Source organism: Loxodonta africana, chromosome 25 (genome assembly GCF_030014295.1).
Source record: "Loxodonta africana isolate mLoxAfr1 chromosome 25, mLoxAfr1.hap2, whole genome shotgun sequence".
Classification (NCBI taxonomy): Eukaryota; Metazoa; Chordata; class Mammalia; order Proboscidea; family Elephantidae; genus Loxodonta; species Loxodonta africana.
Window position 1 is genome coordinate 65,383,567 of NC_087366.1, and position 144,179 is coordinate 65,527,745.

Sequence of the window (144,179 nt, forward strand, 5' to 3'; positions counted from 1 at the left end):
TCAACTGTGTGGATCATAATAAATTATAGATAACTTTCCAAAGAATAGGAATTCCAGAACACTTAATTGTGCTCATGAAGAACCTGTACATAGATCAAGAGGCAGTTGTTCAGACACAACAAGGGATACTGCATGGTTAAAAGTCAGGAAAGGTGTGTGTCAGGGTTGTATCCTTTCACCATACCTATTCAATCTGTATGCTGAGCAAATAATTAGAGAAGCTGGACTATATGAGGAAACCCTGGTGCCGTAGTGGTTAAGTGCTACAACTGCTAACCAAGAGTTTGGCAATTTGAATCCACCAGGCGCTGCTTGGAAACTCTGTGGGGCAGTTCTACTTCATCCTATAGGGTTGCTGTGAGTTGGAATGTACTCGAGGACAGTGAGTTTGGCGAGGGGGGGGGGGTGGACTATATGAAGAAGAATGGGGCATCAGGACTGGAGAAGGACTCATTAACAACCTGTGTTATGCAGATGACACAGCTTTGCTTGTTGAAAGTGAAGAGAACTTGAAGCATTTGCTGATGAGGACCAAAGACCACAGCCTTCAGTATGGATTACACCTCAACATAAAGAAAGCATCTTCACAACTGGGTCAATAAGCAACATCATGATAAGCGGAGAAAAGATTGAAGTTGTCAAAGATTTCATTTTACTTGGATCCACAATCAACAACCATGGAAGCAGCAGTCAAGAAATCAAAAGACGCGTCGCATTGGGCAAATCTGCTGCAAAGGACCTCTGTAAAGTTTTGAAAATCAGAGATGTCTCCTTGAAGACTAAGGTGTGCCTGACCCATGCCATGGTATTTTCAATCACGTTGCATGCATGCGAAAGCTGGACAACGAATAAGCAAGGCCAAAGAAGAACTGACGCCTTTGAATTGTGGTGTTGGTGAAAAATATTGAATATACCATGGACTGCCAAAAGAAGGAACAAATCTGTCTTGGGAGAAGTACAATCGGAATCCCCCTTATAAGCGAGGATGGTGAAACTGCATCTTACATACTTTGGACACGTCGAGTCCCTGGAGAAGGACATCATCCTTGGTAAAGTAGAGGATCAGGGAAAAAGAGGAAGGCCCTCAAAGAGATGGATTGACACGGTGGCTGCAACAATGGGCTCAAGCATAACAATGATGGTGAGCATGGCGCAGGACCAGGCAGTGTTTTGTTCTGTGGTGCATGGGGTCACTATGAGATCGGAGCCAACTCGATGGCACCTAAACAACAATGATTAGTATTATTAATCAGCAATAACATGCCATTAGTTTGGTTCTTATGTTAGGAACAGACTTTACAATTTTATATCTGAACTTGTCTGATTCATTGGTGTACTATGACTTTGTAGGTTTTGTGAGCGGAGGAGCACTACAGTACAGTACCTGAAAATTTACTAACAGAAATGCAGTAAGGCTGTGGGCCTTTAGGACTTCCTTTATAAAATGCTTATACTCTGGGAGGAGGAAATTTTTAGCCATAAGCACCTGGACATGGATTAGTTTACTACTCTAGGCAGGGAGGGTAGACCTGAGTGCAGGAAATGCAGTGTTGGACTGGTGAGAAAAGAATGTTCTGGCCTAGGGTGTTGTCTGTTGGGGTTCTTAGGTGGAGTCTTCAGGGCCCTTGGGAAACTAGGGATCATTTTAACCTTAAGAGGGGAAAGGGGAAATTAGTGAAAGAGGAATGGAGCACAGAAAAAAAGGCAGGATTGTTTACTTCAGAATATTGTTTAGGCCAATCCTGTTAATAAAGAGTTGCTAAAATGGTTTAAATAAAGGTGCAGTCGAGCCTTGATGATTCAACCTACCTTGTCTAAAAAATTTTAAGGTTATAAGTCTTAATACATTTTATATAAAATGATTAGATACAGAAGAAAACATCTCTATGCATAATTTCCTTTTTTGCTTGAAGTCAGAGCTGACCACGAGTCAGAACGTATGACTCTCTTGGGGTGCTAATTTCTAGGCTGTGACTGTTTCTTAGGGATGTGGTGGGCCTGTGCCAAGTCATTGCACATCCACAAAACTACCGGCAGGGTTTCCCCTTGAGAGGAAATACCGTGTTCACTGGCACTTTAGTGCAGAAACCTGTACAGGTAGGTGAAACGTTTTTATAATTGCCACTAAGAAAAAGAGAGGACTCAGGGGGATCTTTCTGCCCAAGGGAGTCCCTCCGTGGTTATAAACTAATCTGTTGTGTGCATGTGGACCAGATGGGTGGAATGAAACTTTCTAAGGTGTTTGTGGTTAGATTGTTTTCAAATGTCTGGAGACTCAAGGAAACGTGAGAAGTCCTATTTCTCTTTCAAAGAACCATTCTCTCATATGTGGGCTTTTGAAATGGAACCTACAAGGCCTGTGGCTATAGGGTGGGGTCTGTTTGTTTTCCTTTTTCCTCCACTGGGGTGTATATGAAAACTTTGAATTATTTTTTTTTCCAATGAAGGAATTAAATTAATTATTAATTTTTATTGTGCTTTAGATGAAGGGTTAAAGAACAAACTAGTTTCTCATCAGTTAGTACACACATTGTTCTATGACATTGGTTAACAACCCCATGATATGTCAACACTCTCCCTTCTCAACCCTGGGTTCCATATTACCAGCTTTCCTGTTTCCTCCTGCCTTCCAGTCCCTGCCCCAGGGCTAGTGTGCCCCTTTAGTCTTGTTTTGTTCCATGGGTGAAGGCTCTGAATTCTTGATTTAATGTTTGTGTTTTTATAAACATGGCTCTGAAGTAGGAGGACAGGGGACTAAAAGCTAATTAGAAGATAATTAGGAGAAGATCCTTGTTTTCGAAAGATCTGTGTCCACCTCGAAGAACTGGCTGTGCCAGCCTTCCTGTTAAGTCATTCAAAGCATTTACACACCTGTGAAGATAAGCTACAGATAAATCTCATAGAGTTGCCAAAGTGGGTTGAAAGGTAGCAGGGGGGAGAAGTTTTCATAGAGGCAAAGGAAGGTATTACATGTAAGGCAAAAGAATGCAAAATATGTATCTAAGACGAACTCTGAAATACAAGGAATAAATATAAGCATTATCTGAAATTGTTCCCTGAAGAAATCAGTGCAGTTTCTTACCTATTGTAGCTGCTGAATTGTCTTAAAATTGAATGGGCCACTGTGGTCAAGAAAGTTAAGACAACCTCTCTCCTCCATGCTGGGCGTAAGACCAGGACCTACCTACACCTCGAACATCGAGTCATGCCATTTGTCGAGCTTCAAGAAAAGTCTAATGAATTTGGAGCCAGTCAAGAGGAGGACAGCTAAAATGACCAGAGAGATTAGGGTTTCCATATGATGAGCTACTAACATGGCAGATTAATGCTTTGTCGAAAAGTAGAAGGATGAGAACAGATATGATCAAATGATTTGACATCATGAAGGGTCTAGAAAAGGTGAAAAGGATTTTCAGATCTCAGGATACCTGTAAGTCAGTGTCTTAGTTACCTAGTGCTGTTATAACAGAACTACCACGAGTCGAAAGCTTTTACAAAGAGAAATTTATTCCCTCACAGCCTAGGAGGCTAGAAGTCCGAATTCAGGGTGCCAGATCCAGGGGATGGCTTTCTCTCTCTGTTGGCTCTGTGGGAAGGTACTTGTCTTCAGTCTCTCCTGGTTTAGGAGATTCTCCTGACAGGGACCCCGAGTCCAAAGGACTCGCTATTCTCCCTGGCTTTTATTTCTTAGTGGTATAATGTCCCCATGTCTCTCTCCTCACTTCTCTCTTTTATATCTCAAAGAGATTGGTTTAAGACACAACCTAATCTTGTAGATTGAGTCCTGCCTCATTAACATAACTGCCTCTAATCCTACGTCATTAACATCATAAAGGTGAGGCTTTACAACACATAGGAAAATCACTTCAGATCACAAAATGGTGGACAATCACATAATACTTCGAATTGTGGCCTAGCCAAGTTGACACACATTTTGGGGGGACACAGTTCAATCCATAACAGTCAGGATTTCGTAAAGCAACGTCTGCACGCTTCCTGCATAGGAATCACTTATGACATGATTTTAAAAAGCAGGTGCCCAGGCCCTTCTGGACCTACAGTATTAAAATTTTCTGGAATGAGGCACAAGAATCTGTGTTTCAGTAGACATCCCAAGTGATGTTTTTGTACAGTGTTTGAGATCTGTTGGAGGTCCTGCCTGACCTCTCGTCTTTTTCTGGGCCTGGCTGGCTGGTACTGATTACATCTTATCAGGTGCCGGTGTGCCTTGTGTCTGACTCATAGTGACCCGATAGGACAGAGCAGAACTGCCCCATAGTTTTGTGACCCAGGAACCAGGTGTAAATTCCACGGTAGGCTGTCTCTGTCTAAGTGTTAGCCAGTATTTACCCAGCATGGGGGGAATGCTGAATGGGATAGACTGTGAATGAAACAGAATGAAATCCTTAAGGGAGTTTACTCTTGCTTCTCCAAGTGCCTCGCCTATGTTACTTAAGACTATAATCATGCGTCTCTAACAATAATCTATAGTACATATATTATTTTTTTCATAAGATTTATTTAAAGATCTTCTTACCTTGGAAGCTAAATTTTCAGACAGAATACTAGGAGCAGAAGTGACGTATCTAACTTTCTATTACTATTATACATCAGTTAAATTTATGTACAAAGTTCCCTCGGACATAAAAAGTGCCTTTTCTGTGCCTTGTACACTTAAAATACAGTATTACTAAAATATACAGATAACATGTATAAATAAAAAACTAATAATAAATGGACAAGACTCTGACAAATACTTCCAGTCAGGTTCTGTGCTTTCCTTTATTACCACACAGTCAGAAGAAATGGAAATGGGAAATATTCTTTCATACGGTATAAGGTGAATTTCCTTTCCTTCATCTTATAACATCCTGTGGACCAAAGAGGAACTAAGGTTAAAAAAGTGATAAAGTGTTGGTGGCCCAAAGCGAACACCGTGATGAGTTTTTTCACAGTAGGCAGAACAGATGGCATGCTAACTAAAACATGGCAGTTCACTGGAGGCCTGTAAAAATTGCATCCTCCCTCCCTCCGTTTACAAACATGATTAAAGAAAGAAAACCAAGTTTATATATGTTTAGCTGAAATTTGGGCAGGCCATTTGAGAATGTTCAGGTGTGTAAGTCATTGGGCTGTTTATTTTCCTTCCTGCGATCCAACCTTTGAAACAGAAATGCAGCTACAGAACCTCAGGAGTGAAGAGGCCTGTGGGCGCGTTTGGGGGCACTTAATGCCAGGCACCTGGCCGACCGATGGACCACCTTGACTCACCGAGTTTCAATCTCTCTGCACAGACCACTCGTTCCCACTGGGCTCCTTTTTTTGGGTGGAGTGGGAGGTGGGAAGAGGGATGGATGGGGATTGAAGCGTCATGAACGTTCCAGGTGTTTTCCGGACAGGAGTCCTGGTGCTTGAGATGAGCCGACGTTAAACCCTAGCCTTTACACCCTGAGAGGTGCAGAAGAAAAGCCACGAGGCGACCGGGTTTCATCACGAAAGGGCAGATTCAGTCTTCGGGGAGCCGGCTCGCAGCCTGAGCAGCGGCCGGTCGGTCGGACAAGGGAGCCCCGACAACGAAGAGCGGCAGTGCCGGCTTTTCAGGGGTCTCCATGGGGCCAGAGCTCTCCCCGTGTGGTGGGAGGGTTCCTACTCGTCCCTCGGCCTTCCCGAGCCGCCCCTTCCTGGGTCCCGGGCTTGGCGAGGTCTGGGCCTAGCGGCGAGGCGGCCCCGAGGGCCTGGACCGGCGGGAGCGGGGTCGCGGGCGGCGGCGGGGCGAGCGGGCGGGCCGGGCGGCGGCGGCCGCGCCTTCGTTAGGGGGCGCTCTGGGGGCGGCTCCGCCGCAGGACCAGCGCCCGCCGCTTCCTTCCCGCCGCCCTCCCGCCAGCCCCAGCGAGCGCGGCGGGCCCCCGGGGACCGAGCCTCGGCGCCGCCGGAGACGGAGCGCGGGCGCGCCTCAGCCGCAGCCTCGCCGCCTCCTTCCGCCGGCCCCGCCGCCGGCCATGCATTCTTCCGGCGGCCCCGGCTCCCGCAGCCCCGGCCGGGGCCCGGCCAGCCCCAGGTAACCCCAGCTCGGCGCGTGCAGGCCTCGAGGCGGCGGCGGCGGCGGAGCGGGGCCCGGGGAGGCGCCGGGGTGGGGAAGGGGCGTCGGCGCGCGGCCGGGGAGGCGGCGGCGGCCTGAGGGACGAGGGCGCGCGAGGCCCGGGGAGGAGGCGGGGGCGTGAGGCGTCCGCCCGCCTCCGCAGGACCCGCCCCGGTGACAGGCCGGCCCCCGAGTCCCCGCCGTCCGTCCATCCGCAGGCAGCGGCCCGGGGAGTAGGGCGCCCGCTCGCGCCGCCTCGGCCGCCGCCGCCGCATCCATGACCGCGACCCCGCGGCCGGGGACACCGCCGCCGCCGCCGCCGCGCCCCGCCGCGCCCCGGGCCGCTCGTCCCCGGCCCCGCCGCCCCGGCCGCCGAGGTGAGCGCGCGGCCGCCCCGACCCCTCCAGGCCCGCGTAGGGCGCCGCGGCCCCGGCCGCCCTCCGCCCTCCGCCGTCCTCCGCGGCCGCCCTCCACGGCCCCCCGGCGCCCTCCGCCGTTCTCCGCGGCTCCCCGGCCGCCCTCCGCCGTTCTCCGCGGCCCCGGCCGCCCTTCGTCCTCCCCGGCTCCCCGGCCGTCCTCCCCGGCTCTCCGGCCGCCCTCTCCGGCTCCCCGGCCGCCCTCCGTCCGCCCCGGCTCCCCGGCCGAGACCCTGCGCTGCGCATCCCCGCCGCGGTCCTCTCCCCTCCCCCGCCCTGTCCTTCCTCTTTCGCCGTTACCCCCACTTTTCCCTCTCTTTACGTTCTGTCTTTTCTAGGCCCCTCTCCTTTTTTCCTAAAAAGGAAAACAAAAACCCTTTAGCCGCAAATGAAATTTTTCAGCGTAACTCTTTTTGCTAATGCGAGGGACCCTGGTAAGAATGAATCGATGAGCGGGAAGGGCTGGTCAGGCGCTGGTCGCCAGCGTGGAGGTACTGGGGTGCTGAAGCCGGGGGCCTGCCCCCTAAAGTCCCCCTAAGGCCTGCAGGGAGCCGCTGCCGGCAGCGGGCAGCTAGTGGGAACTGTGTTCGTCTCCTAAACGCACGGCGACCCGCCCTGGCCTCAGCCGACGCTCCCTTGACCTTCTGCGGCGCCGCCTCCCTCGCTCTGTCCCGCTCCGGGATTTCCCAGGGGGTCACCGGGGTGCGACACCCGGAAGGCTCTTTTTTTTATTTCGATGCTGGAGGCGATTTCTGCGCTGGTGACTATTTACATGTGCTTAAGCCGCTTTCCGTTTTAAATGAATTTTGCTTCCGCCCCAGGAGGACAGGACGGAGTCCGGTGTGAGAATGGCTGTGACTTTGGAGGACGCTCCGTGGCTGGGCTGGGTCCTGGTGAGAGCCCTGCTGAGGTTTGCCCTGATGGTCGCCAACAACGTGTGTGCTCTGCCGTCCTACGTCTTCTATGTGATCGTGCTGCAGCCCCTGCGAGTGCTGGACAGGCAGCTCTTCTGGTACATTGAAGGACTCATGTATAAATGGCTTATAGGAATTGTGGCTTCTTGGGGATGGTATGCTGGATATACAGGTAAGAATGAGAGCACTTTTGTTTGATGCATATGAGAAAATGTGTAATGCTAGGCTTCAGTCAGTCAGGAGGCACGATTACCGATTACATAAATACGCCTTGTACTTGGATCGAAGATGCTTTAGGCTTTGGTTCTTGAAAAAATAAATGGAAAATAATCCTACTGAGTTACTCTTCACAGTTCCAACTTATTAGTAGGCACGATATTTTCCGAAGTGTAATTTCATAATTATATGTTGGTAAATTCCATAAGTAATTTTTTTTAACGTGATCGACATTTGTTTATTAAAACTGTTCTGCAGAAGCTCTTCTTGAGCAGTACAAATGAGAACTTGAGGCCTCATAAAAATGAAAAGATAAAATATTTAGCCCATAAATATTAGGAATTTAGAAAAGCAACTGAGCTGTATTTGTGCTAAGATAGTAAGTTTTTTTCATTTAATACAGTGTTGTAATGTTTTAACGACATAAACCAAGCAAAACAGGGCCTTTTCTGTTATGTATGTTTCTTGAATCTGTTATATCTGATCAATCTGTCTTAGAATATTAAATATAAAAAATTAAGTTTAGATTAAGCTAATTTACCTTTGGAGTGCATTTAAGTAGGTCCTTATTTCTGCTTTTAAATTGGATTTTGGAAAACGGGTAATGCTGTTTTGAATTGGATTTCCGTAAAACTAACTGAGAAGTAGTGTTTATTTTCTGTTGCTAAACATCATGCGCTTTGAGAACTTGTACCTTTGCTGTGAAAACTCTGTATTGCATTTACCTGACTTTTTCCGCTAGTAATTAAGGTAATGAAAAAAGCATTGAGGTTTCTACCACTTATCTTAGATGTGGAGGCTTTTGTCATAGAATTTTGTAACTGGTAGGCTCCTTAGAGATCATGCTGCAGATACAGCAGCCAGTAGGGTCTGTAGTTCATGGCCTGGAAGGGTGAGGAGGGTACTTTCTGGGGTGAACAGCAGGGCAGCTCCGCATTTAAAATTCTGAGTCTTCCTCTTTCCTGCGGAGGGTCCATCTGCAGATTTTATCCACACACACGAGAAGAGGACTGGCAGCACACAGCTTTCATGGAGTGTGACAGACTCTTGCTTCGTCACAATGCTTTCAGTTGCTCCAGATGAGTGAGGCCTTTTCTCCTTCCAGCAGTACCGTTTCTTGCTCTGCAAGAGCTGAAGCCCCTGGGATAGTATATGTATTGCTTCCTCGTCATGCGTCTTGTCAAAAATCCCAGTGCTCGTTGGGCACAGTAGGTGAGCCTCGGCAACAGGAGCAATGGTGGAGCAAAAAATGAAGTTCTGGTCTGTGGTGCTGAATTCTTACCTGAATTGCACTGCTGTCTTAGAGTTGCTTTGCTCGGTGTAGTTTGAGCTTCCCCAGATATGTTCCGTGGCACTAGCAGCTTTATGTTTTTTACAGTACATTTAGGTTTGCTTGTTTTAAATGGGGTTATAGTATTTATGTATATATATTTAGGCTTTAGAAGTTCATTCTACGTAAACAGTGAAATTACCAAAATGTTGTGCTTGTGTATGTGGTATAAGTGTTCACCTGATGAGAAGCTGAAAAATAATTCCTCCTTGACCTTGACACTCAAGAGTTGAATGGTGCTCCTTGAGCCGCAGATGGTGCATTGCATTTTCAGGCGTATTTTCTTGGGGTGTCTCTTCCTTGCTGACTCTAGAATTGTGCAGTTTCTTCAGCCACCTGTTCGGAAGTGGTCTTGGTGTGATCGGCATATTTTAGTCTTTCTGAAGTATCTGCCCGTCCTCAGGCTATTGCGCTTTGACAATTTGATCAGTCTGTCTCATTTAACTATAGAATTCTTGAGTGTATATGTTTTAAATGTTTTTTCCATAGGTAGAATACTTGATTCTCGAGTGTGTGGTCATGGCCTGATCATAGTAGAGGTCAGACAGATGTAGAAATGAAATTCGTTGAAAGCCACGGCTGGGTTTAAAGAAGCAAACAGAAACGGGTTGGACAGTATGTACCATAAAGAATCTAGGGGTTATATGAGCCTTTTGTGGATTATCCATTTCATTTCTTCCCTTTGTGTTGAGGAGAATGGGCTAGTTTTCTTTTGGTTTTTCCCTTTCTGTGTGCTTAGTTTCACAGATGGAAAATTGAATGTTGCCAAAGGAACTGTGTTCAGTAGACCTAGTGTTTTCATGTTTTAGAATAAAAATTGTCTAAACTTTGTTGAAAAACTACTTCTGGCAAACTCTTACTAACCTTAGAAATTAATTAGTAAGCTGAATATTGATTGGAGCCCCGGCTCACAGTGGTTAAGAGCTCGGCTGCTAACCAAAAGGTTGGCAGTTCGAATCCGCCAGGCGCTCCTTGGAAACCCTGCGGGCAGTTCTACTCTGCCGTATAGGGTCGCTATGAGTCGGAACCTATTCTACAGCAGTGGGTAAGCTGAATAGTAAATATTAGTATAAAATGTGAGTCTTTCAAATTGTGGCATTCAGTCTAAGGTAATTACTCAGCTTTGCTGCTAAGGAATTCAGGTGCTTGTCTAACCTACCCTGTCTCTTGGTAGCCTCTAGCTAAATGTGGCTTAATGAGATGAAATAAAATGGAAAATTCAGTGGATTTGTACCAGCCACATTTCAAGTGCTCACTGGCCACTTGTGGCCATGGCTACTGTATTGGACAGCTGAGATGTAGAGCATTTCGATCTTAACAAGGTTCTGTTGAACAAAGCCAATACATAAATACTAAGAATGGCTTTCTCTCTTTTTTAGAAAAAAATGCAGTTTATTTTTATACAAAGAACACCTTTCTTTAGTTCCAAGCAGTTTTTTTTTTTTTTTGGAGGAAATAAGAAGATTAAAGTTTTATTAATTTGTCTATTAATTTGAGGAAAACTTAACAAAAATGAGTTCCTTAAAGATTTAATAATACTCACATAACCCAAACTCTCATGTGCTCTGTGGATGGGGAATGGTGAGGCTAGGGAGCCCCCAGCTTGGGTGGGCGTTCTGTACTTGGTTTTCACTCTGAGAGCTGGAGTACTGCCTGTGAGCACAGTAGATGGAAAAGGAAGTTTCTGGTCTTTCTGCTATTTCTGTCCTTAAGTCTGGTCAGGGGAACACAGTTCTTCAAAGAACTTTGAGGACATTGGGGTTTGTTTTCATTCACTTATTTTAATAAAGTCGTTTTCCATCCAAACATATATAATTAAAATCTCTGTACACAAAATAGTTTAAAATACTAATTGTAAGTGGCAGCTCCAGAGTGAAGGTCTTATTTATGGACCACAGGCTGCTTGGAAGGGGGCTGGGTGTGAGAGGACTGCTTATTTAGCAAACCCTGCTTTCCTTAGATCAGGTATTTACTTGGGGTGGCTTTAGGGAAAGCTGGTGGAGATAAGGGTTAGCTTCCTCCCACACCCCAGGAAATAGCAGCCATGACTGTACCAACGTCTGGTTTTTTGATTATTTGATAGTGTCTTACTTTTTTGGGTGGGATACAAATTCAGTGTGGGAGAAAGATTAATTATTGGGAATTATATCTGACCCTTGGAATCCCAGAGAAAAATATTTTCTACAGCTTTATTTTCCAACTTTTGGGTCATAAAATCAGTGAAATGTGTTAAGACAAACATCTTTTCAAAAGTGAAATAGAGTAGAATTAAAAAGGAAAGATCAGAAGTGTGGGTATCTGTATGCTGGGTAGTGCTCCAGGATGTGTTTTTTATTGTGAGCACTGTCAACATCATTTGAAAGGCATTGTTTGAGTGGAAGAGCGCTGTCTCTGCGTGTCAGCCGTCTTGAACTTGCTTTACTGTCTCTGCTCACTAACAGGAGTAAGATCCTCACCTGCTCAGTGTGCACCAGGCCGGGAGCACTGTATAGACAGGAATGTGGTCTATGTAACCGTAGAGCACAGCGCGCTGCCTGATGCTTACAGAGTGCTCAGTAAGTGTCTAAGTGTTGCTTGAACTATCCCCTCATTCTTTCCTGGTCCCAGCTGAGGTGTCTTAGCTACCAGGCTTCCTGGAAAGTCTGATATCAAGGTCACTGCAATCCACAGGGTTTTCTTGTCTGTAATCTTCATGGAAGCAGGTCGCTAGCCCTTTTCTTCCGTGGCGCTGCTGAGCGAGTTCAAACCACCAACCTGTGGTTAGTAGTCCAGTGCAAATCTTTTGCGCCATGCAGGGACTAGAGAAGGAGAGGTTTCAATTTTTTTTTTTCCTTCTTTTAGGGAAATATTTCTTTGTGGATTTTTTGTCTAGCTCTATTATCAGTAATTATAATACATTTGAAAGTCTTGAATAAAACTGTGTGTCAGTTTGAAATTTGTATCTTTGTGATGAGAATATTAAGTAACATTTTAAAAAATATAAATCAAGCTCTGTTTGAAGTGCCTCATTCATCCTCACAACCATCTTACCAGGTTGTTGTTGTTGTTAGGCATCATCGAATCGGTTCCGACTCATAGCAACCCTGTGTAGAGCAGAACGAAACACTGTCCAGTCCTGCACCATCCTCACAGTCGTTGTTATGTTTGAGCCCGTTGTTGCAGCCACTGTGTCCGTCTGTTTCTTTGAGGTTCTTCCTCTTTTTTGCTGACCCTCTACTTTACCGAGCATGTTGTCCTTCTCCGGAGATTGGTCCCTCTGATAACACGTCCAAAGTATGTGAGACAAAGTCTCACCATCCTTACTTCTAAGGAGCATTGTGGCTGTACTTCTTCCAGGACAGACTTTTTCTTCTTCTGGCAGTCCATGGTATATTCAATATTCTTCTCCAACACCGAGATTCAAAGGCATCAATTCTTTTTGTGTCTTCCTTATTCATTGTCCAGCTTTCGCATGCATATGAGGTGATTGAAAACACCATGGTTTGGGTCAGGTGCACCTTAGTCTTCAGAGTGACATCTTTGCTTTTTAAAGAAGTCTTTTGTAGCAGATTTTCCCGATGGAACCCATCATTTGATTTCTTGACTGCTGCTTCCATGGTTATTATGCCCGCCTCCCTTTTGTTCGTTGATGTTGAAACTGAAGCCCAGAGGTCTGACAGTTAGTTCCCCTTAAGCCTTGACTAAATTGTTGTTGCCACAAGTTTATTTTTTGTATTTAAAGAGCCAATATTGATCTGTATGTGGTGTTCATATAGTGTTCCTTAATTTTTGCCACCCACGTCCTTTTGTTTCTGAGGCATGAAATTTCTGTCTGAAGCTACAACTCTTTAACACCTGAAAGCAATACCAGAGCTATGGATTTCTGCAAGAGGTTAGAAAAAAACAATGTTGCTTCAACTGAAATATTCATAGTATACTGTATATTTGATAAAATCCCACCTCCTTAAGTCTGCCCTTATGGAGAAAAACTCCAACTGAGATTTTAGTTTTTGAGTGCTGGGCAGTAGATGGTTATCAGAGTGAGGACTTACTGCATGATGTTAGGTGGATAACTGGTTTTGACATAAATCCGAGGGAGGAGTTTTAAGTACGGTGTTTTGATTTTTATATGGAATATATACCCCTAAAAGTAAATGTTACTAAATATTGTAAACTCAGCAGTCTGGTGGTACTGCACATTTGATATCTGATTTTATTTAAAAGATATTTTAGCTAGTTATTTTTTAAATATATAAAATATATTCACCCCCACATGTCCGTCAGTTTGCTGTACTGTGGGGGCTTGCGTGTTGCTGTGATGCTGGAAGCTGTGCCACAGGTATTCAAATATTAGCAGGGTCACTCATGGAGGACAGGTTTCGGCTGAGCTTGTAGCCTAAGACAGGTTAGGAAGAAGGACCCGAGAGCCTACTTCTGAGAAGAATTAGCCAGTGAAAACTTTATGAATAGCAGCGGAACATTGTCTGATACAGTGCCAGAAAATGAGCCCCCCAGGTTGGAAGGCACTTAAAATACGACTGGGGAAGAGCTGCTTCCTCAAAGTAGAATTGACCTTAATGACAAGGATGGAGCCAAGCTTTCAGGACCTTCATTTGCTGATGTGGCACGACTCAAAATGAGAAGAAACAGCTGCAAACATCCATTAACAATCAGAATGTGGAACATATGAAGTATGAATCTAGGAAAATTGAAAGTCGTCAAAAATGAAGTGGAACACGTAAGCATCAATATTTATCCCAAAGAAAGCTGATCCAACTGAATGCGGAAATTACTGAACAATAACTAGTTTTTTTTTTTTTTTTTATCATTAATATCACACACAAGTAAAACGTTGCTGAAGGTCATTCAGAAGTGGCTGCAACAGGACATCGGCAGGAAACGGCCAGAAAATCAAGCTGGGTTCAGAAGCGGATATGGAACCAGCGATATCACTGCTGATGTCAGATGGACCCTGGCTACAAGTAGAGAATACCAGAAAGATGTTTTCCTGTGTTTTATTGACTACCCAAAGGCATTTGACTGTGTGATGATAGCAAATTATGGATAACATTGTGAAGGATGGGAATGCCAGAACACTTAATTGTGCTCATGTAAAAATGGCTTGGGGGCAGTGTGTGACCTCCTCCAGCCCCACAAGGGGGAATGAGAACCAAGATCAACTGTGCAAGGATGACTCCCATGAGGTAGAGGCCAGACAAGCCTCCTATCTCTGCCATCTCTATCAATTCCGATACCAGTCGTCCCTCCCACAGCACTGGCCACACGGAACTCAGAGACCATACTCACAATTATGGCGTTTGTTAGGGACATAACAGTTACAATTCAGGCTCAGGGACACTCAGGATACAGTTCTCCCATCAGGACAGCCTCTCCCTGGCCCTCAGTCTCTGCCCAAAGGCACTCAGCTTTCTCTCTTTGTGGACGGGGAAGCCCACCACGCTGTCTCCTGTTGCCAGGTCCCTGCTGCTGGGTCTCTCCTGTTAGTCTCTCCTTCCTTGCTCATGGTGGGCTCCTCCTCTTTGCCCTGGAATTAGCTCTTTTAAGGCAAAACTGACCAATCCGCTCCGTGGGCCACAATTATCACACAATTACCTGAGTGAGAGTTACAAGACCATGGCTAGAAAGGCCTCACACACAAGTAATTAATCTCACCGCAGTTCATGAGGAGCCTGTACACAGACCAAGAGGCAGTCATTCAAACAGAACAAGGGGATAGATACTGCGTGGTTTAAAGTCAGGAAAGGTGTGTGTCAGAGTTGTATCCTTTCACCATACTTAGTTCTGTATGCTGAGCAAATAACTCTAGAAGCAGGACGATATGAAGAAGAACGGGGCATCAGGACTGGAAGGAGACCCATTAACAACCTGTGTTATGCAGATGACACAACCTTGCTTGCTGAAAATGAAGAGGACTGATGAAGATCAAAGATCACAGCCTTCAGTATGGATTATACCTCAACATAAAGAAAATAAAAATGCTCACAACTGGACCAGTAAGCTGAAGATCATGATAAACAGAGAAAAGATTGAAGTTATCAAGGATTTCATTTTACTTGTGTCTACAATCAACACCCATGGAAGCAGTAGTCAGGAAATCAAAAGACATATTGCAACGGGGAAATCTGCAAAAGACCTCTTTAAAGTGTTAAAAAGCAAAGGTGTGACTGTAAGGACTATGGTGTGCCTGACCCAAACCATGGAGTTTTCAGTCGCCTCATATGTATGCATGCAAAAGCTGGACTGCGGATAAGGAAGACTGAAGAATTGACACCTTTGAGTTGTGGTATTGGGGAAGAATATTTAATATACCATGGACTGCCAAAAGGGCAAACAAATCTGTCTTGGAAGAAGTACAGCCAGAATAATTCTCCTTAGAAGGCAAAGATGGTGGGACTACGTCTCACATACTTTGGACATGTTATCAGGAGGGACTAGTCCCTGGAGAAGGACATCGTGGTTGTTAAAGTAGAGGGTCAGTGCAAAAGAGGAAGACCCTCTAGGAGATGGATTGACACAGCGGCAGCAATAATGGGCTTAAGCGTAGCACAGGACTGAGAAGTATTTTGTTCTGTTTTGCTTAGGGTCTCTATGAGTCAGAACCGACTTGACAGCACCTAATAACAACAGGCTCTGTGTCAGACATCGTGCTAGTGGCTGGGGTACAGTGGCAAACAAAACAACGTAGCTCCTGTTCTTACGGAGTTTGCACTTTAGTGTATGAGGCAGGTATTCAACAAGTCACATAGATAACCATGTAATTACAACTGTGAAAAGTGCTGTGAAGAGCAACTGTATAGGGGCTGTCTTTGTTGTTAGTTATCATTGAGTCGATGCTGACTCACAGCGACCTTGTATATAACAACGCAGTGTTGCCAGGTCCTGTGCCATCTCCATGATCTTTGATATGTTTGAGCCCATTTTTGAGGCTGTTGTGTAAATCCATCTCACTGAGGGTTTTCCTCCTCTTGGCTGACCTGCTGCTTTACCAAACATAATGTACTTTTCTAGCAATTGTTCTTTACTAATGATACATCCAAAGTAAATGAGCTGTAGTCTCCATCCTGGCTTCTAAGGAGCATTCTGGTTGCATTTCTTCTGAATATGGAATAAAGGACTTAATTTGGAGACTGGTGTTATCGCGAGGAATGGCCTTCTTGAGGAAGGACCGTTGAGACTGAGCTGCAGAATAAGGAGTTGGCCAGGTGAAACGGGAGAGAGGCAGCATGCACGAGGCAGAAGAGAACTTGGCATGTTGAGGGGTAAAGGGCAGGCCAGGTTGGCTGCAGCATGAAATGAACGAGGGGGAGAGGAGGAGGGCTAGGTAGGGGAAGCTGGTGAGACCAAATCCTTTGAGGCCTTATAGTGCATGTGGCGGATTTTGAAATTCACCCTAAGAGAAACTATTAAAAAATTTTAAGTAAAGGAATGATGAGATCAGATTTCTGTTTATGTTCTACACTCTGCCCACTTTGTGGAAATGAAATTGAGAGAAGTAAGAGTGTGTGGGAGGGAGACCCCCTGAAAGATTCTCACCTTATCCAGGTGAAGGCACGGGTTGCTTAGTCTAGGGCTGATGGCAATGGAGATGGCCAGAAGTGAATGGGTTGGAGAGTTACTTAGGAGGTAGATTGTCAGGATTCACTGAGGGATTGGGTGTGGAGGGCGCAGTAGAGCGGCAGCTGGCAGGTGACCGTGAGGTTTCTAGTGTGAGCAGTGTGGTGGATGGGGGAAGCCTGGAGAAGGAGCAAAGCTGAGAGGAAAGTTTAAAAATTAGCATACGGGGTATGAAACATCCAAGCGGAACTGTGAAATGGAAATATGGATATGCAGTCTGGACCTCAGAACTAGAAAGATAATTGGGAAATTATCAGTGGTATTTAAAGCCTTGGAGATGAATGTGGTCACCTAGGGAGACAGTACAGAGAGAAGAGGGTCCAGCAGCAAACCCGGAGGGAGTGCCAGCATTTGACGGTTGGGGAGAGGAGGATGGAGCAGACTGCGCAGGAGCGGCTAGAGAAGTGGAAGGAAGGCTTGCCTGAGACTGTGGTGTACAGAAGTCAGCGTGTTTCAGGGCGGGGCCTGTTGAGTGTTTCAGTATTGTAAAGAGCTGATGATGAGAGCCGAGTTATCTGGTGTTGCTTTTGGAAAGAGCGGTTTTGTTGGGGTGGTAGAAGTGGAAATGAGACTGGAGTGGGTTTGGAGATGAATGATGAATGGGAGGCGTGGAATGGAGACATAGATACATGACTTCCTACAGGTTTGACTGTGAAGACTGGAGGGTGATAGCCACAGGACAGCTATGAGGTCAAGGGAAGGCTTTTTTTTTCTTTTAATTTTTAAGATGGCAAAATCTAGATCTCAACACAGTGTTGTGCTTGATGAAATCAGGGCCACTTACTTATTAGGTAAGTATTTTTAGTGAGGTTCGAATGAGAGAATGCATATCAGGACTTCATGTGGGAGGCACTTAGGTGTCAGCTCTGGTGGTAGGAACAGGCAAGGAGGTCCAGAGCCTACAGTCTAGTCCTGGTCCAAACTCTTATTTGGTAATGCTCTCCCTCCTCACCTCTACATTTTCTCATTTGTATGCTTCCTTTTTTTTTTTTTTTCCTCCCTAAAGTCTGTTCTTCGGTTTCTGTGAGAATCCCTACCTACCTGCCTAACACCGTGACAACCTTCCTACTAGTGCAGTTTCCGTTGTTTTCTTCTTTCTGAACCTCTTTGGCATTTACTCTGTAATTGTGGTTCCTAACCATTGGGTGAGGAGCCCTGGTGTCATAGTGGTTAAGTGCTTGGCTGCTAACGGAAGGCCACCAGCCACTCCTGGGGAGAAAGATGTGGCAGCCTTGGAACCCCTATGGGGCAGGTCCCCTCTGTCTTATTGAGTCATTATAAGTCGGAATTGACTCCATGGCAACAGATTTGGTTTTGGTTTTTGGTTAACCTTTGGGCTGAGATTTCCTGCAGTGCTTCAGCTTTATCTCAGGGGATCAGGAATCCATATGCAAGTTAAGTACCATCTGTGGGTGAATGAATAATGTGTCTTGTAAATACGTGCTAATGCCTTTCAAATACATGGATCTGCTGTTTTGATTTGTAAGAAATCCATTAAAATCGTTACAGAATTTATGGTTGTTTTTGTTATGGACATTTGCTCCTCCCCTCTCTCCCAATGCCATCCAGTCTATTCCAGTTGGTGCTAAAAGAACTACTATCTTAGAAGGCTGCCCCAGATTTTTACATTAAAAAAGAATGTTCCTCCTTGAAAAGGTTAGGAGTTGCCTGCTGGGCAGCCTGTGACATTCAGAATACTTCTTCCTGGTCTTCGCTGTTGTTTTCCTTTGCTGTTCCCAGTTTCTTTAACTGACTTGTAAACTGCTTTAGGGTAGGAGCGGTGGCTCTTTTTGTTGCTCCATACCTTTTTTTTTTTTTTTTACCTTACAGCTGAGGTGGGTAAACTACAACGCATGGGCCAAATCCTTTACAAAAGTCTTTTCAGCTAAAAAGATCTTCATAGATGAACATTTGTAATTGATTTGATGATAGGAAAACCTAACTTTGAACCCCAGTTAAGCAAAATGTTATTCCCCCCAAAGAGAATTCAGTTTTTTTTTATTAATAGATCTGTTTATGGGAGTCCCTGAGTGTTGCAAATAGTTGAGTGTTTTTTTTTTTTTTTTTGACTACCAGCCGAAAGGTTGGCAGTTCAGACCCACCAAGAGATGCTTCGGAAGTCAGGCCTAGTGGTCTTCTGAAAGGTCAGAGCCTTGAAAACCCTACAGAGCTAGCAGCTCTGCTCTGGACACATGGGGATGACATGAGTTGGAATCAACTCCAGGGCTACTAACAACATTACAAAAAATTATATTCAATTATTATTTTTATATTTTGCATTTTGTCATAAAAGTTTGTAGAAATTTGTTAGAAAATAAATTTGTTACTTAAATACCTACTTAATATTCTCAATTTTGCCTTTTGGCGTACATAGTCTAGAATATTTCCTCTGGTCCTTTACAGGAAAAGTTTGCCAACCTTGACCCCTGCCTTTTGGTAGTAGTTCCTAAACTTGTCTGTACACCCAGATTTTCAGAGGAGCTGAGTGTGTGTATAAACACACACACACACAGATACAGTCGTGCGCCACATCACGTTCATTCAGGCAGCGTCTGACTACATACGTGTCTGTGGTCCCATAAGGCTGTGCTCTTTATTCCCTACAGAGCAATGAATAATAAGAGGCCTGGGATTCTAATCTTTGTTGTGTCTTGAGTGTGTTGTGTGACAGAGTACCTCCCTGGGTCTTTTTCATCTGTCTGTACAAGGAAGAGGTTGGGCTTAACGCTTTCCAACATCCTTTAAGGTGCCGAAGTCAGAACCAGAGCTCGTGCGTGATGAGGCCTGCTTACCCCAGGTCAGTGGGCTCCCTGGTATGGGTATGGTTCATGAGGAAGCGAGGGTGGCAGGGCCACAGGTGGAATAACCCCCAGTCCCGCTGCCTGGAGCCTGGACACACCCCTCCTACCCGCCCCAAAGCACACAGACCAGCTGAGGGCACAGGAATTCAGGGCTTCAGTGCCGAGAGGAGGAGCTGTAGCCGCAGAGCATGTTTGTTCACACAACGTCCGTCACATGAGGTCCTACTTCACAGACGGTATCATGGATGTTAAGCAATGCGAGACTGTATATATAATACTTCCGGTGTGTGTCTAGTGTATGTGTGTGTGTATATAAAGCGTTAAGAAGAAAAGATGTCACTTTGAGGACTAAGGCACGTCTGACCCAAGCCATGGGTGTTTTCAGTTGCCTCTCACGCATGCGAAAGGTGGACAACGAGTAAGCAAGACAGGAGAAGAATCAATGCCTTTGAGTTGTGGTGTGGGCGAATAATATTGGATACACCGCGGACTGCCCAAAGAATGAACAAGTCTGGGAAGAAATACAGCCAGATTGCTCCTTGGAAGTGAGGATGGTGAGACTTCAACCGGAGGAAATAATTAATTGTGCTAATTAATTCTAAGTGGGATATACTGAAGGTCATACTTTGGCTCTCGTGGGCTTGTTCTAATTTTCTTCAGCTTCAACAATTAATTGTACTGGTATGTAGGACAATTAATTATTTCTCATTTGATTGTATTCTTAGTACCTTCTCCTTTTACTTTCCTAGATTTGAAAGTTTGGGGATGTGGCCAAACCTCAAAGCAGAGACTGTACTATCTCCAATTATGAATTTCTTGAAGACCTTCCAGGCACATGACTGGTGCGAATGCTTACTTTCTTTAATTTTACGGGGCATCCCTGCTGTTGTCTAGCCCAGCTCCCCTTCGGATATTTACGTTCATTGTACCTTTCCGAGCAGCACTTTTTGTTAGATCAGTTTTTCATTCCTCTCATTACTCTCTGTTGTGGGTTTGGTTGATCCGCTGGGACTGTGCTCTGCAGACTCTTCCTGTCTTCTCTCCTCTTCCCACTCCCAGTTTATTCGCACCTTCATTCGTCTGTAGGTAGCTTCTGACCCAGGTCTGATAGCCCATCTCTCTTGTTTCATGTCACGAATTACCGTCTCCTTCTATTTTTGCTCTTATCTTTAAGGGTATAAAGATATTAAAGACATTGTTATCTTATAAAAAAAACTTAACAAACTACCTTCCCTCATCCCCACAGCCTTTCATCCTTTCCCTCCCATATATTGCCAGTTATTTTTATCTGCTGGCTTTCTGTTGTTGATAGAATAATACTCAGAATTCTGATGCTCTAATAGCCTGTCTGTACAAGACCCAGGGTGGTGCAGATGGCTTACACTCGACTACCAACCAAAAGAGGTTGGTGGTTTGAACTCACCCAGAGGTGCCTTGGAAGAAGGGCCTGGCGACCTGCTTCCATAAAGATTACAGCCAAGAAAACTCCGTGGAGCTTGGTTCTACTCTGTGACACCCGGGGTTGCTATGAGTTGGAATCAGCTTAGTGGCACGGCACGGGGTTTGGTTTTTTTTGTTGGTTTGTTTAATAGCCAGGCCCAAGCCTGCTTCTTTAGCTGGACCTTTTGTTACTCCTTTCCTTCATTCTTCCTGTTACAAAGTAGAAGTGTTGCTCTTGGTTGCTCAGGAATCTTGTTCCATTGTTTATCTCCTCTTTCTTGAACTTTGGTAAAAACACGTAAAGAATTGGAAGGCATGGTAACCTGGGTCCATACTCCCAGGAGAGACTGGAGCTGAGTAGTGACTGCCTGACTGCCCTCTCTGGATGGGGCATGTGCTCTCCATTTAAACACAGGCCCCCCGACTCCCTCCTGTCATATGGGAAGCCCACTTCCCTCTCCTTTGTTAACTATCCCCTGGCCTACATTCTAGTGTATGATTTTTAAAAGTATTTCTATAATCTGATCTCCTGTTGCAGATATGTTGTTTCCCATTCTTTACCCCCTTATCCCCCGGCCTTTCTATCTCGTCCCTTCACGTTTTAGCGCACAGCAGTTTTTTTCCCTAGCTCCTGTGGTACATATTTTCATGTGTGCTGTATTATTCCCCAGTTTGAATTTTATTCCCAATAAGTGAGCACACTTCTTGAGGGCAGGGATTGTAGCACAGCAATTAAAAAGCTGGCTTTAGTTTTGTATGAAGGAAAACCAGAAAAACCATTGCTGCCAAGTAGATTCCGACTCATAGTGACCCTACAAGATAGGGTAGAACTGCCCCACAGAGTTTCCAAGGAAGGCCTGGTGGATGCAAACTGCAGACCTTTTGGTTAGCAGCCATAGCACTTAACCACTACGCCACCAGGGTTTCGTGAAAGAAAATGGATCTTTAAAAACTAAAGCCCTGCGGCTCAGTGAGACGTGGGCACCTAGGCACGTGAGAGCGGAACTGAGAGCAGCAGACTCGAGGCGGGCCTTAGGCTCAGCCCAGCTCACAGCTGTTGTGGGGAGGCCGGCATGACTGCTGTGCTATTTAAAACGTTCTCTGTGTTTCTGTTTCTCTCCTTCCCTCCCGCCCACTCTCTTCCCTTGTCTACTTTTTCTTTCTGCTGAGCTCATGTGGTTGAATTTCTTAAGTGCTTCCTGACAGAATTCCAGTGCACTTTTGTGTCCCCCACAGTGGCAGAACCCTCCCTGTGTCTCTGTGAAGATAATAAAACCAGTCGAATGAATGAATAAATAAACAATGCTTTGGGGATAGCAAGCAGGAGGTGACGTAAATTAATTATACTTATCATCTGTACTTTTTTCTTTGCAACTAACCAGTCAGACAAGGAGCAGGCATAGAATTCTGGTTCTCATATTTGATTTAAAATATTGGCAAAGTGAGGGCTTTGGATTCAAATATCTCTCACTTCCTTTCTAGTTCTAAATTTCTTTAAAATCAAAACCCCCACCATGTAGAATGGTCTGAATCTAGAGCTATTTCCAATAGCAAAGCAGAGAAGTACCCACAATGCACACTTTTTTTCCTGGCAGTTTGATGTAATCTTTTACCTTTAGAAGAAGTGAGAATTTCCCTTCTTCCAGTTACTCATTTTAAGAACCTGAGGCAGATACTACTTACTTCCATTATTTACTTGAACTTTGCTCGGTGGAATCATATTAAAGTATCTTTGATTTAAGTTCTGATCTCTGAATTTAGTATAGTGTTCTGTGGTTGACCAACTTAATAGGTAAATGCAGGAAGCTCTTTGAAAGTCTGAGAAAACGAAACTGAGCAAGGTAAGGATTTTGCATCAGGCTAAGTGCTTTTCTTGGGACACAATAGAAAGAAAGCTAAGCTGTAAAGTCTTCAGCTCTCAGTGGTTAACAAAATAAATTTGAACAAAGCTATTTTGGGAGAAGAGGTTGTTAGTGAATGTGAGAAAAAGAACATTTAAGAAATGAGTAAGAAAAATTAAGCCCATTTAGTAGTATTTTCCATTCTTAATTTCATTTGGGGAAAAAAAAAATTCCCTGAATTATACAAGTAATAAGTTAAATGCTGGAAATTTGGAGAAAACAGAAAAGTGTAAGGAAAACTTAAAAAAAGAGCAAGAATCACTGCAGTTCCACCATACTGCCGTAACCACTATTAAGATTTTGGAGTATATCCTTCCAGCCATTTATATGTATTTTTTTTTTTAATCCAAAATGTATGTTTGTATTCTAAAATATAATGACTTTTTTAAAAAAATTAACATAGAATAAAATAGACCTTTTTTGAGGTTGTACATTTCTTTGAATTTAAACACATATATAGATTTGTGCAAACATCACTACAATTAAGTTAAAGAACAGTTTCGTCACCTCAAAAAATTTCCTGCAGGAGAATAGACCCGGCGATCTGCTCCTGCAAAGATTTACAGCCTCGGAAACTATGGGGCAGTTTTAGTCTGTCCCGTAGGGTCACTGTGAGTCGGAATCGACGGCACATAGCAACAACTTATTGCTGCCATCCACCAACCTTGTTTGTTGAGGAAGTTGGACCTTGGTTTGTCCCACTCCACTTTCTGCCATAGTCATGGGCAGCTTCAGGGACTCTGAGCAGTTGTCCAGGTCCCTGTCCTCATGGTTATTTGGCCGTGCCAGCAGTGACAGGATGATAGAGGGGTTTTGAATCCCAATTCCCACACTTTCTTACAGTACACCTTTGAAAAAATCGTTTAAGCTTTTTGTGTCTCTTTCTCCTTATTTGTGAAATAGGGATTATAGTATCTGTACCTGTAGGATTTTATGAAGACTAAATAAGAAAATAATGTAAATTATTTTATATTACTTACTACTAATTTCTGGTACATAGTAAGCATTCCATAAGTGTTAGCTATTGAGATTATTTAACTATATATCTATTTAATAATATATGCTGCTAATATTATTTTTATTTTATGGAAATGCTGATGGCATAGTGGTTAAGTGCTAAGGCTGCTAACCAAGAGGTCAGCAGTTTGAATCCGCCAGGAGCTTCTTGGAAACTCTATGGGGCAGTTCTACTCTGTCTTACAGGGTTACTATGGAGTCGGAATCGACTCGACAGCAGTGGGTTTATTATTTTATAATTAAGCATTCCCTCCAAAAGCTACACCTTGAACACTCTCCCCTGAAACTTTAACCTTTTAAGTATATTAAGTGCCAAAAAAAAAAAAACTACCAATCGTGATTTCCTGGCTTGTTCAGTATACTTGCTTTAAAAAAATAAAACAGTACTTCCTTTCCAGTGGCTCTCACTTAGGAGTATACACCAGCTTCACCCAGGGAGCTTTTTCAAAACGTCTGGACACTACTTCTGGAATTTTGAATCGAGTGGGTGAAGGTGGGGCTAGGAGATAGCACCAAGTATCTCCGTCCTTATCGCCCTCCCTCCCTTTTCGTTCAGTTAATTGCCCTCTTGCTCACGGCCGGCCCATTCCTCACCTGTCTCTCCTCTGTTAATCAGTACCTTAGCCCCTTTGTCACAGCCACCCTTAATTAATGTCCTCACTCCCTTTCTGCCTTGCCCCATTTGCTCTGCTAACCCCTAACCTTGGGTAAGTCCAGTCTAGTCTACCTTCAATCTGGGCTTCTAAAAGCCACAGTTCTTGTGCTGTGTGGAATTCTTCAAGGTGTTTTTTTCAAGTCTTTAATCTTTACTATTCGTATTTGAGTGGTTAAGCGCTTGGCTGATAACTGAAAGGTTGGCAACTTGAACCCCCGAGCTGTTCAAGGGGAGAAAGAAAGATGTACCAGTCTGCGTCCGCAATGATACCAGCCTTGCAAATCCTATGGGCAGTTCTGCTCTGTCGTATAGGGTTGCTATGAGTCTGAATCAACTCAGTGCCAATGGGTTATTCATATTAGAATACCTGACCTTACGTTGCATTGTAGGCATATTGCTCTTTCAATTAATACTGACTCTAAAAGTGACTTCACTGTCACGTAATTGCAATTACCCAGCATTTCTATGGTTTTCAGTCGCCTCATATGCATGCAAAAGCTGGACAATGAATAAGGAAGACCGAAGAAAAATCGATGCCTTTGAATTACGGTGTTGGCAAAGAATATTAAATATACCATGGACTGCCAGAAGAAGGTACAAGTCTGTCTTGGAAGAAGTACAGCCAGAATGCTCCTTAGAAACAAGGATGGCGAGACTGCGTCTCACTTAACTTTGGACATGTTATCAGGAGGGACCAATCCCTGAAGAAGGATGTCAGCGAAAGAGAGGAAGACAAGATGGATTGACACAGTGGCTACAATGACAGGCTCAAGCATAGCAACAGTTGTGAGGATGGCTCAGGACCAGACTGTGTCTCGTTCTCTTTTGACTTGACAGAATCTAACAGTGCCAGTGCAACGCTACATCAGTTATATCTCGTTCATTTTCACTACATGTTTCATATCTGAGAAGGCTGAGGCTCAGAATGGGAAAATAATTTCTGACATCAACTTGCAGGCATAAATTCTTTTTGAACTTTGCAAGACAAGCTATTATGGTTGTGCATTAAGCTGCCTTTCTTTTCTACGTTAATTCTCTTTTGTAGGTGAGTATAATGGCTTTAGGAGCCCTGGTGGCACAGTGGTTAAATGCTTGGCTGCTAACCGAAAGGTTGATGGTTAGAACCCACCAGTCACTCCACGGGAGAAAAGACCTGGCAATCTGCTCCCGTAAAGATCCCCCCCCTCACCAGTGCTGTCGAGTCGATTCTGATTACCTCCTCGAAAACCCTTTGGGACAGTTCTACTCTGTCCTCTAGGATTGATATGAGTCAGTGTTAGACTTCACGGCCCACAGTAACAACAACAACATGATGGCTTTGGCATCACTATTTTTAAGGAATTTATTGTAACAGGTTATTGTTTTTATTTTCGTTTTGAAATGAGAACTGTCCTGGTAAATACTAATCTATATCTTTATCGATATGTTAGAATGTTTATGTGTGTGTGTGTTCAGTAAGTGATAATCTTGACTTTGGTTTTTAATAAGAATTTTTAAAATAGAATTGCAACTAGACTATTTTTCTTCTAGTTTTTATTCAGTTGTCCTTCATTCCCTTTGGGAATAGTGAACCTGACCCAATTCTTTTTTGAGAATTCGTTTCAGAGAACAGTGTGTTAAAATAGTTTTGTTCTTCTAATTAAGTGCAGTATAAGGACTGGCAGGCATCCATAGCTTCTGTTCCTCAGTAGGTAATAATCCTGTTCTTTGGTTAAGGTGGAAGCCCTGGTGGTGTAGTGATTAAGTGCTACGGCTGCTAACCAAAGGGTCGGCAGTTTGAATCCGCCAGGCGCTCCTTGGAGACTCTATGGGGCAGTTCTGCTCTGTCCTATAGGGTCGTTATGAGTCGGAATCGACTTGATGGCACTGGGTTTGGTTTTGGTTTTGTTTTTGGTTAAGGTATTGGCCAAATTATCGTATTTACTGGTCCTGGGATAGCAGAATTTGATCTGAAGAACATAGGTACTTCACAAGTGAAATATATAGCTCTTTCCCTAGAAACATTTTTTATCTTGATTTTTTAGTCATTTAGATTTCCAACAGTGATCTTTAGAGTAATTTATAAAAGAATCTCATAGATATTGGAAACTAAATTTATTGTTCAATAAAATTTGGATTATTACAAAATCCAACACGGCCTTGGGGTAATTTCTTGATAAAAGCTTGATCCCGCTACCTTCACTTCTTGATTTAGTGTGACATGTAATGCCTTGTGATCCTGCTACCGTCACCTCTTGATTTAGTGTGACATGTAGTGCCTTGTGATCCTGCTACCTTCACTTCTTGATATAGTGTGACATGTAATGCCTTGGGATCCCGCTACCTTCACTTCTTGATTTAGTGTGACATGTAATGCCTTGGGATCCCGCTACCTTCACTTCTTGATTTAGTGTGACATGTAATGCCTTGGGATCCCGCTACCTTCACTCCTTGATTTAGTGTGACATGTAATGCCTTGTGATCCCGCTACCTTCGCTCCTCGATTTAGTGTGACATGTAATGCCTTGGGATCCCGCTACCTTCGCTCCTTGATTTAGTGTGACATGTAATGCCTTGGGATCCCGCTACCTTCGCTCCTTGATTTAGTGTGACATGTAATGCCTTGGGATCCCGCTACCTTCACTTCTTGATTTAGTGTGACATGTAGTGCCTTGGGATCCCGCTACCTTCACTCCTTGATTTAGTGTGACATGTAGTGCCTTGTGATCCCGCTACCTTCACTTCTTGATTTAGTGTGACATGTAATGCCTTGGGATCCCGCTACCTTCACTTCCTGATTTAGTGTGACATGTAACGCCTTGTCATCCCGCCACCTTCACTTCTTGATTTAGTGTGACATGTAATGCCTTGTGATCCCGCTACCTTCACTCCTTGATTTAGTGTGACATGTAATGCCTTGGGATCCCGCTACCTTCACTCCTTGATTTAGTGTGACATGTAATGCTTTGGGATCCCACTACCTTCACTTCTTGATTTAGTGTGACATGTAACGCCTTGTGATCCCACCACCTTCACTTCTTGATTTAGTGTGACATGTAATGCCTTGTGATCCCGCTACCTTCACTCCTTGATTTAGTGTGACATGTAATGCCTTGGGATCCCGCTACCTTCACTCCTTGATTTAGTGTGACATGTAATGCCTTGTGATCCCGCTACCTTCTCGCCTTGATTTAGTGTGACATGTAATGCCTTGGGATCCCGCTACCTTCACTTCTTGATTTAGTGTGACATGTAACGCCTTGTCATCCCGCCACCTTCACTCCTTGATTTAGTGTGACATGTAATGCCTTGTGATCCCGCTACCTTCACTTCCTGATTTAGTGTGACATGTAACGCCTTGTGATCCCACCACCTTCACTTCTTGATTTAGTGTGACATGTAATGCCTTGGGATCCCGCTACCTTCACTCCTTGATTTAGTGTGACATGTAATGCCTTGTGATCCCGCTACCTTCTCTCCTTGATTTAGTGTGACATGTAATGCCTTGGGATCCCGCTACCTTCACTTCTTGATTTAGTGTGACATGTAATGCCTTGGGATCCCGCTACCTTCACTCCTTGATTTAGTGTGACATGTAATGCCTTGGGATCCCGCTACCTTCACTCCTTGATTTAGTGTGACATGTAATGCCTTGGGATCCCGCTACCTTCACTTCTTGATTTAGTGTGACATGTAATGCCTTGGGATCCCGCTACCTTCACTTCCTGATTTAGTGTGACATGTAATGCCTTGGGATCCCGCTACCTTCACTTCCTGATTTAGTGTGACATGTAATGCCTTGGGATCCCGCTACCTTCACTTCTTGATTTAGTGTGACATGTAATGCCTTGGGATCCCGCTACCTTCACTTCTTGATTTAGTGTGACATGTAATGCCTTGGGATCCCGCTACCTTCACTTCCTGATTTAGTGTGACATGTAATGCCTTGGGATCCCGCTACCTTCACTTCTTGATTTAGTGTGACATGTAATGCCTTGGGATCCCGCTACCTTCACTTCTTGATTTAGTGTGACATGTAATGCCTTGGGATCCCGCTACCTTCACTTCTTGATTTAGTGTGACATGTAATGCCTTGGGATCCCGCTACCTTCTCTCCTTGATTTAGTGTGACATGTAATGCCTTGGGATCCCGCTACCTTCACTTCTTGATTTAGTGTGACATGTAATGCCTTGGGATCCCGCTACCTTCACTTCTTGATTTAGTGTGACATGTAATGCCTTGTGATCCCGCTACCTTCTCGCCTTGATTTAGTGTGACATGTAATGCCTTGGGATCCCGCTACCTTCACTTCTTGATTTAGTGTGACATGTAACGCCTTGTCATCCCGCCACCTTCACTCCTTGATTTAGTGTGACATGTAATGCCTTGTGATCCCGCTACCTTCACTTCCTGATTTAGTGTGACATGTAACGCCTTGTGATCCCACCACCTTCACTTCTTGATTTAGTGTGACATGTAATGCCTTGGGATCCCGCTACCTTCACTCCTTGATTTAGTGTGACATGTAATGCCTTGTGATCCCGCTACCTTCTCTCCTTGATTTAGTGTGACATGTAATGCCTTGGGATCCCGCTACCTTCACTTCTTGATTTAGTGTGACATGTAATGCCTTGGGGTCCCGCTACCTTCACTTCTTGATTTAGTGTGACATGTAATGCCTTGGGATCCCGCTACCTTCACTCCTTGATTTAGTGTGACATGTAATACCTTGGGATCCCGCTACCTTCACTTCTTGATTTAGTGTGACATGTAATGCCTTGGGATCCCGCTACCTTCACTTCCTGATTTAGTGTGACATGTAATGCCTTGGGATCCCGCTACCTTCACTTCCTGATTTAGTGTGACATGTAATGCCTTGGGATCCCGCTACCTTCACTTCTTGATTTAGTGTGACATGTAATGCCTTGGGATCCCGCTACCTTCACTTCTTGATTTAGTGTGACATGTAATGCCTTGGGATCCCGCTACCTTCACTTCCTAATTTAGTGTGACATGTAATGCCTTGGGATCCCGCTACCTTCACTTCTTGATTTAGTGTGACATGTAATGCCTTGGGATCCCGCTACCTTCACTTCTTGATTTAGTGTGACATGTAATGCCTTGGGATCCCGCTACCTTCACTTCTTGATTTAGTGTGACATGTAATGCCTTGGGATCCCGCTACCTTCTCTCCTTGATTTAGTGTGACATGTAATGCCTTGGGATCCCGCTACCTTCACTTCTTGATTTAGTGTGACATGTAATGCCTTGGGATCCCGCTACCTTCACTTCCTGATTTAGTGTGACATGTAATGCCTTGGGATCCCGCTACCTTCACTTCTTGATTTAGTGTGACATGTAATGCCTTGGGATCCCGCTACCTTCACTTCTTGATTTAGTGTGACATGTAATGCCTTGGGATCCCGCTACCTTCACTCCTTGATTTAGTGTGACATGTAATGCCTTGGGATCCCGCTACCTTCACTCCTTGATTTAGTGTGACATGTAATGCCTTGGGATCCCGCTACCTTCACTTCCTGATTTAGTGTGACATGTAACGCCTTGTGATCCCACCACCTTCACTTCTTGATTTAGTGTGACATGTAATGCCTTGGGATCCCGCTACCTTCACTTCTTGATTTAGTGTGACATGTAATGCCTTGGGATCCCGCTACCTTCACTTTTTGATTTAGTGTGACATGTAATGCTTTGGGATCCCGCTACCTTCACTTCTTGATTTAGTGTGACATGTAATGCCTTGGGATCCCGCTACCTTCACTTTTTGATTTAGTGTGACATGTAATGCCTTGGGATCCCGCTACCTTCACTTCTTGATTTAGTGTGACATGTAACGCCTTGTGATCCCACCACCTTCACTTCTTGATTTAGTGTGACATGTAATGCCTTGGGATCCCGCTACCTTCACGCCTTGGTAGACTGACGTTTAGTTTGAAAATAAACTTTGGCCAAGTTCTGACTGAGAGATAATACATGTTCAAGATTAACTCTCAGTGGTTGTACCTTGAAGTATTTAGAAATGGACATTTGGAATTTTAATGTTATATAAATTATCAAAATGTAAGTTGAATCCAGAAACCCCCCAACTTTCTCCTTCCATTTTCTCCCCTTTCCATCCTACCCTCCCCAAATTGTAGTTTTTTTCCTTATCAAGTATTAGAAAAGCACAAAAGTACTGTACTTTAAACATCTGGAACATTTTACTAGAGCTATGACATTATCATACATTTTACCCATACCGTACTCATTGCTTTCGAGTCAATTCCGACTCATAGCGACCCTATGGGACAGAGTAGAACTGCCCCATAGAGTTGCCAAGGAGCGCCTGGTGGATTTGAACCAGGTCAGCCATGGGTATGGTATGGGTGAAACATATCATCAGTATTAATAGTTTGGAATTCATTCTTCCAGATTTTTTTAATGTATGAACTCGTCTAAAAGATGACTCGTACTGTATATGCTGTTCTGTGATTGTTCACTTTATAGCTTGTCTTTCTGGGTTCGCATATACAGTAGGTTCCCTCCATTCCTTTAACGGGTTTATACGATTCCATTCTGTCATAATTTTTTTTGTCTGTTGGCGAATATTGAAATTGCAGTAAACTTACCTTATACATGTATCTTTGCTTATTGGACAAATGTTTCTCTAGGATAAAGTCCCTGTAGAATTTCTAGGTCAAAATGTATAATAGTTCTACATTTTAATGAATATTTGGAGGCTTGATGAAATGATATATCAATGTTCTGGTCTTTGTAGGAAATAAGCTTAGTTCTAAACCATCCAGAAGTTTTGGTAGGATGATGCACCGTCATTAATATAGACTATTTTTTCTAACGTAAGTTTTCTAGTAACATAGAAGTCTTTAAAATGACAGCTTTGAAACTTTCTTTTCTTACAGTGATGGAATGGGGGGAAGATGTTAAAGCGATCTCCAGAGATGAAGCAGTGATGCTGGTGAACCACCAGGCCACGGGCGATGTGTGCACTCTGATGATGTGTCTGCAGGACAAAGGACTGGTAAGCCCGCTGGAGGCGGCAGTTGCACACTGGGAGGGAAGGGGAGCCTTCTCCCGTCTTACCTTCTCCCGTGTTGCCTACCGGTGGTAGACTTATTTGGTTCCTTGGCTTTTTTTTTTTCTGTAAGAATCATTTCAAATATCTTAGTACAGTTTGGATTATATGCTTAGGTTTTAATATGTATACTTTTCCTGAAAATTTAAGTGGAGGAATTTAGACCCTTAAAAAAAATTAAGTGGGATGAAAGCAAAGCTAATGTGATCCAAATTTGGGGTTGTCTTGGGGTAAAGCGATAGATTGCCAGTTTTAGAAATACAAACACCGAAAGCATTGCTGCTGAGGGTAGGAGAGAGAAATTAGTGAATTAGGTGATTCTGGGAATCTTCAGCCGGAAGAAAATAAGGTAAATTGAAAGGGAAGGTATTAGGCTCAGTTTAGCCAGTGTGACAAAGACGGTGTTTGAACTGTTGATTTTATGTTACTTATATTGATAACTAAAATATATCTATAAATCGAATAAATTTAAAATAAATTCAGTGTTTAGCATTATTGCCTTAGGAGAAGTTAAATAGGTTATGATCACAGACAGTGAAATAGACAGTGAAATAGGAAGTATAGGAAATTAATGGAGTTAATTTGGATCTATTAGTAAAGATACAAATCAGTAGCTGTTTACTAAGTGCTTAACATGCATGGCTAGTGAACGTAACAAATATAAGACACCATTGTTCTCTAAGGGGCTCCTAGGCCAGTAGCAGGTGGCGGGAGAGTGTCACAAATCATGCTTAATTGCAAAGTGAGATATGGTCAGTAGACAGTCAGCTTACCATGGACTTGATCACTTTGCGGAAGGGGCAGGAACATCAACTTCACCTTGAAGGATGATTAGACTTGAGTTAGGCAAAGTGGTGAAGCAAGGGCCTTCTTCCGTAGTGAAACAATCTTTGCAGAATCCCAGAGACTGGGATAAACCTGCTGTGTTTAGGCCCCAGAGATTTCCGTTCAGTAGGTCAGGGTGGGGTCAGAAAATGAAGTGAGATTAAAGGAAAATAGGTTTACTTTGATCATTGAGAAATCTGTTTTCTCGTTTATCTTAACAGCAGAGGCATGATCTTGCTGGAATATGGAATACATTCAATCCTTTCTTATGTTCAGAATCTTGAATTGTTAGAAGAATATCACTGTGTAGATATATTTGCATTTATAATAGTATTTATTGCCTAAATTCATGATGTTAAAATTTTATAAAAACTGGTCTGTTTAACTTTGTGTCAATGAGAACCCCAATTAGCCAACATTTTATTGTCGATATAATTAAATTTATGGTGATTATCCTAAAGACCTACGGTGTAGTTAAGTGTTTTTCAAATTTAAAAAAAGATTAAATTGTCAATATAAATATGTCTAACTGTATTCTAACTCCATTTGGGCATAGTTGGTAAGTATTAACGAGAATATCAGGTTATTTGAAATTCACCAATCACATGGACAAAAGAAAGATTGGTTTGTTTGTTTACTTTTGTGAAATGATTTGAGTTACTTTGTATAAATTCATTTTTCTGTCCAGAAAATTTTTTTTATTTTCAGATTAGTTAATGCTAAGCATCTTTTATAATGCTCTGATACTACTGGATAATCTAAAATCTCAAGGATTTACTGTCTTCTGTCATAAAGGAATAATTGAGAAATAGAGGGGGTGCATTGTAATCTCTACAGGGCAATATTAATTCGTATCGACAAGAAGGAACGTTTATTTGATTTATCGTCTACACCACAAGTAAATTCAAAGAAGGAAGACTAATGCTGAATTTTGAGTTAGTTAAAAAGAATTAGTTTGTCGGCAATGTGATTGTAACACAGCTTACTGACTTCAGGAGACTTCTTGGAGCACCTGTCGGTGTTACTCCCTGGGAGCATTGTTGGCGTTTTGGTGGGACAGCACCATTGCTCTGAACATCCCAGCCTTTGCTGGAGGTGTTGCGCTCCCAGCTGAAACCCACTGACTGCTGGTATCACTCTCAATCACTGTAAGAATCAGGAATGTCCTTAGAAGCTTCCAGACTTACCCAACGGAGAACCGCTGACCTTACTATACTTTCAAAAGGACATAAAAGTGGAGCCCTTGTGGCACAGTGGTTAAGAACTTGGCTGCTCCACTCTGTCCTGTAGGGTTGCTGTGAGTCAGAATTGACTTGATGGCAGTGGGTTTGGCTTTTGGAGCCCTGGTGGAGCACTGGTTAAGTACTCTGGCTGCTAACCATAAGGTCGCAGTTTGAATCCACCGGCAGCTCCTTGGAAACCCTATGGGGCAATTCTACTCTGTCCTATAAGGTAGCAATGAGTTGGAATTGACTTAATGGGTTAAGGTAAAACGAAGACGTTTTATTTTTGTCAAGAGAGCTTTGTTAGATGTTTAATAAACATTTATTAACTTGTATACATTTCCTTTGAAATAAGTTGAAGAAGGCACAAGTATCCATATAAATTTCAGATGTAAGAATTACCCATATAAATCTCAGTCAGGTAGATTGGCTGTGGCTGCTTGTTTTAGATGCCTCTTCTCGTTGAAGAGATAGATCCATGCGAGTTAAGGTTAAACATAAAAGCCAGTTATTTCAGTGTTGGTGTTTGAAACAGAGTCCAATCAATGGCAGCTAAACTTCATGCTGTATGAAGCTCTAAAATGTCCTACAGGTTGGAATTCACTTGCTTTTCATTTGTTTCGTAGGACACTTTACAGCAGATCCCATCAAGTTCAAATCTCATTTTATTTAAACTAAGTGGTCATGATTGCAAAGCAAGATTGAAAGATGAGATGGTTGTTTTATCCTGTGTAAACTGACCTGAGAAATCAGTTCTTCACTGGGCACGCATCTTCATTTTTTAGACTAATTTAAAATAGTAAAGCTGATGACATAGGAGTTGTGTAGTGGAACTATTAAAAATTAAGGCAGAAGCTTTAATATTACCTCTGGGCTTTTATAATACTTTTGTAAAAGCAGCCCATGGGTGTCAACAATGAGCTTTTTCCTTGTGTGTAAGTTCACATATTTTAATTCTTAGAGATGATGTTTACATTTACTGTTGCCATGGGAAACCAAAGTAGACTTCTGTTCATTCTTGACTGAGGTTATAGCTTTCTCTTTATTTAAGGCTTAGAACAAGGAATGCTATTTCCCCAGCAGGGAAGAACAATTAACCAGCCCATTAATTACACTCCAGTTTATACTTAACTCTGAAATTTGCTTGAAATAACGTCTGCTCTCATTATGGGTATTAACACTTACTTATCAGCAACAGGTAGGTAATATGTTTGCATTTAAGAACTGAGGCTCTATAAGTATTTTTATACTGGCAACGAATATGGCCTTACATAAACTAACAAATAGTCTTTATAATATAATAAAACCGAAAAAACCAAACCCAGGGCCGTCGAGTTGATTCTGACTCATAGTGACCCTGTAGTACAGAGTAGAACTGCCCCATAGAGTTTCAAAGGAGTGCCTGGTGGATTCGAACTGCTGACCCTTTGGTTCGCTTAATAAATCGTTTATAAATCTAATAATAATATAATAGGATTTATAAATGATTTATTAAGTGAATAGCTAAAATGTTGTTTTGTTTCAGACATTAACTTTTGCTATCTTAACCATTGAGGTTAAATATTACATTGTAAATATAAAGTTCTTTGTTGTTGTTGTGTGCCAGAGTCAATTCTGACTTAAAGCGACCCTACAGGACAGGGTAGAACTGGTCACACAGGGTTTCCAAGGGGTGGCTGGTGGATTCTAACTGCCGACCTTTTGGTTAGCAGCCAAGCGCTTAACCACTACTCCACTGGGCTCCAAATGTAAAGTTTTAGTAGTTATTAAGTAAACATATGGTTTCTTTTAATAATTTTAACCATTTTATTGTATCATTTCAGAATAATTTTACAAGTTACATTAGAATTGAAATCATTAAGTCTAAATCTAAGAAGTTAATTCCATTTCATAAATACAGTGGTGCACCTGGGACTTAGGGTTCTGAGACTTGGAATCAAAACCGTAATTTTTCAGGTAGACTCTACCAGTAACTGTGTTTTGTTTGTAGAAATAACATCAGGTTTAAAATATTTAGATTAATTAAGAATATGCTTCTGTGATTATATTTAAAATATGGGGCCTTGGCTAGACTATAGTCAGGTTTCTTACAGCCAATATTTAATTATTTTTTGCTTTTAACTATTTTAGGTTATTGTTCAAATGATGTGGTTGATGGATCATATTTTTAAGTACACAAACTTTGGAATTGTTTCACTAATTCATGGAGACTTCTTTATAAGACAGGTAAGTACTGAGCATATTTTGGGGGGGTGCCGGGGGCTTGCCTTGTTAAACTGATTGTTGACTGTAAAAGAAGGCATAACAAAACCAAATATAATAGGAAGAGCGAGTTCTTGTTTCTCAGGGTGCTCGTCCTCTGAACCTTTGTTCCCCCAAAATATTTTTTTCAATCTGAATTTGAGCATGTGTAAGCACTAAAAGGCTGGTAATGCGAACATCCTAACCTTCCACTCTCCTCCTCCATCTGGAGGATATAACTCAGTTTAGTAAACATTTAGCAAGCACCTGTCGCATATCCCAGCTGATCTGCTTCTTAGCTACGTGAATGGGGCAAGTTAATTACACTGTTTTCTTATTTTCCAAATGAGACTGATAGTACCCTCCGCTCTTAGGTTATCGTGGGGATTAAATGAAGTAATACATAAAGTACCTAAACAGTGCCTACTGCCTTCTTCATCGTTTGTATCTTGATCATCATGACATCATCATCTGTATTATCACTATTATTTTTGTATATTAACCATACGAGGCTGCTAACCAAAAGGTCGGCAGTTTGAATCCACCGGCTGCTCCTTGAAAACCCCGTAGGTGGTTCTACTCTGCCCTGTAGGGTTACTATGAGTTGGAATCGGCTCAAAAGTAGTGGATTTGTTTTTTTTTTGTTGTTGTTGTTTATATGATTCAGAGGATATCTAAATTAGCAGGCTGTTCTCCTTTCTCGGGAGTCTGTATTCTAGAAGAACAGGCAATAACTTTAAAGAATGGGTATAGGTTTGATAGAGGAAGGTGGGCTGGGAAGGGGTCCCACGCAGTAGGAATAGTTTGGTGTAAGAAACAGAATCATCGTCTCTGTCAGGTTGGTGCTACATTATAGTATTTCCCTGATAGGCTACTAGTGTCACAGACTCTTTTCTCAGAAGAGGATGACTGAAATATGATATGCCAGGCTCTTTAATGTATGGCAGTGCCACAGTTGTTTGGTTCTATGTGTTTAGCAGCTTCAACCTGAATTGTACAGTGCCTTGTATATAATAAACACTTAACGCATACCTGGTGAATTGAATTAAGCCTCTTGGTGAGAACCACAAATTCAGAAATAAGCAGAAAAAGTTTTGAACTCTGAAAATAGCTTCCATAAAACACATACTTTAGTTTTATGTACAGAACATACTGACCTAATTTTTTAACATGCCATATAGTTGTCTGGTGTCATCTGGAAACACTCCTGGTTATGCCCAAGATACAGTCTGAACAAGAAGTGAATAAATAATGGTGGTAGAAGGAGATGCTCAGACCTCAGGAAGGAGTGGCAGGAGCGCGAGGGCATTGGCTGTGAGGTTAGGACACAGTAGACAGTAGTCGGAACGACTTAGCAGACAGCCTGGCCTGATATCTCAGCATCACCGTCCAGTAAGACAGCAGAGCCACCAGTTGGAAAGCCCGTGAAGATTGCAGCCTTGGAAACCCTGTGGGGCAATTCTGTTCTGTCCTGTAGGGTTGCTATGAGTTGGAATCAACTCGATGGCACACACAACGGTAGTCTAGGGGTATTCAGTGGAAAAACTAGCTGAGCCCTTACATCCTGAGAGTCTGAGGAAATGACTGAATTTATTGTGTAGTACAGGGAAATCTGTACTATAGGCCAGAACTCTACGGGACTGCCTCGTTTTTCCAGGTCTCGAAGATTCTCCACCTTTGACTCTCTATTAGTGGAAAATATTTGAATTTTCCTTCTCGACACAGTTCCGCCTTACACAGGTTCTGGCTTTCACAGGTTTTACCACATAACAATTGACCCTAGTGGTGATCCTCAGGCATCAAAGAAGAGGCTAAATTACACGAAATTATCAGTGTGCTTTGAGGATATACTTTTTATTGCAAAGTAAAGTTTCACATACTTAAAGACTGCATTTGAAAGTTTCTGGGAGAGTTGCAAATTCATTTCTAAAAAATGACACTTCTTCCCTTGATAGGTTAATAATAAAAATCTGTGCCAATTGGGGGGCATGGTAAAAAATGATTAATGTAAAAAAAAAAAAATCTTTTGGGACTTTGCATCTGCTAGACCATTTTGACAAGTTATTTCTAAGAATAGTAAAAATATTTGCCATGTAGTCTTGGGAACTTAATAGCTAACTTAACCATAATCAGTTCAGTTCAGTAAACCAGTTAAGAAAATACCTGACTTGCTTTGCCTTTGGAACATATTCAATCAGAAGACGGAAAGCGGACTGATTATTTTCGGGTGCTTCTGTACTTATGTCGGCTGGAAAATTGTTAGCAAGTTGATCATACTGAGAGAAGAACCTCTGTGAAAACACAGCTGTGGGTTTGGGCTCTGCCTGCAGATCCTTCCTGGATTCCTCTTTTCAGTCTCCAAGTCAGCTTCTTTCTTCTCTCCCTCACAACTAGGATCCAGCCCATGACAGTGCTCTCTTAGCTTCACCTCAGAGTTTTTCTGAATGTAGCACTTTACGCCAGTACCTCACAGTTGAATCTCATCACACTGGCTTGTCTGGACTACTGTGATAGTCTCCTCACTTTAAGTTAAATAAGATCGTGACATTTCCTCATTCAAAACTGTCTCATGACTGCCCATCCCAAACTCCTTATCATGCAAAAGGCTGTTCTTATTTGACCCTGCCTTCCTCTCCAAGTTCATCTTTCTATCGCTGTCTTCCTCACTCACCATGTTGCAGTGGCCTTTGAACACATGAACCTCGTTGCCACCTTAGGCTGTTGGCCATTTTTGTTCTCACTACTTTGCCTCTCATCTTCACAGGGCTTGTTCCCTCGTGTGATTAGCTCCTTGCTCTAATGTCACCTGCTCAGAGGAACCCCCTGACCTTCTTGACCCTGTTTATTCTCTTACCCCTTCCTCCCTAACACATATCACTAATTGAGTTTTCGCTCCTTATCTACTGTCTTGGTCACTAGAATATAAGCTTCAAGAAGGTCTCTTATTTATTCCTGTATCTCCAGTGCCTGGCAGTTAGTAGGCACTCAGTACGTAGTTAAACCCTGGTGGTGTAGTGGTTAAGAGCTAGCTATGGCTGCTAACCAAAAGGTTGGCAGTTTGAATCCACCAGGAGCTCCTTGGAAACCCTGTGGGGTAGTTCTACTCTGTCCTGTAGTGTTGCTATGAGTCAGAATTGACTCGGTGGCAGTCGGTTTGGTTTTTGGTTTTCAGTATGTAGTTGCTGAGTTGATGAATGAATGAATTTTGAGGGGCAATCAGAGCAATTTGCTTTTCCTTCAGAAAAGGAAGGGTTCATGTGAAGGCTAGGAGCTTCTTCTCTATTTTTACTACTGTGGTCAAAGGGGAACCAAGTGGGGGAAAAAATCAGTATTCTGTGATTGGATCTTAATTTAGAAGCTGCTATTTCTGTTTAATTTTATGGTATTTTAATTTCAGATATGCTTATTACATGTGTGTGTACCTTCTAGGGAAAATCTCATCGTGACCAACAGCTGCTGCTTCTCAAGAAGCACCTAGAAAACAATTATAGGAGCAGAGATCGAAAATGGATTGTATTGTTCCCAGAAGGGGGCTTCCTCAGGAAGAGGCGAGAAACAAGTCAGGCATTTGCCAAGAAAAATAACTTGCCATTTCTTACACATGTCACCCTGCCAAGGATTGGGGCAACAAAAATTATTTTGGGTACGCTCGTAGCACGACAGGAAAACGGAGCTCCAGCAGAAGGAGGTGCTAAAGAACTAGGTATGGTGGTTTTTAGCATTTTTTTCCTTTGTGGTAGTGAAAAGATTTTCTGAAGCTCCATAAGGTGACATAGTTGTTATTTTTTATAGTTACAGTTTTTGTCCAATAGAAATAATACTCAAGGAGAAGCTAAAAATATAAGTAATTTTTTATTTTTACATTTACAGAAGTAATCTATGCTTACCATAATTTATCCACATAAACCAGAAGTGTATGAAATAGGGCTATCTTTCCCCTACCCTGCCTACTCGTTTACTCCTGGCTGTTCCATTGCGGTAGTGAACATGCCTGTAAATAAGTCTTTATGTACTCGTGGACCTATTGCTGTGGTATAGATTCCTAGAAGTGAAATTGCTAGGTTAAAAGGTAGAGGTATAGAAGTGACTAATAAGTTTTTTTAAATTAGCCGTAGACACGCCAGTAGAAATAATGATGTTTTTCACTTAGTCAAATTAAGGAATTGTTTTTCATATGGAGAATCAATTCAGTGCAGTTGGGTAGTGTTTACTAAAAACCTTAAGAATGTTGATGAATCACTCAGTTGTGTAACTACTAATAATACTTGTCAGAAGAACATAATCTAAAAATCAAGTAAAAAAGTTGACGACAGCATTATTTGTAATAGCAAAGAATTAGAAATAGCTTTGATAGCTGGTAGGGAGAACGGATAAGTAATTATCAAATATCCTCATAATGGAATGCAATACAGCCATTAAAATGGTGGTTATGGATAGTTTGGGGCTTGGAAAAATGCTTGTGCTATAACTGTTAATAGGAGTCCTGGTGGTACGGTGGTTAAGCACTTGACTGCTAACCGAAAGGTTGGCTGTTTGAACCTACTAGCTGCTGTGCAGGAGAAAGACGTGGCAGTTTGCTTCCATGAAGATCACAGTTCTAAAAAAAACCCTATGGGCAGTTCTCCTCTGCCCTGTAGGGTAGCTTTGAGCCTGAACCAGCTCGACAGCAAGGGATTTTTATAATGTTGACGGAGCGGGGAAGCATCCAGCTGTTGTGGCAGCTGGCTGAGCGCAGATGTGTAAGCAGTAAGACAGTGGGGAACGAGTGAAAGGCACCAACATACAGTGATTGCTTCTCTGGGGTGATTTTTCCCCGTTGCCTAATACTCTTCTGAATTTTTCCCTTTTTTTTTTAAGTAAAGAGCATATATTGCTTTTACGATCAGAAAAAAGTAAACCACACTCAAAGAAGCAAGTATCTTGGAACATAACCTGGGATGTTTTAGAGAAAATATTCGTACCAGTAGCTTAAAGGCAGTTCGAACAAGTTTATCTAAGATACCACTATGATACTTTGGTGATAAATTGTAAAGAAACTCACTAGCCATGTTTCCTTAGTAGCATTTTGCCGTTTCTTCTAATATTCTTTAGGGAAAAAAATTGAAGTGTTCCACCCTCAGAAATATGTTTTTGAATGACAATGAGGACCAGACATAGATATAATGCCCGTGAGATTGCACTGACCTTCCCTTGCTTTTTTTCCAAGGAGTTGCTTGGCAGTGAGCTCTCTTAATCTTTCATCATCTATTAAAAAGACAAATTCAAAGAGTCTTTTAATAGTAAAAATGAAAGTTCAGAATAGCTTCACTGCTGGAGAGACACTGTGGCATGTGAGTCAAGCCAAAACTTGAAGCTGCACGTCTTCCAAGTAGGATTAGCTGCGGTATGCTGTGTTTGACTAGTTCACCCAGCGCGTGCCCTGTGGGCCTAAATCTCAGAGATGGGGCGTTTGTACTGATAGTACAACAGTGAAGAAAATGTGTTTTTCCTTTGGAGAGAAAACATTTCTGTTCATAACCAAAGCAAAGTGGTGTATTTATTCTACTTAAGCATTTTTATTGTAGCTGCTTAGGAAAATCATAAGAATTTCCATAGAAATTCTACCAAGTTGGAAACTAGTTTTACCTGTATTTTGCTATTTTCTTCTTTACAATTTGGTGTTTTGCATTTTATTTTCTTTAGTGTGTATTCACTTTTTTTAGTACTTTATTCCATGTATTTTAATATTTGATCCATAGACACATACCAAAATTAACTTGTATCTAATTAACTTTAAAAGGGTTACATAGGATTTTTTATTATATTATTTAACATATTTTAGACTGAACTCTGGAGATTTTTCCCCATCATTTTATTATAAGAAATTTCAAACATCTGTAAAAGTTATAAGAATTTTAAGTGAACATCCATGAACTGACTGACAGCATTTTTAACATTTTACTGTGTTTGCTTTATCATATCTCTCTCCATCCATCTTTCTATCCGTTAATACATGTTGGCTTTTTTTTTTTTTTTTATACGCCTCATGATAAGTTAGAGACATCAGTATACTTAACCCCACAAATTTCAGCATGTATACACTGATCATCTTTTAAAATGTTTATATAAACTCTGTTCCTTTAGCAATATTTTTGTTGTTTTATATTTGTATATATATATATATTTTTTTTACTTTTTTCTTTTATGGTTTTTTTCTTTTTTCCTCTTCAGGATGTGGATCTAAAACCTTTAAAAAAAAATTAAAGTCAATTTTCAATTATTTGACAAACAAAAGTAATGTATCATTGACTCCTAGTGTATATTTGGGCCTTTTGTTTAAAAATAAGTTTCTTTTTTAGGGATTTCTTAGGAACTTCACACACACAATAGATAATTGCACTTTAAAGTCTGGCTGTTGGCATTCTCTGTGAGGATTCCCCTCTACACTTTTGTTCACCTTTGTGCTCCCTGCTGGAATGGAGACGGTATGCAGAGGAGCTAATAGAACTTCCCTGCCTGCTCTCCCCAGCTGTAGTTGCCTCTTGTACCTTCCAAAGGGTAGGGAGGTTAACGCTGTATTGTAGGTAACTTTCGTGAAAACTGGGGGAGTGTTTTGTTTTGTTTTGTTTTAAACAAGAACAACAACTAACAATTATGTATGTCAATAAAATGCTTAATTTTGTTGCCTTATTCTAGAATTTATTTATGTTTCCCAAGTATTACAAATCTTGGTCTCTGTATTATTATATTTAGTGAATGGATTTGTTTTGTTTTTAAGGCTGTTTTCTACTTTTGTGATGTGATACTTTAGCTTCTGACTTTTTTCCATAGGCCATTTTTTATGAGTGATAAAATATGAATTAGACCTTAACAGTACGTAGTTGTATTGACTACTTGAATGTGCAAGTCCAGCAAGTAATAGTGCTGATATTTGTTAGTTTGTTTGAGATTTGTCCATTCTATAATAGAATAGGAAATGCTCAATTCCATCCTAAATGTGTTATGTAGAATAGTAGCACCAAAGTCCACGCTGTTTTCTTAAAGCAGAAGGCATATCGATATGTTTTGCACCTGCCCAGTCAACCTATACCATGTTATTTGTTGTAAATAATACAAAAATTGACCCAGTTTTAAGTCTTTTTTTTCTTTGTTCTTAGACAGCAAATCAAAAGGCCTCCAGTGGGTGATAGATACTACCATAGCTTATCCCAAAGCTGAACCCTTAGATATTCAAACCTGGATCCTTGGCTACCGGAAACCAACAGTCACACATGTACATTACAGGTAGGAGATCTATGCTAGAATGCAGCATGTATCTTATATAAAGTACCGCCTCAGGCAAGTGTGCGTATTTTAACATTTAATTTTTAATCGGACGGTGGAAATAATTGGCTCAAAAGTAATTCTAATGCCGAATTTGTAATACAAAAATTTCATTTAAAGTTGTTATTTTTACCGATTGATAAAGGCCTCCAAGAATGGCATTCTAGAGCCACTATGATTATTCGATTGCCTGACATTCTTGAGTAAAAGTAACTTAAAGGTCAGACATCAAGGATAAATTTATACTCATTTGGGTTGAGTAAAAAAAAATCTTTAAGCCACATAAGATGGTAATTTAGATATAACTTATACTTTAAGATTTTTAATATTTTAATATGCCCTAAGTTCAGAACTGACACGGTGGCAGTGGGTTTGGTTTGGTTTTGGTTTTAAGTCATTTTTGCATAAACAATCACAAAAGCATCTATTGAATATCTACTCTGTGCTAGGTTCTTGAGATCTTTTTATGTAAATTTCTTTTTTTAAAAGAACTTTGTATCAATGTGTGTACGTATTTATATGCAAGCATGGTGCTGATAAAACCTGAATAAATTTGATCACTTTATGGGACATTTAACTTTACTGTATTTCCTGCTCAAAGCCTCAACCCATGCCAAATAACTGAACCAATATGAGGAATTGGTCCCAAGGAAGATCGCAATTGCTGTAAAAGCCCTCAATTCAGACGGAAAGCTTCTCAAATTATATACCCATTGATAGTAGAAAAGTAGCATATTTCTATATGTGAAACCATCAGAGTTTTACAAATGTAAGAACAGAGTTGGAAGAATTTTAAACTTAAATGTTATAGTTTGGGTTTCATATATATAAGGGATGACTACAAAATGACAGTTGATTCTAGCATGTGATTCACGTTGCTGAATCAGGAAGTTCACGTGTAAGATAAGAAAGTAATTCTTGACGACTGTTACCTGACGCCATTCCGTGTATTTTGGCCATTTTATTTTATCTACTGAGCACTTACTATGTACAAGGCCATGTGCTAGGCTCTGGAAGGGTTTCTCTTAGGACAGTTATATTTTCTTATATTTTAAACATAGCTAGCCTTCAGTAAGTCTTAAAATTGTAATCTATAAATGAAGCTCAGTTCTAATGCCCAAGCCAGGAATACATGACTGTTGGATTTATGTAGATCTGCCTAGGAGATCATACCCAAAGAGAACTGAGAAAAGGAAGACAACATTCTATTGTATAGACATTCTATTATAATTGACCCTGCTTTTCTTTTTTAATCAATCAGTAGAGGAAATTTTAGTTTATAGATACTCAGGGGAAAAAAAGAATACAATCATAAGGGGTCTTAAATATTGAAGACATTTTTCATTTTCAGCAAAATTACAGTAACAGGTGCAAATACAAGGCCCTTTAATTCAGTTGAAGCAGAATTTGTAACCTGGGTCTTATGGATCTTACTCAGAGTGTTTGAAGTAAATCTCTATGCAAAATTTTATGTATGTTTGCAGTTTTCTGCAGAGAAAATTCATAGCCTTCACTCTATTCTCATAGGGATATGTGACCTAAAAAAAGATTCAGGACTCCTAACGTAAAGATCAAAACCAAATAATAGTAGATGAGGAATGATTAATTTGATACAGGAAAATACTTTCATTAAGAAGCTTCTCAAATACATTTCTTTATAGAAACTATTACCAGACACAGACATAATAAATAAAATTCCAATGTGTTAGATTAGCAGAGATTAAGTTATGATGTAGAATTATACCCCAAAATATTAAAGTACAATTCATACCTGATTATTTATAAATGCATACATATGCATGCATACACACATACATACATGTATACACATACCTACATATATACACACACATATACACACACATGCGCACATACATGTACACATACATACGCGTGTACACGTACATACACACATATACATACATACACACATACATACCCTAAGGGTCTTAGGACAGGTATGGAGACATACTTTCCTTTTCTTCCCAGAAATGTCATAGAGAGATTTGTCTCACCAATGTTAGGAAAGGAGAAGGACCTGTGTCAGATAGGAAAAGCAGGACAAGTAGAGCGGGCAACGGCGAACAGAGGTGTCCTGGTGTACCTGTCTTACATCAGGATGGTTTTGAGGTTTTGTGAGAAGCTCATGAGAACGGACATGGGCTATGTCTTTAGCAGCTTCCAGGAATAAGTGTTTATGAGTCATAGCTTGACCAAGTCTCCTCATGCTTTGTTCTAGGCCATCAGGACACCGTGGGGAATAGGGAGAAAGAGATTGGTTTGAGTGTCAGACTCTCCAGTGGTTTATAATATTTAAAAATTTTTAAACAATAATCAGATCTTTCCAATTGTCCTGTCCTAATACCAGTTTCTCTTGAGTCCATTCTGACTCATGGGAACCCCAGGCGTGTCAGAGCTCCACAGGGTGTTCACGCCTGTGACCTTTCAGAAGCAGATCTCTAGGCCTTTCTTCCAAGGCACCTTTGGGTGGGTTCAAACCCCTAACTTTCAGTTAGTAGCCCATCACACAGCTGTTTGCACCATCCAGGGACTCCCAGTCACCTATATTTCCTGTAAATTGGTAGATAGATATATCAACGCTTCGTCAGATTGAGGTTTGAATTTGTTTTTGAAAGCTTTCTGTTTGAAGTAGTTCTTGAATGCTGTTATTAGTCTAAAATTTTAATGTAAATATATCCAATGTTTTGAGGGAAAAAAAAGTACCTCCTCATACTCTGCTTTTTATACCATCCAAACGGGGGAACAGAATAAGACATTAATCTGAACATACAAAAAACTAAAACTATTTTTTTTTTAAACTCCAAACAATGTTGTAAGGAATTTCAATTTAGTATCGAGGCCACTTTTGGCCTGTAACATATAAAGAAGATTGATAAAGAGGATTGATTTTGCTTGGGTAGTCTCATAGCGATGGTATAAGAAGGTCCATAGTTTTATATTGTTTGGTAAACTATTAAAGCAGCTCTCCCCCAACCCCCGCCACCGCTGGTGTCCCAAGCTATAGAATTGGGACTAATTAAGCTTCACTAAAAAATGAACTGTAAATAACCCATTGGGATGATTGATTGTCTACATAGAAAACTCAAGAAACTGAGTTGACCATCCATTTACAGAGTTCAACAATCTTGATATAAAATCATTATAGAAAACCAATGATGTCCCTTTATCCTGGCAATCTCATCTATGCCAAGAAATATGGAAGATAGCTTCCTGGCCAACTGACTGGAAGAGATCCTTATTTATGCCTATTCCCAAGAAAGGTGATCTAACCGAATGTAGAAATTATAGAACAATATCATACACAAGTAAAATTTTGCTGAAGATCATTCAAAAACAGCTGCAGCAGTATATCAACAGAGAGCTGCCAGAAATTCAGGCTGGTTTCAGAAGAGGACATGGAACCAGAAATATCATTGCTGATGTCAGATGGATCCTGGCTGAAAGCAGAGAATACCAGAAGGATGTTTACCTCTGTTTTATCGACTATGCAAAGGCATTTGACTGTGTGGATCATAACAAATTATGGATAACATTGCGAAGAATGGGAATTCCAGAACACTTAATTGTGCTCATGAGGAACCTTTACATAGATCAAGAGGCAGTTGTTTGGACAGAACAAGGGGATGCTGATTGGTTTAAAGTCAGGAAAGGTGTGTGTCAGGGTTGTATTCTTTGACCATGCATATTCAATCTGTATGCTGAGCAAATAATACGAGAAGCTGGACTGTATGAAGAAGAACGGGGCATCAGGATTGGAGGAAGACTCGTTAACAACCTGCGTTATGCAGATGACACAGCCTTGCTTGCTGAAAGTGAAGAGGACTTGAAGCACTTACTAATGAAGATCAAAGACCACACCCTTCAGTATGGATTGCACCTCAACATAAAGAAAACAACAATTCTCACAGCCGGACCAATGAGGAACATCATGATAAACAGAGAAAAGATTGAAGTTGTCAAGGATTTCATTTTACTTGGATCCACAATCAACAGCCATGGAAGCAGCAGTCAAGAATTCAAAAGACTCATTGCATTGAGCAAATCTGCTGCAAAGGACCTCTTCAAAGTGTTGAAGAGCAAAGATGTCACCCTGAAGACTAAGGTGCGCCTGACCCAAGCCATGGTATTTTCAATCGCATCATATGCCTGTGAAAGCTGGACAATGAATAAGGAAGACTGAAAAAGAATTGACGCCTTTGAATTGTGGTGTTGGTGAAGAATATTGAATAGACCATGGACTGCCAGAAGAACGAATTAATCTGTCTTAGAAGAAGTACAACCAGAATGCTCCTTAGAAGCAAGGATGGCGAGACTGTGTCTTACAAACTTTGGACGTGTTGTCAGGAGGGATCAGTCTCTGGAGAAGGACATCATGCTTGGCAAAGTACAGGGTCAGCGAAGAGAAGAAAACCCTCAACGAGGTGGATTGACACAGTGGCTGCAACAGTGAGCTCAAGCATAACAACTATTGTAAGGATGGCGCAGGACTGGGCAGTGTTCCGTCCTATTGTGCGTAGGGTTGCTATGAGTCGGAGCCGACTCGACGGCACCTAACAACAACAATGACAACATTCCCAGAAGCAGCAAAACTGTAAAATACCTGAGAATATAACTTAACAAAAAAAATGTTGAGGACTTTCATGAAGAAAAATACAAAACTTCATTGAAGAGCATAGAAAATTGGAATAAATGGAAGGAGGTACTGTGTTCATGGAGAAGACTTAGAATTATAAAGATGACAGTTCTCCCAAGTTAATCTATAAATTTAATGTAAGTCTAATCAGTTTTTTCAGGAAATTTGACAAAGTAATTCTAAAATTCACTTGAGAGAGTAAAGATAAGTGAATAGCTAAGATAATTTTGAAGAAAGATGAATAAAACAGGTACATTCTTACTGGTAGATACCAAGGCTAAGTATAATTAAAATGGTGTAGTATAGAGGCAGGGCCAGATCAATGGAAGTATTAGAAAATGTAGATTTATTTGGGAACTTTGTATGGTTGAGTAAGCATCATGTATGAGCAGAAAAATGATGAAGTCTTCAATAAGTGAGACCAGTAAATTGAGACCATTGGCTTTACAAATGAGTAAAATAAAATTAGAATTTTACCCCGTACCATACCAAAAAAATAAATTCCAGATGGATTTTAACTCAGCATCAATAACAAGATTCTAAAGTATTGGAAGAAAATACAGGGGACTCTTAGTGTCCTCACAATAGGGTAGGCTTTCCTTACAAGACACAAAAATTAAAAATCACAAAGGAAAAAGATAAGTATGACTATATCAAAATTAACAACTAGAGTTTGCAAAAGAAAGGCATAAACAAAGTTGAGGTGTTTGAAATGCATATAACAAGAGTTACTGTTAAGAGCTTGGCTGTTAACCAAAAGGTCAACAGTTCAAATCCACCAGCTGCTCCTTGGAAACCCTATGGGGCAGTTCCACTCTGGTCTGTAGGGTCACTATGAATTGAAATCAAGTCAACAGCAATGGGTTTGGTTTTTTTGTTTGTTTGTTTGTTTTATATATGTAAAAGTTTCTAGAGATCAATAATAATTTTTAAAAAACAGAAAAGAGAACAAAGGATATGAAAAGACTTTATAGAAACAAAAATATATGAAAAGATCAGGGAACTGCAAAATAAGACAAAATACTTCTTCACTCATCAATATCAAATATTGGCTAGAGAGAAACTGCTGCAGGGAAAATGACACATAAATTGGTGCCCCCAGTTTGAAGAGCAGCATGGCAGTGTCTCAGGCCTCAGTGACATAACAGTTCTACTTGGGTCTACATATCCTAGAGAAAGACTGGGATATTAGGGCAGCGTTTTTGTAAGAGACAATACTGGAAGTGACCTAAAATATCCATTGGTAGAAGAATGGCTAAAAAAAATGTGTATTCTTCCAAGGAATACAGTAAATGGGATTTTATATTTGATGGTCTACTTGACTTCTTCACTACGATATCATAATCATCTCTAAACTTGAATTATGAATTTTCCTAAAATGTGTGTACTCCTCCAATAGCCTTCCCCTCTCACTTGATAGCAGCTCCCATGCTTCGCAGCCTTGCCGCCATCCTTATCTTCCCTCTCCCATTCCACATCCACTCGTTCAGGAGATCCTTTTCACCCTGGTCCAAGCCACCACCCACTTTACCCTGCTCTTAATTACTGCATCGCCTCCCGATTGGTCCCCTGATCTTACCTCTGTCCCCCTAGAGTGTATTCCCAACATAGTATTCAGAGTGATGCTTTTAAAATCTTAGTCAGATCATGTCAGTCTTAGGGTCAGAATCCCATCCGAAAAGCCAGAGAGAGACCTTCTAGTGGTGTCTAAGGCCTGTTTGACCTGCTTCCTCCTCTTCACCTCTTTGAACCCTTTCCTGTTACACCCCTGCTTCACTCTGCGTCAGTTGTACTGACTTCCTTGATGTTGAACATGCCAGCACAATCCTGCATTAGAGTCTCTGTACTCCTTCCCTCGTACATCTGCGTGGTTGATTCCCTCGCTTCCTTCAGGTTGTTGCTCGTAGTCACCTTTTCACCCTCCTTCAAATTGCAGCGGTCCTCCTAGCCCAGTATGATGGCAGTGGTCTGAGATGATCTCCTAATTGTGTTTCTTATATTTGAGAATTATAAAGGTGCTTTTGAAGCCCATGCCATAGAGATAACATAACATGACTTCTTAGTTACCAGAATTACATCCTAAAAACCGCACAAGGAGCCAGAAATCGTGTACCACGTGTCATAAATTAAGATGCGCCTTTTTTTCATATCTCTGAAATCGGGAGGCATCTTAAACTCAGTATGAGAAAGCGTTGGTCGTAATTTAATTGGCTGCTTGCTTAGGTGCTAATGATATCTGCTTTGGGCTTTACCATCCTCAGCTCCAGCCCCAGAATCACTCCTGGGAGTGAGGCCTGTGAGGGCTCTTGAGCTGAAAGTGGATTTTTTTTTTCCTAGCAGAAGCAAACAGTATACCCTATCTTTACTTTTTCTTATGCTAGTATTTTCTCTATCGTAGCTTATAATTATTGCTCGTTTTACCACCACTGTTGCCTAATAAGGAGCCCTGGTGGCACAGTGGTTAAAGCACTCAGCGGCTAACCAAAAGGTCAGCAGTTCAAACCCACCAGCCGATCCAAGGGAGAAAGACGTGACGGTCTGCTTCCATAAAGATTCACAGCCTTGGAATCCCTGTGGCGCAGTTCCAATCTGTCCAGTGGGGCTGCGTGAGTTGAAATTGACTTGATGGCAGTGGGTTTGGTTGTTTGGTTTGGCTGTCTGAAAATGCTCTTCTTTTTCCTTCCTGCACTTCTTAGCATCTCTTGTTTTCTGTGGCTTTGTCTCCGTGTCTTGGCTTTCGCCTGGAAGAGGCTGGGCTTTCTAGCCATCAGTCACAATTCAGAGCTACCAGTTAGAAAATAGAAAATAGTACAGTAAGTTTAATCTCCAAGGTTTTAGTTCTGCTTGACTGTTTTTATTAATGTTCACCACCCACAAGATCTTTTTTTTCCCCACACCAGCAATTTTGCCCTTTCCTTAAAAAAAAAAAAAAAAACTTCTTAGTTTGGCACCATTAAGATGCTGGAGGCATCAAATAAACGGCCTCAGTTGCAGTTTGACTGTGTTGTGGACTGAATTCTGTATTTCTGTAATGAAGCTGAAGATTTAAAAGAGGTGAACCGTCATTTCAAATAAGCCGGAATCCCCATTCTCTAGTTAGAAAATATGCCTAATTTATTTTCAAATATTTGTGAGAAATTATGCATGATGGAAATTTTTTTAGTGTTACTGCAGTAAAGAACCAAGATCATAACATATAAATCTAATTATTAAGGTATTTTCAGTACAAGAATCTGAATGTAATATGATTTGGAGAACTTTATAATCCAGTGAGTCACTGAAATTGTTGAATTCTGAGGTTTTTTTTTTTAAACCTTTCTAATGGTTCAAGGGGGAAGCTGTAGGTAGATACTGTATTTTAATATGCCAAGGATTAGTTAGCAGCAGCTTACCTCAGGGCAATGGCTCCAAGCAAAACTTCTGGAAATTGAATGCTGGGAGATACTCTGATATGTTAAATTTGACAGCATCTTTTTTTGCCCATAAATTAATTTCTTATAACAAATACTTTGTAGTTCTGAGTGAGTCTTATCACACTAACCCTGGTGGTGCTGATGGCTGTCTACCAGCTGTCCCCTCATCTGGCAGGTTTCTTCCAGTGTAAGTCAGTTCAGCAAACTTTGCTTCCACGAAGGACCAGGCAGTGATTTACACACTGGATGTTCAGAGATGAGGATGACACCGTCAGACAGGAGAAATAGACATGTAAGAAAATAAATAGAATACAAGTATGTTACTTTGTTTAAAAAATATGTAAAAATTTTTTAATCATACTTACCCTTTTAGGCCAAACTCAAGTGATGCTTTTTCCATGTGTCCTGTGCCACCAGTAGGCAGGCCCAGTCCTTCGTTTAAACTCACAGTGGTCCTTTAATTCCTCGTGTGACATTCAACATATTCTGGTTTAGATTATTTGTTTACTTTTCTTATCCCTCTGCTAGATTATTAGTTTTCTGAAAGCAGGAATTGTTTAATTATCTCAGAATCTCTTTCAGGGCTTAGTTGGCATAATTGAATTGAGGGTTTAGCCATGTCATTTGTTAGCTCACATTTTGGAGTCTGTGGCAGAAAAATTCAAATGTTCGAATTCTAACGTATGAGTGTGCCAGCTGCTAAACATTATTTTACATTCTTTTGTGAAAGTGATCCCTGGTGGCGCAGTGGTTAAGAGCTTGGCTGCTAACCAAAAGGTGAGCAGTTAGAATATACCAGGCACTCCTTGGAAACCCTAAGGGGCAGTTCTGTTCTGTCTTATACGTTCGCTATGAGTCGGAATTAACTCAATGGCAATGGGTTTTTTTAATGGGGTTTTGTGAAAGTGCAATTCCATAAAGTGCTTTTAAGTCTGATTCTGTAGATTTTGGTAAAATACTCTGTATTTAAGAACACATTCTGGATTACTGATAATAAGAATTTTGTGTTTCTCGAAAATTAGGAACTGGTTTCTCATTTGGATAGCTGTTGTTATTTTAAAGGTTTATTTCTGATATTTATTTGTTTCAATCTGGTAAGAACTTTTACTTGATTCTAAGGGGACTGGTTTCAGTGCATTTGACAGTTTACCGTATTAGGGGATTAGTTGTTTTAATATTTTAATTCCATAGCGACTGAACAATCAGAGTGATAGAAGTGATTGCTCCTGGGGAGCACCTGGTCTGCCCTCCTGGCTGTCTCTCAAGGCAGGAGGGTGTCTGAGCTATTCTGGGCAGATAGTAACACAGTCCCACTCCCACTTAGAGAGACAGACACTTCACAGCCTCATCATGGTCATTCAAGAGTTCACTTAGTAAATCCATACTGCCTCTGTTTTTAATTCAGCCTAATTTTTAAATGTCAATTTTCTCCTTATCAACATGTTTCAAATACTACTACAGGATCTCCTTTAGCTCTATGGCTCTTGCTAAGTTATCCTTAGGCTGATTAGGTCTGATTTTATATTTATATAGCCAAATTAATCTAATACAGTAAAATACAAACTGCAAGTATCATCCAATCTGATTAAACACATTTTTATCTCTCTTACAAAGAGTATCTGTTCTGGGCTAGCCACCAAACTTATGGCCTTATTAGACCAGAGAAGGCTTTATGGAGCCTTTGTTTGTGTTCGACCGTAAAGGATGATGGATAGAATTTAGATATTTCGAGACGGGAAGGGTAGATGGGTTTTGTGCAGTCATAACTGCATGAATTCCCAGAACTATGGGAACATGTATGTAGGAACACCGAGTAGCCTGTAACATGGTATGCATACAGGGAAGTTGTGGGAAATAAGTTGGAAAGTTGGGGTTAGATTTTGGTGCACCTTAAAAGTCAAGCCAAATATTTACATCTCTAATTTTGTTTTTTTTTAAGTGACTGAAAGCTCAGTTTAACAGGGTTAGACTTTAATAAGAAGCAAATTTATTGGCTCATGGAACTGGACATCTGAAACAGTAGATTCTATGGTGGGCTTAATCTAGGAACAGGCTCTGCTTCTTTCAGTTCTACTGAGAGAAAGATGTTGACCTCATCCTCGGCCACAGCAGGGTGGCCCAGCGATCCAAGATCTCACAGTTCCATTGAAGACAAAGACGAGAGGAAAAATAGATCATTTTTGTTTGTTTGTTTGTTTTCTTTTGGTGATTTCTCTTAAAACTTTTCTCTAAAATCCCTATAAAACTTTCACAAGGATCTCCTTGGACCTAATGAGATTGTGGGCCCCTTCCTAAAACCCAGTACCCATGTCTAGGAGAATGGTATGTGGTGACAGTCTCTCACGTGGATTCTTAATGGGGAGGGTACCAAGATTACCTCAGCTGGCTTAATGATAACAGATTTGCAGATATTTGTTTTGGGTGAGCTTGTTTTATTTTTTAAAGAAAAGCTAGAGAGAGAGAGCTCTTCCTTGATGGGATGATTCCCAAGAGTGGGTGCATACATAAGCCTTTTATGCTAAGTATTGAATGTCAACAATGCAAAAGCAGTATATTTTTAGAGATCAAAAAGGAATGCAAATATTTTTCCAAACCACTTAGCTGCTCCACAGTATGGTATGGGGGGATAGTTTAAAAAGCAGCACTTAGATTGCAAAACTATATTAAAAGATCACTATGAGTCAGAATCAACTCAACAGCACCTGACAACAGGAACGTTATCTAAAAACTCAGTAATTAATGTTGCTATTAACTTAAAAAATAAAATCTGATTTTTAAATTTAAATACATCTCTCTAGTATCAGGATGAAGTTAATTGGCCTTCCTAAAATCCAAATATTTAAGGACATTTAATTTGGGAGGAAAGAGAAGAAACAAATGATTAAATTTCCTGAATAGCTAAGCTTTCTGCATCTCTGGGCACCTCCATGGTACCTGAAACTGCCCTGGCTAAGAATTGTGTGGTTTTATTCTGCTTGGAGCCTGCTGTGCGTGTACATAGTTGAGGGGCCATCCAGAGATTTAGGTATGGTTTATACACAGAATTTGTGACTCACAGTCTTTGGCTTAATCCTTTCAGGGATTCCTCACCTTCCAGCAGCTGTGGTTACCCAAATCATCTGTCCTCTGATTCCTCAACCAGTAAGACCACACTTGTGCAGTTGCTTTTGCCTCCTGACATGGCACTAACTGGAAAATATTCTCAGGTGAAAAGCTGTCAAAATAGGCCATTCACCCAGTGCCATTCCCCTTTTCTGAGCTTTGACTCTCCCCCATCATCTCTGCCTATTTTAGTCGCTCTCCAGGGCTTTCCACTAATTACTTTTTATGTTTTGTTCAGAATTTATAATTGTTCCCTGTGAACTACTCTGCCATTACGAGAACTCCTGTCTTGTTTTATTTTAATGGATATTGGAAACCACAGGGAGAGTTACAGAGGTGAGAGAATAGGTTTTGCTCCTAAGTGTACCTCTGTTCACTTCTCTTGCTTTTTACTTTTAAAGTAGTAGTGCATTGTACCAAAGTGATTATAAACATAGGCCACAAAGTCACATGGCAGTACTTAGTTATAAGGCGCTTATTTATATGTATGACTCAGAATGTTTTCATTAATTAAAATTAATATTGAAATGAAAATACAAGATAACTATTTTCTTAAAGAGGACTCATAAGTGGATTAGTCTTTCCAAAAGCCGGTGTATCCAAGTTGAGAAACACTGCTAGCCATCCTCTGTGCCTAAATCCCGTACACTCTAAACCTAAAGTGTTCTGATTCTGTTATTCTCCAATTTCAAAGTCTTTCTGTGGGAGGCATTCTCATAAGTTGCTTGTGGGAATATAAATTGGTACAATCTTTATGAACATAATTCACAGTATCTTTCCGAATTGCTAATACATTGAACCTTTGACCTTAGTAATTTCACTTCTGGGAATTTATCCTACAGATATACTTGTACATATAAGGATCGGCATCCATACAGTGTTATTCATTGTCACATTGTAATAACAAAAGTTGAGAAACAACATCCATCAATGGAAAATAAGAGGAATTTAATGTTAACCAAGGGAGCCCTGGTAGTGCAACAGTTAAGTGCTTGGTTGCCAGCTGAAAGGTTGGCAGTTCAAACCCACCTAGTGGCTTCACAGGAGAAAGACCTGGTAATTTGCTCCCATAAAAAATACAACCCAGAAACTGTGCCCTATAGGGCAGTTCTGCTCTGTCTCATGGGATCGCTCTGAGTCAAAATCCACTCAACAGTACCTAACAACAACAACGTTAACCATGTATTAAGACATTATAATGAAAATTAGAAAATATTTTTAACAGAATGATAATGAAAATATCAACTATCAAACCTTATGAAATGCAGCTTAACCTGTGCTTAGAGGAAAATTTATAGCCTCGGAATGCTGATATTAGAATGGAAGAAAACTGAAAATCAGTGCTCTAAATATATATCTCAGCCAACAACAACAACAAAAAAACCTGTTACTGTTGAGTCAATTCCAACCCATAGTGACCCTCTAGGACAGAGCAGAACTGCCCCATAGCGTTCCCAAGGAGTGGCTGGTGGATTCAAACTGCCAGCCTTTTGGTTAGCAGCTGAGCTTTTAACCACTGCACCACCAGGCTCCATATACCTCAAAAGTTAGAAAAAGAAAAACAAGTTAAATCCAAAGAGAGCAGAAGAAAGGGAATAATAAAGGAAAAAAATGGAACTTACAGGAATAGAAAAAGTATCATAGGAAGAAAAACTAAGAAATTGGTTTTTTGAAAACACTACAACATTGATTGATTCCTGGCAAGACTGATCAAAAAAAAAAAAAAAAAAAAAGAAGGCCTGTGTTACCAACAGAGCAGCCCTGGTGGTGTAGAAGTTAAGGGTTTGGTTGCTAACTGAAAGGTTGGCAGTTCGAACCCACCAGCCACTCTATGGAAGAAGGATATAGCAGGCTGCTTCTTTAACGATTACAGTCTTAGAAACCCTATAAGGCAGTTCTGCCCTGTCCTATAGCGTCACTATGAGTCAGAATCAACTCAGTGGCAACAGGTTTGGTTTTTGGCTTTACATTAATGGTATCAGGAATGAAAAAGGACACATCACTACAGATCCTATAGCCATTTAAAAGGCAGTAAAAGGACATTGAGTACGACTCTTCCAGGGAATAGAAAAAGAGGGGACACTTCCCAGCTTGTTTTATCAAGGCAGCATAACTTTGATGCCAAAAGCTGAGCAAGAACATTGTAAGAAAGGAAAAATTACAGATGAACCTCTTACGTGACTGTAGATGTCAGATGAAACCCAGCTGTATATAAAAAAATTTAACACATCACACTATCTACCGAGAACCTACGTTCTGGGAATGCAAGTGTGGTTTAACTTTCCAAATCAACCTGTATAATTAATGACATTAACAGAAAAAGGGAAAAATTATATAAGCATTTCAATAGATTAAAAAAAAAAAGCATTGGATAAAATGCAACTCTCATTCATAATTAAAAAAAAAAAACACTCTTAGCAGACTGAGATTAGAAGGGTATTTTCTTAATGTGATTAATGGTCTCTACAAAAAAATTCTATAGTAAAAGTCATACTTAATGGTGAACTATTGAATGGTCCCTCCCTGAAAGAACAGGAATGAAAGAGAAGAACGCCTGTTTGTACCACTTCTATTCAGTACTGTACTAGCAGTCATAATGAGGTCAATATGGTAAGAAAAGAAACAAAAAGTGTAAACATAGGAAAGGAAGAAATAAAGCACATTTGCTTTATTAATTTGTCTTCCCACCTGCAAATTAAGATTACAGGGGTTGCAGTACTACCCAAACTATTCCAGAGCATAGAAAAGGAAGCGATACTTCTGAATCCATTCTGTGAAGCCAGCAGAACCCTGATACTAAAACCAGGCAGAGACACCACAAAAAAAGAAAATTACAGGCAAATATCTCTCATGAATGTAGATGCAAAAATTCTCAACAAAATTCTAGCCAATAGAATTCAGCATCATATCAAAAAAATAACCGCAATCAAGTAGGATTTATACCAGCTATGCAAGGACAGTTCAACATTAGAAAATCAATCAACATAATCCACCACATAAATAAAAGAATCACATGATCATCTCAATTGATGCAGAAAAGGCATTCAACAAAATCCAGCACCCATTCCTGATAAAAACTCTCAATAAAATAGGTATAGACTAGAAATTTCTTAACATAACAAAGGGCATCTATGCAAAACCAATAGCCAGCATCATTCTTAATGGAGAGAAGCTGAAAACATTCCCCTTGAGAACAGGACCAAGACAAGGATGCCCTTTATCACCACTCCTATTTAACATTGTGCTGGAAGTTCTAGCTAGAGCAGTAAGGCAAGAAAAAGAAATAAAGGGCATCCAAATTGGTAATGAAGAAGTTAAACTGTTCCTGCTTGCAGATGATATGATACTATACATAGAAAACCCAAAAGACTCCACAAGAAAACTACTGAAACTACCAGAAAGATTCAGTAGAGTAACAGGATATAAGATAAACATACAAAAATCGGTTGGATTCCTATACGCCAATAAAGAGAACAATGAAAGGGAAATCAGGAAAACAATACCATTTATAATAACCCCTAAAAAATAAGATACTTAGGAATAAATCTAACCAGGGATGTAAAAGGCTCTTACAAAGAAAACTGCAAAACACCAAAAGAGGTCTGCATAAATGGAAAAACATACCATGCTCATGGATAGGTAGAATCAACTTGTGAAAATAACAGTTCTACCCAAAGCAGTTTACAAATACAATGCAATCCTGATCTGAGCACCAACAACATTTTTTAAAGAGATGGAAAAACTAATCATTAACTTTATATGGAAAGGGAAGAGGCCCCGGATAAGTAAAGCAGTATGGAAGAAGAAGACAAAGTAGGAGGACTCACACTACCTGACCTCAGAACCTACCATACAGCTACGGTAGTCAAAACAGCCTGGTACTGGTACATCGACAGATACATTGACCAATGGAACAGAATTGAGAACCCAGATGTAAATCCATCTACTTACAGTCACTTGATCTTTGACGGGACCAAAGTCCATCAAATGGGGAAAAGACAGTCTTTTTAACAAATGGAGCTGGCAGAACTGGATGTCCATCTGCAAAAAAATGAAACAGGACCCATACCTCACACCTAGTTCAAAATGGATCAAAGACCTAAATATAAAGCCAAAAACTATAAAGTTCATAAAAGAAAAAAATAGGATCAACACTAGAGGCCCTAATACACGGCATTAACAGGATACATACCATAACCAACAACACACAAACTCCAGAAGCTATGCTAGATAACTGGGATCTTCTAAAAATTAAACTCTTAGGCTCATCAAAAGACTTCACCAAAAGAGTAAAAAGAGAACCTACAGACTAGGGAAAATTTTTTGGTTGTTACAAATCAGACAAAAATCTAATCTGTAAAATCTACAGGAATGTCCAACACCTCCACGACAAAAAGACAAATAATTCAATTAAAAAATGGGCAAAGGAAATGAACAGACACTTCAGCAAAGAAGACATTCAGGCGGCAAACAGACACATGAGGAAATGCTTGCAATCACTAACCATCAGAGAAATGCAAATGAAAACCACAGTAAGATATCGTCTCACCCTGGCATTACTGGCACGAATCAAAAAACAGGAAATGACGAATGTTGAAGAGGCTGTGGGGAGATTGGAACTCTTATGCATTGCTGGTGGGAATGCAAAATGATATAACCATTTTGAAAAATGATATGGTGCTTCCTCAGAAAGCTAGAAATGGAAATATATGATCCAGTGATCCCACTTCTAGGAAATATATCCTAGAGAAATAAGAGTCATCACACGAATAGACATGTACACCCGTGTTCACTGCAGCATTGTTCACAATAGCAAAAGGACGGAAACAACAGATGAATGTTTAAACAAACTGTGGTGCATATACAGAATGGAGTGTTACGAAATGATAAAAAACAATGATTAATCTGCAAAGCATCTCCTAACATAGGTGAACCTGGAGGTCACTATGCTGAGTGAAATAAGTCAGTCACAAAAGGACAAATATTGTATGAGACTACTACTGTAAAAACTCATGAAAAGGTTTACACATAAAAAGAAACAATCTTTGATGGTTGCAAGGGAGGGGAGGGGTGGGGATGGAAAAACACTAAACAGACAATAGATAAGTGGTAACTTTGATGAAGGGTAAGACAGTACACAGTACTGGGGAAGCCAGCACGACTTGTACAAGGCAAGGTCATGGAAGCTCCATAGACACATCCAAACTCCCTGAGGGACCAAATTGCTGGGCTGAGGGCTGTGGGGACCATAGTCTCAGGGAACATCTAGCTCAATTGGCATACAAAAAAAAAAAAAAACCAAACCCCCTGCCATCGAGTCGATTCCGACTCATAGCGAGCCTATAGGACAGAATAGAACTGCCCCATAGAAATTCCAAGGAGCGCCTGGCGGATTCCAACTTCCGACCTCTTGGTTAGCAGCCATAGCACTTAACCACTATGCCACCAGGGTTTCCCAATTGACATAACATAGTTTGTAAAGAAAATGTTCTACCTTCTACTTTGGTGAGTAGCAACTGGGGTCTTAAAAGCCTGTGAGTAGCCTTAGAGCACAAGGAGGAATGAAAAAAACTAAAGATACAAGGGAGAAATTAGCCCAAAGGCCTAATGGACCACATCTACGATGGCCTCCACCAGACTGAGTCCACTACAGCTAGATTGTGCCTGGCTAGCACCACTGACTGCTCTGACAGGGATCATAATAGAGGGCCCCGGACAGAGCTGGAGAAAAACGTAGAACGAAATTGTAACTCACACACAAAAAAAGACGAGACTTACTGGCTTGACAGAGACTAGAGAAACCCCGAGAGTATACCCCTGGACACTCTTTTAGCTCAGTAATGAAGTCACTCCCAAGGTTCACCATTCAGCCAAAGATTGGACAGCCCCATAAAACAAAACGAGACTAAAGGGGCACACCAGCCCAGGGGCAAGGACTAGAAGGCAGGAGGGAACAGGAAAGCTGGTAATAGGGAAACTAAGGTTGAGAAGGGAGAGTGTTGACATGTCGTGGGGTTGTTAACCGGTGTCATAAAACAATATGTATACTAACTGTTTAATGAGAAAATAGTTCTGTAAACCTTCATCTGAAGTACAATAAAAATAAATATGATTACAGGTTTGCTTGGTAGATACAGACCCTCAATGACTTAAACATACCCTAACCCTAATACAGGAGAAAGGTGTGACAGTCTGTTTCTGTAAAGATTTACAGCCTTGAAAACCCTATGGGGCAGTTCTACTCTGTCCTGTAGGATTGCTAAGAGGCAGAATAGACTCGATGGCAGTGAGTTTTTTTTTTTTTTTTAAACTCTTATATATAAATGGCTGTTTCATATGGCCAAGTGTTTACAGAGACTTCTTAGAGAAAGAAGGAGGTTAGGGAAAGCCCCTTCACAAAACTGACCTTTTTTTTTTCTCCTAATCACCATGCCATAGCACCTTTTGAGATTATTTTATTTGTGCCTAAAAGCAAAGACTCTTTGGGTGCTGAAGCAAAGCTGTTTGTGAAAGGGAATCTCAACCAAGGAGGCCCACTCCCTTAAGAAGCACAGCAGACCTGGGGTGGAGAGTGCAGAGCGGAAGTATTTAGTTTGAAAAGAGAGCTTTCAATTACTTAGGAGTATAGATTTTAAAAGAGCAAAGGAATTCTACCTGTGGGATGATTTTATGTAGTATGAGCACTTCCATTTTTTTTCCCCCTAATTTATGATATTTTATGTCATCTTCATCATTAGCCCACAGAGAGTGAGGGCAATTCCAGTTAGTTCTGATAAGATGTTATAGTAGCAAGCTGAAACTTGAAGTTTTTGGACCTCAGGGTCTTCTATTTCGTTAAAATATTTGATAAACTAAAACATTTTTACATTACTGCTATAGAGCAATGTAGTATATTTTGGGGAGTAGAAAAATAAGAACGAGAAAATTATTTTCTGTATGAAATTGTATTTTGATGAGTTTTTTTTTTTTAATTTTTGAAAGCAAAAGTGTTAATCAAAACTTTGTGAGTTCTTAAAATTGTTAATTTTTTTTCATAGTACACGCCTTTCTTTTCTCTCTTCTCTTTCTTGCCCACTGATACTTTAATTTGGGTTTTCAGTTACCCCAATGTGATATTTAAATATTTAAAAAGACGAAAGAAAGGAACCTGATTCTCACGTGGTTAACTAACGACGTTCCTTCCGATTTGTATGCAGACGACCACGCTTTGGAACCAGATCGAGGTGGTAGCCACACAACTCTGCGATTGTAGTAAACTGAGCTGTTCACTTTAAATGGGCCATTTTATGTCATGTGACTTTCACCTCAGTGTTTTAAAAAAAGCTTCTGAGGGAGTCTTAAGTATAATCATTCCAGTCATTTCAGAATTCTTTATATTTATTTGGCTGGCCTGGACACTGTTCTCTGGGTAAAACTATAGAAGTTGGTTAGTGTTTATTATAATGGTATATAAGCATTATAATGATTTCCAAATACTTGCTAAATATAAGTAGTTGACTTGTGTCTTACCTAAACTTAAGATAGCAAAATAGGCCTCTTTGTAAGCATGGCAAGTGGTAAACCCTGGCCAAAGACAGAAAATCTACTCAGACCTTTCAAAAATAATAGGACAGCTTCTGCAGAGAGATGGAGGGGACTCATGTCTACTTTCATTCCCTCCCAGAATTCCAGGAAAATAATGCTTAAGGGGTTTGTTTTAAGGTGTAAATCCACAAGGGTAGAGAGAACAATACGAAAGACAATGGAAATAAAAAAAACTTGGGATGTTGGAAAACAGATGGAGTAGTAAATAGCATAACAGAACCTAAGCCAAGAGCCAACCTGATTTATACCCCAGAACCTCCATAAGTCTGGACAATGGCAGGATCAGTACTTGTGGGAGTGAGGGTGGAAGGAGTGCTAACCTGGGAGGAGTGGTTGAAATCTGTTTACAAAGAAATGAGATACCCAGAATCCCTAACCTATATCCCATAGTGGGGTGATTGCTTTTTCCCTACCTTGGCAAATACTGGGGGTATATGCTGAAAGGATAGAATAGGGCTTTCTAGACTCAGGAACACCAGGAATAGTTGAGGGTGGAGATCCCAAGCAAAAACAGCATGATAACGTGAATGTAAGCATGTTGTATGCTGAGATTCCCAGCCTTCTTATCTCACTTGGCTACCAGAAAGCTATTCAGGCCTTTGCTCTCCAAGCAGGAAATTAGAGGACCTTTCTTTGGGGAAATGGGCCAGTTCAGGAGGGAAGATCATCCACATGGCCCAGCCAGATAATCCTCAGAGAGCTCACAGCCAGCAGACTTCATGCACAGGCTGAGAGCTGCTAATCAGCCATTTGGTCCCACCTCTGTAAATAAGCACAAAGAATTTCCAGGTTACTGGTAACCTAATGGCCTCTGTGTGAAAGATGGAGGAACAGAGACTGCAGGGAAAGGACAGCTTCCAGAAATCCTCGAAGTACATAGGAGTTCATTACACTCTTACGTCTACTTTTGTCAGTGTTTAAAATTTTCTGTCATAATTTTAAAAACTTCTCTTAGAGATAAGATATTGCAACAATAAAACGATAATAGCATACTGTAAAAAAATAATGTTCAGAGAACGATAGAAACCTTAGAAATTAGAAATATGGTAAAAGAAAAACTTAGTAAAAAGTTTACAAGTTAAATAATCTCCTAGAAAGGGGGACAAAAAACAGATAAGAAAGAAAATTATTTCCAACCCTGAATTCTGTCCAAATTGTCAACCAAGTGCGAGGACATGCAAGATTTCCAGGGCCCTCTCTCGAGAAACTGCAGGAGAGTATGCTGCATCAAAACGAGGAGTGGGTAGCGAAAGAGGAACCTCTCGTGGGAAACCTTATATTATTTTAGGAGAGAAGTACAGGGACTTACCAGGATGGTAGTGAAGAGACTTCCCACAGTGAAAACTAGGCAGTAAATCCAGATTGCTGTGAATCTTCTTCAGGCAGATGTAATTCAAAGTGTCTGATACATGTGAAGGTCTTAGGAGAAAATCTTGACTAGGGGCTAGCAAACTCAAGATGTGGGCCGAATTTGGCCTACTGCCTGTTTTTTGAAGGAGCCCTGGTGACGCAGTGGTTAAGTACTCAGCTGCTAACTGGAAGGTTGGTGGTTCAAACCCACCAGCCACTCTTTGGGAGAGAGATGTGGCAGTCTGCTTCTAAAGGTTTACACCCTTAGAGACCCTATAGAGCAGTTCTGTTCTGCCCTGTAGGGTAGCTATGAGTTGGAATTGTGTGATTGACTGGAGGGCAATGGGTGGGCCTGTTTTTGTGAATAAAGTTTTATTGGAACACAGCCATGCCCATGCATTTATGTGTACATTGTCAGTGCCTGCTTTCCCACTGCAAGGCAGCAGAGATCATGTAGCCTGTACAGCCTAAAATATTTACTGTCTGACCTTTTAAAAAAAATTTGCTGATGCCAATGATTATAGACAGTTGGCCCCTGGGAGCTCGAAGTTGACATAGAAAAAGGAATATAATCCCTCAGTCCAGGGGGAATAAAAATTGGGCTGGAAAGAAAAAGTAGTCATGGTTTACCACCCATTTTAGCTATGAACGTATTTACATGATTAAGATAATGTTCATGCTGAGTTTGAGCTAATTGGAATTGCAGCCTCTTTGGGAAGATGGGTGTGCACTTGTGGTGCCGTTAGGAAGAAGGAAGAGTTTACAGTTTTTTTGCAAATATCATGCCCACATACATAATGCTCAGAGTCCGGTTAGGAATAGGGGTTGCGAGGTCGGCAAAAAATGTACAACGTGCATATTATTTGCATAAAAATACAGTAATCCTCATCTTCCATAGTGGGACATCAGTAAATAAGGAACATGGTGATAAATACCAAGAGAGAAGAAAATTCCTCTGGAGACAGATAAATGGAGGCGAGGGGAACAGGGAACAGCTATTTTTCATACAGACAAACCTCTCAAAGCACCTTTATACCTTTGATAAAGAAAACTCCCCCACAAAATTGGAAAGCAAATAAGAAAAGAAACTCTCGTTCAGAGTCAGCAAATAGTTCCCACGTTGTCCATCTCTGATAACGTTAGCGAAAGACACCAATTTGAGTGGATTCTATCTGACTCACAGAGATGCCCACCAAAAAGATCATTGCTAAGATACATAACCTGTATTTGACCTAGTGTTTGACTACACTGAATGTGTCCCTAAATACGCAAACGAGGGAAGACACAGTTATTTCTCAGATACAGAATAATTTAACGTATTATCAGCGTCTAGCACCGGACCTAACACTTAATAGGTTCTAGGTAAGTATTTGAATGAATGAATGAACTCTGTTGTATAATCAACAACAATGAAAAGAAAAAAAAAAAAGAAAAACATGACTTGAGAAAGGGAAGAAACCAACCATTGCACAAGCAAAAGTGACTCCATAGCTTCCTTCAGATTTTCAGTTATCAGAGCTAAATCGTGGTTCATGATGATTTCAACTTCTGAAGTAAAGTCATTTTGTTGTTTTCTCCTAACTCTTAATAGGATCTTTCCAATTAAAGATGTACCCCTGGAGACTGATGATGACCTTGCTGATTGGCTCTATCAACGGTTTATTGAAAAAGAGGACCTTTTATCACATTTTTATAAAACAGGTACACACTATCCTATTTTTATGTATATATATATATATTCCTGGAGTTACTAATAATAGTTCCCAAGATGTAACCTTAGGAGTGATTATCATTTTTTGATTCTTAGATACCCTAAAGTAATCAAAGTATTTCTGTATTTAAAAATTTCACCTTAGAATTTTTGTAAAGATGAATTTGTGTTAAAGCTCTTCATCAGCCAGCAAACAAGGATCAGATGATGGAACAATAGTTATACAGACAGATCTAATTCAAGAAATTGTAGTAGGCTCCAATTATACACAGTCTGTGGTAGGCTCCAATTATACACAGTCTGTGGTAGGCTTCAATTATACACAACCTGTGGTAGGCTCCAGTTATACACAGTCTGTGGTAGGCTCCAATTATACACAGCCTGTGGTAGGCTCCAGTTATACACAGCCTGTGGTAGGCTCCAGTTATACACAGTCTGTGGTAGGCTCCAGTTATACACAGTCTGTGGTAGGCTCCAGTTATACACAGCCTGTGGTAGGCTCCAGTTATACACAGTCTGTGGTAGGCTCCAATTATACACAGCCTGTGGTAGGCTCCAGTTATACACAGTCTGTGGTAGGCTCCAGTTATACACAGCCTGTGGTAGGCTCCAGTTATACACAGCCTGTGGTAGGCTCCAGTTATACACAGCCTGTGGTAGGCTCCAGTTATACACAGTCTGTGGTAGGCTCCAGTTATACACAGTCTGTGGTAGGCTCCAATTATACACAGTCTGTGGTAGGCTCCAGTTATACACAGTCTGTGGTAGGCTCCAGTTATACACAGCCTGTGGTAGGCTCCAGTTATACACAGTCTGTGGTAGGCTCCAATTATACACAGCCTGTGGTAGGCTCCAGTTATACACAGTCTGTGGTAGGCTCCAATTATACACAACCTGTGGTAGGCTCCAGTTATACACAGTCTGTGGTAGGCTCCAATTATACACAGCCTGTGGTTTTTTTTTTTTTTTACCCCAGTTATACAAAGTCTGTGGTAGGCTCCAGTTATACACAGTCTGTGGTAGGCTCCAGTTATACACAGTCTGTGGTAGGCTCCAATTATACACAGCCTGTGGTTTTTTTTTTTTTTTACCCCAGTTATACACAGTCTGTGGTAGGCTCCAGTTATACACAGTCTGTGGTAGGCTCCAATTATACACAGCCTGTGGTAGGCTCCAGTTATACACAGTCTGTGGTAGGCTCCAATTATACACAACCTGTGGTAGGCTCCAGTTATACACAGTCTGTGGTAGGCTCCAATTATACACAACCTGTGGTAGGCTCCAGTTATACACAGTCTGTGGTAGGCTCCAGTTATACACAGTCTGTGGTAGGCTCCAGTTATACACAGTCTGTGGTAGGCTCCAGTTATACACAGTCTGTGGTAGGCTCCAGTTATACACAGTCTGTGGTAGGCTCCAGTTATACGCAGCCTGTGGTAGGCTCCAGTTATACACAGTCTGTGGTAGGCTCCAATTATACACAGCCTGTGGTTTTTTGTTTTTTTTTTTTTTTTTACCCCAGTTATACACAGTCTGTGGTAGGCTCCAGTTATACACAGTCTGTGGTAGGCTCCAATTATACACAGCCTGTGGTAGGCTCCAGTTATACACAGTCCGTGGTAGGCTCCAATTATACACAACCTGTGGTAGGCTCCAGTTATACACAGTCTGTGGTAGGCTCCAATTATACACAGCCTGTGGTAGGCTCCAGTTATACACAGTCTGTGGTAGGCTCCAATTATACACAGCCTGTGGTTTTTTGTTTGTTTTTTTTTTTTACCCCAGTTATACACAGTCTGTGGTAGGCTCCAATTATACACAGCCTGTGGTTTTTTTTTTTTTTTTTTTTTTTTACCCCAGTTATACACAGTCTGTGGTAGGCTCCAGTTATACACAGTCTGTGGTAGGCTCCAGTTATACACAGTCTGTGGTAGGCTCCAGTTATACACAGTCTGTGGTAGGCTCCAGTTATACACAGTCTGTGGTAGGCTCCAATTATACACAGCCTGTGGTAGGCTCCAGTTATACACAGTCTGTGGTAGGCTCCAATTATACACAACCTGTGGTAGGCTCCAATTATACACAGTCTGTGGTAGGCTCCAATTATACACAACCTGTGGTAGGCTCCAGTTATACACAGTCTGTGGTAGGCTCCAGTTATACACAGTCTGTGGTAGGCTCCAGTTATACACAGTCTGTGGTAGGCTCCAATTATACACAGCCTGTGGTTTTTTTTTTTTTTTTACCCCAGTTATACACAGTCTGTGGTAGGCTCCAGTTATACACAGTCTGTGGTAGGCTCCAATTATACACAGCCTGTGGTTTTTTGTTTGTTTTTTTTTTTTACCCCAGTTATACACAGTCTGTGGTAGGCTCCAATTATACACAGCCTGTGGTTTTTTTTTTTTTTTTTTTTTTTTACCCCAGTTATACACAGTCTGTGGTAGGCTCCAGTTATACACAGTCTGTGGTAGGCTCCAATTATACACAGCCTGTGGTTTTTTTTTTTTTTTTTTTTTTTACCCCAGTTATACACAGTCTGTGGTAGGCTCCAGTTATACACAGTCTGTGGTAGGCTCCAATTATACACAGCCTGTGGTAGGCTCCAGTTATACACAGTCTGTGGTAGGCTCCAATTATACACAACCTGTGGTAGGCTCCAGTTATACACAGTCTGTGGTAGGCTCCAATTATACACAGCCTGTGGTAGGCCCCAGTTATACACAGTCTGTGGTAGGCTCCAGTTATACACAGTCTGTGGTAGGCTCCAGTTATACACAGTCTGTGGTAGGCTCCAGTTATACGCAGCCTGTGGTAGGCTCCAGTTATACACAGTCTGTGGTAGGCTCCAATTATACACAGCCTGTGGTTTTTTGTTTTTTTTTTTTTTTTTACCCCAGTTATACACAGTCTGTGGTAGGCTCCAGTTATACACAGTCTGTGGTAGGCTCCAATTATACACAGCCTGTGGTAGGCTCCAGTTATACACAGTCCGTGGTAGGCTCCAATTATACACAACCTGTGGTAGGCTCCAGTTATACACAGTCTGTGGTAGGCTCCAATTATACACAGCCTGTGGTAGGCTCCAGTTATACACAGTCTGTGGTAGGCTCCAATTATACACAGCCTGTGGTTTTTTGTTTGTTTTTTTTTTTTACCCCAGTTATACACAGTCTGTGGTAGGCTCCAATTATACACAGCCTGTGGTTTTTTTTTTTTTTTTTTTTTTTTTACCCCAGTTATACACAGTCTGTGGTAGGCTCCAGTTATACACAGTCTGTGGTAGGCTCCAGTTATACACAGTCTGTGGTAGGCTCCAATTATACACAGCCTGTGGTTTTTTTTTTTTTTTTACCCCAGTTATACACAGTCTGTGGTAGGCTCCAGTTATACACAGTCTGTGGTAGGCTCCAATTATACACAGCCTGTGGTAGGCTCCAGTTATACACAGTCTGTGGTAGGCTCCAGTTATACACAGCCTGTGGTAGGCTCCAATTATACACAGCCTGTGGTAGGCTCCAGTTATACACAGTCTGTGGTAGGCTCCAATTATACACAACCTGTGGTAGGCTCCAGTTATACACAGTCTGTGGTAGGCTCCAATTATACACAGCCTGTGGTAGGCTCCAGTTATACACAGTCTGTGGTAGGCTCCAATTATACACAACCTGTGGTAGGCTCCAGTTATACACAGTCTGTGGTAGGCTCCAGTTATACACAGTCTGTGGTAGGCTCCAATTATACACAGCCTGTGGTAGGCTCCAGTTATACACAGTCTGTGGTAGGCTCCAGTTATACACAGTCTGTGGTAGGCTCCAGTTATACACAGTCTGTGGTAGGCTCCAGTTATACACAGCCTGTGGTAGGCTCCAATTATACACAACCTGTGGTAGGCTCCAGTTATACACAGTCTGTGGTAGGCTCCAATTATACACAACCTGTGGTAGGCTCCAGTTATACACAGTCTGTGGTAGGCTCCAGTTATACACAGTCTGTGGTAGGCTCCAATTATACACAGCCTGTGGTAGGCTCCAGTTATACACAGTCTGTGGTAGGCTCCAATTATATACAACCTGTGGTAGGCTCCAGTTATACACAGCCTGTGGTAGGCTCCAGTTATACACAGTCTGTGGTAGGCTCCAGTTATACACAACCTGTGGTAGGCTCCAGTTATACACAACCTGTGGTAGGCTCCAGTTATACACAGTCTGTGGTAGGCTCCAGTTATACACAGTCTGTGGTAGGCTCCAGTTATACACAGCCTGTGGTAGGCTCCAATTATACACAACCTGTGGTAGGCTCCAGTTATACACAGTCTGTGGTAGGCTCCAGTTATACACAGCCTGTGGTAGGCTCCAGTTATACACATACAGTTAAATGTGGTGTTTTATGAAATACCAGGTAATCATGTTTTGGCATTGCACTGTAGTATTTAACATTATATTATAGTCATTTCAGAGAATTCTTAGCTCCATTTTTACGTGATTATTTTTTCTTTACACATGGGGTAAAGTTCACTTTTTAAGTATTAAGATGCAACTTTATACTTTCTTCTTGGGAGAAAAAAATCTATTTACCCTAAAAAAAAAAAAAAAAAAAACCTGTTGCTGTGGAGACAATTCCAGCTTATAGCAACCCTGTAGGGCAGAGTAGAACTGCCTCATAGGATTTCTAAGGAGCAGCTGGTGAATTTGAACTGTTGACATTTTGGTTAGCAGCCGAGCTCTTAACCAGTGCACCACCAAAACCAAAAACCAAACCTGTTGCCAACGAGCCGGTTCCAACTCACTGGGCCACCAGGGCTCCCTATTTACCCTAAGATTTTTTCTATTTTTAAAATTCTTTATGAAGTACAAATATTATAATGCAGCGAAGAAGACATAACAAGGGAGGAAGAGAAAAGGAGGAAGAAAGGAAGTTAGGAAAGAAGAAAGTTAACATTAGCAGAATGCCAGGTGCTATAGTAGGAAATGCTTTCAGATTTGCTGTGTTGTAGGCCTACTTCCGAGAGCCTACAATAGGAAAAAAAGTTGAGTAGAAAGTTGTCCCAGGTCTAAGGGTGGCCATGGGGTTTTAGATGAACAGAAAGCCCTATTTTCTCCCCACCTAGACTTTTTTGGTACAGAGTTAAAGTTGATGTTAAATCAGACTGTCAAAGGCCTAATGTTGAGCAAAGGCTGATATGTTAATTACAGTTTTTATTTTATTTTATTTGTGAAAATACAGCATAACACACCAATTTAACAGTTTTTACACATACAACTCAGTGACATTAATTACATTCTTCAAGACTTGCAACTGTTCTCACCATCTCTTCTGTATTGTTTCACCTCCATTAGTGTTAATTATACTTACATTACATTAATTACATTTAATGGTTTTGTTTTTGCATTGGGGATTTGTTTCACTTTGCCCTCAACAGGATTCCTCCCTTCCTGACCTTAACCTTCTGACTCAGGTAGTGGACTAGTGTATATCACTCTGAGGAGTTGGACACTGTGTTATCATTAGGATCCGTAATAAGACTGATTGAATAAGATGGCCTCTGAGCATTTCCTGGTCCTGCTCTCCAGTCCTCTTCACAGGTAGGACAGGATGCTTGTGTAAACTAAGGAGGCAGGAGGCGGTAAGAGGTCAGCAGGATCTCTCCTCCTTTCTAGCCTCAATCTCTTGCCTGATGATACTTGGCTTTAATTGTAGCAGCAATGATGAAAGCCTCTTTTTAAGAACACTATTTGCATAATAAGGAGCCCTGGTGGTGCAGTGGCTAAGCACTCAGCTACTAACCAAAAGGTCAATGGTTCAAACTCACTAGCTGCTCTGAGGGACCGTAAAGAATACAGCCTTGGAAACCCTATGGGGCAGTTGTACTCTGTCCTATAGGGTTGCTATGTGTTGGAGTCAACTCGAAGGCAACGGCTTTATTTGCGTAATAGATCCTGAAACTTGAAAGTGCTTTCTGTAAATTGTTCGTGAGAAGCAAATCCCCTCATGAATCAGCTTACGCTAGGGGATTATCAACAAGGACAAAGACTATTTGAAATGCCGAAGAGTGTTATCAAGATGACCTTCAGTAATATTGCTTTAAAATGGTCTAGCTTTCCAGAAAAAAATTTAAAGACATCTGTTTACTTTGTATGTCTCCTTTATATTATTATATTTCATAAAAATATTGCCCTTTGGAAATGTCAGTGATTTACAACCACTGTTTTTGTGGCAATAACATTTAATTTGTAAATAGAGGAGTTCATATAAATTAGACTCTTTTGGAAATTCTTTAAGTAATATCTGTTTAACTTACTCTGTGTTGGGCCACTGTGGAAGTCTCTAGGGATACAGCAGGAGACAAGACAGCCAGAGAGGGCTTGCTCCCCTGCAGCTTCTGTTGCAGGGGAAAGACAGTGAAGTCTGTAGAAGGAAAGAAATGAAGGATCATTGCACATCATGGAAATTGCCATGAAGGTGATGAACGTAGAGTGGACAGTGATGGGGCTTCTGATGCTGGAAGGAAGCAGATGGACCTGCCATTCACTGAGATGGTGGAGGAGGAATGTTCTGGGCAGAGATTGTTGAGGCAATGGTTCAGAGGCAGGGAAGGGCAGTTTGAACATTATATTTCAAATAAGACTTCTCTTCAAGGGCAATGGAAGTCATGGAAGATGCTTTTGTTTTAAACCCTAGTTAAACTAATACTCAACTTTATTCCAGGAGGCTGACCTCCACAGTACAATGGATTAATATTTCCATCTTGTCTTTTAGGAGCTTTTCCACCTCTCGAGGGCCATCGGGAAGCAGTTTCCAGGGAGATGACCCTCAGCAATGTGACGCTGTTTTTCTTACACTCTTTTACATTTTTGTCAGGCTATATGTGGTACAACATCATGCAGTATTTTTACCGTTGCCTGTTTTAGGAATTGACTCATCACGGTCACCATAGAAGTTCAGACTTTCATAAGTGTACGTTATTTTTCATGTGCAAATCAGATTATTAAAAAAAAGCAAAGGAAATTCAATGGATGGATTAATGCTTATCCCCCTTTGGGATATTTTAAAACTCTCCTAAAATGAGGATCAGTAATACAGTGAGCTGCTGATACACTTTAAGAACTTTTCACGTTTTAAAAAGATGCATTCTACCACATGTATAAGCAAACATCATATTTGGAGAAAAGAAGATCAAAAAATCATCCTAGAAGACCGAGAGAAATTCTGTTGCCACCAGATATACTTTATAATTTAGTTCAAGCTCAGAAAGTTGTAGTCGTTGCTCTTAGCTGGTAGTGTGTACATCACCAGTGCTCTAGAGAACCCTCGTTTCCACCAACTCTTGCTATGGGGGGACCTTGAGGGGAGCCCCTAGGCACTTCCTGGAGGATGGTGTCCCTGTCATTTGCGGTAACAAACTAATCCTCAACAGCTAAGTGGAGTATAGTTTCAGGCATTTTCTGTTGGGGTTGGGGGAGTAGTGTTCATTGGACATGTTCCAGTACTGAAATGTGCTCTTTGAAAATCCTGCCCAGGCTAGCTCATTCCAGCACCACGTTTACACGTGCTAGTGCATCCCTGTAAGAGGGGGTCAGGGGATTTACCCTTTTGTATAAGTCACATCATAGACTGATGATTGTCTTTTACAAAATACACTTTTATAAGATGCAAGTGTAGTGAAGGATTAGTAATGTAGTCTGAAAATAAACGTAGGCGTAGTCAGGATCCTTGAGGCGCTGTCTTGTCTCTTCACGTTTTACTTGTGAGTTGATGCTCTCCAGCCCACCCTGCACTGGGCACCCCCGTTGCTGATGTGGTAGTTCTAGCTATAGCACAGAGCCTTTGTTTTGTTTTTTTCCATTTTAACACACTAGCATCAAATGCATCTGGGGGTGGTTGAAACAAATTAACACAAAACATCTAAATGATCAGTTTGAGAGGAAATGAGCTAGTTTGTTAGGGGGAGAAAAAGAGCCAGGCCATTGACTTAAAACGGCAACCTCAGAACCTGTGCAGACAGTGCTGTGGTCCAGCATGACATCAAGGAGCTGCCAGTCTCAGGGTATGCGTTGTCAGGAATGGGCCAGCACAAAAGCCTTCTCAGTCTCTTCCAGTTACTTCTGAAAAGGATAAAGTCAAGTTTCAATTTCTAGAAAATAGGATTTTTCTGTATTTGTCACTGTGTGGATACGATTTACCTCGTGGGTGGACCAAACTCTTCTCAAACAGCAGTGCACTCCATCAGGCATGACCTGTGCTCCCAGGGTTGAGACATGTGTGATGCTTGGTCTGGAATTTTAAGAGTGTTAAAGGCCAACGCCTTCCCGTGATGTGAGCCTTTTGGAGTCCCCTGTTGTCTTTAATCACACAAATAAAAATTTTGATAATTAGGCTGTAAAATAAAAATAAAGGCTAATGTTTTCCATCATTAAATAAACAAAAAAAAAAACTAAGAAGATGTGAGTTTTCCCCCAGTTACATGGGAGAGTTAAAGCAACACTGAATGAAAGCCCACAGCAGCTTTACCTTTGAGCTAACTCAGTGCACACGTGGAAGAAGAGGGGAGCATTTACTGAAATACCTCATTGAATAGCATGCCACTGCTGGTCAACCGCAGACGCCAGTGTTAACGCGCTTGGATTGGTCACGTGTGTTGTAAGACGCCATTGTTGGATCTAAGCACTTCATTGCATGCCCACCTGCAGGGATGGTTGTACAAGAGAAACCAATCTTAATTTAGAGATGTGGATGACGGGAGGAAGCCAAATAGAAACTTAAAGCCGATTCTGTTTGAGCCCAGCAAACACCACTGAATTACAAGGTAAATTGAAATTGTTCATTTGTGAGATTAGTCTGCTGTCAGGGGATCAATTGCTCGCTTTCAAGTATGGCGTGCACAGTCCTGGCTAATAGACCTTCTCTTCATTGCTAAAGCAAGCCACAAGGTGAAGCGGCCAGTTCTGATGTCAAAAATAAAAACATCATGCATGCATATGTAAATATGGGTTAGGGCCACCTTGCCATCACTGTGCTCCAGAGGCACTTGATATTGCTAAATGTGTTGTACACAGACTACCCTGTAAGATGCATTGCTTTTCAAGTGCGGTATCATTTCAGCTGTCTCTAGAGTGACAGATACCAATAGATGTGAGTTAATTTTAAAAAATAGACCTGTGAGTTGTAAACAGATGTGTATTTGATCAGCCCTCTCCCTCTTTGATTCTTTCATCAACACGTTCTTTCTCTTCTACTGACAAAATGTTTGCTTGAGAACATGGATGGATGGTGGTTTCCTTGTGAGTACCTGGAGTTTTCCTGCCCGCAAAGGGAAAGACAACAGTGTTTGTCACACGGCAGCCTGGGGAAGCAGCAATGTGCCACAGAACTGAATAAAAACTCCCAGTGCTTGCTTGCTTTGTGAAGTGAGATGAAAGGGGGACTAAAGGAAGATAGAGGTTTTATCCAGGGGGAAGAAAATAAACTGTCAGTTTTTTACTAGTAGCTTGTAGAATCCCAGCACTTCTCAGCCTCAGCTGGTCTGCCCAGATTCCCTCAGCAGAGAGGGTTGAGAACTCATGGCTGCAGCCCTGGTGTCAAGAGGTCCCTGTAATGGGAACATCCACTTGGCTACAGTGACTACAGAAGTGACAACCCAGAAGCTCACTCTTTACTTCAGAAACAATTATTGGTGTTAAAATATACACACATTGTGGTGAAGCCTATAACCGATAAAGGTAAAGAAAAACTGTAGAACGGGAAATAATGTTTAGGTGGGCAAAAAATCAGTTGAGAATCTAAATAGTAGATTTTAAAAAAGATAGCTGTAAGTTCAGGTCTGTCATATTAAAGTAGTTTTCAATATTAACAACCAACCCTTAATTTTCCACAGTAAAGGTACTAGGATTAAAGGAATTAATGCAGTAATCACAAGTAAACCAAAAATAAATTTTTATTTAGGAGTTTGAATTTCTATTCTCATCAGATTTTTTTTTTCCTTCTAGAGATGACTACTTGTTAAAACTCTTGCCTGTGTGTGGCTTGGAAACCCTGGTAGTGTGGTGGTTAAGTGCTACTACGGCTGTTAACCAAAAGGTCAGCAGAACAGATCCACCAGGCGCTCCTTGGAAACACTATGGGGCAGTTCTACCCCGCCCTGTAGGGCCGCAATGAGTCAGAATTGACTCGACGGCAGTGGGTTTTTTGGTTTTTTGGATGTGTGACTTAATGAGTAGTGAAATGGTTCAGAAAGACAGACAGACATACAGCTGTGAGGATAGGAGACACAAAGGCCTAAATAATCCAGAGTCTAGAAAGTGGGTCTTTGTATGATCAAGAGTTGGTGGTACTGAAATTGTTCTCAAGTCATTTTATGAGACTGAAATCTTAAATCACCAAGTGTAAACCTCAGAACGTCATTCCAATGCTAATGTTGTTTGGATTGGTATTAAGAACGCCTCTTCATTCTTTGCTCATGTTGCCAACTACTCGTGAGTTTGTCTTAGTAACTTTTTTTGACAATCACTTTCTCACCAAGTTCTTCTAAACCAGTTGGACGTGGTTATAATCATGGAAAGTCGTTTTCAATCATGGGTAGTCTTATTGGATTGGAATTCTTTTTCTATTTAAGAAAATGTTTTATTTGCACTGCAGAATAGACAGAGTTAGTTACTTTCTTCATTTTTTTTTTCTTTTTTGGAAGTCCTTACAGAGGACTTCACTCCAGAGTTACCCTGTGAGTGTGTTCAGCTCTGGCCCACAAAGGAAGGATAAAAATGGTTTGTCTTGTTATTCTTTTGCGGTGCAGTACTGTGAACCCTACATCTGTTCACATGGAAAGCAGTCACAAGCAGCACAGGGCAGCAGGTATTAATACTGGTTCAGGTTGTGAGGGGCGAGGTGGGTGTGCTTGGGACCAACACCCCTAAACTGGAAGTTTCTCCGTCACAAGGGCTGGTGTTCTCTGGAGCAGTCACCGGGTGGTGCGTGCTTTATCATAACTGTTGTGCACCGATCCCCAGCAATTTGGAACTGAATCCCGGGAACGAGCTGGGGGTGCTGAACTGTTAGGGGAGGGTGACTGTAGCCACGTGGAAGATAAAATATGGGTTTCTCTGCAAAATTTCCACTTGAGAATTTTTACATTTACGATTTTTTAAAAACAGCTTAGAAATCAAAGGTTTTTTTCCAGTATATTCTAACTGCAGAGTATGCACACATACTTCAACCAGTAAAACTGTGGAACACGACTGTGGTGCGCAGATTCTTCACACGCAAGGAGTCTGTGCATTTCACAGTGACTTGTTGTTGGGTAATGAAGTAGTTACAGATGTCGTTTGTATCAGTGCTTTCATTTTCTTTGCAGTTATTCAGAGCTGTGTTTATGTCACGCGGTGGACCTTGGTTTTCCTGAAGTGTGGTGTTTACTTCTTTGTGTGTCTGTCTGCACGTTGTGATGTGTAGGAATGACCGTGAAGGCTGTGCCAGCTGGAAGTGACTTCCGTAAAGGGCTGGTCGCGCCTGGACCTGGTCGGTGAATGGTGACGTGTAGGAATGACCGTGGAGGCTGTGCCAGCTGGAAGTGACTTCCGTAAAGGGCTGGTCACTGTAAAGGGCTGGTTGCGCCTGGGCCTGGTCGGTGAATGCGCTTTGCAGGTATTTTAGTAGGCAGATCACCTTTTCAGAAGTTCAGCTGTAAACATCAAAAGAAGCATTTCCTCAACAAAAACTAATAGCTGGTTCTATTTTTTTTTAACCTAGAAAAAATAAAGTTGATTTTTTTTTTCAGGTAAAGTGCTTTTAATTCTGAGCGGTGGGGATGGGCTGCTGGTGTTTGCCAGAGCCGTGTTGTCGTGGATGCCTGGAGGCATGTACTTAGCGCGCAGCAGGGCAGCTGGGTGCTGAGCACGGAAGCTGCTGGGGACGCGTCATGGCTCCCGCTTGGCTGTAAAGGGCTCCTCCCTCCCCGGTTCTCCCCGTCCAGTGGTGTGCTGGCAGCTGTTTCACAATACACTGTCCTTGGAAAAGACGTGTCCCTGTGTTCATAAGTTTATTATAAACTTCGCTGACAGCAAGGATATAGAACACAATGCACAAATAATATGAAATATGCAGTGCTTTATTGTAAATGCCAGGGTCATTTGGTTCTCACAGGCGTTTTGATTTTTGCTGGACTTTTGTACTATAGCAAACCTACGATTGTAATTCTGCTGTGATTTAAAAAACGGAATTGTACCCCAATCCACCAGCTCACTTCCCAGTAAGCTTAGTGCCATTCGATCTGGCATGTGATCTACTGTTAATGTATTTCTTATCCTTCTACAAATTATACTCATTATGTGAAACCACTGTTAGCCTTGGCAGTGATTTCAAGTTTATGTAATTCAATTTTTAACAACAGCTGTGTTTAACAAGTGACTGGCAAAATCCTGAAATTTACAGTCGTTTTTTGGGAGCCCATAGTAGCATCGGCTGCACAACACTGCCCCATTCCTCTTTTTTTTTTTTTTTCCTTAAACCATTAGTGTTGAATAGAAGGTTCCTTTGTAGTGCAAATAGTTTTTGATCAACTGCTAACCTAAAGGTTGTTAGTTCAAACTCATCCAGTGGTACCGAGGAAGAAAAGGCCTGGTGATCGGCTTCCGTTAAGGTTACAGCCCAGAAAACTCTGTGGAGAGGTTCGCCTCTAACACATGGGGTTGCCATGAGTCAGAATCAACTTGAGGGCAACTACCAAGTGTTAACTAAGCTTCTCATAGTTGCTCCTACTCACTGTTCTCAGGGAAATTCCTATGGCTGACCCTGGCAGAGGCTTTAAAGGGTGGGGAAGGAATTCACATCGGCCCTACAGACAGTGCTTCTGATTTTGAAGAATTTAACAAAAGCAAACTTCTTCAAGTGCATGGCAAACTTGCATATGTCTAAAGTTGGCTTCAGGCTTTCATTTCTCAAAGCTGTGTAAACCGTGACATGGACATCTCTAAGGTTTTATTGTTGTTTTGAACATTTAAAGCATCTTTGTTTAGATATTTGTAGAATATATTTGATCCCATGGACAAGTTTATATGTATTAAAACATCTTACACAATCTACCAAATAAGTTAAAACAGTTACAGTCCAGTCTACCTCCTCTTTTTCTCTCTGGATTCAGGCTACTGTTTTGATGAGGTTGTAAGTTTTTTTCCCTCTTAGGAGTAGTTTTTGTGGGAGACAAAGATCAAACAGGGAGGGAGAGACTTGAAGACAAATTGTAGCACTCAGAGATCTGTTGCTGACCAGCCCTGTTCCTCATTGGGTTGGTGGGGAGGGGGGAAGCCATTGTTTTTAATTTCTACTTAATACGAAAGTGTTTGTTTTTAAAACATTTCTTCCTGCTGAAAAGAAAATGTATTTTTAAAAGGAAAAAAAAAACTCTTGGCTATAAGAAAAAGTCAACTGTAATGGCAGGTGTGACCGCATCATGACATGCTGATACGATATAAATCAATAAATTTTTACCTCTCAAGAAGTGGAGAACCTTTGTCCTTAACTCTTAGAGGATTGAGACACATGAACTTAAGTGTCAGTCAGATTACATATAAACACGTACACAAGGAACCTGGAAACCCTGGCGGCGTAGTGGTTAAGAGCTTTGGCTGCTAACCAAAAGCCCAGCCGTTCAAATTTATCACGCGCTTCTTGGAAACCCTGTGGGGCAGTTCCACTCTTGTCTTATACGGTCACTATAAGTCGGAATTGACTCGACAGCAACAGGTTAGCACATGAACCTCGGAGGAGGGCTGGCTAGCTGCTGGAAATGAGGCATGCTCTTTGCGGCTCCTTCCATATTTCAGAAAAAAATACCCTTAGTTAGGCATATGATTAAACCCATTTTACCACAGAGGGAATTGGAACAATGTTTTTTGCTAGTGAGCATGAAGCGTAACACAAAGTTCATTCCCGCGTTTTCCCCTGGAAAGACTGAGTTGCCTCTCCTTGGAATAGTTTCTGCCTTTTGGCTGTGAGGCTCGCTCTGGAGACGGTGCGTGTAGCTCTCACAGTTCACGCATCCGTGGCAAGTGAGGACTCAGTCATCCTAGTGGTGACAGCAGCTATCTCAGTGGTGCCATTGAGAAAGGCAGGGATCCCATCCGTAAAATATCCATTGTTGTATCTTCATTCCTTTGTTTCGTATTTAATGCAGCAACTCTGAGAAGGGTCTCGTCTTCAGCTTTTTACCAGTTGATGTGAATCAGGGACTGCTGAAGGACAGCTGAGAGAGAGGAAAATAAGCATCTAGAAGTGGAGAGATCAGATGATGGGGGAGTGTTAGGAAGGGAGGGGAACCCAGGAATGCTGGAAGATGGGTTTGTAGGGACTGCCTAAGGCTGCTGTCTGCGAACAGGTACGTGCACCCCTGGTTGCTGAAGATTTTTGAAGGAGTGCCCAAACACATGCTAGTTTTAACTCCCTGTGAACTCTGCCCTAAGACTGCCATCCCCGAGGATCTGCCTGTAGGGACCCCACCTCCCATTTCAAATAACAGCCTGCTTCACAGGAGAAAGGCCTACCTCTCAGCCATTAGGCATCTCCGTCCAGGTGCCATACAAAGGCCAAATTCAAGATACTGGTAACACCAAAAACCAAACCCATTGCCGTTGAGTCAGCTGCTTTTAATCAAAGCATCTATAGCCCACATCTGCACATTTTCTCTTTCCCTGGTTTATGTTCATTTCAGTAAGGACAAAGAATGGCGTCAGGAATAGGACCTTGGGCCGGTATTGAATGTGCTGAATTCTAATATACTTTTTTTTTAGCATGGGATAATGAGAACAGTGGCAACTCGGGGCTCCCAAAGGCACAAAAGTAGAAGCCACCAAAGCTTGTGGCTTAGGGCCGGAGTTGTCAGTTGCTGCTGCATTCTGTTGGTTGAAGCGAGTCCCAGGGCAGTCCAAATTCAGTGTGGAGAGACTACAAAAGGTGTGAACACTGGAAGGCATGGCTTATTGGGGGCCATCTTGGCAAATTAGCTACCACAGTAAAGAAAATTCCTCAGCTGTTTTAATAAAGAGCACTAGAAGGGTCTAGAAGAATTGCCGCCTGCTGATAGGTTTGCCTGTAATTTCCATAAGGTGGAAATTTTTTTTAGTTTCCAAATACTTTGAGAGGATTAGGTCTGTTGATCTATCACTTGTCTATATAAGCCACCTTAGTCCAGTGGACACCTCGCTGAAAGAATAGGGTTTTTGTCTGGGAGTAATCTGTGTATTGTTGGCACTGGTTGATGTGTAACTCGCTGGCTGTTAGAATTTCAGAGCTGGTTTGAACTTCAGAAGCCACCTTGTTCGGGGATGACAGATTTTATCCTGGTACAATTTTGATGCATTACTTGTGGCATCTAATGCTGGATGGCTGTGCAATAGAAGAGGACAAAGTGGAATCAAGTCTCTTGATTCCCATTCAAATGCTCTCCTGCAAACAATAGATTGCCTCTTTTGGGTTCCTATTTTTAGCAAATGGGTTAAATCTCAGGGACACTTGCTAAAGTCATGAGGGATCCAAAAGCATCTCTGATTTCCTTTTCCTAGATTTTAAAGTAAACACAATAGTCCCCCAAGCCGTAGAAGACAGGTTTTTCTTTTTATATAAATGTTCCCTCAGTTGTTGCAGAAATACAATTAGCCATGTTAAAAAGTCTGGAACCCATGATTTTTATCTTTTTTAGATATGGAAGTGAAATGAATTTTGTTTTTATTTTTGCATTAATTTCCAAATGAAGGGGACAGAAATTTCAGTCTCATTTAAAAAAACCAAAACGTTGCCGTAGAGTTGATTCCGATTCATAGCAACCCTACAGGATAGAATAGAACTGCCCCATAGAGTTTCCAAGGAGTGCCTGGTGAATTTGAACTGCTACCTTTTGGTTAGCAGCTGTAGCTCTTAACCGCTACGCCACCATGGTTTCCAACCTCATAATAGTTCCTTTCATTTCTGAATTCCAGGTATGAAGCTGGCAATGCATAATAAATTCTACACCACAGTTGCTTCTCATGCCCACATGGCCCTCTGTCATGGAAGCCTTCAGGTCCAAGGCTGTTGTCCAAGTGGGAGCTCACAGAAGGGCAATAGCACCCAAGACTCCATGGGCTTGAGTCTCCCTTCTGTCCTGAGGGAAGTTTCTTACCTCTCAGCCTCACTCTCCTCATGTGTGAAGTGGGAAACTTTCAGAGCACTTGTCATGCCAAGTGGGATCACGTATGTGAAGTAGTCGGGACAGTAGCAAGTGGTTTTATCCCCCACCCCCCAAAAAAACCGGCTTTTACAAAGGATGTAAATGATTGCCACACCTAGCTGTGCCCAACGTCTGGGTGACCTGTTCTAGGTGTAGAAGTCATATCACTATAGGCTATAATTCCCACTGGCCTGTTTTCCAGAGCCTGGATCCTTTGGGTCTCCTGAGGTAGACTGAAATGCAACCCGCATAGCCAAGTTCCTAGCCCCATCTAATCAGACTGCATCTAGTAGACATTTATGAAAGGCTCCAGACAGCAGCAAGAAGAAGCTATGAGGTGAGAGCTCCAATTAGGAAGGTGAGGGAGACTGGAGCATAATGAGGAAATGGGATCTGGTAGACAAGACATTAGATAGCCTTAATAGGGGCCTAGTTTTGCTTCGGAGACATGAAGTCACTTGTGGTGAAGGCCTTGAACTAATTATTGAAAGGGAGGGAAATACAGTTTCCAGTATTTGGAGGCTAGCCCAGCCCAGAGTTCTCTATGTTTAATTCGTATGATCCTAAATATAAGAGCAGCCTGAACTGAACGCATCTTAAAGATTCAGAAAGTATTTTTGAAAACTTCTTCCTTTCTAATTGGAAAAGACTCTGAGGTTAATATCCTGAGAATTGACATTTTGTCTTCCAGTGGTTAATGCTGTGTATTCAATTCTTAGGAATTTGAGTAGCAGAGGAATTGGGCAGATTAGAATCAAATATTAGTGATGGTTATTGAGGTAGAATAGTACAGTACAAAGGAACTGGAGGCGGAGCAGGGGTCAGCAGGTATGGGTTGGAGGCCCAGCTCTGCTGGGGAGCGGGCGTGGGGAGGGGATCAAGGTCATGTTTCAAAGCCTTGCCTGACCTCCAACAAGCTGTCCAGCCCACCACTCACTCATCCCGACCTCCAATAAGCTGTCCAGCCCACCACTCACCCATCCCGACCTCCAATAAGCTGTCCAGCCCACCACTCACCCATCCCGATCTCCAGCAAGCTGTCCAGCCCGCCACTCACCCAGCCTGACCTCCGACAAGCTGTCCTGCCCACCACTCACAGAACTTCCGAGTATCAACACCAAAAAATGGGAGCTCCAGGAGAGAGGGGATGACAGGGGAAGATGAGATTATGGAACAGCTGTCTTAGAGGAGGTCTGGAAATACTTAGAAGCCACCGTCAAGTGGGAAGCTTGGCATGAACAATGACTCATGGATCCAAACCTGTGCCTGCCCAGGCATGACTATATTCAGAGCTGTGCCTAGCTGGCTCGTAATGAAGAGGACCTGACTTTGTTTCCCCCAAAGAATTGCTGGAAAAGGCAAGGGAATAAATGAATTAATGAATGTGGAGTTTATAAAGCAGTTTCTCCTAGGGGGCAGAGAAATGGAATCATTGACTACCCCGGGCTTCAGAATCTGCATTTTAAAGTGAGAATAGCAAAAGGCATCCTGTGTGAGTGGTGGCAAGACTGTGTCAGGAGCAGCATTGACTCAGGCTCTAATGGGCTCCTTGATTCGGCCTTGAAAAAGGAAGGAAAGGAGTGACAGGTGGATTCAGAACATAGGCTCAAAGACTCTGAAAACCCACAGACAAGAAGGAAGTGAAGAAAAGCCCGAGCCACTGAGGGTTTGCTAGCAGCTGGAAGCGGGAAAGGGCTAGGTCGAGTGAGGCAAGAGGGAAGCCTCGTTCAAGGACTTCCTCCCGCACCCTCAGCCCTGACATCTGGGTGGCACGGGCAGTCCGTGTGCATATCACTGAGGCTCATTGTGCCCAGGCTGCACTGCCTGTGGGCTCCAGCTTTTCCCCTCAACCCTACACCCTACCCAGGAGGCAGTAAGCTGAGTACAGCCCTTCCTTCCTGCACAGGTGGAGATGGGGGAGAACCTCCCATCGTGGCCTTGCCCGTCCACTACGTGCTCAGGATTTACTCGATGGACCTTATTCCTCAGGTTGGGGTGGACTGGAACCACATGGTCCCAGAAGTTTCAGTTTGTTGCCTTGACTGGCACTTTTAAGAGAACGTGCTCACCATCTTTACTTGGGATTAACTTTGATGAGTTTTTGGTCATTTGAGGCTGTTGTGTTTTTGTTTTGTTTTTAAATTTCTGTGACGGAGGCTCTGTGATCCTACGTTACTCCTCTATCTTTAAGTCTCCTAATGTATTTAAAGATTCCGTTTTTAATGAGCCTGCTCAGTTCATGCCATAGTCACGATGGTTATTCAAAGGAAAGCACACCTGACAACATCTGTGTTACCTACAGCCGAAGGGAGAAAATAGTATGAAGAATTAGGAGGCTTTTCTTCTCTTTTGTGGTCTGAAGGACTTCCTAGTTGAGGGGAGATTTCCATCACTGATAGAAAGAAGGGAAAGGCTGAGTTGGGAAGCACAGGCTGCTAATCAGAAAGTGACAGTTCCCTTAACTTCCACTCCTTGGAAAATGCCTGCTGCAGAGAGGGTAGTGAGAAGTGGTCAAAGAAATGTTCAGTCTTTAGTACAATGTTGGTGATTTATTAACACACGCAGTGGTCCATGAACTGGGCAGCATCCAAACAGGAAGTGGAAAGGAGTTCCGACAAAAGGAAAAAACTCCAGGGTTTACACAGCAAGAACAAGGAGGTTAAAGACTTAATTGTGGTTTGTTGTGGTTGTTGGGTGTCGTTGAGTCCATTTCAAGTCATACTGACCCCATATGACACAGTAGAACTGCCACGTAGGGTTTCCTAGGCTCCCCAGGTCTTTCTCCCACAGAGCAGCTGGGTGGGCTTGAACAACCAACCTTTCGGTTAGCCAGCCAAGGGCTTAACCAGTGCGCCACCATGGCTCCTTTAATTAAGGTTTAACATTTGCAAAAATAGGGTAATGGGTGCTCAAATAACATCATAAATGCGAGTAGTTGGTGATCATGTGGTCTTCTGTCAGTGATCTCAAGGGTGACCTGAGGAATTGTTACTATAGGCACAGAGCACTTGTGGGTCACTGGGCACAATAAACCCAAGGTGTGTTAGTTATTTATGAGCAGGTAAATTCCTTAAAGTTTGAGGCAGTTTTGATCTTTCAGTTGTTAAGCTCCAGCAAGTCTGGGGGGTATAAGTTTTTATTTTTATAGAAACCAGCGAGATGATCCTTGGGAGCAGGTTTGGAGAACCTTTAAAACACCACAAGAATGAGCGATAGTTACAGTTGGAATCAACAACGAGACAGACCCTTTCTTGTCACTAGAAGAGAATTCACAAAGAGGTTGGGCAAGCCTGTGTCAGGGGTGCTGGGTGGGAGAATCGGTGAGGGTTGACCAGCTGGCCCCGAATGAGCTCTTGTCACAGGAACAATGGTCAAAGCTCCCATTGTGACTAGAAAGACTGGTTTCTCTCTGTGTTCAGAGAAGGGAAAAAACAATGAGCTCAGCTTGGCAGAGCACAGGGTTCATTTTTCTCTCAACATTTGCTGAGACCTCTCCCTGAACATCAAACCACCAGGTAGGACCAACTACGTAATTGGTGAAATGGAGCCCCTGGGTGGCACGCGCAATTTGTGCTTAACAGCTAACCTAAGGTTGGCAGTTTGAACCCACCCAGCAGTGCCACAAAAGGCAAGTTCTGGCGATCTGCTTCTGTTCAGATAACCGCGAAGAACACCCTGTGGAGCAGTGCCATCCTGTAACACGCGGGGTCGCCACGAGTCAGAATCTGCTTGGTGGCAACTAACGACAAATGCAAAATGAAAATGCAGAGCCCCTTGTTCAAAAAATGATAAAGAATTTCAAGACGGTGACAGATGGACAGTAAACCAAGCTCAGGCACACGCCTGTGAAGGAGCATCAGGGAGGAAATGACGACCAGGAAGGCTCCAAGGCCCTGGGAGCCCTCAGTGCCCTCTCTGTCTCCCTCCAGGGCACTGCACCTGGTGTTCTCCACGAGGCTGAGAAAAGAGCAGCAAGCACAGAGCCTTCCCGTAAGCCAGGCAGGAATCTCGGTGCTTCACACACACTAACTGATGATCTTTACAACGCCCCGTGGGTTGGGTACTGTTATTATCCCTATCGTGCAGATCTATATCTCTAGAAAAGAACAGTATGTTTGATAAAGTAGATGGCCAACTGCGATTTGTATTGTTCTCACATGGATTTCTTCTTTTTTTTTCCTTTTCCTTTCATCATTGCCTGCAATCGTCCATTCGCTGGGTTGTCTTCTTACCCCACCTACTGTCCATTGACACCACAGAAACACCAGGAGCAGAGAAGAGGGGGCCAGTGGGGTGGCCAGGAGGGGGCGAGCTCAGTCACCCGCGGTGTACTGAATGGACTGAAAAGGAGGGGAGAGAGGACAAAACTGTATCACCATTGTTTGGCAGCATCTTGACACTCCAGGAACGGTACCACAGCGATCAGCTGTGGAACTGCTGAAAAAGGAGCGCTGAGAAGGGCCTTCAGAACCAAGGCAGCAGTGAAGGGGCTTAGTTCCTAGAGGCTTCCTAGAGGGAGAGACCCAAAGCCCAGGGAAGGATTCAGGGTAAGCCTGGATGCTGGCTGGAGGCCACTAGATACTCCAGGCATGCTTGCTCTCCTGGGCCTGTCCTGGCCAGTCTGAGGCTAGCCTGGGCTCAGCAGGCTTGCTCTGAGCTTCAGCCAAGCCCTTCCTTCCCTCGCCCGGCACCCATCATTTGGCCGCATTTCCCCAAAACCACTTTCTAGGCCTGGCTGCCTCCAGCACCATTCTGAGAACCTGGCTGGCAAGCAATGGATTGTCCAGTCCAGAACCCCTGAAATTGCCAGCAAAGGAACAGGTTTATGATTGTTATTCATTTGTGAGGGGGAAGCACCAGGCCCAGGAAACAAGGATCTGAGGGTGTGATCCCAGCTCAGCTTCTTTTAGCCAGATAGGTCCTGTTTCCACATCTACATGCATAGATCAGCCCTGCTATGCCCACCTGGCAGGGTTACTGTCAGATCAATGGAAACAAAGTCTGCAAATGGAAGTTTCAAACATGGGGTTTTACCTAAACGGAACATATAAAACCATTGTCTCCTGCAGCTGTGCCTGGCATTGCCTAGACCTAGTTTTTATGATCGCTTACTGGCACACGCACTGGACTTGGTCGTTTGGAACTTGTTAGCTTGGTAAACTCCTTTTTGTCTGGAAGGTAAATTAGATGCTCAGACAGGCCAGTAATGAGTTCTCACATGGTCGTGGTACAATGGAAGGGGCGCTCCATCTGGGGTCAGAGCCTGGGAGCCTCGCTCTAGATCCAACTCTTAGGAGCTCCGTAGCTTTGGACAAATTATTTGATTTTCTAGAGCCTCTTGCAACTCATCCAACAAAAGCGATTATTATACCTGCCCTGTCTGCCTCCTGGGTACTCAGGAAGTTCAAGTTAGATGAAGACGAGTCTATGCAAGAGCTTGCGAGATGGTGAGGCGCTGTGTGAGCCTAAGGGATTATTACCAAAAGGCTAACTTGATTTCTCAGGATATATCTACCCATCAGGCCTGGTGTTGACTTGGAGATACAGACAAGACCCGGAAACATCTGACATCTAAGAAAGAATGCACAAAGAGAAAGACTCACTTTCTTACTAGCCAGGGTACCAGTAGTTGTAACTATTATGGTGGTGGTGATTGTGTGAAGCTGAGGATTGGAGCAGCTACAGACATCCAGCAACTGTGAGAAGAAAGTCAAAAACGTTGTAGAGAAGCTAACTCAAAGCCCTGATATTGTCACTGCTCAATAAAAAGTCTTGGAATTCCCTCCAGGCTTCTTGATATGTGAGACCAGGACTGGCCTGTGGTTTAAGCCATTTGTAACCTAGTATTCCATTGACAAGAGAACTAAGGATAATACCTGCCATGGAAGAGAACTTGGCAATGTGCAAAGCATTTTTACATTCATTTATCTAATTTGATCCTCACAATATACAAGATGGTGATCTTATCCTGTTTTTAGACAAATGAGGAAACTGAGGCCAGAGAGGATAAATGACCTCCAAAGCCACACAGCTAGAGGTGGAAGTCTGAGACCATCCATCAGGGCTCCTGCTCCACCCAGAGAGATGGAGGCTGAAGCTAAACAGAAGTAGGTGCAAATGCCGCAGACAGCTGAAATGGAAGACCAGGCAACTCCCTGCCTTCACCTCCCAGACGAGTTTTAGGTAAAAGAGAATCTGATCCTTGACTCTTGGTCAGCCATTAGGTCAAAGAGGAAACTGAGCCCACGAGTCGAACCCTGCTCTGGGAACTGGTCAGCGCAGTAGTGGAGAGACAGACAGATGAAGGAAGTGGCGTGTCCTACACCAGCTACAGGGAGCTCCTTGATGGGCAAAGGGAAAGATGAGAAAGTGTAAAGCAAGGATTGGTAGCCTTTCCAAAGCCTGGGGCCAGCTGACTTCCTGGAGCACACCTGGGTATCAGCGATCTGGCCTGGAGAGACACGCCATCCAGAAGGGTGATGAGACTGTTGGCAGCAGGGCAGGTCCTGTGTGCGAAGCTTTCCAGAGAGGGTGAGCTCTGAACCAAGAAAGGAGGAAGGACCATGGGAGTAGCCAGAGAGGCTGGGAAGGGGCCTGGAAGGGGATATAATTAAGTTATGTGAGGGGACAGGTTGGGTGCTGGCCCCATGGCCCTTCTGGGTGCAGCAAATCCCTACGCAGGCATCACTGACAGTGGGAAGCTGAGAGGAATCTAGACTTTATTCTCTGTTCTTCATTCCTTCATCTTTTTCTTTCAATCGGCAAATATGTACTGAGTGCTTCCCATGTGCTTGGCACTGAGCCAGGTGCTGGGGACACTGCAGTGAACCAAACTAGCAAGGTCTCCTGAGCTGCTATTCTAGTGGGGAGAAATGTAAAACAAGAAAACAACCAAATAATTTTATTTGTAAGTGCCACGAAGATCAAACCAGGGAGATGTGATAGAGTGAGACTGACAGGGTGGGGGGTAGTTTAGATGCGGAGATCAATGGAGACCTGGTGACAAGGAAGAGGCAGCATGTGAGGACCTGGGAAGAGCACCCCAAGGGGTGGGGATCGCGGGGGCAGCAAGAAAGCTGTGAGCAGGAGGGGGCAGACTGAAGGGCTGTGAGACTCGGGAAAGTGAGCAACGGAGCAGGGAGAGCTGTGGCAAGGAGCCTGGAGAGAAGGCCTCCAAGAACCACATAAGGATTTTGCTTTCATTCTGAGCCCCGTGGAATCCACTGGGGTTTTAAGTAGAGCTAATGAAACTTTTCTCATTTATGGGTTTTCCAAGGTGCATGAGTGCTGGGTGGAGCGCGGAGGAGAGCGGTGGAGGCGGAAGCAGAGGCCAGTGAGGGGTGACTGTAGTACGCACGCTGGAGATGGGGTGGCCTGAGGCAGCTCAGACAGATTCATGGTACGTTTTGGAGGAAGAGCTCGACTTGATTTGCCAATGAATGTAGAAGTGAGAGAGAGATGATGACTCCTTGCTTCGTGGGTAAGTACCCGGGTGAATTGTGGTGCCGTTTGCTGAGACGGAGATGATCGGGCAGGAAGATGATGAACATGTTAAGTTTCAGACACTAGATAGCTAAGGGGACATGTCAAGTAAGTGATTGAATTCCTGAATCTGAAGCTCAAGCGGGTGTTGGAGTTGGAGAGATAAATTTGGAAGTCATGGGATTGGATGAGCTCACTAGGGGCTGGTGGGGAGTAGGAATCCCCGCCAAATTTCAGACAGGGGACTAAGGCAGGGAGTGGCTACACATGGGGCAGGACCCAGGGGTTGGGAACAGAGGGCCGAGGGTTTGGACCAGGGTATGGGGTTGTAGGGGTAGATGAAAATGGGATCTGAAAAATCCAGAAGCCCAGGGTCCAGAAGCATGGGGTGGGGGCGGGGCTACCCCTGTAGCCCTGCCCTGTGGAAGCTGGTAGAAACCCAGCTCTAGCTGAGTAACAAGATCTCTTCACCCAGCCTGCAGCTCACCAACAACACTCCCAGGGCCTTGCTCTGTCCCACCTGACATTATGTTCCCAAGCTGGGTAATAGCTGGGTCACATTTCTAGCCAGCTCATTTCCCTCATGTAAAAGATGCTTGCTGTGCGGCTGGACATCCAGTGGGGAGGCCAGAGGCAGGGGCTGGCCTGAGGAGTCAGGATTAGAGAACATGGGGGTTTTCAGAGCCTCTTATCACCTTAGATAATAGGGAGGGGGGAGGGGAGGAGGGGGACAGACAGCTGGCAGCCAAGGCTCTGGCAGCAGCTGTGTTATGCCCAGTAAGCCAGGAAGAGGTGATTCCTGTAGCCGCGAGGCAGCATGGCAAAGTAGTTAGTGCAAGGGCTCTGGAGCCTGACTGCTTGGCTACAAATCCTGGCTCTGCCACTTACTAATTGTTGTGCCTCAGTTTCCTCATCTGCAGAGCAGTACCTAGCCCATAGCAAACTCTTGGAGTACTTAGAACAGTGACCAGCACACAAGCAATCACTCAATGAACATTACCTAGAGCTGAGCCTGTTTTACTTCCACCTCCAAGTTCGGTCATGACTCCCAAGCTTCGGTCACTCCTGCGCAGACAAGAGGCGACTGCTGGCTGGATGAAGGTAATGGTTGTGGGACAGATCCAGGCAGCAACCTGAACTAGGCAAGATCACTATGCTTGTTAGAATAGCATCCTTTATCCCACCATACTGTGTGTTCTTTCGTGCTTTTCATCATACCATATGCATTAGCCTCCTCTGGCCGTAACAAATTACCACGAACTGGCTGGCTTACCAGAAATTTATTCTCTCACAGTTCAGGAGGCCAGAAGTACAAAATCAAGGCATCAGCAGGGTTGACTCCTTTGGAGCCTCTGATGGAGAAACAGTTCCATGGCTGTGTCCTAGTTTTTGGTGGCTGTTGGCAATTCTTGGTGTCTTTGGACTTGAAGACCCATCGCTCCAGTCTCTGCCTCCATCTTCACATGTGCCTCTTCTTTGTTCTCTCTTTCCTCTTCTTACAAGAACACTACCTATTTGATTTAGGACATACCCTAAATCCAGGATGATTTCATCTTCAGATTCTTTTTTTTTAATTTTTATTGTGCTTTACGTGAAAGTTTACAAATCAAGTCAGTCTCTGACACAAAAAACTTATATACACTTTGCTACATACTCCCAGTTGTTCTCCCCCCAAATGAGACAGCCTGCTCCCTCCCTCCACTATCTCTTTTCGTGTCCATTTCGTCAGCTTCTAACCCCCTCTATCATCTCCCTTCCAGGGAGGACATGCCAACATAGCCTCAAGTGTCCACCTGATCCAAGAAGGTCACCCTTCACCAGCATCCCTCTCCAACCCATTGTCCAGTCCTGTCCATGTCTGAAGAGTTGGCTTTGGGAATGGTTCCTGTCCTGGGCCAACAGAAGGTCTGGGGGCCATGACCACTGGGGTCCTTCTAGTCTCAGTCATACCATTAAATCTGGTCTTTTTATGAGAATTTGGGGTTTGCATCCCACTGCTCTCCTGCTCCCTCAGGGGTTCTCTGTTGTGTTCCCTGTCAGGGCAGTCATCGGTTGTAGCTGGGCACCATCTAGTTCTTCTGGTCTCAGGCTGATGTAGTCTCTGGTTTATGTGGCCCTTTCTGTCTCTTGGGCTCGTAATTACCTTGTGTCCTTTATTCTCCTTTGATCCAGGTGGGTTGAGACCAATTCATGCATCTTAGATGGCCGCTTGCTAGTGTTTGAGACCCCAGCCGCCTCTCTCCAAGGTGGGATGCAAAATGTTTTCTTAATAGATTTTATTATGCCAATTGACTGAGATGTCCCCTGAAACTATGGTCCCCAAACCCCTGCCCCTGCTACGCTGGCCTTCGAAGCATTCAGTTTATTCTGGAAACTTCCTTGCTTTTGGTTTAGTCCAGTTGTGCTGACCTCGCCTGTATTGTGTGTTGTCTTTCCCGTTACCTAAAGTAGTTCTTATCTGCTGTCTACTTAGTGAATACCCCTCTCTCACCCTCCCTCACTCCCCCCCACATAACCATCAAAGAATATTTTCTTCTCCATTTAAACTATTTCTTGAGTTCTTAAAATAGTGGTCTTATGCAATATTTGTCCTTTTGCAACTGACTAATTTCACTCAGCATAAAGCCTTCCAGATTTCTCCATGTTATGAAATGTTTCACAGATTCCTCACTGTTCTTTACTGATGCATTCTATCGTGTGAATATACCATAATTTATCCATTCATCCATTGATGGGCACCTTGGTTGCTTCCATCTTTTTGCTATTGTAAACAGTGCTGCAATGAACATGGGTGTGCGTGTATCTGTTCGTGTAAAGGCTCTTATTTCTCTAGGATATATTCCAAGGAGTGGGATTGCTGGATCGTATGATAGTTCTATTTCTAGCTTTTTAAGGAAGTGCCAAATTGATTTCCAAAGTGGTTGTACCATTTTACATTCCCACCAGCAGTGTGTCAGTGTTCCAGTCTCTCCACAGCCTCTCCAACATTTATTGTTTTGTGTTTTTTGGATTAATGCCAGCCTTCTTGGAGTGAGATGAAATCTCATTGTAGTTTTGATTTGCATTTCTCTAATGGCTAGTGATCGTGAACATTTCCTCATGTATCTGTTAGCTACCTGAATGTTTTCTTTAGTGAAGTGTTTGTTCATATCTTTTGCCCATTTTTAAATTGGGTTATTTGTCTTTTTGCAGTTGAGTTTTTGCGGTATCATGTAGATTTTAGAGATCAGGTGCTGATTGGAAATGTCCTAGCTAAAAGCTTTTTCCCAGTCTGTAGGTATCTTTTTACTCTTTTGATGAAGTCTTTGGATGAGCATAGGTGTTTGATTTTTAGGAGCTCCCAATTATCTAGTTTTTCTTCTGCATTGTTAGTAATGTTTTGTATATTGTTTATGCCTTGTATTAGGGCTCCTAACGTTGTCCCTATTTTTTCTTCCATGATCTTTATCGTTTTAGATTTTATATTTAAGTCTTTGATTCATTTTGAGCTCGTTTTTGTGCATGGAGTGAGGTATGGGTCTTGTTTCATTTTTTTGCAGATGGATATCCAGTTAGGCCAGCAGCATTTGTTAAAAAGACTGTCTTTTCCCCATTTAACTATTTTGGGGCCTTTGTCAAATATCAACTGCTCATATTTGGATGGGTTTATGTCTGGATTCTCAATTCTGATCCATTGGTCCATGTGTCTGTTGTTGTACCAGTACCAGGCTGTTTCGACTACTGTGGCAGTATAATAGGTTCTAAAATCAGGTAAAGTAAGGCCTCCCACTTTGTTCTTCTTTTTCAGTAATGCCTTATTTATCTGGGGCCTCTTTCTCTTCCATATGAAATTGGTGATTTGTTTCTCCATCTCATTAAAGAATGTCCTTGGGATTTGGATCGGAATTGCATTAAATGTATAGGTCACTTTTGGCAGAATAGACACTTTTATAATGTTAAGTCTTCCTATCCATGAGCAAGGTATGTTTTTCCACTTATGTAGGTCTCTTTTGGTTTCTTGTAGTAGTATCTTGTAGTTTTCTTTGTATAGGTCTTTTACATCTCTGGTAAGATTTATTCCTAAGTATTTTATCTTCTTGGGGGCTACTGTAAATGCTATTGATTTGCTGATTTCCTCTTCGATGTTCTTTTTGTTGGTGTAGAGGAATCCAACTGATTTTTGCATGTTTATCTTGTAACCCGATACTCTGCTGAACTCTTCTATTAGTTTCAGTAGTTTTCTTGAGGATTTCTTAGGGTTCTCTGTGTATAAGATCATGTCGTCTGCAAATAGAGATAATTTTACTTCTTCCTTACCATTCTGGATGCCCTTTATTTCTTTATCTAGCCTAATTGCTCTGGCTAGGACCTCCAGCACAATGTTGAATAAGAGCAGTGATAAAGGGCATCCTTGTCTGGTTCCGGATCTCAAGGGGAATGTTTTGAGACTCTCTCCATTTAGGGTGATGTGGGCTAGTGGCTTGTATAAATGCCCTTTATTATGTTGAGGAATTTTCCTTCTATTCCTATTTTGCTGAGAGTTTTTATCATGAATGGGTGTTAAACTCTGTCAGATGCCTTTTCTGCATCAATTGATAAAATCATGTGATTCTTGTCTTTTGTTTTATTTATATGTTTTATTTTCTAATATTGAACCACCCCTGCATACCTGCTATGAATCCCACTTGGTCGTGGTGAATTGTTTTTTTGATATGTTGTGAATTCTATTGGCTAGAATTTTGTCGAGGATTTTTGCATCTAAGTTCATGAAGGATATAGGTCTGTAATTTTCTTTCTTTGTGGTGTCTTTACCTGGTTTTGGTATCAGGGATATGGTGGCTTCACAGAATGAGTTTGGTAGTATTCCATCCTTTTCTATGCTCTGAAATACCTTTAGTAGTAGTGATGTTAACTCTTCTCTGAAAGTTTGGTAGAACTCTGCAGTGAAGCCGTCTGGGTCAGGGTTTTTTTTGGGGGGGAGGGTTTTGATTACCTTTTCAATCTCTTCTTTCGTTATGCATCTATTTAATTGTTCTACCTCTGTTTGTGTTAGCTTAGGTAGGTAGTTTGTTTCTAGGAATTCATCCATTTCGTCTAGGTTTTCAAATTTGTTACAATTTTTCATAGTAATCTGATATGATTCTTTTAATTTCAGTTGGGTCTGTTTTAATATCACTCTTTTCATTTCTTATTTGGGTTATTTGCTTCCTCTCCTGTTTTTCTTTTGTCAGTTTGGCCAATGTTTTATCAATTTTGTTAATTTTTTCAAAGAACCAGCTTTTGGTCTTGTTAATTCTTTCAGTTCTTTTTCTGTTTTCTATTTCATTTAGTTCTGGTCTAATTTTCATAATTTGTTTTCTTCTGGTGCTTGAGGCTTTCTTTTGTTGTTCTCTTTTTATTTGTTCAAGTTGTAGGGATAATTCTTTGATTTTGGTCCTTTCTTCTTTTTGGATGTGTGCATTTATTGATATAAATTGACCTCTGAGCACCGCTTTTGCTGTGTCCCAAAGGTTCTGATAGGAAGTATTTTCATTCTCATTGGATTCTCTGAATTTCTTTATTCCATCCTTAATGGCTTCTATCATCCAGTCTTTTTTGAGCAGGGTATTCTTCAGTTTCCAAGTGTTTGACTTCGTTTCCCTGCTTTTTCTGTTATTGATTTCCACTTTTATGGCCTTATGGTCAGAGAACATGCTTTGTAATATTTCAATGTTTTGGATTCTGCTAAGGCTTGCTTTATGACCTACTATGTGGTCTATTCTGGAGAATGTTCCTGTGTGTTGGAAAAGAAAGTATAGTTGGTTGCTGTTGGGTGGAGCGTTCTGTATATGTCTATGAGGTCAAGTTGGTTGATTGTGGCATTTAGATCTTCCATGTCTTTATTGAGCTTCTTTCTGGATGTCCTGTCCTTCACTGAAAGTGGTGTGTTGAAGTCTCCTACTATTATTGTGGAGCTGTCTATCTCACTTTTCAATGCTGATAGAGTTTGTTTTATGTATCTTGCAGCCCTGTCATTGGGTACATAGATATTTAATATGGTTATATCTTCTTGGTGTATTGTCCCTTTAATCATTATATAGTGTCCTTCTTATCCTTTCTGATGGATTTAACTTTAAAGTCTATTTTGTCAGAAATTAATATTGCCACTCCCGCTATTTTTTGATTGTTTTTTGCTTGATATATATTTTTTCCATCCTTTGAGTTTTAGTTGGTTTGCATCTCTAAGTCTAAGGTGTGTCTCTTGTAGACAGCATATAGACGGATCTTTTTTTTTAATCCATTCTGCCACTCTCTGTCTATTGGTGCATTTAGTCCATTTACAGTCAGGGTAATTATGGATAGGTATGAATTTAGTGCTATCATTTTGATGTCTTTTTTTGTGTGTTGTTGACAGTTTCTTTTTCCCACTTAATTTTATGTGTCAAGTAGATTATATATTGTCCTTTACTCATATTCATTGCTGTTGATTTTGTTTCTGCTCAGTGTCTATTTTTTTCTTGTGTTTTATTTTGACGAATAGGATAGTTTGTCTCCTTTGTGGTTACCTTATTATTTACCCCTATTTTTCTGAATTTAAACCTAACTTTTATTTCTATCACCGTATCTTCCTCTCCATATGGAAGATCTATGATTACATTTCTTAGTCCCTCTTTTTTATTTTAATGTTGTCTTCTTTTATGTAATAACATCCCTGTTACCCTATTTTGAAGTTTTTTTTTTTTTTTTAAATCTTGCTTTGTTTTTTTTTTATTTCCCTGTCTGGGTTGACTTCTGATTGTTCTGCACAGTGTTCTAGTCTTGGGTTGACACCTGATATTGCTTTACTAAGCAAAGAACTCCCTTCAGTATTTCTTGTAGTTTTGGTTTGGTTTTTATGAATTCCCTCATCTTTTGTTATCTGGAAATGTCCTAATTTCACCCTCATACTTAAGAGACAGTTTTGCTGGATATATGATTCTTGGCTGGCATTTTTTTCCTTCAATTTTTTAAGTAAGTCATCCCATTGCCTTCTTGCCTGCTTGGTTTCTGCCGAGTAGTCCGAGCTTATTCTTGTTGGCTCTCCTTTGTAGGTGACTTTTCGTTTATCCCTAGCTGCTCTTAAAATTCTCTCTTTATCTTTGGTTTTGGCAAGTTTGATTATAATATGTCTTGGTTACTTTCTTTTAACATCTACCTTATGTGGAGTTCGATGATCATCTTGGATAGATATCTTCTCGTCTTTCATGGTATCAGGGAAGTTTTCTGCCAACAAATATTCAACAATTCTCTCTGTATTTTCTGTTATCCCTCCCTGTTCTGGTACTCCAGTCACTTGTAGGTTATTTCTCTTGATAGAGTCCCACATGACTCTTACGGTTTCTTCATTTTTTTTTTAATTCTTTTGTTTGATTTTTCTTCAAATATATTAGTGCCAAGTGCTTTATCTTCAAGTTCAGAAATTCTGCCTTCCACTTGCTCAGTTCTGCTCCTCTGACTTTCTATTGAGTTGTGTACTTCTGTAATTTTATTGTTAATCTTCTGAATTTCTGATTGCTGTCTGTCTATGGATTTTTCCAGCTTATTAAATTTTTCATTATGTTCCTGGATAATATTTTTAGTTTCTTCAATTCCTTTATCTCTGTGTTCCTTGTCTTGGTCTGCGTATTGCCTCATTTTCTTCCTGATGTCTTGAAGGGTTCTGTATATTGATCTTTTGTATTCTGCCTCTGGTAATTCCAGGAAGGCAGTTTCATCTAGACGATCCCCGGATTCTTTGTTTTGAAAGCTTGTTGAGGTGATCATGGTCTGTTTCTTTATGTAACTTGGTATTGACTGTTGTCTCTGAGCCATCTATAAGTTATTGTATTAGTTTATTCTTGCTTATTGTGTCATGGCTTCTTGCTTTGTTTTGTTTTGATATGCCCAGATGGGTTGCTTGAGTGAGCTAGCCTGATTATTTTCACCTTTGAAGCTCTGACGTCCTGTCCCCAGATGGCTAGAGCTGTTATCAGGTGTATCGGTCTGGGAGTCCACTCACTTTTCTTGTCTGAATTCAGCTCAGGTGTCCAGGTAGCTGATCCTCAACTGTGTGGTGCAGGCTCTGTCCTACAGTCTCAGAGGCGCAGGGGTGTGTGGTGCAGGCTCTGTCCTACAGTCTCAGAGGCACAGGGGTGATTGGTGCAGGCTCTGTCCTACAGTCTCAGAGGCACAGGGGTGTGTGGTGCAGGCTCTGTCCTCAGTCTCAGAGGCGCAGGGGTGTGTGGTGCAGGCTCTGTCCTACAGTCTCAGAGGCGCAGGGGTGATTGGTGCAGGCTCTGTCCTACAGTCTCAGAGGCGCAGGGGTGATTGGTGCAGGCTCTGTCCTCAGTCTCAGAGGCGCAGGGGTGATTGGTGCAGGCTCTGTCCTACAGTCTCAGAGGCGCAGGGGTGATTGGTGCAGGCTCTGTCCTACAGTCTCAGAGGCGCAGGGGTGTGTGGTTCAGGCTCTGTCCTACAGTCTCAGAGGCGCAGGGGTGTGTGGTGCAGGCTCTGTCCTACAGTCTCAGAGGCGCAGGGGTGTGTGGTGCAGGCTCTGTCCTACAGTCTCAGAGGCGCAGGGGTGATTGGTGTAGGTACTGGTATTTGGTTTCAGCAGAGGGTCACGCTCTGAACAAACCAGGGGGCTGAGAACTGACCCCCAAGTGTCTCTGAGCAAAGTGCGTCCCTGTTCCTTAGAGCGTGCAGGTGGGTGGGTTCTGCAGATGGGCCATGGGCACCCAATGTTTTTGGTTGTAAGGACTGGGAGGTACCAGTTATCCTTGGACCCCTGTCGTGGGTGGCGGGGTGACCTGAGTGGAGCTACCTTTCCTTAGGCCCCTGGTGTGAGTAGGTGAGGACCCTGTTTAATAGGCAAAGCAATATCAAACCTCAAACACCCACCTCTCTACCGCACAGCTGAAATGGTTGGAGTCTGCCAACAAGGGCCTATTCTCCCGACATAGGCCTGCACGGGTCCATGCAGAGGGGAAAGGTGTTCAAAGTCCATGGACCATTTATGCCCGGACAGGCGTCTCTTCTGTCCTGAGCTCCCCCAGTTAGTGGAGCTGGCAAATTATCTTTTCCCCCAATTGCAAATTTTTTCCTTCTCCAAGGCTGGGAGGATGGCTCTAGGCACTCAGCAGGGCCTATCTCAGGCCCAGGGAGGTCAGCCGCTCAAGCCGGGTTGGGGGTGGGGAAAGCCAAACCAAACCAAACCCAGTGCCATCGAGTCGATTCTGACTCATAGAGGTGTGGTAAAATATATGCAAGTACTTAGCTTTTGTTGAGAGCGCTGTTCTTCACTGGTTCTGGAGGTGTGAGTAGGCTGTGTGGCTGGCTGCTTCTCCCTGAGGAAACTGCAGCCGAACGCTAGTACCTGCCTGCCAGCACTGCTCTGGGAATGGTGCCTGAGGGATCCCTGCAATTCAGGTCCAGTAACTCCTCTCTGCTTCTGAACCATCCCTTCCTCCCCCTGCCCCTCTGTTCGTTTTCTAATCTTGCCTTTGATGCTCAGGGATCCTAGCTTGTTATAAATATACTCGTTTCACTTGTTTTTTCTGATCATTGTTGTAAAGAGGACTCACCGGAAGTGTCTATCTGTTCCGCCATCTTGGTTCTGTCTCCTTGAGATTCTTAACTGATTACATCTGCAAAGATCCTATGTCCAAATAAGGTCACTTTCTGAGGTTCCAGGTGGACCTGAGTTTGGGAAGGGGACACTACTCAACTCACTGCACCTTATCTTTGGAGCACCCCTCAAAACAAGAAAGACAAGTACTATTATTCCCTTTCAATAAACTGGAATGCTAGGGTCTGAGCAGGAGAATTTGATAGGTTTTTTCTTGGGTGGGTGGTCATATGGAATCCCTGGTGGTGTAGTGGTTAAGAGCTACAGCTGCTAACCAAAAGGTCAGCAGTTCAAATCCACCAGGCTCTCCTTGGAAACTGTATGGAGCAGTTCTACTCTGTCCTGTAGGGTCGCTAGGAGTCAGAATTGACTCCACAGCACTGGGTTTGGTTTTTAGTTTTTAATGTCATGTGGGTGCCCTGGTAGTGCAGTGGTTAAAGTGCTTGGCTGCTAACCAGAGGTCAGCAGTTCAAATCCACCAGGTGCTCCTTGGAAACCCTATGGGGCAGTTCTACCATGTCTTATAGGGCCGCTATGAGTTGGAATTGATTCAACAGAAACAAGTTTGTTTTTTGATTTTGGATGGTCATGTGGGGAGCCCTGGTGGCACAGTGGTAAAAGCTCTTGGCTGCTAACCAAAAGGCTGGTGTTTCAAACTCACCAGCTGTTCTGCAGGAGAAAGATGTGGTAGTCTGCTTCCATAAAGATTACAACCTTGGAAACTCTGTGGGGCAGTTCTCCTCTGTCCTGTAGGATCGCTATGAGTCAGAATCTGCTCAACAGCAAGGGGTTTGTTTTTTTGTTTTTTGTTCATGTACCTAGTTGGTGGGGATCGATCCCAGATTAAATTCCTCCAGCGCTCTTTCCTCACCGAAGCTTTCGTCTCATTACACACACATCTCGAATGTTTGTTTACAAGAGACTATATGGGAACTCTCTGCAGTTTTTTTTTTTTTTGGTAAACCTAAAAATACTCTAAGAAAATTATGTTTTAATCAGGGTTTTAACAAAAAGACATGCTGATGGAGTTCTTTTTTGATTTGATATAAAAGGTGAAATTCAAATAGTTTCATTTTTTAATGGCTACACCCCTTGTTGTAGGTGCACTTCTGAGATGGCCCAATGGTCCTCACCTCCTGGGACTCATGCTTGTGTAGCCCCAACCCCTTGAGTATGGGCTGAAGCCAGTCACTTGCTTCTGGCAGATAGAATACAGCAAAGTGATGGAACATCACTTATGTGATTAGGTTACAAGAGATTATGAGGCAGACTCTCTCTCTTGCTGGATTTGATGAAGCAAATTGCCATGTGTGAGAGGCCCACATAACAAGGGACTGAGGGCGACTGCCAGCCAATAGTCAGTAAGCAAGGAACAGAGGCCCTCAGTCCAGCAAACTTTAAGGATTGGAACCCTGCCACCAACCATATGAGCGAGTTTGGGAGTGTATCCTGCCCCAGTTGGATCTTGATTGTAGCCTGTGAGAGCCTTCAGCACAGGACTCAGCCAAGCCATGCCCAGATCCTGGCCCAGAGAGACTGTGAGATAGTACATGTGTGTTGTTTGAAGCCTCTAAATTTTGTAGTTATTTGTTACAAAGCAATAAATAACTAATAAAACCAAAACCATTGCAACTGAGTTCATTCTGACTAATGACAACCTCATATGTTACAGAGTAGAACTGCTCTGTAGGGTTTTCTTGGCTATAATCTTTATGGAAGGAAATCACCAGGTCTTTCTTCCATGGTGTCTCTGGGTGGGTTCAAGCTGGTAACTTTTAGGTTAGCAGCTGGTCAAAAATTGCTTGTACCACCCAGGGACTTAGATAATGAATATGACCCTAGTAATAAAAGTCCCATCATATAAGCAATCGGTTCCTTTAAAAATCAACAGAATAAACAAATAGAAGTGAAGTCGAGGAGCTACCCTGTGAGCTTCCTGATGTCGGTGTTAGCTGGCTCCTTAGCTGAGGCACACACATGGTGGCCCTTGCCCATAACTCAACCCTCAGTAAACACTTCCCAGGTGTGAACTCAGAGCACATACACTCTTTGCATGTGCAATATGTTGCAATAGAGATACTAATCATAAAGTACTGAAATAAGGAAAGTATTTGTTTTTTAAAAAAGTGAAATAGACTCAAGGTCATGCCTGTAATATACTCCCATATGGTTATGCTCTGAAGGGGTGGAATGCGTTACAGCTGGACCCAGGAACATCGTCCGTTCTGTGTGTGGCAAAGGAATGATCCTGGGAATATTTTTTCAGAGGGTTCAACTCAGAAGAGTTTCCTTGGAAAAACCCTTGAAAAACTGTTTACTAAATCTGCAGAATGGACCACAGCAAGGATATTTGTGTGTGTGTAATCATGTCCATGGCTTGACGAGTGATTTTATACATCTTTATCAGGAATGGGGAACCTCTAGGGAGAAACTCTACCAAGGGCTAATATAGTCCAAAAAATAAGACTTAAGTTCACAACTCACATGTTATTACTTAACTACCCACTTTTTCAAATTAAAACAGGTAACACAAAGCATTTTGTGTACACACATGTACACACACACACAACACACACACAAGATTTCAGTTCTAAATCAAGGCTAGACAATGTAGAGAGTTACATAGAGAACGAGAAAAGAGGAGAGAGTGGAAAAGAAAAACAGGACATGAACATCCTGAGTTTTTCAGCTATGGTTGTGGTTATATTTGTTTTATTCGTTTATCTTTTTGTTAGTCCACAACGGAGTCTGTGGTGTACTGGGCACCATCCCTGCAGCTGGGTGAGACTTCCGCAGAGACTATGTACGGAGTATGTGTGCAGAGCCTGTGTACAGAGTCTGTGCGCAGAGCCAGGTGGTAAATGGTTCCAATGCAGCAATGACTGATCGAACCCAGCCTGGGGTGGGACATGGAAGGCTCCCTAGAAGAGCAATGCCTTAGCTGAAGTTAGAAGGGCCACTGCAGAATCCCAGAAAGAACAGGCAGAGGCCTGAACTAGGGCAGGGCCATGAGAAAAAACGAATGGCTAATTGCAAAGGGGACAGAGAGAGACTTGGCTGAGGGAGGTGACTGTAAGGAAGCCCCCAGGTTTCTGGCACGTGAAACTGGGAGAACGGGGCTGCCGTCACCTGAAATGGCAGAGAAGAGGAGAAGAGGGAGAGGACAGGGCTAGGGCCACAAGTCCTTTTTTGTTTTTCAAATATGAGAATCTGACCATATAAGTCCCTAACACAATGTTCTTCAAAGACTCTCCATAGCTTTCAGGATAATAGTCAAACTGTTGTTTAGCACATGTGGCTCTCCAAATTCTTGCTTCTTCTGTAGGATTTTTTCCTGTCATTAACAAATTCATCCTTGGATCCAGCTATCCAGAACTGCTAGTAATTCCCAAACACATTCCATGGCTGTTGTATAGTTTTACACATGTGACTCTCTCTACCTAGACATTCTCTATTGTGAACACCTGTTGTTCCTGTGTTCTCTGTGTCTCATCCCATGTGGTCTTGATGGACCTGCCAGTTACAGTATCCTGCCACTCTGTTTCCTGTGGTAGGTGGGAGATCCAGGCTAATCATAGTATCCTGGATATGATAGGCCCTGGGTTGGCACATGACCCAAACTGGAACAATCAGAACACTTCTCTGGGATTTTATACATGGGTGCTGGGAGAGTTCTTTCTTCTGAGGCCACTAAATTGGGATGATATAATTCTGGAACTGCCTTTGACCATGCACCTTCTGCCCCCTGAAACATGAAAGAAGCTTAACAGATTGGGAGAGAATGAGTCAACACAGAGGAAGAGGCAGCAGAGATGAATGAATGTGAGGAGAGCGAGGAAGCTGAATGCCTTGTGGGCTCTGAGGTCAGTCACCCCAGTTACCCATTACATGAGCCAAGTAGTTTCCTCTCTTAAACTCTTCTGTGTTTCACTTTAAACTGAAAGAGTTCCATAGCCAAAATCCCAGTTCCTTCTTTCCACTTCATATCTTCCAAAAACTCTGCTCCAGCCCCTATTCCTCTGGAAAGCCTCCCCTGACCGGTCGATCTTGCCCTCCAGTTCAGGGCACTCGCAGCAGTCAGACTGGTCTTCACATTCTGGGCGTATCAGGCGAGTCTCGCAGCAGTCAGGCTGGTCTTCATCTCCATTTGCCATCAAATCTTGAGCACCTTCAAGAAGGCAGGAGGGGACAGGAAAGCTGGATGAATGGAAATGGGGAACCCAAGGTTGAGAAGGCGAGAGTGTTGACACATCGCGAAGTTGACAACTAATGTCACTAAACAATATGTGTATTAATTGTTTAATGAGAAACTAATTTGCTCTGTAAACCTTCATCTAAAGCACAATTAAAAAGAAAGAACCCCGATAGCAGATTTGTTAAATAAATTATGGCCCATCCACAAAATGGAATATTATGTACCCAATAACATTACATTGGAAGATAATATTTATTGACATAGTTAAGTATTAACAGTATATTACTGAGTTGCTAACTGTATGAATAACATGATCTTATTTTTGAAAAAAATCCATATGTGTGTGGGTACGCTTAGGAAGAAGTCTAGAAATCTACATCAAAATGTTAACTGGTAATTTCTACTGAAGGGGAGAGGAGTCCTGAATGAGTTTTATATTCTATATACTTTCTATATTGGATGAATTTTTAATGTATTAGACAAAGTAATAAAGTTGTTTCCATTTTGCAAAAGAAAAAATCGTTAGCTCCTTGACCCAAATTGTACTGGCTTCACAGCTCAATGCCTGGCACAGAGAAGGCACTGGATAAACTCTTGATGAATGAATAATGAGTTCAGAGTCAGCGTGTTGAGCTTGTCTGTGGAACAGTGAGGTCTACAGGAGGTGATGGCTGTACAGATCCCCGGGCCTCTGCTTTGGTGCAGCAGGTGGAATAGGCCACAGTGCCCTGGACAGCAGTCAGTGGGCAGTGAGAAGGGGACAGAGCTCTTAATTTCCGTCCAGTGGCTTATCCAAGAAGAATGGTGACTGGCAGGACAAAAACAACCAAACCAGTTGCCATCAAATGGACTCCGACTCATGTGTGTCAGAGTAGAACTGTGCCCATAACGTTTTCAATGGCTGAATTTTTGGAAGTAGATCGCCAGACCTTTCTTCCAAGGCACTTTTAGGTAGACTCAAACCACCAACCTTTCTGTTAGCAACTGAGTACTTAACCCCTCGAGTCACCAAGGGATTCATTTGAAGATTCCAAAGACCTGAGTGTGTTTATAAGTTGAGGGAATGGAGCCAGTGGAGAGAAAAAGTCTAAGGAGAGAGAAGAGACAGAAGGATCAAGATCCAGGAGAACCAAGGCCTGGGATGGGGAGGAGATGGGCCCAGGGCACAGGTGGAAAAAAAAATGGGACAAGAATGACAAGCAGATGCTCCAGTTCAGACAGTGCCGGAGGCGGAGTGGGGGCATGGGGCATCAATGCTAGAGTCGCCTCACTCAGATCCTCACGGGCCAGTGAGGCTGGACACCATGCAGCCTCCCAGAGCATCCGGGGTCCTTCACCCCAATTACCTTCCCACTACTCAGCATGTCCTCCCAGGTCATCGGCCTCTATCTGGGTCCAGGTCTCCCACGGTGCTGGCTGGAGTTCAGGGTCATCCATGGTATTGTTCCCCTCGCTGTTGTTACTGGACCTGGAAGATTAGGTTACCCCAGGATAATGTTCACTGACTTTGTCTGGGGCCAAGTGATCCTGAAAAGGGAGGAGCAGGAGTATAAATTACTGAGGAAACCTCAGGTTCTCAACAACTCGCCAGCGATTCAGATATGCCAAGAAATGTGAGAGGACTCAGCCCCGGGGGTGGGTGCCGTGGCTGGGATTGAGCAGGCAATCACTTCCCAGGCCTGCAGGCCTCAGAGCCTGCCAATGATGGAAACGTGGACAGAGACAGAGAAAGCAGAAGTCCACTGACAGAAACCCAGCTCAGAAACCACACCCATCAAGGGCACTCAGCATGTGGGGAGGGAGACAAGGAGGAAAGCAAAGCTTGTTCACCCCCTGGAGGAGCCCAGGGGAGGTGTGAACTCTGTCCTAAAGGGAAGTTCAGCCTAACTGAGTGAGGTATGAGCTCTGTCTCATACACACAGTGTTTGTAATTGATAACAGCTGGAAAAAGGTACAGGCAAGGAGTAAGCACTGAGGGGGAGGCTACAACTATGAAGACCATTGTAGGTAGATGGCCCAGAGGAGGGGTTCAGCTGGGGAGTCACCTCCTTCCCTGAGGCTTCCCTGCCACCTAGTGCCAAAAAAAAAAAAAAAAACCCAAACCCATTGCCATCCAGTCAACTCCAACTCATAGCAACCCATAGAGTCCCCGGCTGTCACCTTCCCAAGGCTGTCACCTTCACAGAAGCGGACTGCCCATCACCCTCTGGAGGGGAGTCTCCAAGGCTGTCACCTTCACAGAAGCGGACTGCCCATCCCCCTCTGGAGGGGAGTCTCCAAGGCTCCAACTGCTGACACTTTGGCTAACAGTTGAGTGCTTAGCCACTGTGCCACAGGGCTTCTTGCGATCTGGTGCAGAGCCCTGGGAAGAGTAGTCTGCAATGGCTGGATACTTGCTGGCTCCAGCTGCTGAGCAGTGTGATTCTTCACAGGAAGCAACAGCTGCAGGGCCTTGCTTGCCTCGGGCCTTCAGCCCCAGACTGTTTCTGGGAAAAGGAAAGCAAGCAGGGAGGAGGTCAACATTCAGCCTCTCCAGGCTTCCTCTGACTTTGGTTGTCAAGAGACAGGCCGTGTGTTTTCTTGGGGTTGCGCTTCCACTCCCTCTAACACCTGTGACCACGTTCAGCTGTTTCTGGGACCACTGGAACAAAGTACCACAGACAGGGCAGCTTAAAACACCATACACTTACTGTCTCAGTTCTGGAAGCCAGAAGTCCAAAACCAAGGTGTCGAAAGGGCCATGCTTTCTATGAAGGCTCTAGGGGAAGGTCCTTTCTTGCCCTTCCTAGCTTTTGTTGGTTCCCAGCAATCCTTGGAGCTCCTCAGCTTGTGGGTGCATCACTCCACTCTCTGCCTCTGTCTTCACGTGGCCATATTCCTTCCCTCTGTGTCTGTCTGTGTTTGTGTTTCTTGTTTTTTTATAAGGACACCACTCACACTGGTTGAGTGCCCACCCACCTCCACTAGGACCTCATGTTAACTAAGAACATCTTCAAAGACCCTATCTCCAAACAAGGTCACATTCACAGATTGGGGGTTAGGATTTCAATGTAACCACTGGGGGATACAATTCAACCAACAACACTTGGTTTCTCAGAGATAGCTGAGCCTGTATGAGTGTGAGCTCATGTAACCTCACATGTATCTCTGCACACACAGCCATCCAAGTGTATGTTTGCACACCTCCAAATAGATGTGACCTTGTGTGATAATTTTTGTGTTTGCCTAAGTTGTCCTTGTGCATGTGTGACTGTGTGCTCGGGATCCTCTTTTGCAAGCATTGAGGGTTCATGTACCAGAGTTTAATGTCCAGCATCATGATGCCATCGACATAGCAGGCTGAACATTGAACTGAGTCTTGCTACTTCCCTGGTCTTTTCCCAGAGTTGACACATGTACCCTAATGTCTCAAAGTCTCCCCTCCTCTCTTGTACATCAGTCATGAGTCTTTGAAGAATTCTTGGATGCTACACCCAAGACTTCCCCAGAAGGGTTGAGGACACCTTTCTCTGGGGTTTCCACTGTATAATGTTCACTGACTTTGTCCAGGGCCATCCTGAAAAGGGAGGAGCATGGATATAAATTATTGAGGAAACCTCAAGTTCTGAACAACTCCCTGGCGATTCACATATGCCAAGGAACATGAGAGGACTCAGCCCTTGGGAATACAGTTCATTCATTCATTTACTTCTCAAATACCCACTGAGCTTCTGCCAGGCCAGGCCCTGTGCTGAGAGCCAAGGATACAGAAATGAGGAAAACAAGGTCCCTGTCTTCATGAAACACGCAATCTATTCAGGGAGAGAGGCCTGTACACAAATCATCATATTCAAAGACAGGTTATGGGAGTACAGAAAGGGGACAGCCATATCCTGTGAGGAGCCCAGGAAGGCTTCACTGGCGAGGCATTTGGCTAGGCCTTGAAGGTTGGATAGAATTTTGACAAGTAATGGGCAGAATAACATTCTAAGCAGAGCAGCAGTGTGATCAGAGATCCAGAAATGAGAAAGCTCATGGCCTTCCCCTTTCAAACCTTTCCTTAGGGCTGATGTATCGCTTGGGCCCTGGGTGCGTGTCACACGGACCACAAGGTGAAGGGCAGCCCTGAAGCTGTGCAGCACCGTGGTCCTGCTCTTTATCTGCGTCCTTACCCGTTTGTGTCCACAGCCTTCCTCAAGTGCATTAAACAAGTCCAAATAGGAGGAAATGAATGGAAAGGGGTTCAAGAACTCCGGATGGGAGACAACCAAATGTGCAGTGGGAGCTGAAGGAGTCCCATGAAAGTGCCGGATCCAGATCCACGAGGTTAGTTAAAATCAGAATGGCTTCTGGAGAATGATTTCAAATTCTGTCATTTAATCATTCATTCGACAAACACTTGTCTGATTCAATCTTTGGAGCTCTTTGGGAAGAAGAGAGGAGAGGACACCAAAACTACAATCCATAAGATAGATATTGATAAACTGGACTTCCTAAAAATCTTTAGCATTTCATAAGACACTGTTAAACTCTTAGGTGAATGAAAAAAGAAGCTACAGACTGCAATGAATATATCTGATAAAAGGCTATACTTAGGAAGAAAAAACCCAATTTAAAAAATAGGCAAAAGATTTGAAAAGGCACTTCACCAAGGTGCTCAAAATCATTAGTTGTTAGGTAAATGCAAATCAAAACCACAAAAGGATGCTACTATACACCTATTACCCAAAACCAAAAAACCAAACCCATTGCCATGAAGTCGGTTCCAACTCACAGTGACCCCACAGGACAGAGTAGACTGCTCCATAGAGTTTCCAAGGAGCTGCTGGTGGATTCAAACTGTCAACATTTTGGTTAGCAGCCAAGCTGTAACCAAAACCAAAAACCAAACCCGTTGCCGTCAAGTTGATTCAGACTCACAGTGACCCTATAGGACAGAGTGGAACTGATCCATAGGGTTTCCAAGGAGCAGCTGGTGGATTCGAACTGCCAAGTTTTTGGTTGACCACTGATCTCTTAACCACTGTGCCACCAGGGCTCCAGTTGAGCTCTAGAAGGGCTAAAATTAAAGAGCTTCAGTAGAAAATGCTGGTAAGGATGTGGAACAACTGAAAGGCTCATACACTGCTGGTGGGAATGTAAAATGGTACAAGCACTTTGGAAAATAGCGAAGTAGCTTCTTAAATAGTTACACATGCACTTATCATATAATCCAGTTTTCTACTCGTAGGTATTTACTCAAGAGAAATGAAAGCATGTGTCCATACAAGGATCTATATACAAATGTTCATAGCAGCTTTATTTTTAGTCGCCCCCGAACTAGAAACAACACAAATGTCCATCGGTAATTGAATGGATAAGCGAATTGTGAATGGGATGCTGTCTCAGTCATCTAGTGCTGCTGTAACAGAAATACCGCAAATGGATGGCTTTAACAAAGAGAAGTTTATTTCCTCACAGTAAAGTAGGCTAAAAGTCCCTATTCAGGTTGTCAGCTCCAGGGGAAGGCTTTCTCTCCCTGTCAGCTCTGGAGGAAGGTCTTTGTATCAGTCTTCCGCTGGTCAAGGAGCTTCTCAGGTCCTAAGGACGGGCTCTGCTCCTGGTGCTGCTTTCTTGGCGGTATGAGGTCCCCAACTCTTTGCTGCTTCCTTTTCCTTTTATCACTTGAGAGACGAAAGGTGGTACAGGCCACACCTCAGGGAAACTCTCTTTACATTGGATCAGAGAGGTGACCTGAGTGAGGGTGGTGTTACAATTCCACCCTAATCAGCTCAATATAAAATTACAATCACAAAATGGAGGACAACCACTCAATACTGGGAAGCGTGACTAACCAAGTTGATACACACATTTTGGGGGGACATAATTCAATCCATGACATATACTACTCTCAGTTGTAAAAAGAAATGAACCACTGATACCCACAACAATGGAGGAATCTCAAAATAATTGTATTGAATGAAAGAATCCAGACCAAAAAGGTGCAAAATGTATAATTCCATTTCTATAAAATTATATAAAATGAAATGAGACTACAGGAACGGAAAGCAGATCAGTGGCTGCTGGAGAGTGAGGGGTGCACAGGGGAGGGAGGGACTACAAAGGGGCTAGAGAAACTCAGGGAGCGATGCATGTGTTCACTGTCTTGATTGTGTTGATAGTCCCTTGGATATATACAGATCAAAGCGTACACTTTAAATATATACGGCTTATTGTTTGCAAGTTATACCTCAATAAAGCTATAAAACACAGCTGCCTCCAGTGCCCAGCATCCACGCTGCAGCTGCTGTGTGAGGGTGGAGGGCTGAGGAAGGAGTGAAGGGCTCCCACTGGCCTCACTCTCAGGTGGCTGAGCAAGCTTCCCCTCAGCCCCCACCTCATCCATCCACACACCCTGAGGACTGGATGAAAAGGCAGCAGGCAGCAGGCAGCCCTCTCCCCTCACCCACCCTGAAGGCTTGTCATTCCTTCCCCATCAGGCGAATGTCCTGTTCTTGCCCGAGGGCCAGCTGGAGAGGAAGGTTAGGGGAAAACAAGGCCATTAGATCCTCCGGGCAAGATCCCTAGAGAGTTAGTGCAAATGTCAGAAAACATTGGGTCCTACAGATGCTGTAAAACCCTTTGGAGTAATCTTTGCTTTGCTTCCCATCTACAGCTGGATCTTTCCGTAGACCTGGGGGCTGTTCTCAGTGCTGCCACTCAGTCACGGGGCGGGGGCGGGGGGTGCGGTACAGAGAGCAGAGTGCCCAGGGCGCTGGCTTCATCACCGTAGGACCCCAATGTAAAGGGAGACTATACATCCCAGATTTTCAAGGGTTCGATTTTTTCTTTTTTAATAAAATTGTTTATTAAATGTGATTATATCTTGGAGTCTCATGAGACTTATTTTACAAAAATATTTTTAAGAATTCCTCCTAAGGCCTGCTTGCCTGGAAGGTGAGGTGGTTTACAGCCGTATTTCTGGAAACCCCTGCTGAAGGGCTTCTCTCCTGCAGTCAACCTATGTGGTTTTTGCCAAAAATAAGTTCAGCTGACCCTTTTGCATTTTAGACCCAGACACTGAGTACAGACAATCACAAATTCAATACTGTGAGAGTTCATGTGGTCAGGAGGCCGCCGCGGTTCTCTTGGGACCTGGATGTTCCAGTCACAGGCATTGATGAACTCCTTGCCCTTGTGGGGTAGATTGCCAAGGTCTGGAGTAAGCCATACCACACCTCCATCATATCGTCCTGTCATCCTTACCCCCTTCCTCTGAAAACTGGATCACTAATCCCCCCACCCTCTGCCTCTGCCCCGCATGAATCAGTAATAATCGTAATAGCCAACACCATGACGCTTAGGTGGCTGGGCACTGACCTGAGCCCTTTGTACACGCTACCCAGTGAATCCTGTAAAAAGAAAAATCAAGTCGGAGAAGATTTTTTTTGTGAGTTTATTCAAACACAACAGTGATTCAAAAACCGGGGAGCAACCAAACTGAAAATGGCTAGGAGCTCTGAAGAAAAACAAGTAGAGAAAGTTTTTATAGAATTAACACAGAAGCAAAGCAAAGTTTAAACCTGATTTTCTGGAATTGGTGCTAAATCTTATTTATGTCAGAGAGCTTGGTTTTGGTAATCGGACAGCTCCAGATTGGCCACTGGTAAGTTTCCTTTTGCTTACTTGAGGAGGCAGGCTCACTCTTAACGGTTTCTTTGAATTTATTCATCAGTCCTCCCAACAACCCTATGAGGTAAATGCTCTGATTATTCCTGTTTTACAGGTGAGGAAACCGAGGCAAAAAGAGGTGATGTGATTGCCCTAGGAAAAACAATAAGTGGATTCAAATCCAGGCAGTTGGGCTCTAGTGGCTTTACTCAGACGCGGTATACTACCACTGGGAACAGAAGTCACACAGATGACGAACCAGAAGCCTGGGTCCCTCCATGTCACACGGATGTCTGCCTGGCTGAAGATTCAGGTTAAGGGATCTCTTGTCAGCAAGGATCAGCCATCCACACAGGGCTTTTGGTGGGAGGAAACGTCAGATCCCACAGGATGCTGGGGTGCTCAGGCCAGATAGAGGAAGAAAGCACCAGCCTGTGGGGAGGGGTGGGAGCCTGAAGGCCTGGGGGCAACTGGGTGGCCTGAAACCGGGACAAGCAGAGGAAAGAAGGGTGTTCTGGGGTAAAATCATCACGGAATTTATAAAAAAAAATAGTAAAGCTAAAAGAAAGGCTTTATTTGGCGTATGTTCAAAGGTAAAAGTGGGAATACGGAGAAGCAGGCTGCCAGAGCCCTGTCTGCTGAAGTGCAAGGAACTTACAGAATCATCAGTGTGTGTTAACATTACAAAAGAGTAAACCACCTAAAGCTTCACCTTTCATCCATTGGCTAAAAACTGCCAAATCCTGTGATTCTACATTTTGAATTGCCTTTCTTAATAATCATTGGTACAGGTTTCAGTAACAACAGTCAGGAGAGTCTTCTTTGGTCCAACAAATCTTACTATTCCCTAAATGCTAACAGAAAAAGATAAGAGTGGAAGGTATTTTTGTGTTCTGTTTATGGTTTGTTTATGTGAAAGTTTCCCTAAAAGATGTTTTCTAAGATTGTCCTAGTTATTGTCTATAGTTCAGGCCCAGTTGATATGTCCTTGTGAGTCCTTGTGGGTCCAGCTCCAGCTAGGTCACATTCCAGCACAGGAAACAAGCCTAAATCAAGGGTCTCAGAATGTCATATGAGAGTGGGGGCCCCAAGAAGCCCATGTTTAACCAGGGGCCCTGGTGAGGCCAACAGGGCCAGGGGCACTGGCTTCGTTTCCCTCTGTGGGGGCGACTACTATTAAAAGGGAGTGGGGGGGGGTTGTCATTCTCATAAAAGATTTTAGGTGGCTTTCAAGAATCCATGTTATAAAAGAGACATATAAATAATACAATAAAAATCAGGCTGACCAGAGAAAACGCCTAGGTGTACAGGGGTACGTAACCCTTTGGCTATCTGTGCCTGGCCTGGCATATATCCTGCTAGGGCAGGAAGCCAGGAGAGCACAGCAGAGAATATGCTGGAACTTTGCTGGGTGTCTAGGCAGCAGAGAGGGCTGGAATGTGGGTGGGGGACCAGAGCCCACTGCAGAGGGATACCTAAGTCAAGGGCAGACCCGGAAGGTGCCACCTGTGCACACGGGGCCAGGGCCCCTGGGCATTGGGCTATGGCCACCCTTGTACAAGGGCCCCAAGACTGGCCTGTGTCTGTCCTCTGGGACAAGATGACCCCAACGTACCCGCTCAGCTACTTGATTACCTCCTGGGGAATCCTTGGAAGGAACAGAGGAAAGGCATTCGTTTTTTCTCCATGCCCTGTGGGCACCACCTCAGCCAGTGTGAGGGGAGGCCAGTGTGTCTTATTTGCCTGTGTGGCCAGGCCTGGATGTCCTAATGGCTTGGCAGGCCTCCAGCATCACCCAGTTAAAAACTTCCTGGAGGAGGAGCAGGGTGGGACAGGAAGTGCAAATTCTGGAGATTAGCTCAGTGGGTTTGCAAACCTGCTTTCTGACCTGCTTGGTGCAGCAGTCCATGGCAGGGGCTGAGCTGGTCCAAGCACAGAGCTTTATTTTAGCTTAGAACAACCTCCAGCTCCCCAGGTAGACAGACATGTGCTGGAAGAGACAAACAGGAAGTCAGAGAGCCAGCCCATACAGCCCTAAGGCTGCGCTCAGGCCTTTCTGGTGCTTGGTGCCCTTACAGTGCCTGGGCCTGGACAACTTCACGGCCCCCCTTCCCCACACACCTGCTCCTTACCTCACCCGCCCAGGCCCCAGGCCTTCCTAGTTTGGATTGTGCCTGGGGCAGTGATTTTGCACTGTCTTGCCGTTGCCATGACAATTTGCATATGTAACGTTATCTTAGGCCGCACTTCCTGGAGTCAGCTGAGATTCCTGACTGCCTTTGGCCTGCAAGCCCTTAGGTCCACGAGGCCCTGAGTCAGGCAGCTCCTCCCACCTCCCCAGTTCAGCACAGACTCAGCCAGCAGAGAGCACAGAGGACTCAGATTACACTGAGGCCTTTTCTGACAATCCCCTAATGCTCCAAAGCTTTGGGGAGGCAGGCCTGCTCTCCACAAGCAGACAAAAGGAGAATAATTATAACAAAATGATAACTAGCTAGTGTTTGTTGGGCTTGACTATTTAATGGAATCTTCACAAGTTTAGAAGTTGGCAGTAGAAGTTAAGTGTTATTTTTCTGTCTTTGTTAAAGATAAGAAAATTAAACCCCCAGCAAAAAAAAAAAAAATTTTTTTTTCAAGCCAGTTCTCTAACGGGGAGGTGGGGAGGAGGGCCTGTTCCCCAAACCGTCCCTGTACCACATTCATGGAGCATCAGCCTGCCCTCCAGGGGAGCAGAGTGCTGGGCTCTGCCCCCAGAGTGCCGATTCAGCAGATCAGAGATGGGGCCTAAATTTAGATTTGTCAAAAGCTCACAGGTGTGATGCCAATCCCTGGAGACACCCTTTGAGTAAATAACTGTGCCCTGCACTACACAGTGGCCCCAAACCTCCTGCTGAGAACCTGAGTCAGCTTCAACCCTCCATGTTGTCTTTATTCAGGTAATTCAGCCATTAGTGGGCACTGTTCATCCCTGTCACCTCAGCCAGAGAGCCCCTTGGTCTTCTCCCAAAAACAGGGCTGCAGAGGGGACCAACAAACTAATGTCCACATCTTTGCTCAAGATACGTGCATTTCCATGACCAGCAAAACATTTACAACCATCATTATCTAATGCCACGGATTGCATTGTGTCCCCCAGAAATGTGTGTCCACTTGGCTAGGCCATGATTCCCAGTACTGTGTGACTGTCCACTATTTTGTCATCTGAAGTGATTTTCCTATGTGTTGTAAATCCTACCTCTATGATGTTAATGAGGCAGGATTTAATGAGGCAGGACTCAATCCACAGGATTAGTCAATTGGATTAGTCAATCTCTTTTGAGATATAAAAGAGAGAATCCAGCAGAGAGGAGAAGGACCTCACGCCACCAAGAAAGAAGTGCCAGGAGTGCCTACTTTGGACTCAGGGTCCGTGCGCTGAGAAGCTCCTAGACCAGGTGAAGATTGGTGACAAGGACCGTCCACCAGAAGCAGCAGAGAAAACCTTCCCCTGGAGAAAAAAAAAAAACTGGAGAAGGCACCCTGAATTCAGACTTATAGCCTCCTAGACTGTGAGAGAATAAATTTCTCTTTATGAAAGCCATCCACTTATGGTATTTCTGTTACAGGAGCGCTAGATGACTGACACCTATGCATCACTTATCTTGCTGCTGTTGAGTAGATGCCAACTCATAGCAACCACATGTTCGTCAGAGTAGAACTGCACTCTGTAGGGTTCCCATTGGGTGTGATTGTACAGAAGTGGATCATCAGGCCTGTCTTCCACAGCACTGCTGGGTGGATTCAAGCCTCCAACGTTTACATTATTAGTTGAGCACAAACCGTTTGCGCCACCCAGGGACCTTGTCCATCCCTTATATATGATATGTATTGTATACATCAGTTGAGCTGTCCTTGTCCTCAGTTAAAAGCATGGGCTTCACCAATAGGGTCAGGGTTAAATCATAAAATCAAGTCCCCCCAGTTAATCACCTCAGGCACCCCATTTCTCTCATTTGTGGTACTTATACAACCACCAAATTTTATCCTGATTTCAGTGTTGTTTGATTAGTACCCTTTCCTCACGCTATAATGAAAGCCCCATGAGGGCAGGCATCTTGTCTGTCTCATTCCCGGCTAGAACAGTGGCTGGCGCACAGGATGTGGGTAAGAAAAATGTGTTGAGTGAATGAATAAACAAATGAATGAATGAATGAACAAATGCAGAGAGTGCTATGAACAGGACCCAGAGTGCGCTGTTCATGGCACTTGGCAAGCCAAGGACAGAGGGACAAGCGTGACTTGTTGAGAAGCTGGAATATTAACTTGGTTGGTTGTAGGGACCAGAAGAAGACCCTGTCCTGGGAAACTAAGCTTCCCTTCCTTTGTTCCAGGAAGAGGCCACCTTTTCACAAACACTACCTTGTGTATCTGGCCCACACAGTAATCCTGACAGAGGTGAAGCTAGCAGTTGCTCTTCCAGGTATAAATTCCAAAAGTGGTTCCTTTTCATTAGTTTCTGTGGGTACTCTGTTGACATGACATTTGTTAAGTCTTTGAGGAAAACACATTAGAAACAGCGTGAAAGTAAGACCTTGAGAAGACCTGCTAAGGAGGCAGTCAAAGGCACTTGTTTCCCCCAGATCAGCAACCAGTCTCGGGCTCCTCACCCTCAGGCCTGTCCTGTCTGGGTGGGGACCGAATACAGGGCAACGTGAGATAGAATCATGCCACCAGGCAGTGGATTGAGGAGACATCTAGGGATTCTTTCTGAGTTGCACCTGCCTCAGAGGTGCTGGGCGATGGCAAGCCCCATTCCCAGGTGCTTGATTCAGCTCCCCTCTCTTGGAAGCTGCCTCAGCAAGCCCTGCCCACTGCACCCCCAGCAAGACCAAACGTGGCCAAGGTGATCTGTGCAAGCCCAGAGGAAGGGTTGGGTGGGGTTTTCAAACATCCCCTTCTTATGCTTCCAGTCCAGGGTACAAGTTACAACACAGCCCCTTCCCTGCCACCACTGCTGTGTGCCACAGGAAGAAAGGAAGGTCATTTCTGGGCACGGACTCACTTGGGCCTCACTGTTCACTGGTGCCTCTGGCCTTTCCTTGAGCCTGTTGTAGCACTGAACAAAACTTACACTAGGTTAAAGGTGAAAGCGAAGAGTTTCATTTACGGAATTAAGCAGCTCGAGCTGGGCAACACAGTGTGACATTGTGGAGTCACACAGTGTTACAACTCACTGGAAAAAGGGGTTAGTTAGCCTTTTGTACAGTAAAGTGGGGACGGGGATATGTGACTATAGGCACAAGGTGGTCATATGATCATAGCCTCTCTTAACATCAGTAACCCTATTTTAAACATATATTCTTCCTGGATCATGCTGCGCAAGCATTCTTGATAAACATCTTCTGACAAGCATTTCCTGAGCTTCCACAAACCACATTTTGTCTTAGCTACATCTAAAGTTTTACAAGGTTTAGCATTTATTGTAAAACAGAATCAGGAGCTGAGGACAAAATGGAGTTTGATTCAAACTTGAGTTAGCCATTTTGTTATGCCAAATGACTCAGTTTTAGGGTGCTCTCACACACCTTAGGTGCCCTCATCCCAGCCTCCTGCCCCACACCGCTTCTACATTCTTCCTTCCAAGGCCCATTGTTGCCCAGCAAGCAGTGTCTGTACTGGTGGGATGGGTAGTGGGGTGACCTCTAACTCACTTCTTTAGTCTAGTTTTCTTTCTCTTTCAATCTGGCTCAATAAACTCAGTTCAACACTTACCAGCAGCCCCTGATGAAGGCAACAGTCGATAATTACACAAAACAAATCATTTACTGGAGAAATACTTTAGATCCCAGGCACCGTTCCAAATTTAATGATTATAGGCAGATTTAGCTGGTTAAGGAGCCCTGGTGGTACAGTGGTTAAGCACTCAACTGCTAACAAAAAGGTTGGCAGTATGAATCCAGCCTCTCCGCAGGACAAAGACGTGGTGGTCTGCTTCTGTAAAGGTTATAGTCTTAGAAACCCTATGAGGCAATTCTACTCTGTCCTATAGGCCTGCTATTAGTTGGAATTGACTTGACAGCAGTGCACTTGGTTTGGTTTGGAATTCATTAGGACAGGAGCTTGACAAAGTCATGAAGATAGAGACCTCTGTCCCCATGCACCTTGCTTAGCTGGTGGTTGTCTGTGACCCTCTGCTCACCTCACTCTGTCCTGCACACTCCCCTCCCCCATCCACATCCACACCTGTGGCTGCCACTGTCATTTACCAGCTGACCGCCCAGAACTCTATGTGTCTCCTTTCCAGGCCATCCATTCTCTGCCTCCAGAAATCTCCGGTTGGAGGGAGGGCCACAGGCACTTTAAAGGCAACAGCCTGGAACAGGACTACCCTCCTCATCATTACCTACGCCTGTCCCTCCTCATCTCAGTGGATGGTGCCATCATTCAGCCACTTGTACATCCAGGAACCTGAAAAGTCTGCCTCGACTCCACCCTCCTGCTAATTGCCCACATTCAAGTCATCAAGCCCTTGTACCTTCTAAGTCTGCCTAAGGCTCCTCTCTATGCCCCCCTTTATTACCTTGGTTTAGGGGCCTTCATTTGCCCTGAATCCTACAGTAACCTCTTATCTGGAAGGTCTGCTTCCAGGCATAAAATCCGCTCTCGGTGTTTACTCCGACATGACCTTTGTGAAATGTGCATCTGATTGTGCCCCACACCATCCCCTGCTGAAAACTTTTAATGGCTCCCTGTCACCTTCAGGAAAGCCGTGGTGGCACAGAGGTTAAGAGGCTGGCTGCTAATCAAAAGGCTGGCAGTTCAAATCCACCAGCTGCTCTTTGGAAACCCTATGGAGCAGTTCTACTCTGTCCTATAGGGTTGCTATGAGTCAGAATCAACTTGATGGCAACAGGTTTGGTTTGGTTTCAGTTACCTTCAGGATGAAGCACAACCTTATTTGCAAAGATTCAAGGCCTTTTGAGGGTTCAGCCTTCTGCTTACCACACCTTCAGGAATCCCACTAGTTAGGTGATGCTCTTACATGCTCCTCGAGCACTATATGGCCATAATTGATTGTTTTCTCAGCCCAACGAGATTCTGAGTCTCTGAGAGCAAGGCTGTTTTGGGCATCTTGGGATCCCCTGCACTGCGAGCACTGCCTGGCATGTCATAAACGGACAGCTTTGATTTGCCAAAAGCAAACTCACTCTGCCACAGACAGCCAGTGCTTTGCCCAGAGTGAGGCATGGGGAGGTGCTCACACACTTCGTCACTAAGATGGCAGGGTGTGGTGGTACTGGCAAGGGATTTGAGATAAGACAGGCTTGGGTCCAAATCTTGGCTTTACCACTTATTAGCTGTGTGACCCTGAACAAAATGCCTTAACCTCTCTGAGCCTCAGTTCAGTTGCTTAATTTGTAAAAAAGTGAGAATAAATTGTGGTGAGGGGCCATGGCAAGGGGAAGTTAGAATGCGTGTTGATGGTGCTCCAGCAGTTTTAGGTAAAACCCTGTGCTGACAATGCTCCAGAACTTTTGATCAAAAAAAACATAAAACCTCGTTATTTTGGAATGTTCTGAATCATACACTTCTAGACCTGTGTCCAAGTGTTCGGGAAGAGTTTACCTGCCTCTCAAGGTAACCAGTGATATGTTAAAGCAGTATTAAGTACTTTGTGATGATGTCAAAGCCACTCTCAAAGTTTGGTTGTTCCACATTGAAATTTGTTGGCTGTAATGGACAAGTGCTGGATACTTTATGAGCCAAATGATGACAAAGTTGGCTTAGTTCTAATTCAACAGCAAAAAGACCCAAAAGTATACGTCTCTGCAGACCTGATACATTTGATACAGTTTACGCTTACCTAAAAAAAAATTAGATATCTAAACTTAAGCCAAACAAAAACCAAATCCAGTGCCGTCGAGTTGATTTTGACTCATAGCAACCCTATAAGATAGAGTAGAACTGCCCCATAGAGTTTCCAAGGAGCGCCTGGAGGATTTGAACTGCCGACCCTTTGGTTAGCGGCCGTAGCACTTAACCACCAGGGTTTCCATCTAAACCTAAAATAAAACAAAATGGAATAATGAGTTGTGGGGAGGACTGAATGAGATAAACAGGCTGGGCAATAAAGGACATAAATGTTTGTACAGTGCCGAACACATAAATGACATTGGTGCCCTGATCCCCAGAGTGTTTGGAGCATTGCTGATACAGGTGGTGCAGGAAAACAGGCAAGATGGGTCCTACTGAACACACTCCTGTGAGCTTATGCCATAAGAGCATGTTTGCAGTAATGTGAACCTTGTATGTGCCTGAAAGTCTGTTTTGTGGACAAGCACCTTCATCCACATCATATCACTCACAGAACTCAGAGACCAACTCGATCAACCCTCTCGCGTCACATGGAGAGAGAACTGATGTCCAGAGATGGCCCAAGGCCATAGAACTCACAACCACTTGGGCAAGCCTGGACCAGAAGCCAGGGTTCCTGACTGCCTACCAGCAGTCCTTCTGCTCCATCTTCATCGCCTCTCTCCTTTATCTAGTCTCCTCCTTGGAGCTGCTGAGGCCTGCTCCTCAGGGACAGCACCCTGTGTCCACACTTGGCCAGAAGGGAAGGACATGTGGGTCACTCTCCAGACTGGAGATGCTCACACTCTCAAGTCCCTGAGGGCAAAGTGGGAGAGGCTGTGTCTGCAAAGGCTTCTGGGAGGAACTTCCATGACTCTTCAAGGAAAAGCATTCGACAGCCATGAACTGCACTCTTCACCTCAGCAGTTCTTCTCCAACTTCGGTCATAAGGGGTGGAAGGAAAACTGACATTGAAGAGAGTGAAAGGCTCAGAGCAAACCACTCCTGGCTTGGGCAAATAGGTCCCAAGGCACAGTCAGGAACATCTCTGTCCATGAAAAGCCACACTTTGTTATTACTGTTTTGGTAACAGGCTCAACATTTCTATATTCGGACACTGCACAATCTTGAAGCATCACAAAGGTTTTGAGTTCTCTGGAGTCGATACTGAATCCTAGAGACCCTATAGGACAGGGTAGAACTGCTCTATAGGGCTTCCAAATAGCACCTGGTGAATTCAAACTACCAACCTTTTGGTTAGCAGCTGAGCCCTTAACACCACCAGGGCTCCAAGGAATCCAGTCTCTCAAAACCTAAACAAAACAACAAAACAAAACAAACAAAAAACCATAAAAACCAGTTACCATCAAGTTGATTATGACTCATGGTGACCCCATGTGTTTCAGAGTAGAACTTCTCCACAGGGTTTTCATGGCTGTGACCTTTTGGAAGTAGATTGCCAGGCCTTTTTCCCGAGGATCCTCTGGGTGAGTTCAAACCACCAATCTTTTGGTTGGTAGCCAAGCGCTTAACCATTAGCACCATCCAGGGACTCTTCATAATCTACTCCCACCACCCCCAAAGAGAGAGAGAGAGTGCCTGTCCAGTAGGCAAAGGAGGAAATGCGGGGTGAGGGGTCATCCCTGCCTCTGTCCTTTCAGTGCCAGAAAAGAAAGGGTGCCCTCATCTGGGAACAGACAAGATGGCAGAGAGAGGGAAAGGCTGGGAGAGCAAGGGCACAGGGTGCTTCTATCAGTGGTTCTCATCCCTGGATGTGCCCCAGAACTTTTCCAAATTACAGAAGCCTGGCCCATCACCAGAGACCCCAATTCAGGAGGTCCAATTTGTGGCCCTGGCTTTTTTTTTTTTAAAAAAAAAAAAAAACAAGTTCCAGAGGTGGGGCCAAGATGGCTGAGTAGTCATTTACTTCCAGTGGTCCCTCTTACAACAAAGACCCCAAAAAACAAGTGAATCAATTATATATGACAATCTAGGAGCCCTGAACATCAAAGGCAAAGTTGAGGAATCTGACTAAGCAGCAGGGGGAGGAAGAGACAGTTTAGAAGGAGTGAGGAGAGCCAGACCTGACCTGGTGGAAACTGGCAGCCTGCAGGCCAGATCCGCTTGTGTGAGCACGGGGAGGCAGGCAGTGCAGTTCTGGACCTGTTTTCCATGTTGGGAGACTGAGCAGCAGAGAGTTCACTCATGCCTCCAGAATCAGTGAAAAGCAGCCCTCTCGGCAAAAGACAAGTACTTACATTTAATCTGCCACTTGGACCAAAAATCACCCCTTTGGAAAAAACTGTCTCCCATTTAACAGACCCCTCCCTGCTCTGCACCAGGTCCCATGCCGGTTTCAGCAATAGCCACTTTCCCTGGGCTGGAAGTATGACCTGTTGTGCACCCTGAGCCATCCTCCCAGCCTTGGAGAAGGAACAAATTAACAAACAGGGGAAAAAAATAATTTGCTGGTTCCCCTAAGCTGGGAACTCAGGGGAGAAACAGCTCCTTTGCCTAGGCACAGGCTTAAGCAGTCTATGGACTTTGAATGCCTTTTACCCCTGCGTAGACCTGTGTGGGCCCCTTTAAACAGCAAAGGACCTCATTAGCACAGCACAACCATGTATATACCTGAAGTTTTAACTTCAACTGTTCCAGCTATATGGTGGAGAGCCAGGTAAGTGACCTAATAAGCAGGGTCCTTACCTACCCACAGCAGGGGCCTGAGGACTGGTGACTTTATGAACACCACCTAGCCACCCTTGACAGGGATCCAAGGATAAGTGGTGCCTCCCAGTCCTTACAGCCAACAGCATTGAGTGCCCATAGTCTGGCTGCAAAACCCACCCACCTAGGCGCTCTAGGGAACAGGGACACACTTTCCTCACAGACAGTCAAGGTGGTTGTCAGTCCCTTGCCTTGCTCAGTGAGTGACCCCGTGCTGTAGCCAGATACCTGTGCCTACACCAATCACCCCTGCTCATCTAAGACTGTAGGTGAGAGCCTGCACCACACACCTGGTGACTGACTACCTGGATACCTAAGCTGAATCCATACAAGAGAAGTAAATGGACTCCTGGGCTGATATGCCTAGTAACAGCTCTAACCACCTGGTGACAGGATGTTAGAGCTTCAAAGGTGCCAATAATCAAACTAGCTCACTCAAGCAGCCTATTTGGGCATGTCAAAATAAAACAAGAGGCTAGGACATGGTAAGCAAACATAAAATAAATAAATACCATAACTTATTGATGGCTCAGAGACAACCAAAACCAAAAAACCCAGTGCCGTCATGTTGATTCCGACTCATAGTGACCCTATAGGACAGAGTAGAACTGTCCCATAGAGACTCCAAGGAGCACCTGGCGGGTTTGAACTGCCGACCCTTTGGTTAGCAGCCGTAGCACTTAACCACTATGCTGCCAGGGTTTCCTCAGAGACAACAGTCAATATCAAATCGCATAAAGAGGCAAACCATGATAGTTTCAGCAAGCTCCCAAAACAAAGACTCAAGTAATCTTCTGGATGAAGAGAACTTCCTGGAACTACCAGAGGTAGAATACAAAAGATTAATATGCAGAACTCTTCAAGAGATTGGAAGAAAATCAGGCAAAACGCAGAACAAGCCAATGAACGCACAGACGTAGCATTAGAGGAGCTTAAGAAGATTAAAGAAGAGCATAATGACAAATTTAATAGGCTGAAAGGATCCATAGAGAGAGAGAAAACAGAAATTCAAAAGATTAACAATAAAATTTCAGAATTAGACAACTCAATAGAAAGTCAGAGGAGCAGAGTTGAGGAAATGGAAGTCAGAATTAGTGATAGGGAAGAGAAAGCATTTGACACCAATATATCTGAGGAAAAATCAGATAAAAGGATTAAAAAAAATGAAGAAACCCTAAGAATTATAAGGAACTGTATCAAGAGAAATAATCTCCAAGTGATCGGAGGGCCAGAACAGGGGAAGACTAACAGAAAATACAGAGAGAATTGTTGAAGATCTGTTGGCAGAAAACTTCCCAGATATCATGAAAGATGAGAAGATATCTATCCAAGATGCTCACCTACAAAAAAGTCACCCACAAAGGAGAGTCAATAAGACTAAGCTCAGACTACTCAGGAGAAATCATGCAGGCAGGAAGGCAATGAGATGACATGTATAAAGGCTTGAAGGAAAAAAAAATTGCCAGCTAAGAATTATATATCCAGCAAAACTGTCCCTCAAATATGAAGGTGAAATTAGGACATTTCCAGATAAACAGAAGTTTAGGGAATTTGCAAAAACCAAGCCAATACTACAAGAAATACTAAACGGAGTCCTTTGGTTAGAAAATAAATAACATCAGATAAAAACCCAAGACTAGAACACAAGACAGAGCAATCAGATATCAATCCAGATAGGGAAATCACAAAAATAAATCAAAGCTAAAACACTCAAAACAAGGAAATAGAGACTCTTTAGGTAAAAGGTGACAATATTAAATAAAAAAAGAGGGACTAAAAAATAATGTAGTTATAGATCTTTCATATGGAGATGAAGTCAAGGCGATATGAAGAAATAAAAGTTTGGTATAAACTTAGAAAAATAGAGGTAAATATTAAGGTAACCACAAAGGAAACTAACAATCCCACACATCAAAATAAAAAACAAGAAAAACATAAAGATTCAGCAAATACAAAAGCACAATAATGAAAAGAGGAAACGACAATATGTAAAGAAAAACTGCTCAGCACAGAGAATTGTGGAAAGAAGAAACCATCGACAACACATACACACAAAAGACATCAAAATGACAGCACTAAACCCATACCTATCAATAATTATACTGAATGTAAATGGACTAAATGCACCAGTAGAGACAGAGAGTGACAGAATGTATTTAAAAAAAAAAATCCATCTATATGCTGCCAAAAAGGGACACACCTTAGAGACCCAAACAAACTAAAACTCAAAGGATAGAAAAAATATATCAAGGAAAAAACAATCAAAAAGAACAGGAGTGGCAATATTAATTTCTGACAAAATAGACTTTAAAGTAAAATCCACCACAAAGGATAAGGAAGGGCACTATATAATGACTAAAGGGGCAATATACCAGGAGGATATAACCATAATAAATATTTACACACCCAAAGACAGGGCTCCAAAATACATAAAACAAACTCTAACAGCATTGAAAAGAGAGATAGACAGCTCCACAACAATAGTAGGGGACTTGAACACACCACTTTCAGTCAAGAACAGAACACCCAGAAAGAAGCTCAGTGAAGACATGGAAGATCTAAATGCCACAATCGCACAACTTGACCTCATAGACATATACAGAACACTCCATCCAATAGCAGCCAAGTATACTTTCTTTTCCAATGCACATGGAACATTCTCCAGAATAGACCACATAGTAGGTCATAAAGCAAGCCTTAACAGAATCCAAAACATTGAAATATTACAAAGCATCTTTTCTGACCATAAAGCCATAAAAGTAGAAATCAATAACAGAAGGAGCAAGGAAAAAAAAAAAAAAAACACATGGAAACTGAACACACTGCTCAAAAACTACTGGGTTATAGAAGAAATTAAGGATGGAATAAAGAAATTCATAGAATCAAATGAAAACATATCCTACCAGAACCTTTGGGACACAGAAAAAGCAGTGCTCAGAGTTCAACTTATAGCAATAAATGAACACATCCAAAAAGAAGAAAGGACCAAAATCAATGAATTATTCCTAGAACTCGAACAAATAGAAAGAGGGCAGCAAAAGAAGTCCTCGGGCATCAGAAAAAAAGCAAATAATAATAATTAGAGCATAATTAAATGAAATAGAGAACAGAAAAACAATTGAAAGAGTTAATATGACCAAAGCTTGTTCTTTGAAAAAATCGACAAAATCAATAAACCATTGGCTAAACTGAAAAAAGAAAAACAGGAAGGAAGCAAATAATGTGATGGGTGATATCACAACAGACCCAACTGAAATTGAGAGAATCATAAGTGAATACTATGAAAAATTGTACTCTTAACAAATTTGAAAACCTAGAGGAAATGAACAAATTTCTAGAAACACCCTACCTACCTAAACTAACACAGAGATAGAACAACTAAATAAACTTATAACAAAAGAAGAGATTGAAAAGGTAATTTAAAAACTACCCCCCACCCCCCCCCAAAAAAAAGCCCCAGCCCTGACAGCTTCACTGGAGAATTCTACCAAACTTTCAGAGAAGAGTTAACACCACTACTTCTAAACGTATTTCAAAGCATAGAAAAGGACAGACTAATACCAAACTCATTCTATGAAGCCAGCATAACCCTGATACCAAAACTGGGTAAAGACACCACAAAAAAAGAAAATTACAGACCTATATCCCTCATGAACTTAGATGCAAAAATCCTCGACAAAATTCTAGCCAATAAAATTCAACAACATATCAAAAAAAATAATTCACCATGACCAAGTGGGATTCATACCAGGTATGCAGGGATGGTTTGACATTGGAAAAACAGTCAATGTAATCTATTACATAAATAAAGGACAAGAACCACATGATCTTATCAATTGATGCAGAAAAGACATTTGACAAAGTCCAACAGCTATTCATGATAAAAACTTTCGGCAAACCAGGAATAGAAGGGAAATTCCTCAGCATCATAAAGAGTATTTATACAAAGCCAACAGCCAACATCACCTTAAATGGAGAGAGCCTGAAAACATTCCCATTGAGACTGGGAACCAGACAAGGATGCCCTTTATCACCGCTCTTATTCAACATTGTGCTGGAGGTCCTAGCCAGAGCAATTAGGCTATATAATAAAATAAAGGGCATCCAGATTGGCAAGGAAGAAGTAAAATTATCTCTATTTGCACATGATATGATCTTATACACAGATAACCCTAAAGAATCCACAAGAAAATTACTGGAGCTAACAGAACATTTCGGCAAAGTATCAGGATACAAGACAAACATATAAAAATCAGTTGGATTCCTCTACACCAACAAAGAGAACGTCGAAGAGGAAATCACCAAATCAATACCATTTATAATAGCCCCCAGGAAGATAAAGTGGGAGTAAATCTAACTAGAGAAGTAAAAGACCTATACAAAGAAAACTACAGGACACTACTGCTAGAAACCAAAAGAGACATGCATAAGTGGAAAAACATACCTTGCTCATGGATAGGAAGACTCAACATTGTGAAAGTGTCAACTCTACCCAAAGTGATCTATAGATACAATGCAATCCCGGTCCGAATTCCAATGGCATTTTTTAATGAGATAGAAAAAGAAACCACCAACTTCATACTGAAAGGAGAGTCCCTGGATAAGTAAAGCCTTATTGAAAAAGAAAGGCAAAGTGGGAGGCCTCGCACTACCTGATTTTAGAACATATTATACTGCCACAATAGTACTGGTACAACAGACCAGTGGAACAGAATTGAGAATCCAGACATATATTCATCCACCTCTGAGCAGCTGATATTTGACAAAGGCTCAAAGTCTATTAAATGGGGGAAAAGACAGTCTCTTTAACAAATGATGCTGGCATAACTGGATATCCATCTGCAAAAAAAATGAAACAAGACACATACCTTAAACCATGCACAGAAACTAATTCAAATGGATCAAAAACCTAAATGCAAAATCTAAAATGATAAAGATCATGGAAGAAAATTAGGGACAATGCTAGGAGCCTAATACATGGCAGAAACAGTATGCCAAATATTACTAACAATACACAAACACCAGAAGAGAAACTAGGTAACTGGGAGCTCCTAAAAATCGAACACTTATGCTCATCCAAAGACTTCACCAAAAGAGTAAAAAGACAACCTACAGACTGGGAAAAAATTTGGGCAAATCTGATTAGCATCTGATCTCTAAAATCTACAAGATACCCCAAAACCTTAACAACAAAAAGACAAATAACCCAATTAAAAAATGGGCAAAGGATATGAACAGGTGCTTAACCAGAGAAGACATTCAGATGGCTAACAGGTACATGAGGAAAAGTTCATGATCATTAGCCATTAGAGAAATGCAAATCAAAACTACAATGAGATTCCATCTCACTCTAACAAGACTGGCATTAATCCAAAAAACACAAAACAATAAATGTTGGAGAGGTTGTGGAGAGACTGGAATGCTTATACACTGCTGGTGGGAATGTAAAACAGTACAACCACTTTGGAAATTGATTTGGCACTTAAAAAGCTAGAAATAGAACTACCATATGATCCAGCAATCCCACTCCTTGGAACATATCCTAGAGAAATAAAAACCTTTACACAAACAGATATATGCACACCCATGTTCATTGCAGCACTGTTTACAATAGCAAAAACATGGAAGCAACCAAGGTGCCCATCAATGGATGAATAGATAAATTATCGCACATTCACACAATGGAATATTACACAAAGATAAAGAACAGTGAGGAACCTGTGAAACATTTCATAACATGGAGGAATCTGGAAGGCATTATGCTGAGTGAAATTAGTCAGTTGCAAAAGGACAAATATTGTATGAGACCACTGCTATAAGAACTCATGAAAAGGTTTAAACAGAAGAAAACATTCTCTGATGGTTGCGAGGGTGGGGAGGGAGGGAGAGGGGTATTCACTAACTAGATAGTAGACAGGAATTATTTTAGTTGAAGGGAAGGACAACATACAATACAGGAGAAGTCAGCACAACTGGACTAAACCAAAAGCTAAGGAGTTTCCGAAACACAATCAAACACTTCAAGGCACAGAGTAGCAGGGCAGAGGTCTGGGAACCATGGCTTCAGGGGACATCTAGGTCAATTGGCATAACAAAGTGTATTAAGAAAATGTTCTGCATCCCACTTTGGTGAGTGGTGTCTGGGGTCTTAAAAGCTAGCAAGTGGTCATCTAAGACGCATCAATTGGTCTCAACCCACCTGGATCAAAGGAGAATGAAGAAAACCAAAGACACATGGAAAATACGAGCCCAAGAGACAGAAAGGGCCACGTAAACCAGAGACTCCATCAGCCTGAGACTGAGAGAACTAGGTGGTGCCGGGCTTCCACCAATGACTGCCCTGACAGGGAACACAACAGAGAATCCCTGATGGAGCAGGAGAAAAGTGGGATGCAGACCTCACATTCTAGCAAAAAGACCAGACTAAATGGTCATACTGAGACTGGAGGGTCCCCAGAAGTCATGGCCCCTGGACTCTCTGTTAGCCCAAAACTAAAACCATTTCAGAAGCCAACCCTTCAGACAAAGATTAGACTGAACTATAAGACATAAAATGATACTGGTGAGGCGTGGGCTTCTTAACTCAACTAGACACATGAGACTATGTGGACAGCTCCTGTCTGGAGGTGAGATGAGAAGGGAGGGCGGGGCAGGAGCTGGCTGAATGGACAGGGGAAATGCAGGGTGGAGAGAAGCAGTGTGCTGTCAGATTGTAGGGAGAGCAACTAGGGCCACATAACAATGTGTGTTTAAGTTTTTGTATGAGAAGCTAACTTGAATTGTAAACTTTCACTTAAAGCACAATAAAAAAAAAAAAAAAAGAAAACAAGCTCCATAGGGCTTCTGATCAACACCTAAGCTGAGAACTGTAGGGTATTGAGATCAGATACAAGGTGCCGCAAATAACTTCCTGCTAATCCCTAAAGACTACAGCTAAGAAAACCATATAGGGCAGTTCTACTCTGTCACATGGCGCCTACAACAATGGTAGTCAAAGGCCAGTATTTTTGAGTGATTTATCTTTTTTGATATATGTAAATTAGAGCAGATTTGAGGGCATTCCTCTGGCTCTCCCTCTTACTCGTGTTCTCAGAGAAAAAGGGCCAGAGTGTGGCTCTGTGGGGAACTGTGAAAAACCTTCAGCCTGCCCTGAGAGACTCACTGATGACTTGCTTACAGACAGGGTGCTTTCAAGTTGTTCTAGTGTTTTCCTGCCCTCCCAAAGGCTTTGGGCTAAATTCAAATCTGGGGACTCCCGTGGAAGTATGTTTCAAAAGTGTTGTCCACATTGTATCTTTCAGGCGAGAAAGGTTGGAAATCTCTAGAGCAACTGATCTTGCCATTGACATGAAGAAGGATCAGCCAGCGATTGCGCCAAAGAGGAGACTCTGAGTCAGGAGGTCTGGGGTGGAGCCTTCAACAAGTTCCTGAATATGCCACCAATCCAAGGACTACACTTGAGGATCTTAGTCCCTGGGTGGTGCGAACAGGTAGGTGCTCAAGTACTAACCGAAAGGTTTGCAGTTTGAACCCCCCCAGAGGCACCTAGAAACCTGCTTCCAAAGGCCACAGCCTTGGAAACCCTATAGAGCAGTTCTACTCCACACACACGGGGTCGCCATGAGTCGGAATTGGCTAGGCAGCAACTAACAACAACCACTTACTACCAGCACTGCTCTAGCTACGACTGGGTTCGGTTGGCCAGGAGGGAGGCATGGGGGCTCTAAAGAGGAGGGACCACGGTTGAGGTGACCAAGTGCTGTGCCTTCCCGCACAGTCAGTGCCCCCTAGACAGTGGCTACGTTATTATTACTGGTAGATTCACAGGCTGCTGGAGAAAGGCCACCTGACAGCAGTCCTCCTGAGCCTCCTTTCAGGAACCAGGTGTCATTAGCAGGTTGTCAGTAATGGAAAGCTCCAGGTGCTGCCAAGCCACCTGCAAAGACGTGTAAGAAATCCCCAGCTGGTAGAGCAGAACAGAATGCACGTATGGAGCTTAAAGATCGGTCTGACTTCTTCTTTTAAAGAAATGTTTTATTCTAGAGTAGTTTTCGATTTACAGAAGGCTGCACAGGTAGTGCTGAGTTCTCTTACGCCCCACACCCAGCTTCCCCGTTTGCTAACGTTAGTGTGGTGTGTCTGTCATAGCCAATGAACCAACAGCAACACATAATTGTTAACTAAGGTTCACATTTTATTCAGGGTTCCTTAGCTTTTACCTAATGTCCTTTTTCTGTTCCAGGATCCCACCCAGGACGTCGCATTACATTTAGTTGTTATGTCTCCTTGGGCTCCTCTTGGCTGTGGAGTTCTCAGGCTTTCCTTGTTTTTGATGACCTTGACAGTTTTGAGGAGTGCCACTGACCCTCTCTCTACAGTGAAGAAACACAGACACAGGGAGATTGCGTATCTGCTTAAGGGAATTATAAAACCCTCTTCTACATAATCTTTTTTCTCTGTGATGGTCACAGCAAGCCCTCCCTCCACTGCTAGTATGGAGGTAAAATTCTGCCAGGCACTGAAGAGGTCTGGGTTCTGCATTACCTTGTGACTTTGGGGAGTCGCTGGGTCTTGCTCAATGCACTGGAATCCTCAAGCCTCCTAAGTTCTCAGTTGCAGGACCCCTGTGCTGCCCTTCCTGCCTGGCAGCCTGCTCCTGTCAGCCCCCAGCCCAGTCAGGCTGCCAGGCCTCCGACGTTACTGATGGCTGGCACCTGGGGCCAGAGAGGAACCAGCGGAGCGGGCGGTGCCTTAGCCTGGGCAACACCAAGGCAGTCTTTTTCCTGCCCCAGCCTCGTGTTTGCCCAGGGTGTGGTTCTTCGCGTCTCTCACAGGGTGTCCTGTGGGGTAGGGCTTGCTGTGGTCTAGTTCAGTTTTTGTCTGGCTTCCCTTTTTCTGTGGTGAGGGCTGCAGCCCCCAGGGTGAGGCTGCGGTGAGGCTGCAGCTTTTCTGTTTGTAAAAACAATTCTTGTCCCACCTGCATCTGTTCGCTCTGTGTGAACACACCCACGTACATACACACATACTTGCATGCACTCACACACGTATACACACATGCATGTACACATACACACATCCATGTACATACACACACTCACAGGCATGCACACACATATATGCACATGCACACACATATACACACACCCACGTACATACACACATACGTGTACTCATATATGCACAATGTATACATACCACATACATACACACATACATACACACATGTATATACACATGTGCACACACATATGCACACCACATACGTACACACACGTATATACACACATAGACACAACACATAGTCAAATACACACACACTCATGTCTATACGCACATGCACACATCACTCAACGGCACTGGGTTTACACACATATGCACACCACATACATACAGACACATATATACAAACATGCACACACACTCATTTATATACACATACGCACACACCTATGCATACCACATACTCACGTACACCACATACTTACATACACACACCACACACATAGACACACATGCACACACATATACACACCACATACCTACACATACATACACACATGCACACACATATGCGTACCACATACTCACACACACACTCACACATATACACACATGTACACGCATACACACACCTCATACACACACACTGCATACTCACACATACACACATCACACACACATACGCACATGCACACACATATGCACACCACATACCTACACATACACTCACATACATACACACATGCATACACATATGCGTACCACATACTCACACACACACTTACACATATACACACATGTACACACATACACACACTGCATACACACACACACTGCATACTCACACATACACACATCACACACACATACACGCATGCACACACATATGCACACCACATACACACACCCGTACATACATATAGCCATCCAGTGCCAGGAGCACCCAGTGAACCAGGCTCAGGTGACCCCTGGTTTGTCCCTCCTGAAGGCCCTAGATCTGATCAGAGCCTGTGCAGGAATCTTGCGGTTTTTGGAAGGTCTGAGTTGGGGGCTTTTTCAGAGGTTAATGAGCCGGGCTTTCAAGAATCTGTAGAGTGGGTGGGCATATTTCTGCTTCCTCTTTTACAGATGAGAAGACAGTAATGGTTGTCTGAGGCCTTAGGATTAACCACTATGAGCCTTAGTTTTCTTTCTTGGAAAATGGGAATAAACTAGCCACCCATCACAGGTGTGCATGAGAGTGAAGAAGAGCGCCGTGCCTGGCTTGGATGAGTGGGTGCCTGTCCCCGGGGCTTTTATGCTCCTGGCTGTGTGCATTGAGCGCCACACCAGGTGTATCTGTGGCCTCAGCTCAGCGGACTCCCCAGGGTGGGGGCGTGTGGGATAGGCACTATAACAGTGGAACAGCCTGCACATTTCTGAAGAGTTCTGTGTTTGACAGTCACCAAAGGCCGTCCAGGTTTGGTTTGTTCTCTGTGTACCACAAAACGACTCCAGAAAAAAAAAAAAACAGTGCAAAGAATAGCTTTTAATTTAAACCATGTTTTAAGAGCACTCTGAAGGACAGGTATTTAATGAGTAGCAAATACTTTTACAAAGTGATTAATAATTTGTGTCACAAGTAATCCCCTTCCCCAAATTACTCTGGGGCAACTTCTGGTTTCATATGTTGGATTCTTTTAAAGTGGACTTTGGATTCAAGTTATGTATTTGGGAGAACAATATAGACTCCATTACTCCAACCAGCCAACAGATGAAGAACTGTGGAAGAACATGCAGAAGTCTAAAGTTCACTGGAGGCCATGTGGCCTTTCCTTGGAGGGGTTTCCAGATGTTTCCTGAAAAAGAAGATAGGAAGAAGATCTCAGCATTGTGCCTCAGATATTTGAGTTAGGCCAGTTCTGGAACCTGAGGGCTGTGCGGGAAGGAATTAGGTCTGGAGGGCCAGAGCCAGGGCCTCTCCCCTCCTCAGCTTCCCATCAGCTGCCTCTCTGCACTGCCAAGGTACCGAGGAGGGAAAAGGAGGAAAAGAGAGACAGAGACCAGGAAAGAGCAGGGCAGGGCGGCAGGCTATTGGGAGGAGTTTTCATCTGCCCCTCCGTGGGAATATTCTCTATGAACAGATGTGCCCTGGCCTGTTCCTCTCTTTTGAGCTGACAGGAGAACTATGTCCTTGAATGCCCTTGAATGCAGGTCTGAGAACTCATCCAGGGCCGGGATGCTACCTGGGGACAGACTAAGCAGAAGCCAGATGAGCAAGCCAGGCCAGTTAGGGAAGTATTTGCCCTCAGAGATGCTGGCCAGGTGGCCACAATGGAAGTTATATAAACACCAATCAAGAAAAGCCAAACCCACTGCCATTGAGTCAATTCCATTTCGTAGCTACTGTTATGGATTGAATTGTGTCTCTTAAAAATGTATGTCAATTTGGCTGGGCCATCATACCCAGTATTGTGTAGTTGTCTACTGTTTTGTGACCTGATGTGATTATCCTATTGTTGTAAAGCCTAGCCTCTATGATGTTAATGGAGCTCTGGTAGCACAGTGGTTAAGAACTCGGCTGCTAACCAAAAGGTAGTGGAATTTACCAGCTACTCCTTGGAAACCGTATGGGGCAGTTCTACTCTGTCCTATAGGGTCGCTATGAGTCAGAATCTACTTCACAGCAATGAGTTTGGGTTTTTTTTTTTGGTTTATGGTGTTAATAAGGTTGGATGAGAGGCAGCTATGTTGATAAGGCAGGACTCAATCTACATGTTTAAGTTGTATCTTGAGTCAATTTCTTTTGAGGTATAAAAGAGAGAATCGAGCAGAGAGGAGAGGGACCTCATGCCACCAAGAAAGAAGCACAGGAGTGGAGTGTATCCTTTGCACCTGGGATCCCTGTGCTGAAAAGCTTTTATTCCAGAGGAATATTGATGACAAGGACCTTCCGCCAGAGCTGATAGAGAGAAAGCCTTCCTCTGGAGCTGACGCCCTGAATTTGGACTTCTAGCCTCCTAGACCGTGAGAGAATAAATTTCTGTTTGTTAAAGCCATCCACTTGTGGTATTTCTGTTACTAGCACTAGATAACTAAGGCAGCAACCCTGTAGGACGGAGCAGAACTTCTCCATAGGGTCTCCAAGACTGTAAATCTTTACAAAAGCCAACTGCCACATCTTTCTCCCTTAAAGCAGCTGGTAGGTTGAAACCACCGCCATTTTGGTTAGCAGCTGAAAGCTTAACCCAAGTCTGGGGTGTAGTATTTTCCTTTCTGGCATCACCTAGTGAGAGTATTATTTGTCGTAGTGTGTCATTGAGTTGATTTGGACTGATAGCCCCCATATAGGACAGAGTAGAACTACCTCATAGGATTTTCTAGGTTACAATCTTTACAGGAGCAGATTGCCAGGTTTTTTTCTCCCACAGAGCCGCTGGTGGATTTGAACTGCTGACCTCTCAGTTAGTAGCCGAGTGCTTAACCATTGTGCCACCAGGGGCCCTTGAGAGTATTATACTAAATGCCATAATAGCTATGATGTCTGGGGCATCTAAGGTGGGTCAGGCACTACATACATTTCATTCAACCCTCAATGGAAACTTGGGAAGTTGGTATTATTCTATAGGGGAGGCACCTGAGAGTCAGGGGCTTGGGTAACCACCCGAGGTCTTGTTAAGCTTGTGTGTATAGGGCTGGGGGTCAGCCTCAGGTCCATGTGGCTTAGGAGCAGGTGCTCAATGACCAAGGGGCATTTTCAGATTAATATCTGAAAATCTATTAATGTAATACATCATATCAACAGAATAAAACACAAAAATCACATGATCGTCTCAATAGATGCAGAAAAGGTATTTGACAAAAGCCAACACCCTTCCATGATAGTAATAATAAAATTTAACAAAGAAGAAATAGAAGAGAACTTCCTCAACTTGATAAAGAGCATCTGTGGAACCCCACAGGTGATACACTTAATGACGAAAGACTGAAAGCTTTCTTCTTAAGATCAGCAACAAGACAAGGATGTCTATTCTTACCATTTCTAGTCAACACTGTACTGGAGGTTTTCAGTGCAGTGAATTACTTAATATGGCCCTTCTAACCATAGTTTTTGTAACTCCCACTAAATGACTAGGTAGGACTACGCAAATGAGGTGCCTGTGACCCACCAAGGGGATTGGATAGCTTGCTAGTAATGTAAGCAAGGTTCGTGGCACCCTTGTGGAGGTGGACCATGCAAATAAAGTGTATGGAATCCCAATGAGAGGACTGATCAGTTCTGTCATCCTGCTAAGCTTAAAACAGCAGTCAATCCCAGGGCAGAGGGAGACCTATCACCAAGAAGAACTAGGAGTGGAGCACATCCATTGGACCCGGGATACCTGCAGTGCGACTTCAAAGACCCAGGAGATAGAAAGAGAGCTATAATGCCAGAGGCAGTGAGAGACAGCGAGAAGCAGTGGCAGAGTAATTGAGACAGCAGAGGCAGCCAAACCAGGATACCAACAGGAAGTGGCACAGTAGGCTTCCTGACCCACAGAATAAGGTGGTTACAGTGGGTGTGCTGAGCCATGGAGCAAGAGAGCTGAGCACCTTCAGGCAGGAGACTTCCTGGCAGAGTAGGGAGCCTCTGGGACTTATCAACTGAGCTAAAAGAGCTTTGTAGCACTTGGCCGAGCAGGGCAGAGGCCAAGGGGCCAAGAGAGGCATACCTGCAAGCATAGCCAAAAAGAGGCTGTCCTGATTGAAGAACTGTACCCTGAGCATTTCTGAACCTGTGTAACCTGTTACTTGCCTAAAAAAACCCCATGATCATGAGTATGGTCTGTGAGTTCTATGTGGTCGTTGCAATAAATTATTGAACCCAGCAGAGAAGTAGAGAGTGCTGTGGGAGGGATGGTTAGTGTTAGAGTTGGTAAAAGGGTTGGAGGGTGGAGGCATGTCTGACCTTTGCCTCATAGGAATCAGCTTTAGGCTGTCGATGTTTACCTTGAGTCTCCTTCCCCCTTGTGAAGTTAAAGGAGGTCAGATGCCAGCACCATGCCATTTTTACAAAGTTCTAGCTAGGGCAATTAGGCAAGAAAAAGAAATAAAAGACATCCAGATTGGAAAGGAAGAAGTAAAACTACTTCTAGTCACAGATGACATGATCTTGTATATAGGAGTGCAGAAGCCTTGCCTCCCTGACGCTGCCTCTCATTGGGTTACCCTGGGTCCACCATGACCCTCTGCCCTATCTTCCTTCTTATCTAGTCCCAAATGCAGTAGGCAAGCTTCCTGGAGCTTAGCAAGACTGGCAGGGGTGAAGGAAGATGCCATGCCTCATGGACACAGGTGTAAAATGGAATCTAAGGTATAAATCAGGTTGTTGTTGTTTTTAATCCGCCCACCCTTGTGGTGAAGTGAATTACTTAATATGGCCCTTCTAGCTATAGTCTTTGTAACTCCCACCAATGACTGGATGGGATTACGCAAATAAAGTGCTTGTGGTCCACCAAGGGGATTGGATAGCTTGCTAATAATGTAAATAAGATGCATGGCACCCTTTATGGGGGTTGTTGGTGTTGTTGTGAGGTGCCATGTTGTTAGGTTCTGACTCACAGTACCCCTACATACAACAGAACAAAACACTGCCTGGTCCTGTGCCATCCTAACAATTGTTGCTATCTTTGAGTCCATTGTTGCAGCCACTGTGTCAATTCATCTCGTTGAGGGTCTTCCTCTTTTTTGCTGACCCTCTACTTTATCAAGAATGATGTCCTTCTCCAGGAACTGGTCCCTCCTGATAACATGTCCAGAGTACGTGAGACAGTCTTGCCATCCTCACTTCCAAGGAACACTCTGGCTGTACTTCCTCCAAGACAGACTTGTTCATTCTTCTGGAAGTCTATGGTATATTCAACATTCTTTGCCAACACCATAATTCAAAGGCATCAATTCTTCTTTGGTCTTCCCTATTTATTGTCCAGCTTTTGCACGCATATGAGGTGATTGAAAATATCATGGCTTGGGTCAGGCACACCTTAGTCCTCAAAGTGACATCTTTGGTTTTCAACATTTTAAAGAGGTGTTTTGTGGCAGATTTGCCCAATGCAATTTGTCTTTTGGTTTCTTGACTGCTGCTTCCATGGGTGTTGATTGTGGATCCAAGTAAAATGAAATCCTTGACAACTTCAATTGTGGGGATGCGGCCATGGAAATAAGGTGTATGGAGCCCTAACAAGGGAATTGATCAACTTTGACATCCCGTTAGGCTTAAAAGAGAGTCAATTCCAAAGCAGAAAGGGGACGTCACGACCATTAAGAAAGAGCCGGAAGTGGAGCACATCCTTTGAACTCGGGTTCCTTGTGCTGGGAGCCTCCTAGACCCAAGAGAAAGAGAGAGGAAATGTAACAAGGAAGACAGTGAGAGATGGTGGTGCAGTGATAGTGGCGCGAGAGGGAGCCGAGCAGAAGACCACGAGAGACAGCATGGTGAGCTTCCTGGTCCGTGGAGTGAGAAAGCTGAGTGCTTTTGGGCAGAAGCCTTCCTGGTGGAGTGGGGTGCTTCTGGGGACTTATCAGTAGAGCTAAAAGAGCTTTGTAACACTTGTCCACGTAGGGCAGAGAGAGGCGTGTCTGCAAGCACAGCTGAGAAGAGGCTGTCCTGATGGAAGAACTGTACTCTGAGCGTTCCTGAACCTGAATTGTAACCTATTACTTCCCTAATAAACCCCATGATCGTGAGTATTGTCTGTGAGTTCTGTGTGGCCATTGCAACAAATTACCAAACTCAGCAAAGAAATAGAGAATGTGGTGGGAGGGATGGTTGATGTCAAAGTTATTAAAAAGGTTGGAGGGCGGAGGCATGTCTGACCTTCGCCTCATAGAATCAGCCTCGGGCTGTTGATGTTGATTCTCCTTTCCCCTTGTGAAGTTAGAGGATGTCAGACGCTGCCGGCACACTATTTTTACAACCCTAGACTAAACTAGCCCAGCCATACAAACTAGCTATCAAGATCTTGGCTATATGATGGAGTCCACTGGTCTTCAGTTTGTATCTACCACTCAACACCTTGAATCAGTTACTGAACGTCTGGGTGTCTTAGTTGCACATCTGTAGATTCCCCATGGGTTGCTGTGAGATGAAATAAGACAGTGCTCACACAGTGCCTGGCCCAAGAGCTCAGCAAGCGTTCTTCTAAGGATTGGAGGGAATGGGCTGTGGCTTTAGGTTTTGGCCTGGGATATTATTCCTGTCAAAGGCAACGGCACTGAGATTACTCTCCCTTAGGGTTTAGTCAAGTCAAAAGTTTTGTTGTGAGGTACCGTTGAGTCAGTCCCATTTCGACTCATAGCCGCCCAGCGTACAACAGAACGAAACACTGCCCAGTCCTGTGCCATCCTCATAATCACTGTTATTCTTGATCCCACTGTTGCAGAGGGGCTCATCTCATGGCACTATGTCCGATAATGTTCTGCTGCTGTTCATAAGGTTTTCACTAGCTAGTTGTTTTCAGAAAGACCAGAAGGTCCTTTTTCCTAGTCTGCCTTAGTCTGGAAGCTCAGCTGAAACCTGACTACCGTGGGTGACCCTGCTGGTATTTGAATACCAGTGGCATAGCTTCCAGCATCACAGCAGCACACAAGCTCCCATGGTACAACAAACTCACAGACCATTTGTAGGAGACCTTGGGTCCAACTCCCTGTTTATCAGCTCGCTCACAGGCCCTGGAGCTCAGCATGAACTCAGAACCACCTACTTCCTTCCAGCATTTCCTCCATCTTCTCGCTCGAGCCAGCAGTTGTCCTTCCTAATCAACCTTCACACAGTTGACTGCCATTTCTCCTGTAATGGACCTGCCCAACATTTCTAGACTCCTCCCTTTCTTCATTCCATAGCAGTTGCCTTAGGACAGTCAGCATCATTTCCTCCAGATGGCTGCCATAGTTTCCCATGCTTCCCATTTCTATCACTCCACATTTATTCTCTATGCTATTACCAGAGTGGTCTCCCTTGAATACATATCTGGTAATGTTAGTTTGGTCAGACCTTCCACTGAAACTCCACAACCTTCAGAATATTATTGCCTCAGCTCTTGAGTCTTCCTGCTCACCTGCCTATCTTTCTCACAACTCACAAGTGTATCTCCAGCTCAGACTTCTCCTCTAAAGATCAGATTTTATGTCCAACAGCCCACTCGACAGCTTCAGCATATTTTTAATAGGGATCTCAGACATAGCATGTCAAAACCTAACTCCTGATTTCTCCCCATAAACTTGCTTCTTCCACTGTCTTCCTCATGTCAGTAAATACCACCATCATGCAGCCAGGAGCCTAGGCCAGAAACCTCCGTGTCATCCTTGAGTCCTCTGCTCCTCTTCTTGACCACTTCTAACCTTTCAGCAAATCCTGCAGCTCTACCTTCAAAACATGCCCAGGACCTGACTACCTCTCACCTCTCTTATGCCACCATCATCTCTCACCTGGAATATTGCATCAGCCTCTTAACTGACCTTGCTTCTGTTATCAGTTCAGCTGGAGAATTCACGATAAAGAATAAGTCTGATCGTATTACCTCCCCACTCAAAGCCCTCTATTGGCTTCCTTCTCACTCAGGGAACTACAAGACCCAAATGACCTGACTTCTGTCACCTTCCCAACCTCACTTCCTCATATTCTCTCTGTTGCACACTCCTCACTGCTTCTCAAGCAAAAATCTGCTCCCACTGCAGGGATTTATACTTACTGATCCTCTGCCCTGAATACTCTTCCTTAAAACAACAGACATTTATTCTTTTATAGTTCTAGGGGCTAGAACTCCAAAATGAGTTTTCTGACGCTAAAATCAAGGTGTTGATAGGGCTGATCCCTTCTGGAGGCTCCTGGGGAGAATCCATTCCTTGCCTCTTCCAGCTTCTGGTGGCTGCTGGCATTCTTTGGCTTGTGGCTGCATCAGTCTAATTGCTGCTTTTGTCATCACATGGCCTTCTCCTCTGTAGTCAAGTCTTCCTCTACCTCTCTCTTATAGGATATTTGTCATTACATTTAGGGCCCACTAGGTAATCCAGGATGATCTCTCCATCTAAGGATCCTTAACCTAACCATATCTGTGAAGTCCCATTGGCCATGTAAAATGATAGTCACAGCATGCAGGGATTAGAACCTAGATTTCTTTGGGGGCTGCTATTCACCCTCCCACTCTGTGAATTTACCTACTTTTCATTTATTGTCTGTTTGTCTTATCTATGATGTTAGCTCCCTGAGGGTAGCAACAGAGTCTGTTTTGTTCACTCTTATATCCCTCTACCTAGGATAATGCCTGGAACATAGCAAGTACTCTATAAATATTTGTTGAATGATTGAATGAATTTTAGCTGTCCTACCCTACAGTTCCATTGTTTCATTTTTTTTTTTAAGTGTAGTGACAAGAAGAGCCTTCCAGGATTGTGCCATGAGGCATTTATGAGGATTCATGAGGTTCTCTTCTTGGTCCCTGACCACTTTGGCCATAATGATTGGCTCCGAGGCCTCTGTTGTCCAGTGTCTTTAGGAAACAGCTGGCAAAGACTCTTGATCATTGGACATAAGTCCATTGTCCTGTAAACATTATTTGGTTTCTTTTCTCCTGTGTGTACTATATAAGTTGGAATTTACTTGGCAGCACACAACAACAACAGCACCACCTCCCATTTGCTTAAGCTGATATTCTTCACCTGATTGCTGATGGCTTAGACTGAAACTTAAGGAGTTCAGCCATAAGGTCAAAACCAATGTTTATTTTAGTTGTTCGTCTCCCAACCCTCCAGATCACCTCCAATGTTTTCTTCATTTCCTCAATGATCCAGCATCGGACCACTGGGTCAGTGGCCACTTTTGCAAAGTGAAAAATCCTGCTTTGTTGTTAAGACAGAAACCAGCAATTGCTCTCCCTGGCTTGCTCTGCCCAGTTCAGAAATAAATGTATGCCACTACTCCTTGTGGTGTGATCTCAAAACTTCAGAGAAATAAAAGGCTCAGGGTTCTATTGACTGGGATGGCTGTTTTCACAAGGGCTACATTCTTTGAGAATGGAGAAGCCCAGGAATCCTGTGCTACAGCAATAAAAAATATATTTTAAAATCACAAAATCTTTACAAGGTTCAGATACTTGCATGCCAAAGAATGAAATTAGATCCCTACTTCACACCATTGCAAAATGACTTCAAAATGACTGAAAGACCTAAATGTAAGAGCCAAAACTGTAAAAACTCTTCGAAGGAAACATAGGTGTAAATCTTGGTGATCTTGGATTAGGCAGTGGTTTCTCAGATACACCACCAAAAGAACAAGTAATAAAAGAAAAAATAAATAATACCATTTTAATTTGGACATCATCAAAATTAAAAATTTTTATGCTTCAAACACATCATTAAGAAAGGGAAAATACAACCTGCAGAATTGGAGAGAACTTTTACAAATAATACTTCTGATAGGGGGAGAAATGGATTACCCAATAAGCAAGGTAGACATAGGCTTATGTGTGCTTACTTACTAATCTGTAGCGCACAATTTGATCTGTTTTTTTTTACCACATCAAACATATTTCCACATAAAAACTAGCAGCATTATTCATAATAGCTAAAAAATAGAAACAACCCAAATGTCCATAAACTGATAAACAGATCAATAAATTGTGGTATACCTATATAACAGGATATTATTCAGCAATAAAAAGTAAGGAAATACTAATACATGCTACAACATGGATGAACTCTGAGGACATCATGTTCAGAGAAAGGAGCCAGACCCAAAGGACCACATATGGTATGATTCCATTTATATGAAATATCCAAAATAGGCATTTCATAAGCTAGAAAGTAGATTAGTGGTTGCCTAGGGTGAGGTGGGGGGACAAAGGGGAATTGGGAGAGTAATGGCTAAGGGATGGGGTTTCTTTCTAGGGTAAAAAAAAATTCCCTAAAATTGATTGTGATGATGGTTGCATAATTCTGTGAATATGTTAAAAACCATTAAGTGGTACACTTTAAATGAGTGAATTGTATGGTATATGAATTATATCTCAATAAAGCTGTGAAAAAAGGATAGAGAGAAGAGCATGGGCAAAGACCAGGAGGCACGGATGGGGGGCCTTCACAGCAAAGCAAGAAAGCTCTGTACCAGCCAGTGTCCTTCCAGACTCTAGAAGCTCACGAACACTCAGGAACTTATTTCTGATGGCTCTCCTTGTCTGAAAGTTTATCCTTGTTTTGAATTGACATCTGCCTTCCCATAACTTGTGCCCTTGGATGCAAGTGTGTCAATATCTCTCTCAAAAATGTGGTGGTGCTCAGAACTAAACATCATTTGGTTTCAGAGATAATTTTTTTTCTTCATATTATTCCATCAGCTATCTATCTTTTAATCTGAAACTGTCTCCTAGTTGGTATCTGTATTTTTGTTTATATCAAGTGTTGTATCACTAGTAGCCACCATATGTCTGCCATTTTGTAGTACTGTTGTGGCTTTCGTGTTCCTGTGATGCCGGAAGCTACACCACTGGTATTTCAAATGCCAGCAGGGTCTCCCATGGTGGGCAGGTTTCAGCTGAGCTTCCAGAATAAGACAGACTAGGAAGAAGAATATGGCAGTCTACTTCTGAAAAAAAATTGGCCAGTGAAAACCTTATGAATGGCAGCAGAACATTGTCTGATACAGTGCTGGAAGATGAGCCCCTCAGGTTGGAAGGCACTCAAAATATGACTCGGGAAGATCTGCCTCCCCAAAGTAGAGTCTACCTTAATGAAGTGGATGGAGTAAAACTTTCAGGACCAACAATTGCTAATGTGGCATGACTCAAAATGAGAAGAAACAGCTACAAACATCCATTAATAATAGGAACATGAAATGTATGGAGTATGACTCTAGGAAAATTGGAAGTCATCAAAAATGAAATGGAACACATAAACATCAATATCCTAGGCATTAGTAAGCTGAAATGGACTGGTACTGGCCATTTCAAAAAAAAACAATCATATTGTAAACTATGCCAGGACAGACAAATTGAAGAGGAATGACATTGCATTCAACGTCAAGAAGAACATTTCAAGATCTATCCTGAAGTAAAACTCTGTCAGTAATAGGCTAATATCCACAGGCCTACAAGGAAGACCAGTTAAAATGACTGTTATTCAAATTTACACACTAGTGCCACAAATGAGGAAACTGAAGATTTTTACCAAGCTCTGCAGTCTGAAATTGATCAAACATACAATCAAGATGCATTGACCATTACTGGTGATTGGAACGCAAAAGCTGAAAACAAAGAAGAAGGAACAGTAGTTGGAAAACATGGCCTTGGTGATAGAAATGACACTAGAGATCGCATGATAGAATTTTGCAAGATCAACGACTTATTCATTGCAAATACTTTTCTTCATCAGCAGAAACAGCAACTATGCGTGTGGACCTCATCGGATGGAAAACACAAGAATCAAATCAACTACATATGTGAAAAGAGACAACGGAGCAACGGAGAAGCTCAATATCATTAGTCAGAACAAGGCCAGGGGCTGACTGCAGAATAGACCATCAATTGCTCATATGCAAGTTAGAATTGAAGCTAAAGAAAATTAAAACTAGTCCCCAAGAGCCAAAAATAGGACCTTAAGTATATCCCACTTGAATCTGGAGACCATCTCCAGAACAGATTTGACACGTTGAACACTAATAATCAAAGACCAGAAGAGTTGTGGGATGACAGCAAGGATATCATACATGAAGAAAGCAAAAAGCCATTAAAAAGACAAGAAGGAAAGAAAAGACCAAATTAGATGTCAGAAGAGACTCTGAAACTTGCTCTTGAACATCTAGTGGCTAACGCAAAAAGAAAAAACAATGAAGTAAAAGAGCCGAACAGAAGATTTCAAAGGGCAGCTAGAGAAGACAAAGTATTGTAATGAAATGTGCAAAGACCTGGAGCTAGAACCATAAAGGATGAACATGCTAGGCATTTCTCAAGCCGAAAGAACTGAAGAAAAAATTCAAGCCTTGAGTTGCAATATTGAAGGATTCTATGGGGAAAATATTAAATGACACAAGAAGCATCAAAAGAATACACACAGTCACTGTGCCAAAAATAATTGGTAAATATTCAACCATTTCAGGAGGTAGCATATAATCAAGAACTGATGATACCGAAGGAAGAAGTCCAAGCTGCACTGAAGGCACTGGTGAAAAACAAGGCTCTAAGAATTGGCAGAACATCAATGGAGATATTTCAACAAATGGGGGCAGCACTGGAGGTACTCATTCGTCTATGCCAAGAAAATTTGGAAGACAGCTACCTGGCCAACCAACTGGAAAAGATCCATATATGTGCTTATTCCAAAGAAAGGTGATCCAACAGAATGCCGCAATTATAGAACAATATCATTAATATCGCACGCAAGTGAAATTTTGCTGAAGATTATTCAAAAATGGTTGCAGCAGTACATCGACAGGGAACTGCCAAAAATTCAAGCTGGATTCAGAAAGGACGTAGAATGAGGGATAGCATTGCTGTTGTCAGGTGGATCCTGGCTGAAAGTAGAGAATATCAGGAAAATGTTTACCTGTGCTTTATTGACTATGCAAAAGCATCCGACTGTGTGGATCATAACAAATTATGGAAAACATTGTGAAGAATGGGAATTCCAGAACACTTAATTGGGCGCTCGTGTGGAATCTGTACATAGACCAAGAGGCAGTCTTTGGAACAGAACAAGGGGATACTGGACAGTTTAAAATCAGGAAATGTGTGTGTCAGGGTTGTATCCTTTCACCATATTGTATGCTGAGCAAATAATCCAAGAAGCTGGACTATATGAAGAAGAACATGGCATCAGGATTAGATGAAGACTTATTAAAAACCTGCAATATGCAAATGATACAACCTTCCTTGCTGAAAGCAAAGAGGACTTGAAGCACTTACTGATGACGATCAAAGATCACAGCCTTCAGAATGGATTAAACCTCAACATAAAACAAAAACCATCACCACTGGGCCAATAAGCAACATCATGATAAACAGAGAAATGACTGAGGTTGTCAAGGATTTCATTTTACTAGGATTCACAATCAACACCCATGACGAAGCAGTCAAGAAATCAAACAATGCATTGCTTTGAGCAAATCTGCTGCTAAAGAGTTCTTTAAAGTGTTGAAAAGCAAAGATGTCACTTTAAGGAGTAAAGTGTTCCTGACCCAAGCCATGGTGTTTTCAATCACCTGACATGCATGTGAATGCTGGACAATGAATAAGGAAGATCAAAGAAGAATTTACACCTCTGAATTGTTGTGTTGGGGAAGAATATACCTTGGGCTGCCAGAAGAATGAACAAGTCTGTTTTGGAAGAAGTACAACCAGAATGCTCCTTAGAAGCGAGGATAGGGAGACTTCACCTCAGGTACTTTGGACATGTGATCTGGAGGGATCAGTCCCTGTAGAAGTACATCATGCTTGGTAAAGCAGATGGTCAATTAAAAAGACGAAGACCCTCAAGGTGATGGATTGACACAGTGGCTCCAACAATGGGCTTAAACATAACAGTGATTATGAGCATGGTGCAAGACAGGGCAGTGTTTCATTCTGTTGTACACAGGGCCTCTACGAGTCAGAACTGACTCCAAGGCACCTAACAACAACAACAACATGGGCAAAATATTGACTGACTCGGGAAG

At 42.8% G+C, this 144,179-nt stretch overlaps 1 protein-coding gene across 4 annotated transcripts; it reads left to right on the forward strand.

Annotated features, from left to right (window-relative positions):
- Positions 1-5,958: 5,958 nt before the first annotated feature.
- LPGAT1 (lysophosphatidylglycerol acyltransferase 1) lies at positions 5,959-112,584 on the forward strand. Of its 4 annotated transcripts, none has more exons than XM_064276943.1 (12): positions 5,959-6,058; positions 7,317-7,581; positions 31,281-31,399; positions 35,632-35,727; positions 39,172-39,445; positions 42,879-43,005; positions 64,739-64,848; positions 71,618-76,317; positions 76,406-88,530; positions 89,438-89,633; positions 106,499-106,636; positions 110,076-112,584. In XM_064276943.1, exons 2-8 carry the CDS (start codon positions 7,344-7,346, stop codon positions 71,767-71,769), a joined length of 1,116 nt encoding a protein of 371 aa, XP_064133013.1. In that variant the 5' UTR covers positions 5,959-6,058; positions 7,317-7,343; the 3' UTR covers positions 71,770-76,317; positions 76,406-88,530; positions 89,438-89,633; positions 106,499-106,636; positions 110,076-112,584. The 4 variants fall into 4 exon arrangements, with proteins under 4 accessions (XP_064133013.1, XP_064133012.1, XP_064133014.1 ...); XM_064276942.1 differs by lacking the exon at positions 5,959-6,058 and adding an exon at positions 6,368-6,456; XM_064276944.1 differs by lacking the exons at positions 5,959-6,058; positions 76,406-88,530; positions 89,438-89,633; positions 106,499-106,636; positions 110,076-112,584 and adding exons at positions 6,368-6,456; positions 70,317-70,443 and having other exon boundaries at positions 71,618-71,732.
- Positions 112,585-144,179: the final 31,595 nt, after the last annotated feature.

What these genes read in the sequence shown, in the direction of transcription:
- LPGAT1 (XM_064276943.1), top strand. Translation starts at nt 7,344, where the DNA reads ATGGCTGTGACTTTGGAGGACGCTCCGTGGCTGGGCTGGGTCCTGGTG. An exon ending in GAGACTTCTTTATAAGACAG is followed by an intron (nt 35,728 to 39,171) that starts GTAAGTACTGAG and finishes TGTACCTTCTAG; the next exon opens with GGAAAATCTCATCGTGACCA. An exon ending in GTCACACATGTACATTACAG is followed by an intron (nt 43,006 to 64,738) that starts GTAGGAGATCTA and finishes AACTCTTAATAG; the next exon opens with GATCTTTCCAATTAAAGATG.